Source organism: Lactuca virosa, chromosome 6 (assembly GCF_052849685.1).
Source record: "Lactuca virosa cultivar CGN04683 chromosome 6, Lactuca_virosa_CGN04683_v6, whole genome shotgun sequence".
Classification (NCBI taxonomy): Eukaryota; Viridiplantae; Streptophyta; class Magnoliopsida; order Asterales; family Asteraceae; genus Lactuca; species Lactuca virosa.
This window is the reverse complement of record NC_136431.1, coordinates 20093517-20237695: the sequence shown is the minus strand read 5'-3', so window position 1 is coordinate 20237695 and position 144179 is coordinate 20093517. Positions and strand designations below refer to the sequence as shown.

At 36.1% G+C, this 144179-nt stretch overlaps 4 protein-coding genes and 2 pseudogenes across 5 annotated transcripts; 2 read left to right on the top strand and 4 right to left on the bottom strand.

Moving 5' to 3' along the window:
- Positions 1-12514: 12514 nt before the first annotated feature.
- LOC145121367 (uncharacterized) lies at positions 12515-13187 on the bottom strand. Its single transcript, XM_079057123.1, has 2 exons — positions 12860-13187; positions 12515-12756 (listed from the first exon to the last, which is right to left on the bottom strand). The coding sequence occupies exons 1-2, from the start codon at positions 13185-13187 to the stop codon at positions 12515-12517; spliced, it is 570 nt and encodes a 189-aa protein (XP_078913249.1).
- A 14805-nt stretch (positions 13188-27992) lies between these two features.
- Positions 27993-28685, top strand: LOC145121365 (secreted RxLR effector protein 161 pseudogene; annotated as a pseudogene).
- A 13451-nt stretch (positions 28686-42136) lies between these two features.
- On the bottom strand, positions 42137-44037 carry LOC145121140 (Nuclear transport factor 2 (NTF2) family protein). Its single transcript, XM_079056923.1, has 3 exons — positions 43371-44037; positions 42625-42821; positions 42137-42550 (listed from the first exon to the last, which is right to left on the bottom strand). The coding sequence occupies exons 1-3, from the start codon at positions 43764-43766 to the stop codon at positions 42295-42297; spliced, it is 849 nt and encodes a 282-aa protein (XP_078913049.1). The 5' UTR covers positions 43767-44037; the 3' UTR covers positions 42137-42294.
- Positions 44038-85917: 41880 nt separating this feature from the next.
- Positions 85918-90591, top strand: LOC145120020 (polygalacturonase At1g48100-like). Its single transcript, XM_079055808.1, has 6 exons — positions 85918-86315; positions 88037-88168; positions 88295-88570; positions 88731-88938; positions 89013-89203; positions 89317-90591. Exons 1-6 carry the CDS (start codon positions 85977-85979, stop codon positions 89707-89709), a joined length of 1539 nt encoding a protein of 512 aa, XP_078911934.1. The 5' UTR covers positions 85918-85976; the 3' UTR covers positions 89710-90591.
- Positions 90036-97105, bottom strand: LOC145120019 (RING/U-box protein). The gene is made up of 14 exons (XM_079055807.1): positions 96949-97105; positions 96759-96827; positions 96103-96203; positions 95869-95959; positions 95694-95743; positions 95432-95501; positions 94793-94899; positions 94626-94691; positions 94339-94556; positions 93972-94251; positions 92899-93892; positions 92746-92820; positions 91570-92466; positions 90036-90538 (listed from the first exon to the last, which is right to left on the bottom strand). The coding sequence occupies exons 2-14, from the start codon at positions 96825-96827 to the stop codon at positions 90320-90322; spliced, it is 3237 nt and encodes a 1078-aa protein (XP_078911933.1). The 5' UTR covers positions 96949-97105; the 3' UTR covers positions 90036-90319.
- A 3558-nt stretch (positions 97106-100663) lies between these two features.
- On the bottom strand, positions 100664-102888 carry LOC145120021 (GDSL esterase/lipase At5g08460-like; annotated as a pseudogene). Its single transcript, XR_013714086.1, has 4 exons — positions 102282-102888; positions 102004-102131; positions 101341-101916; positions 100664-101154 (listed from the first exon to the last, which is right to left on the bottom strand). The product of XR_013714086.1 is annotated as a GDSL esterase/lipase At5g08460-like (transcript).
- Between the last annotated feature and the right edge of the window lie 41291 nt (positions 102889-144179).

Genomic DNA, 144179 nt, shown 5'->3' with positions numbered 1-144179 from the left:
GTAATATTTTACATCACAACATTTAACCTTGACATAATTGTCTTTTTGTAGTGAGCCGACCAGTTGTGATATATTTTTATGCAAATTTTGGATCTCTTTTAATGTTTTTTCATTGTTGACATGCAACACCCGATACACAGGAAAATAGAAGTTGAGTTTTCATTTCAACACATAAAGTGTGTGCTATAGTTTATTTGAGTTTCTGTAAGGTGGATGCATATGGTGGTTTATGGATGAATTCAATTAGGATTATTGTTGATTTGATTGTTGATGCAATTAGTATTATGTTTGTGTTTTTATCTCAGACACATGTCTATCTGATGCTTGTATAATTTGTATTTCTTATGGTTTGTTTGACTTTTTATTAAATTAGATAAGCGAACTGAATAACTGAATTGAATTGACATGATAGGGCTTGAATTATAATGAGTTTTCATCTAGATTCTAGAAATGATTTTTCCTAAAATAAAAAAAGTCAACGCTTATTCAATAAAGTCAAGAGTTTAAATATATTTAACCACAGGCTTAACATTTTAGATGCAAATAACCATATTTGAGAATAAGTTATGTAGTCATGATGAGAAACACCATGAAAAAACATGTTTTCAAATAACGGATCGAATATTCTAAATAATGTATATATTATTTTTAATTAATTATTGTAAACTTATAAACAAAACTTCTGTCTTTGTAAATTAATTATTTTTTTGCAAATATTAGATTAGTCGTATATCAATGTCATTTGCATGATTGATTGTGTGTTTGTACACTCTATTCAAATTTATAAAAGTCTAAATAAAACTTATATCTTATTAGTTTAATAAATTTTTATAAATCTTTTACCCGTGGTTTCCACGGGTTGTAACCTAGTATATATATATATATATATATATATATATATATATATATATATATATATATATATATATATATATATATATATATATATATATATATATATATATATATATATAGAGAGAGAGAGAGAGAGAGAGAGAGAGAGAAAAGTTCAATAGAGAACCATTATTAATCAAGGAACCAATCCATAGTTTTAAAGCGATCAACGGCAAAAGCAATGGTTGTAGATTTTTACAATGGACGCACATACACCGGATTATAACAAAACTCAATTCCTTTTTTTTAGTTTAATTTTTTTAGGTCATGTTTTTTATAAAAAAAAACCAAAGTTAGGACATAATTTATGGTTTATACTTTACTTTTGATGACTTTTAGAGTTCTCGGTCTAGAACCGAAAACAACATGTTTTCGGTGGTGTTTGGACCGAAATCACCATGTGATTTCGGTGGGCTTAATGAGGATTTCGGTTGGGTTTTGGGCTGGGCCTTTGTAATTAGGTCTAGGTATATATATAGTATTGTTTTCAGCCGTGTAAAGGGTTGGTGATTCCATTAGCTGATTTCAAGTTTAGAGAGACAGGGAGAACCGAGAAACATAGAGATCTTATGTACTAGACTATTCATCAATATAGTATGCATTGAAGACTCGATATTGTGTTCTTAATTCATTATAACTGTTTTGCATTAATCATTAGATTGGGATTCCACACCATTCTAGTGATTTCGATTGATACGCTATATCGGGTTTTACAATTGGTATCAGAGCAAGGATTGGTATCAATTGAATTGGCCTAAACATTAAACGTTTCTTGGATTTGTCTCAGTATTTTTGGTGTTTTTTGAGTTCTATTTGACGAAATTATTGTCGCTGTTCTTCATGTTCTTCACTACATTAGAGATTTTGATCGAAATTAGTCTTAATTAATTACCAATTTCGTGTTTCTGGCATTTTTGGACGTCTTCGGTCAAGACCTCGGAGTTCTCGGCGGCAAGCTCAGGTTCTCGGTTAAGTTTAAGAGTTCTCGACGGCCAGCTGATCGATTTCGGTTAGGGAAGCTCCTCGGACTCAACTTCGGAGTTCTCGGTCTCGGCTTTGGAGCTCTCGGTCTCAGCCTCGGAGTTCTCGACTGCGAATCTGTGTTCTCGGCTCCGCATCCTCCGTTCAACTTTTCGGTTGTGAGATTTCGGCTAAGGTTCTCGGTCAAGTTACCTCGCTCTTGGTCAATTCTTTTTCGGACAAAAAGTTGACCTTCAAGGTTCTCGGTCAACAAGGTGTTGACTATTGGTGTTTTCGGTCAAAGGGCATTTATTTTCTTGGTTTTTTGGTCAAAATCCATTTACACAATCAGATTCCTTTTGTTGGTAAATAATGAGTTCCTACAACAATACCAAGAAAGTGAGTGAAACCCCATGCTCTCAGTCATGTGAAGATAAAATAAATAAATATTGTGAGCATAATGAGTTATTAGTTAGAGAGGTTTTCGATCTTAAAAATGAAATCTATGAAATTAAGAAAGTAAACAAGTCTCTTAAAGAAAAACTAGATGCTTAAAATAAAGATTTAATTAGGATTAGGGAGGAATATAGCACCAAATGTGTTCGTCATCGTTATGCTAAAGAAGAAATTGTCAAATTAACTGCCGAACTTGATGCGTTAAAAGCTAAATTTCAAGATGCTGAATTTAACTTTAAGAAATTTGATGTCTCAAGTGAGATAGTTGAATCTATGATAGAGAAACAATTGAAATTGAAAGATTACCAGAAAAATGGCTTCGGGTATCATAGTGTTCCACCTCCTTTTAATGATAATTATATATCTACCTCTGAAACTATAGAATTAGAAAAACATGCTCAATGTCGCCAGCCCCCTGTATCAAATTCAGTTAAGACTGAACAATCTGGCCCCACTAAAAGTGTTGAGGTGAACGATACTAATGTTTCTACCTCATGTGCAGATAAAGTAACAGTGCAAGATGGGTTCGAGCAGAACAAAAATAATTCTAGTTCTGTTGAAAATGCTTCAAAAACTCGTGGTGATAATAATCCCACTGTTGAAAAATTCAAGCCACGAAAATTTGTTAAACAGTCTAATAAATGTGCTTGTGCTTGTGCTTGTGGAAGTTCTTCGAAACAAACTTCATTTGGACAAGGACCAAGTCACAATCTTATTTATTTGAAAAGACAAACTTGTTTTAACTTGTGGGACTCCAGGTCACATTGCTAGAAATTCTCCACATCGTTCATATGTTCCCTACTATGAACAAGGTTGGCAGAACGTGCCAAGGGGGAGATCTTCCAAAAGAAATCATTCGAGGTCACGTTCATGCAATGATGATTGGAATGCTAAAAGGGCCAAGAATCAGATTTCCAAGGACAAAAAGGACGTGCCGGACAAGAAGCCTAATTCGAGAGATGGTTCTGCCAAACCGAATTTGGTGAGGTCGAAGTCATCTCAAGGGTCGTCCTCTAGCTCACACTCACAATACAAGCCTAAATCGAAAGGCAGTCACAACCCACAGACAAGAGAAAAAGGTCCCATTCGGTCCAACAAGAAAGTACACAAACCAAATTACCAATGGGTTCCCACAGGTCATATTTCAAAATCATCCAAAAGTCCTGTAACTTATTTATGTTCCTTATCTGATAAACAGGATATGTCATGGGAAAGAGTATCACGCGTAGATTGTAATGGTAAACCTAATTTGAAGATGGTCTGGGTTCCCAAAACTAATTAATTCCGCACTCTGTGTCGGAGCAGCTATGGAGGAATGTCATCAGACTTCGGTATGTTGACAGTGGTTGTTCCAGGCGCATGATAGGAGAAATCTCTCAACTGCACGACATTCATAATTTTAATGGAGAGCATGTGTCCTTTGCGGGAAGGGAGAAAGAAAAGATCACTCAAATGGGGATCATATTTAACGGTGTGATTAATTTTGAATATGTTAACTTCGTTCCGGAATTGAAACACAGCTGAGGCTGAATACATTACTGCTTCTGCTTGATGTTCTAAGATCATCTGGATGCAACTTTAATTGCTGAATTACGGTTTGAATTTTCTTGATACTCCTAAGTTTTGTTAAAATGATTCATTTTGAAGACTAAAAGTTTTTTTTGTTTTGTACATTTTGTATTTTATTTTTGTTTTAGTTAAATTTGTTCATATTTTTTCCTCTATGCACAAATTTAGGGGGAGAATTAAAATCAAACAAAAATCATAAAATTAAAAAATCCAAAAATATGTCTACTTTATTTCTGTTTTTATTTCTTTTTCAGAAAAATCAAAAATCCAAAAATATTTTTACTATTTTTGAGCGTATTTTAATTTTAATTTTATTCTTAGTTATTTTTATTATGTGCTAAGTTTATTTTATTTTTATTTTTTATCTCAAAATTTCATTTGTCTTAAAACGCGAATTCAAAAAAGAAGAGACTCAAGGAGAATGTGTCTGAATTTCCTATGCAAGAAGAGATCTTGAAAGGAATTGACGAAATTACACTTCACACTCCTGTCACAAGGAATTGAAGGCATGAAACCGTACAAATGGTCAGTTAGGCAGTGAAACATCCCAAAAATACAGTCCAAAAATTTCGTTTAATTTCATTAATAAGAATCATAAATATCATCCATTATATAAAAGTTATAAACCATGTATCTCAAAATATCATAACATCTGTCAAAATATATCAGAGTATAAACAACTCAGGCTAAATAAATGGTGTGTGCACTGCAATCATCCCGAGCTCCTCTTTTGAAAACCAAAGTACCTGAAACCAAAACTGAAAACTGTAAGCACGAAGCTTAGTGAGTCTCCCCGAACTACCACATACCATACACATGTCACACAAACACATCGTGGGCCCCGCCCTGCTACATCAGGCCCCACCCGGCATCGAGCAAAGCTCGGTATACACATGATCATATCAACAATTACATAAACATAATTACATAATCATAAGCATATAAACATCACATTGGGCCTTGACCGCTACATCGGGCCCCGCCCGGCATCCGGCCGCATCGGGCATCGGGCCCCGCCCGACATCGGACCAAAGTCCGGTATACATACAACATATCATCAAGCATATAACATACACGTAACATAAACATAACTTGGGCCTAGCCCACTACATCGGGCCCCGCCCGACATCGAATCGAAGTCCGGCATCGGGCCCCGCCTGGCATCGAGCAAAGCTCGGTATACATAAGCATATCAACATATACATATAAACATAAACACATAACATAAACATATAAACATTCCTCGGGCCCCGCCCGACATCAGACTGAAGTCCGAAAACATACAAACAGACACATGCAAGAATCACGAAGAAATCAAGCATACAAACATTCATCGGGCTTACCCCGGCATCAGATCGAAATCCGAAAAAGCATATAAACCGGCATCGGGCCTCGCCCGGCATCGGACCGTAGTCCGAAACTACTACTAACTAAACGGGCTGGCCTTGGTGCCTTAGACCCGTTCCTACCGGAAGAGGACTCACCTCACACTGCTGAAGTCCCGCGGACAAAACCCTAGTTGCTGGATGACAGATTCCCGAATCTGTCACATCGAAATAACACCCAATTAATAATTAGGTCCCAACACATATCCATAAGTCCATGCTTCGGGTAAAAGACTACTTTACCCCTAACTTAGCTTGATTCAAGCCCAAGGCCCAATCCAAAGGCCCAAAAGTCTAATAATGAACCAAAGCCCAACATATGGCCCAATGTTCCAAATTGGGCCCAAACCCCTACATGGTCTTACCTTAAGGCCCAACCATTTATTCTAGCCCAAACACTTGGCAATCCAATGGCCCAATATCTCATAATCCTCAAGGCTCAGTTATGGCCCAACTATGGCCCAATTTTTCCCAATTGGGCCCAAGCCTGTCCAATGGGCCTTATCCTAAAGCTCAATCCAAATATTCTAGTCCATATACTTGTTCTTGGATGACCCATTAATAGCCCAAACATCTAGGCCCAACAGAAAAGGCCCATCTCAAACCCAACATAATTAGGGTTTTCACATGAATGACGATGAGGGTTAAGTGTTTCTTACTTAACCCATTAAGGACTTAACCCATTAAGTCCTTCACTCTACTAGGTCAACATACAAATATGGTCGGGATTAATTCATGATTCCAATCCAATGGTCCAAACTTGTGGGTCCCGACAATTCCAAATTAACATATACAAAATTAGGGTTTTCTAAACCCTAATTAGGGTTTCCAATCCAACCATATCCCAGTTAGTCCATTTGTTAAGTTTTTAGGTCAATTAACTGCTAATTAAGTCGAGTACCACCCACTACCACCTCGGGTAGTGGTGGTCAATGGTGGCTCATGGCGGCGGCCACCACCTCACGATGGTGGTGGTGAGTTTTCTTCGGGTTTTCCGTCCAAATGATATACATACAACATAAAATCCTAAATAAACACACACAAACACTAAGATAAACACACACACACACAGCCACCCTTGTGGTGGCCGGCGGTGGCATATGGTGGCAGCCACCACCTCACGGTGGTGGTGGTGGCTGTACATTCTCGGTTTTTCCGGCCAAACAAAACCACACACAACACAAACACACGCTATATGTTCACAAAACGACCCCAGCCACCCACCTGGTGGCGTATGGCGGCAACGGAGACCCAAGAAAACGGACAGCAGCGGTACCGACGGCGGTAACGGCAGCTAACGGGAGTAGTGAAGAAGGTTGGTGGCGGTTAGCCGTCATCAGGAACAACAGCAATGGCATAGCGTCCGCGATGGACGCGTCTCCGAGCGGTAGCAACCGCAGCGACAGGGCGGCTGTGGTGCGTTCTTCATCACTCACGACTGAAATGATACAATCCCTCGTCGATCTCCGTCTTCAGCCACCATGCAGCAACACTCGACACGGCGGCTGGTGGCATCGGCTGAAAACGGCATGCTCGTCGGACTCGTCTGATCGGAACCACAAAGAAAGGGTGGTGGCCGGAGAACTTCCGACGATGTCGACTGCAACCATGGGTTAGGGTTAGGTTTCCGGAAGGGTGACAGGTTTATATACCCGGTCCCCTTAAACTCATTTCCATAATGACAAGATCAGTCCCTCCTTTCCGTAGTGTTTCCAATTTAGCTCCAATATTTACCAATTACACCCCAGCTTCCATAATTCCTCTCAAATTCGATCCATAATTTACCAAACAGCCCCTTAGTCTCCAAAATCTCTTCAAAAGAAGTCTCAGAAGTTACCAAGTAGTCCCTGCCTTCATAAATATTTACGAAACCAATCCGAAACTTACACTTTTAACCTCCGACTTTTAAATTGTGACAGTTAGCTCCTCGAGACCAACACCTTGCTATATAATTATTGATTTTAGGGCTACTATTCATTCATTAATTTGTTTATTTATTTATTAAATAAAAGGGGTGTTACAAGCAGTTTCTCTCTAAGAACTGTCGTATTCACAAAATTGAAGGCATGAAACTGTACAAGTTGTCAGTTAGGCAGTTTCTTTCTAAGAACTGTCGTATTTAAGGAATTGAAAGTTTGAAAATATACAGAATGTCAAAATTGGTCTTGTCAGTTATCTTTACCTAAGAACTGTCATGGAACCAGAGCGATTCACCCATCCGGGAAATAGATATCGCTTAACATCCCGCCCAGGGTCTTGACATTCTCTGTGTCATGCAAAACTGCGGAGACTCAAATGTATTCTCGGATACATTCTTCGCGGGTAAGGAATTAACGGTTATTGGCACTAGGGCGATGCACCTTGCAAAGCACGATTATCGTTGAATGTCCCGCCAAAGGGCCTTGACCTCGTTTCATGCTAAACTGTGGAAATATGTCCTCGGATATTTTTGTCACATGATGGTTTTGTGAGTTATTCCTAATTAACTCTCTCTGGCACTAGAATGGTACACTCAGCTGAGATTCAGAAACCATTGAACGTCTCGCCAAGGGCCAAGTTAACTTGTTAACTTGAAAAACTGTATTGAGATCTTTGATCGAGGATATGTAGGGGCTAAGATCAAAATAGCCATGAGTAGTTCTCCGATACTCAACAAATCACAGTGCATTCCTCCGTGTTCACACAGATACTGCAAGTAGTCTCCATCTGAGCCAAGGCTGGATCCTTGAACAACTGTGGTGAGAAGGGTCTTTATGATTCTGTGATCCACAGGGACTTTTTAGTCATGGTTACCTTTTAAGACGCATCTGTGATCGATAAAGAATTTTCATTCGAAAGAACAAGAAGTGAAGATAATTTTTTAACACACAACCTTTCAACCCCAGAAGCAAGGTGAAGTTGTATTTGAAGTTATGTGTCAAATTGCATTGAAGCCCCCTCAATCAATTTGTTGCTATCTATGAACTTGCTGAAGTGATCCAGAAGAATCGGTCTCTCTGTAATTATCTCTGAAGTTTCTCAAAGCTGAAAGTGCTGATTTACAAGAACCTATACACGAAGCCTTTATACCCAATGTGTGTTCAAAGTCAAATTTTAAAGGAAGTCCTTCTATTCAAGATGAATTCATTCATGCAGAAATTCATATGTTCATCTTGAAGTTGTGAAGAAATCGAAGATAAAAGCTGAAGGTCAAGAACAAAGAGAAGATTGAAAAGAAAAGAAAGTTATAAACCAAGGGGGAGATTGTTAGGACATGATTTATGTTTTATACTTTACTTTTGATGACTTTTAGAGTTCTCGGTCTAGGACTGAAAACACCATGTTTTCGGTGGTGTTTGGACCGAAATCACCATGTGATTTCGGTGGGCTTAATGAGGATTTCAGTTGGGTTTTGGGCTGGGCCTTTGTAATTAGGTCTAGGTATATATATAGTATTGTTTTCAACCGTGTAAAGGGTTGGTGATTCCATTAGCTAATTTCAAGTTTAGAGAGACAGAGAGAACGATAAACATAGAGATCTTATGTACTAGACTATTCATCAATATAGTGTGCATTGAAGACTCGATATTGTGTTCTTAATTCATTATAACTGTTTTGCATTAATCATTAGATTAGGATTCCGCACCATTCTAGTGATTTCGATTGATACGTTAGATCGGGTTTTACAACTGATTATACAATTGTTCGTGATTTTTCGTCCTCTTTCCAGAGAGATCCATATTGATATATAAAAAATAATTTTTTTTTTCAAATACCTACTTCATTTTCTTTGTTTGTTGAAAAGTTAAGGTCTATTTTTTGTAAAAAAAAAAATTAATAAATATATCAAAATTCATATTTTTTGGTAATCTTTAAACATAGATTCATATTGATGTTAAAAAAATAAAAAAATAAAAATCGAAATTTCAGTTCAGATTCATATTGTGAACATGTTCAGATTCACATTGTGAATAATAGTAAGTCAGATTCACAATGTGAATAAATCCATTTGTTGATTTTACAAAACTAATTTATGAGGAATGAAAACGTTAAAATATTATAAAACTACATGGAATATATTTTGATACATACGTAAATTTCATTAAGTTAATTTGTGAATGATCAAACAGTTAAAATAGTAAGTCAAATGCACATTGTGAATGCTACAAATTGAAATATTTACAGTTTAGATTCACAGTGTGAATCTGAACTGATCGAGTTTTTTCACATTGTGATTGTTACGAATTGAAATATTTATAGTGTAGATTCTGATCGAGTTTTTTTTTTAATCGGTGTTGATGTTTCTTAAAAGAGTACAAAAAATTAATATTTTGGTATAATTAGTTTTTTTTTTTTTGCATAAAAATAAACTTAAATATTGAAAAAAAATAACAAAATGAAGTGGGGTTTTTTCGAAAAAAAAAATCGTTTTTTATATATCAACATGGATCTCTATGGAAAGAGGACGAAAAATTGTAAACAAACGGTATATTCGGTTTTTTTTTTCCGATAAAAAATGTGGCCTAAAAAAAATTTAAACGAAAAAAAAAGAGATGTGTTTTTTGGTAAGGAGGTAGATTTTTTGGTATAATCTAGTGTGTGTTGCGTCCAATGTACAAGTGTACATCTATTTTCTTGGCCGTTAATCATTATGATTTTCGACGCTCACGATTGGTTACTTGGCACCCTATATATATATATATATATATATATATATATATATATATATATATATATATATATATATATATATATCCCCTAATCTAATAAATAAGTAGATTTTTGCCAAGTGGCAATTGCGAAACCCCTCCCAAGCTAATTTTCCCGCTCAAAACACCTTAAAGCCAAACATATTATGACTAATCGATAGTATCCCAAAAATCACGCATGTATCTCCTTCGGTTTCGCCTTCTTAGTTTTGGAAACAAATTTTAAATGCCAAAATCCTTCATCTGATCGGATGAAACCTTCGATTTCTCTCCACCTTTCTTCCGAAATCAATGATAGCTTACAATAGAACGAGGAATTTATGAAATCATGTTTTTTTCTACACGGATGAAGTATTATAACCCTAACACAGGTGTTTAAGATTTTTTTTCTTGACAAAGACGGTGGTTTCTGGGATTATTATACTCTTCCCGTGGATTTAAAATTTGTTGTTCTTCCATCGTTTAGTTCTTGACGAGTCTAACTTGGAATATTTTTTCCAACCCTCAAATACAAATAAGTTATCACCATCGGTTTCAAAAATATTCTAAGTTTGATTATCTGGTTTGATCGAATAGTATACCTGTTTTCTGTTTGTTTTTTTTTTCTTATATGTGTGTCTAACATTTGGTCTAATTTCTTGATTTGGATTCTACCCACAACGTGTTTGATTTAATGCCACTGTGGGTTTCATGCTAATTGACTTTGTTGGACTTTTAGCCTAAATCCTTATCGAAAGTAAGAAATTATTAATCATTTTTTAATGTATGTGGTAGTTTTAGGTGATATTTGAATGACATAAGTCATATAACCTTGAGGTCATCAATTAAGCTGCACCGGATCAAGATCTGATCCAGAGAGGCCTCAAAACATATATAGGAGAGGAGATTACTATTGATGATAAAGAAGAAGAAAAATCTAACATAATAGAAAATATAATTTTGGAAAATATCTTTGCCACATATGTAAAACCCAATGGCCAAGTTGTGAAGTGGCAGTTCTGAAGTCGAATGAGTACGTTTATTTGTTTGCTTGAATTTAACAATGTTGTGTTTATAAATTAACTAATATTTTTGTGTGTAATAATTTTACAATAGGCGGCTTTTCAGAAGGAGAAGGATGGAACGCCTTCTATATGTAGTCACATACTACTGATGATCCCCCACCATAACTTCATTGCCCTTTGTGCAAAGAAGTGATGAAAGATGTTGTTCACCCAACAAGTGTTGTTTCACGACTTTTTGTAACAAATGTAAGTTTTTCTTGAATTTTTTCTATGTTGACATTGTACCGATACCCCTTTTACAATTTCTTTCATTTCTGGCTTTTAATAGTTTTTCTTTCTTTCCAAGTGTTGTAACCTTCCATTTGTGAATTTCTATGTTTAGTCTTTTTGCTCAATTAAGAGAAATCAAAAATTTTGAATATTGTTGCTTTTTTTTTTAATTGCAAACCACTTATATTAGTTTTGGTATTTTAATTTGTCAATCCGTGTATCACACGAGGTTTTAACCTCTCTCTCTCTCTCTCTCTCTCTCTCTCTATATATATATATATATATATATATATATATATATATATATATATATATATATATATATATATATATCATCTTCATAATTTCAAGATAACAAAACTTTAGGCGTAGTAAAACCCTAAATTCTGAAACCGATACGAGAGCAAATTTATATATATATTTATATATATATATATATATATATATATATATATATATATATATATATAAACTTTGTTCCCTTAGACTTGAGGGTATGGGAGGAAAGATTCCTTCACTTTTTGTGGGCTATATCACCATTTCCCTCACTTTCCTTTCCTTCACCTAAAACCCAAGGAATGGGTGGGAAGGGCTTCCCTCACTTTTTTTTTATGATTTATAATTTTTAAATTAATACTAAACATAAAACTTAATTAAAAATAAAAAGCATTTCATTTATTAAAATAAAAATTACATTAAGCCTAATATTTAAAAAAGTAGAAAATAAAAAAAAAAACGCAAACAAAAAATCAAACAACCCACAACATAGAAAACATAATTAATATCCTAATTTTAAATAAACCAAAATACGTCACTCGGAATCATCGTCATCGTCATCGCCCTCATCGCCCTCATCGTCCTCGTCATCGCCTTCATCGTCTTCATCATTCTACCCAGCGTCACTCTCGTTGTCGGAATCTTCACTCTCGACGAACATATCAGAATCCTCGTCTGATTCGTCAAACAAATCATCGTGAGAAAACTCTAACGGGGGTTGAATATGAGCCCTATAGATGTGCTCCACCAAATTAGCACGAAGGGCGTGATGAATGTCGTGGTTGTGTACTTCTCTTCTATTCACCCTATACTCTTGTGTACCAACGACTACTCCTTCGACATTTGGCAAAACTTCATTTTCATTGTACCGACATATCGCTCTTCCTTCGTCTTCAAGAATCATATTATGCAATATGATACATGCATACATTACGTGTTGTAACCTTTACACTTCATATGACCTTGCCCCGACCGTTAGTACGTGCCAACGTCTCTTAAGTACACCAAATGTTCACTCCACATCCTTCCTAGCTGACTCTTGCGCCTCTTTAAACTTTTTCCTTTTCGGGTCGTTAGGACATGTAAACGATTTCACAAAAACAGACAAGGGAAGATATATACCGTCAGTAAGATAGTATCCACGTTTATATGCTACCCCATTTGCTTGAAAAGGTACATCATGCGACTTTCCAAGGTAAATATCGTTGAATACCAGTGACTGTTCTAGCACATTGATGTCATTGTTTGCACCAGCTGGACCAAAGAATGCATGCCATATCCATTTTCCATTTGTCTGCACCCATGTCGTATGCTAGCTGACGAATTGCAGCCGTGCATTTTTGAACGGGAGAGAAACCTTTTATTCGCCTTGCATCCATTTTCCATTGGAAATATGGAAAGCGGCCTTCCAAATCGCCAACAATACGTAATAACAGTTCATTCCTCATCCGGAACCGACGTCGAAACTTTACAGCATAGATGACGTCATCTGCAAAATAATCTTCTGTAAGGCGATCGTGTCCGGCTTCGTGATTTCTACGCAACCACGGCTTTCTTGGTTTAGATCGTGCACATGATGTTTCGCCTAGTTGGTTTTGATAGTATGCAACCGTTTTCGCCATGACGGAACCGATAAACTTAGCCTCATCTACAGCCGCCGAATCGGATGATGAAGAAGATGACATTTTGAATAATATTTTTTGGATAGAAGTATAAGTTATGGGTTAAAAAAATGGTTGGATGTTGTGGTATTTATAGTTTAAGAAAAGGAAAAAAACAAATGTATATATATTAACGGCTATATAGCCGTTGGAATCAAAGCCGTTGGAATCAAAAAAAGAAAAAAAAATAACCGACGAATCACGTGAGGAGTGAGAACGTGGGATCCCCACCCCCACCCTCTTCCCGCGCCTAGCTTCCCGCACCCACGGTGCGGTGTTCCCCTGTGCGGGAAACGTCTTGCACCCTCTCCCCGCACTCCATACCATCCGGCCTTATGAATAGTAAACTTGCATGCTTTTGTCAACTTTACCCTTCATTTTTTAGCCATTTTGACACTTTTGGTCATTGCAATCAAAATGTTTATACTTTTTGGAACCTTTTAATATTCAAAGTTTGGCCACAAAACTTTTAGGAATTGACAACTTTGGTCCCTTTTCTAAAAACTTGCTCATTCTAACCCCTTTAATTCTTTAACCATTTTGACACTTTTGGTCCTTACAGTCAAAACTTTTATATTTTTTCATAAAAAACACAAAAAACGGCCCGAGGCGAAGCCCGGGTTTTTCCGCTAGTTCACATTAATATCCTAAATATGAACATAAGTTTGTATTTTAAAGTAAGTTCATATTTACAGAAGAGTTGAGGAGGAGATTCAATTATTAACATATGGACAAATCGTAAAAACATAGCAAGTTCACATTAATGTGAATATATGTTCATAAGTGTACACAAATTCATATTTATAGGATTAGTGGCTAGGTTTGACTCAAGAGACTTTACGACCGATCCCATAGATTTGTGGATCATTTTCATCTTTTCCTGTGTATTTAGCATTTTTACGACTGTATCAAGACGTGAGGCTAACGAAGCTAATTTATTTGTTTGCAACATAGATATGTGCATTGTCCATGTTTCCTATCTTGACCACTTTCTTAACTATATGTTTCTGGATTTTTTCGTCTTTCCAGCACATTGTTGTGTAGAATTGGATATCCTACGACTCTGCACTATTCTCATACCAGAACCAAGGAAATAATTTTAGGGAAAAGATGTTGATCGATGGGGACGAAGGTGAATGGTGGTGATCGATTCAAGAATGGAAAGGGGACGTATTCTAGAAAATTGAAAGGAGATGTAGAAACTCCATTATGGCCTTTGTTTTATTGAATGTGATTCCTGGACAACATGTATACTTTTTTTATCTGATCTATTGATATAATGATACAAGGGTCATGATGATGACTATGTTTCTTTTTTTGAAACAACAAATATACTCTACTTCTAAACTACTTTTAAATTTCACCTATGTCTCCTACGAGCCCTCAACCTCAATGAGGGAGGGCAACACCAGATACCGTTGGGCTAGAAGTCATTTGGTGATGATGACTATTTTATTAGTACATCTCTCTCTCTCGTGTGTGTGTGTGTATATATATATATATATATATATATATATATATATATATATATATATATATATATATATATATATATATATATGAATAGGTTCAAATAAAGACGCTAAATAAAGTGAACACGTGAATACACTATTTTTATATTATTATTCTGCTATGAATTTTTATTCTGCATTGAATATATGAATAATCATAAACTAATATTAACACCAGAATTGATACAATACTACATATATATAAAATTCATAGTAGAATAACAACATAAAACTAGTGTCTTTACTTTATTTAGCGTCTTCATTTGAACCACCATATATATATATATATATATATATATATATATATATATATATATATATATATATATATATATATATATATATATATATATATATATATATATATATATATGTTCATATGTGGATTGAAATCTATATTGTGGATGTAGAAACCAATCAGAATTAAGAAAACATTAAATCATTAATTAAATCAATAAGGGTATATTAGTATTATTACATATATTAATTAATATCTGAAATAAACAACTAATATCCCATTATTTTAGCAATCAATTTCTTAATTTCTTTTAAAATCCATCTCCAAAATCGTTCATCAAATATTTGAACGTATCATCATATATCTCTCTTTAAATTAGGGTTTCTTTCACTTGTTCCCTCTTATATGGCAACCTCTACACCACCAATTGCTTAGTTAAATAACATATACGTCACTCTCGGCTCTTGATCACTACATAGTCGTGATATCAACTAACTAATCGTCCTCTCATAGAAGTCCTTAATTGCATCTGCCATTGATCTTTCATGTATGTAAGCCTTTAAATAAATATTTCAACACTTCATTAGTTATTGTATTTTAACTTCTGGTAAGTTTGCATCTTGGATATTTCGGTCATGTATGTTGGTGATTTTAGTGTTATCAACATATTTTAGTGTAATTATAATTAATAATGAGATAGACCGGATTCCATTTACTAACCGAGCTTGGAGGTGCGGGGTTCACACTCGATATGAAAAATGTGAATTCGGGAATACGGGGGTCCGGGGGCAGTTCCCTTGGGTGCAGGGTTCCAAGGGGCTGCAGCCTATTAGCGGGGTCTAGGGGCAGCGCCTGAAAGTTGTTCACGTTTTGAGCACTCTTGTACCAGAACCAATGGAGGATGAGACCCTTGAACATACCAGGAGAAGATGGAAATGAGAAATGATGATTACATCTAGCGTGGACACATTCTAAATGGTATGTTTGATTCTCTCTTTGAAATTTATCTAAATCATGAATTTGCAAAAGATCTGTGGGATGCCCTTGGATCCAAATACATGGCAGAGGATGCCTCAAGTAAGAAATTTTTTGTTAGTAATTTCAACAATTACAAGATGGTGGATTCAAGGCCTGTCATGGAACAATACAATGAACTCATGAAGGTTTTGGGATAAATTGAACAACACAAAATGCAAATGGATGAATCCATTTCCGTCTCAAGTGTTATTGACAAATTGCCCCCATCCTGGAATGACTTTAAACACACTTTGAAACACCAAAAAGAAGAGTTGTCTCTAGTACAACTTGGCAACCACTTGAGAATTGAAGAGGGTCTTCGGGATGAAGTAAGTGACAAGGGAAAAGAAAAGAAGTTCCTGGATCTTCAGTGAACAGGGTGGAAGATGACAAACATCAGAAAAATAACAAAGGAAAAATGAAGAAGAAAGATGACCATCATAAGGTTTCAAACAAGAAAGCAAAACTTGTGTGTTGGTATTGCAACAAACCTAGTCACATGAAGCGATATTGTCGTTTGAAGAAGAAAAAAATGTTGCAAGCACTTCTAGACAAGGATCTAATGATTAAGGTCCAAAACCACTTGGTCAGATGCAAGTTTCTAAAATTACTACTACTGTTGTTATATATCATGTAACACTAATTCTTGAATCATTCTATGCTTAGGATAATGATCATGCATGGTAGATATGTTGGATTAGGTGTCTAAGCCAATAACTAAATTAGTATAATCTTGAATTATTAGAAAAGTCCTTTTGGGTTGCCCTCAAACCTAGTAATTGAAAAGGATGACTTTTAGAGAGTGAGAGAGAGAGAGAGAGACTGATTTATGAATTTATATGATAAATAAATTAATTAGAAATCAAAATAAATAATTTATTAATGTATTATGAGAATATTATATTAATTAGAAATTGTATTGTTTAATTATAAATTAATCAGAAATTAATTGAAATTAATTTAGGATTAATTGGAATAATTAAAAGTGGAAGGTGACAATTTTCAAAAGATTGAACATTGACCAATTCTAGAACCACCCTAGGAAGGGGAACGGCTTCTAGAGGTCTTCTAGAGTTTCCTTGGGCATTAAGGGTGTCTTGGATGCCTTAGGGAGGAAGTTAAGGGATTAGGGATTATCTTAGGAAACTGCCTTCTCCCTAGCTCCTTTGATCACCTATATAAACCCTCCATGGGGTTCTAAATTTCGGCTATCCCTATTCCTCAAGGCAAAGCCAAAATTTTACTTCCCCATCTCTTCTCTCTTTAAGTCTCCTAGTTGTTAGGGTTGGGTGTGAACCATCAGAGGCATGAGACTTCTGGTGCTAGCTTCCAAGTGATTGCTAGAAGGATTGTTTGATTGTTTACTACAACAAGCATAAAGGTATGTAATTCTTATAATTTTGAAATTACCTAGGGTTATAGAGTTCTTGTTGTTTAATAGAATGTTACTTCACTAAAGTTATGACTAGATCTAATAGGTTACATGTACCCTTAAGTGTATAAGGATTTATCTGCATTATTGCATGTAAAACCCACCAGTGGTATCAGAGATATTGGTTGTCTAACAATTGATTTTACATTGCTTGAACTTGAACAAAACCCTAACTGGAGGAAAAACAAAATCGTCATTCTGTTGCAGTACCATGTTGTGTTGTTCTTCCACAACGACATGGAGATCTTCGGATCCGCGTTTTTCTTCGTTCTGCCTCGATGTGGCGATTTTCTGCCATGACGTGGTGTACCCTCTAATCAGCGAAAACGGTTTTTTTTGCTTAATTCAAAATTGATTAGGATAATTACTTTAGATAATGTTTTTAATTGTGTAGAACTAAATAAGTATCTTTGTAATCATATATCCTTATCTTGAATTTGTGAATTATCCTTATGTTTTAATTACATTTAATTATTTGATTAATTAAAAGATAAAGATTAAAACCATAATTGGTTTATTTTAAATTATATTATTAATTTCAAATTTTTAAATTAAACCTAGTATTTTAGAAAAATTTTAAAATACACCTTATACTATATATATATATATATATATATATATATATATATATATAGATATATATATATAATTAAAATTTTAATATATACTATATGTATAAGAAAAAGTTAGTCAAATCGCTAGTACGCGTCATTCACGAAGCCATACTATAAGGAGAGTTTAAGGAAGACCGTCATTGGGTATCCATTTTTACTCACCGCTCTCTAGTATGGTGGAGGGTCGTTAGCCGAACGGATTTGATAGAACATAATCTCATTAATAAGTATAATGCTATAAAAGTAACTAAACCTTTCTAAAATCCCACTCACTAATCCATGAAAAACGAACATCATGCTTTATATGTCGTTAGTGGAGCGTGTGTGGTTAACCCGCACACTAATAGGGACTATAAAGAGATATGATGGACATCTTGAAAATTATCATTGTTGATGGAGCGCATGTGGTTAACCGACACATCAATGTGAGATGGTAAATGACATCAAGGTTGTCAAGTGGGTTTGCATGGTTATTCATATCTTATTTGTGATCATCGCCATCCCAGTCACAAAAGTGAGAGCATAGTCTGAGATTAAACATGCCATTGATAAGAATCAATAAATCTCAAAAGATATAGGAGTTTCATAAGATTGGAATTGGTAAAAGCCTCACCTACCTAAAATAGATTCGAATTTGATTACGGCATCCCTCTTCAAAGTTCGAATCAAAAATATGGATCCTAGAATTAATTTAAATTTATGGGCTAATAATTAAGGACAAAAAAATCAACTAACTTGAATTCTCTTTTCTCCTAATTTTAGATGTCTTATGAAGATATAAATGGTCTTCCTTTTTCTTTTGAAAATGTTTTTCATCTTCCTTTTGAAGATGATCTTCCACATTCTAATCAAGGTGAAAATGTTTTCTCTTCTTTGGGAAATCGTGGAACTGGACATCATGTTTCTTTAACTATTCCACCTCCTCCTCTAGTGACTCTCCCAACGTCGCATTTTCCTCGAGTTGAAAGATACGAAACTACTCAATCCCTATTGGCATGTAGACATCAAGATATAAATTTTTTGTGTGCGCATGTTCTGAAAATGAAGTTGTACATTGACAAGTTGGATAGAATGGGTGTCATTTTCCCAAGGGAGCAAGCCATTGATTTGGCTCTTCTTTCACTTCTAAAGTCATACGATCAGTTCATTGAGAACTTTCATACAATGAACATCGACGTGACCCTAATTGATCTAACCCAAATGTTGATTGTTGCTGAAGCAGAAATGCTTAAGAGCACATCTGAAGCAGAGGTGCTTAAAGGGTCTGATTCCAAAGATTCCATGGACATTAAGAAAGGTGGTCCAGAAAAGATTTCTCTTCCCAATGGAAAGGGGTCAGCCAAATTCAAACAGTTTGATCATATGATAAAGAGAAATGCTAGTTCTAAGATAGTTCCATGTGTTAACCCCAAAGAGTCCATATGTTTCTATTCCCAATTGAAGGGATATTGGTTGCGAAGCTGTCCAAAGTACCTGAAAGATCTCAGAGATAGTGAAGTCAAGTTGTGTGACTCTACTTCAGCTACATCCATTATCTAACTCCATTTTTTTAACAAGTTCCTGTTCATAGCCTCTTGATATATGATGTGATAATCACATTTTGATGTTATTGCGGGATCTAAGAGAAAGAAGGAAGCTTAAGCAAAGTGAGCTAAATCTGATATTGAGAGATGGACTTCACATGGTTCGATGATCAGATTTTAGACCTACTATTTAGGAGTTAGGATAATTTAATATATTGCTATTACTCTAAGGAGATGTCTAGAAACATAGTTTTTATTTTATGCATTGTAAGGACAAGTTCCAACTTTTCGTTTATTTTCAATAAAAGTGAAAACTTAGGTTATCTGGTTGCCTAATTTTATATTTCCTTTCAATGGAATTTATAAAAGTGTTGGTTACATTTGTAATATTAGCAATATTAATTGTGGATTTTATTCTTATGATATCGCTTGTGGTATTGTCATAACTGACCAAGTGAAGAGAAATCTCATCACCAACCGGACAAATACTTGGTATTGTACAAGTCGCATTGTAGAGCATATAAGAATCTTGTTCATCTGAAAATTATAGCTAATTCATTGATCACATGTTTATGTGAGTCAAGTGAAGGACTAATGGATCTAGTACACGTTGATATGGACTATTTAGATCCACAACAAAGGACGATAACTCTATTCGTCGTGATTTTCTGATGTTTCAGTAAATATGGTTGTGTTTATAAGATTAAACATAATTCTGATACTTTGAAAAGATTCAAAGAGTAGTAGAACGTATAAGAAGAATCTATTAGACAGAAAGATAAAAGGCTCTCAAATATGAAAGGAAATGAGAGTATTTTGGTATCATGTTTTGTGATCATCTTAATAATTGTTGAACTATATCACAATTGATCCTCAAAGAACATCTTAGTATAATTGTATGACTAATAAAAGGAATCGAATATGGTTGGAATGGTTCAATCAAGAAATGAGGCATGCTTCGTTTCCAATCGAGTTTTAGAGCCATGCTCTAGTTACTACAAAACATATCTTGAAACTCATTTCAAACTAAGAAGGTTTATAACACCTCATGAAATGTGGAGTAATAATGATTTCTTACTTTAGCACATTTAGAATTGGATTTCTTTTTGTTAAAAAAAAACTGAGACCAATTCTAGGAAGTGTTTTTTGTCGGGAATCCACACGAACTTTTGAATATTTGTTTTAGCTCTTCAAGGAATGTTCCTTGAAAGAAAAACTCATATGTCAAGAAGTCAGTGGGAGTCTTATTGATCTTGAGAAGTTCAAGTGTCAATCGATAAAAAGCCTTTTAGTTATCACTAGCCCACGACTTGAGGATGATGACCAGTCGTGTTTAATTGACACATTCTTATTTATGTGTACTTCAATTTGAGTTGACAACGCTTATGAGTTCTATGTTTTTTGTTTAACTACAAAAGAATAGCGCGTTGGTCAGTGAAAGTACATTGATCAATATGGGTAAGCTGCTAACATCATGGAGCACTGCTAGGCCCTTGTGCTACGAGAGGACAAGAAACTTGGAATAACGAAGTTCATTCCATGAAGGAAAGCTAAATTTGAATTTGATTTTGTCCTAAACCTTGTCTTATGATTGTAGGTTGGAAATGATAGGTTCACATGGATGAGAACATATGCACCATAAAATCCAGGTGGAAAATGTTTCGCTCTAATTGATGAAAATGATTGTGAGGGAGTACTTTTGCTAATAGATTTCAAAAGATCTGATAAAGATAAGTATAGATGTTGGTTGTGTTAATTGCATTCTCAAAATCATAATATGATTACGACATCCCTCTTCATATTTTGAATTGTGATGAATGGCAAGGACTTGTTTGAACTTTCAAGACATATATCTATACGTTTTGAAAAGGTTTAAACACACACACACAAGCTATCCAATGAAGGTTTATAAGCTTAAGAAGTCTAGTTGGAGACTTATAAAAGCATCATGTAACACAAATTTGTACTTCAGTAAGAAAGTCAAGAGTATTGATTACTAGAAGTCCAATTGATTTCTAGGTACATTTCAAAGCTAGTGGGAGCATAACTGTTATGCTAAGTATTGCATTTTGACGATACTGTTTGTAAGGAGCAAACGTTTTCAGTTTGCAAGTTGCAAAGTTTGGAAATTGTTTCGCTATGATAGACTTAAGTAAGAGGGCACTCATACTTCGTTTTGAATTTAAAGGTTTAGATCGTATAGTTTAATAGATATTAGTCATAGACATATATGAATATCATGTTGAAATGGTTCAACATATGATATTCAATATATGCAAATATTATAGCAAGAGATTGAACATATATAAAGTCCTTATGTGAGACAGAATGAATCGAGTCCATATGCTTTGGATATAGGATCGATTACATATGCTATAATATTCACTTATTCTAATTTTTCAAATGCTCAGAGCATTATGAGAAAAAGGGCTACAATTTTGTGTGACTAAAGTAGTTAAACAATTGTCAAGAACATTATAAGGTTTACTGAATAATGGTCGTTTATGGACAGTCGGAAGTATAGTATTGTTTGGGAGGACCATAGTGACAAGTTTTAGATTGAGATGAGTTCTGGTCAAATTTGATAGTCGGATGGGAATATGGAAATGTTTCCATAATGAGGATTGATTATTAGATCTACATGTGAGTTGGAAACTTCAATGCAAGAGAAGTGTTCAAGGTGTGTACCTTAAATTTGACAATTCAATACCATGGAATTGTTTCTAGTGACAAAGTTCAATGGAACATTCTGTAATATCATTGGCTCAATCTCTGTGACTTTGAATCCTCGACATTACAGAAGATCAATGCATGTAAGGTTGGAATTCCAATACATTTTAGACAGTGACAATAATTTGGAATTGTGAAATGAGCATCATTGGAATAGTGTCCATTCTATCTGTTCACAAAGGAAAGACCATAGAGAGGCATAATATGCATGTTCATAACATGGAATAACTTATGTTATTTAATTCAAGTGGTTAGCTGATCACTCGAAATGTTATACAATGGATAAAGTCATAATTATTATTGTGATTAAATAATGAAGATTTATTTATTCAATAGGTTTGAGACCATAATAAATTAGATTATTATTGTGCTTCACTTTGCATGTATTACTTCCTGAATAATTTGATTATTCGAAGTTCCACAGTCACTCATACTTTGGGAAATAAGTAATGAATGAAGACTGTCATGAATTAGATTGTAGATTGTCTATGGAGTTTAGACATAGCAATTATGTTGTTGCAACGTTCATGAGTACTTAGAAAATGGAGATTTGAGTATTGGATAAACCCATGCTTAGAGAATTACTTCATGGATTCTATCATAAGTAATTCTGAGATAATAATATCTTATATTCTTAAAATTGAGATATATGAGTTGTAATTTACAAGTTGGTTGTACATTGGTATTGCGAAAACGCATCAGTAACATGATGTTATAAAACGTAGTGTCATGTGCGATTTGGTGAATAAAAATATACAAGAATATGTGTCAAAGTTTATTCATTCTTTTTTCCTTAACAGGAAAAGTGATATATGTGGGCCCCTCGGTCATTTGGGGTTGACTTATAGTGTTGGGCCCAGCCAGGACTAAATTGATGTGTTCAATTAGAAGTCTTATGACGTCATCACAAATCAGGAAATCCGAAAACAAAACTTGGCCAATGAGATTGATTATAATCCATATCTCATGTCCGTACGATATCTAGAAGAACGGAGGAATACTTGATCACTTATCTTAGGACCAATGTCTGTTTAGTTCAGAGTTCGATAGCTGCTATGGAAGCACTATTTGTTGTTTAATTTAGAATTTATACTAGTAACTTAGTTTTAGACTTATCCAAGTGGGAGACTGTTAGATTAGGTGTCTAAGCCAATAACTAAATTAGTATAATCTTGAATTATTAGCAAAGTCCTTTTGGGTTGCCCTCAAACCTAGTAATTGAAAAGGATGACTTTTAGAGAAAGAGAGAGAGATTGGTCTATTAATTTATATGATAAATAAATTAATTAGAAATCAAAATAAATAATTTATTAATGTATTATGAGAATACTATATTAATTAGAAATTGTATTGTTTAATTATAAATTAATTGGAATAATTAAAAGTGGAAGCTGAAAATGTTCAAAATATTGAACATTGACCAATTCTAGAACCTCCCTGGGAGGGGAAACGAATTCTAGAGGTCTTCTAGGGTTTCCTTGGGCATTAAGGATACCTTGGACTCCTTAGGGAGGAAGTTAAGGGATTAGGGCTTATCTTAGGAAACTGCCTTATACCTAGCTCCTTTGATGACCTATATAAACCCTCCATGGGGTTCTAAATTTCGGCCATCCCTATTCCTCAAGGCAAAGCCGAAATTTTACTTCCCCCATCTCTTCTCTCTTTAAGTCTCCTAGTTGCTACGGTTGGGTGTGAACCATCAGAGGCGCAAGATTTCTGGCGCTAGCTTCCAAGTGATTGCAAGAAAGATTGTTTGACTGTTTACTACAACAATCACAAAGATATGTAATTCTTATAATTTCGACATTACCTAGGGTTATAGATTTCTTGTTGTTCAACAAAATGTTACTTCAATAGAGTTATGAATAGATCTAATAGGTTGAATGTACCCTTAAGTATAAGGATTTATCCATGTTATTGCATGTAAAACCCATCAGGATAGACTCGAGGGCTACGAGTCAAATGTGTACAGATCGCTCTTGGTTTAAGGATTATAAAGTAGTTAATGATGGATCAGTGTTGTACATGGGAGACCATAATAAAGCACCTGTTGTGGGTCGTGGTTGTGTTTCTTTATCTTTTAGTTCTGGAAAAAGTCTTCTTCTTAAGAATGTTATTCATGTTCCTAAGATTAGGAAGAACTTAGTTTCTGTTGGTGTAATTAATTGATATGGATATAAACAAGTCTATAAATCCGATAAGTATGTATTATCTAAGTGTGGTACATTCGTCGGATTTGGATATTATTGTAATGGAATGTTTAGGTTGAATATTAACAATAAAGTTGCACGTTCTGTATACATGGCTTGTTCTTGTATTGATGATTTCTTATTATGGCATGCTCGTTTAGGACATGTACATTATAAAAGAATGCTTGAAATGTATAAAAATGGATTAATACCATCTTTTGATTTTAACATAGAAAATGTAAAACTTGTATGTTAACCAAAATAATTAGACAACCTTTTCCTAATGTTAAAAGGAATTATGTTATGCTTTAATTAATTCATAGTGATCTATGTGATTTGCATTCAACTCCATCCTTAGGAAATAAGAAATACATAGTTACTTTTATAGATTATTATTCTCGTTTTTGCTATGTATATTTGTTACATTCCACGGATGAAGCCCTTGATAAATTCAAAATTTATAAAAATGAAGTTCGATTACAACAAAATGATTTAATCAAAATACTTCGCACTGATCGTGGTGGAGAGTATTATGATCCTAGTTATTTCTAATATGTTGATATTATACATGAAATAACCACTCCATATAATCCTCAACAAAATGGGATTTCTAAAAGGAAAAATAAAGTTCTAAAGGAAATGGTGAACTCTATGTTGTCTTACTAAGGTTTGAGTGATGGTTTATGGGGGGTAGCTATGCAAACTGCATGTTATATTTGAAATAGATTGCAACGCCAGTGTTCCAGGTAATTTTCATTTTAGCATTGATCCCTTAAAAAGTTTGCAAAATTGGTCCCTACGATGGGCGTACGAGATGGGTACGCCGGGCATAGGACCTTAAAAGATGGTCGCGAAATCCCTCACGTATGCTGGGTGTACTCAAGTAGAGGAAAACCCTATTTTTTAGGGTTTGGACCCTATTTAATGGACTTTATGGCCTCAGAAATTTCCTTACCTCTAGCCTCCATCCCTCTTAACCCTTATCTCGAAACCATAATCCTTATGTGCAAGTTTTGAAGCTCTTGAGTGTTATTTTAGTGTTCTTGGTGGTGAAGGAAGATCCTTGAAGAGGTGGTGTTATACTCAAGCTTTTGGATCTAGATGGTACTCATCCTTGTGCATCTTCAGAAGGTATAAAGTTCAAAACTTGATGATTGCCTTGCTAGACCTAGTTAGGGTGCAAGTTTTGGCCTTTTGTCCCAAAAACCTTGATCTCTTGAGTATTGTTCATTCCAGACCTTTTAAGCTATCCTTTAAAGCATTTTATAGGGTTTATTGTCATAAAAATGCAAGCTTGGTCCTTGGAATTCATCCATGCGAGAGTTATGGAAGTTTAGATGATGATATAAGTTAGGGTTTTGGTTTTTAGCTTCCTTTCTGGCTTCTGCCATGGAAAGGCATAAAGGTTGCAACTTTATGGAATTACATGTTTTATTAGGATTGGATCTGAAGTTTGCACGTTAAGTCTTAACCCTTTAAGACCTTAGATTAGAGTTTGGAACTCAGGTGATTACGTCGGGCGTGACCGTGGGTATGGTGTGCATACTGGATCGTTGCCCCGTATCCCTTCTGCATCAAATGTTGTATGCGGGGCGTAATGGGTAGTACGCATGGCGTACTACCAGGAAACCCTCTTGGGCCATTTTTGGGCCCTGGGCCAATTAGAGGTTTTGGCCCTTATCTAGTTGGGTCATGATTGGGAAGGGCAAAATGGTCTGTTTCCCTTAGATAGATAAAGGATGAATTAGACCTTCGTTTATGGATTAATCCCGATTATTAATTATAATTGTTATTGGGTTATGTTTAGTGTGGGGAGCCGTGTTAGAATCATCTCGAGTGTGTGATTCTGTTATCTTAAGTTAGACGTGAGTCTTCTTACCGCACTAGTGGGTCGAAGGCACCAAGGCCGACCTACTGATTTGAATGTGTAGGATGTATGATATTATGTGACTATTACTTATGTAATTGTATGATATATGTATGGAGCCAATTTGGGATCAGATTCATTATGGACTCGGGGTTGATACATACCCGAGGGTTGATACGGACCCAACACAGCTAATTTTTGTTATATTGGGTTGATACGAACCCGGGAGTTGTTACGGACCTGACACAACCACTTTTTGTTATATTTATGCGTATGGTGTATGTGGTATTTTGGGGTATCTCACTAAGCTTTGTGATTACAAATATGTTTTGGTTTTAGGTACTTGTGGTACAAAAGGTAAGAGCCCGACATGATGGCACATCATCCTCCCCCTCATGATTTCCGCATTGTATGATCTCTATTACTCTGATATTTTGTGATGGTTGTATTCTGGATGTTTTCGAGACATGTGATGTTTGGGTTGATGAATTAAAAATGGAATTTTTACTTATGGATTTTGGGTTGTTACATAGAGTTCCAAACAAAAGGAACAATATAACTCCCTATGAACTTTGGTATAAAAAGAAACCTAACTTAGGATATCTTAAAGTTTTGGGGTTTTCGGGTTTTTGTCAGGCTGACTGAACCAAAAAATAAAGACTTTGGGTGAAAGAGATATTGATTGTATCTTTATTGGATATGTGTAGCATTCCAAGGCTTATAGGCTTTATGTTATGGAACCTAATGCTTCTATTTTAGTTAACATTGTTGATATTTGATGAAAACCGTTTTTCATCGATACCTAGACCAAAAGACCTAGTTCCTAGTTCCAGTGAAACTACCGAGGATGTTGTACCTGATTCAAATGAATCACCTGAACTTTTAAGAAGCAAGAGACAAAGGAAAGCTAAAGCAAGAGACAAAGGAAAGCAAAAATCAAATGAATCACCTGAACTTTACCTTGTTGAGGGTTCAAGAGATGAAATTGTAAATCAATATTCATATTATTTTAATGTTGAAGAGGATCCTAAAACATTTGACAAAGCAATAAAATCTCAAGATGTTACTTTCTGGAAAGTGGCAATAACTGATGAGATGGATTCCATCATGGGAATAATACTTGGGTGTTGTCTGATCTTCCTCCCGGATGAAAACCTTTGGGTTACAAGTGGATATTCAAAATGAAGATGAAATTTGATGGATCAATTTACAAGTTTAAAACTCGATTGGTTATTCAAGGTCTTAGACAAAAACCAGGCATTAACTATTTTGACACTTATGCTCTAGTTGCTCACATATCTACCATTAGATTGTTGATTGCCTTAGCATCAATTCATAATTTGGTGATTCACCAAATGGATGTTAAAACAACATTCTTAAATGGTAAATTAGAGGAAGAGGTGTATATGAAACAACCTTAGGGTCTTATTATGCCTGGAAATGAGCATAAGGTGTGCAAGTTGGTTAAATCATTGTATGGGATAAAACAAGTACCAAAACAGTGGCATAAAAAATTTGATGATGTTGTCTTGTCTCATGGTTTCAAGTTTAATCAATCAGAAAAGTGTGTATATAGCAAGTTTGATGAGTCTGGAAAAAGAGTGCTCATATACTTGTATGTAGATGATATGTTAATATTTGGTATTGATTAAAGGCAAGTTGACATGACCAAATATTTTTTTTCTCATCTCAGTTCTCCATGAAGGATATGGGGGAGGCAGAAGTGATTATTAGAATAAGAATCAAGCATGAACATCAAGGAATATCAATTTCACAGTCTCGTTCCATTCAGAAAGTGCTTAAGAAGTTCAATTGTTTAGATTGCTCTCCTGTAAGTAATCCATTTGATCCAAGTATGAAACTTATGCCAAATACTGATGAAACAGTTTCACAACTTGAATATTCAAAGGTTATTGGGTGTTTGATGTATGTTATGACCAGCACAAGGCCTGATATTGCATTTGTTGTAGGAAAGCTAAGTAGGTTTACTAGTAATCCTAGTACTCACCACTGGCAAGCAGTAAGGAGGGTGCTAAAGTATCTAAAGAAAACCATGGACTTTGGTTTAACTTATGTAGGGTTTCCTTCAGTTATTGAAGGATATTCAGATGTTATTTGGATTACTAATGTTGATGACCACTCTTCTACAAGTGGTTGGGTGTTTCTTCTTAGTGGAGGTGCCATTTCATGGGCTTCTAAGAAACAATCATGCATCACAAATTCAACTATGGAATCAAAATTTGTAGCCCTTGTAGCTGCTAGAAAAGAAGGAAAATGGTTAAGGAATTTGATCTATGAAATTCCTTTGTGGCCAAATCCTATATCAATTATCTCTATACACTGTGATAATGCTTCCACCTTGGATAAATCATATAGTCAAGTGTTTAATGGAAAGTTGTGATACTTGGGTGTTAGTCACAACATGGTACATGAGCTCATTACTCATGGTATCATTTCTGTTGAGTTTGTTCGATCTCAACAAAACTTAGTTGATCACTTGACGAAGGGGTTAGCTAGAGACTTAGTAAAGAAGTCTATTATGGGGATGGGTTTAAGGCCCACTTGATATCTCTATGGGTAAGATACCTAATTCCATTCTAATACAATGTTAGAAGTTGAATTCACTGTGGAAAGCTTGCTTATGGAGATTGAAGCAAATTTATTTTACTTCATCCCAAGGTATGTGCTTATAACCTATATTGTTAAAGTATGTTGATTAAGTTCTTAATAGTTCTTTGAAAAAATGAATTAACAGGTGCATGATATAAAAGGACTACCTATATAAGTGTGAAGTGTTGCCGCTTCAGAAAGCTTGGGCTAGGCTTTTAGGCACTCATGAATAGATTGGACACATGGTTGTAATAGTGTCAAGTATGAAACATTAGATATTATGTTTAACTTATGTGTATAATATCTTCAGTTACTCAAATTAGTTGAAGGGTTCAATCCTTAGGGCACCCTGATTCTCAAGTATTTGACATGTATATTATACTAATATGAAAACTCATTCTTCAAGATATTTTCATTTATTCATAAGTTTGATTTTGTGTTTTCTTTTAGTTAATTAAGGATTACACTAAAATTGGGGAGGAATTTTAGTGATTTTAGTGTTATCAACATATTTGGTGTAATTATTATTAATAATGAGATAGGCCGAGCTCCATTTACTAACTGAGCTTGGATGTGCGGGGTGCACACTCGGTATGATAAATATGAACTCGGGAATATGGGGGTCCAGGGGCAGTGCCCCTGGGTGCAGGGTTCCAAGGGGCTGCATCCCCTTGTCATGGTCTAGGGGTAGCGCCCCTAGCAGGGTCCAATGAGAAGAGCCCCTGGTTCTGGTTCCAATAACTAAACCCTAAACCTAAATAGAGTTTTGTATCAAGTGAGACTCCAACCATGCATTTTCCCACAAAAAACCCACTGATGACATCATGATGATGTATATATCGGTTGTGTCCAATAACTACCATGTTTTTGCGTGATTTTTGGTTTAACCGATTTTAACCCTTTTTCCCTCAAGTATAAATCAGATGTGGATGTTCCCGAAAAACGATTGAACATTCATATACTCGAAACCATATCATAATTTCTCTATCTCTCAAGAACACATCAAACAATGTATTTTGTGTTTTCAATTCAAATTAGACATGTAATTCAAATTGGTTTATTATTGGATTATCCCACTTCTGAATTCATGTATCCTAGACAAAAGGGACGAATTACAGATTTTGGAAAGTGTTTGATAAACACGATCCTTGAATCTATCTAAGTTTGTTTTTATAGTTATTTTTATCCCTTGTTTTCTAACAATGTAAACATGTATTCATAGGTATGCTGACAAAATAGCAAGTAGAACAGAAAGTGTGAAGTATGGACCGAAGAAGGTAAAATTACATTACTAACAATTTAGTTTAATAAATTTGTTTATGCTTGATCATTTCTTTTACATATGTTATCTAATTTGGTATTTAAACTATTATTCTTAGGATTATATCAAATTCTTAGTGCTTCAAGATGATTAGAGAATCATGCATTAATGTGTGTTGATAGTTTTTGTGTTTGCCTCGTCTTATGTCACACCCCCAAACCAGGATGGCGGAAACGTCCGGGGGTGGATGAATTTCATGTATTGTACCATAACAATTGAGTAATATTAAAGAAAGCAAACATAACCATCATATATATAATTGAAAAAGTTACATCATTGTAAGTGTTACATGTTTCAAAAGTCAATTACAGTATGATGACAAAAGATTTGTTTGACGCCTTAGCGCCCCATCCTCAAAAGCTGTTGGATACCTGTTTTACTAATTCCCTGAGAATACAAGTTGTTTGAAAAAGTGTCAACAATTAAGTTGGTGAGTTCATAAGAGTTTGTATGAAAAATGGTAAGCCTTTCCGTGAAAAGATATTGTGTTGTTTCCAGAAAATCCGATATTTTCTAATAAATGAGATGTAAGCCGTTCACTTGTAAAATGATAGTGTTTATTCCAGAAAATCCAATATTTTCCATAGAAATGAGTTGTAGTCATAAAGATTCCAAGACCGAAATGTACTAGTGTTTTGCGTACTTAAAGTAGTAATATGTAGTTTTATTCATGTATAAAACCGTTTGAAGAATGTGTTTTCTTGTAAAATATACTTATAGTCGTTTCCCCATGTGAGTTTTCATAACCGTGCTAACAATGAATTGTCTGCCTCGACGTTCTTCAGGCGTCGAGATATTTATGACATTTGTCACCCATAACCTTCCGGTCTGACTGTAGCTAATAGTCAGGGTGTGGGATCATCAGTCCCGTATAGATCTATACACAAGTATCACGCTCTCGTATCGGAGATTCCGTTTATAATACAGGACTTTCGTGTACACCTCAGTTAGGTACGATGAAGACAATGTCTCACAAATTTATTCAACGAGTGTACGTGTTTTTGTAATGAAAATGTTTGTATATGAAATTATCCCCTTTTTTCAGGATAATATTGAAAATGCTATAAAACAATTATATATTTACTTTATATAATTTTACACTTTGCTCAACGGGTTACAAATGGCGTAAAGTTTCGTAAACTATATTTATGAAGTTTTAAATGAAATGAAAGTTTTGTACTCAATATATATATATATATATATATATATATATATATATATATATATATATATATATATATATAAGAATAATGTAATGTATTTTGTAAACGTTTTTCATATCTTTACGTTTTTATCAAAACGTTGTGTGTAAAAATATACTAGGTTGGTAGTAAAGCCGTTTTGACGCATTTAACGCTATTCGTAACAATAGTAAAATAACGTATTTAAATGTTTGCGTTTTAACGTAAATTTTCTTGTGTGTTACTTCTATCCCCCCCCCCCTAAAACATAGAAAAAGCCTTGAAAAATGTAGGGGTATGAACTCACCTTATGTGCGGTTGCGGTTTGATAACGAAGTGAAAGTGACGATCTTTAAGTTAGGACAATCGAAGGTAGTCGAAATCCTAACAGTGAATAACACATAATAATGTGTGTGAATATATGAACCATCATGAAATGTGCTAGTATAACATTAGGGTGAAGTGATGTTTACATTGATAAGTGGAATTTATCACCTTGGAAAGCTAAACTACAAATCAAGTGGCACCACTTGGCCACCTTTTGGTGATTTCGGCCCTAATAAGGGTGATTTCGGCCTAGCATGACCGAAATCCCCTTGCACACTCACAAATTGTGACATCCCAATTTTCATGGCCAGAAAAGACCGATTTTGTTTATGCTGTATAAAAATCAGAGTACCCTTTTTAATAAAAAATGTTGCGGAATTTGTTCCCAGAAAAACATGAAAAATACGTTATCAAGGCATTTCCGAAGAAATGTATTTTATTCGTTTTAAAACATTGGGATGTCATCGTCAATACAAAAACATAAGCATAAACAGAACTTACATTCATTTTCACTAGTGATTTATATCTCCTTAATCTCTCAGTGTAATGTAACTTCATATCGACACCTGTGATTCAAATAAACTGAGTGGGTCAGGTTGGGAAACCTGGTGAGTACATAGGGTTTTCAACCCACAATAATATAGTTATTATATTTAAACATCTGACAATCAACCCAATTACCCATCCCCATTATCTTCTTTACTCTTAAGGATCTACCCTAAGAATCAGCTATTCCTCGTTCATTTATTCCTAAGGATTATCCTAAGGAATCGGCACGAAATCCATCGTTGCCAGGGTTTTCTCAACGGTCACTAAATCCATAGTTACCAAGGTTTGCTCAACAGGCGCTAACTCCATAGTCGTCGGGGTTTACTCAACAGGCGCTAACTCCATAGTCGACGAGGGTTATCTCGTTTATTGACAGTATCGTTTTCGAGAGTCCACTAGCAATACATGTCAATGGGTTTTTAGAGTACACCATTGAACACATCGTTCACAACACCTACACGTTGCGAGCCTGCTAGTGTTCCACTGGACTGTCTAGAAGAGTCTGTGGTTGTTATCCATACTCTGCTAGATGACGGGGCCAACATTTGGGAACAGGGCTTCTCACATCGTCCACCTCTCACCCTTACCTCATGGTCTATATCACCTCTCAAATCATCATCCAACTATATTTCCTCTACCCATGTTTTACCCAATATATTACGTAGATATAAAATATATATATATACAGTTTAAATCATTTAAAACATGTATAAAAGTGTTCATCCAGCATAGATAGCAAGTATACAGATAATATTCACACATAGCACGTAATTTATATTAAATACTTCATATCTATGTGTAAGATGAAAGTAACTATGCACTCACCTGATAAGGTGGTCACTCGGTACTCGGACAGCGCTTCGTTAATCTTAAAACAATTTCCCTCGGACAAAACCTAGTATCATTACCAATAGAGTTTAGTCTAACGTTAACCGCGCCTAATTAATAGCCTAGCTATTATTACTATTATATAAGCGTTAAGCAACACTCTTATATAACTCATAATAATAGCCCAAATAATTATTTTAAGGTCCTAATAATGTTACTATATTAAAACATAAGCTATACTAAAGATAGGGTAGTCATAGCTCACTTACAGCGGGTTTTTCGCAAAACCGGGCATCGCCGGAGCAGCGTTCCCGAGCCGAAAGGCTTTTTTTCTCGGGACTCCGGGAGCCTCGGGGCTTCCTTCGGGTGCTAGGGGGTTTACCTAGACTTTAGGGGGCTTAAGGGAGGCTAGAGAGAGAGTATAGAGAGAGAAAGTGAAGTTGGGATGGTGTGAAGAATGAGGGAACCCGACACCTCTATTTATAGGCTGGAATCTTGCTATACTCGTCGAGTAGGAGGTCCTACTCGTCGAGTCCATGGCCAGGTGTCACCACCTGGTGGCTTGCCTTGGGGAGAAAGCCTTGGCATATAGTCAGCTACGTCACCCGATTTCGCACAGCACCCTGCCGACTTCTAAACCCCGTAAATTTCGCATACGAGCTCCGTTTTCGACGTTATTTATATCCACGCTTAGGTAAAAGCAAGATCTACCACTTTCATTTAGACTCCATCGGCTAATTCTCGACCGATCTTAAATTTAACAGTAGGAGGATATTAGACTGTTAAATGACCGCGAATAATTCGTAACTCCTTCATACGGACTCCGTTTTCGTCTGTCTTTTTATCGTTGAGTTCCTATTAATGAGATATTCAACTCTCATTTAGGTTGCTTAGCCCAAAAACCGCTCGAACTATAATCGAGTTTCGGGTCGTGCACTGTTATGCCAAATCTTAGAAAATTCATAACTTCCTCATACGATGTCATATTTGGGCGTTCGTTTTTTTGTATGTTCTCGGTTTAACGTATACTACAACTTTTGTTTAGATCACTAAGGCTAAAAAGTCCTCTATCGTAAATTCACTATTTACGTCTACCGGTGTCGTGCCGGTTTTGCCGTAAAACTTCGATGGGCCATAACTTCTTCGTTATAACTCGTATTTCGGCATTCTTTATACGCACGGAACCCTTGTAACATATACTAAAACTTGGTTAAGATTAATTCTTATAAATAATCTTCCATCAAAAACTCATTTTTGACGCTCATTGTCTCTAATTTGACTAGCCCGGATCTGCGGGCGTTACAATTATCTCCCTCTTAGGATGATTACGTCCCGGAATCATCAACGAAACAGGGCTGTATAATGACTCCGTACGTTATCTCTTTATCTTAGGTAATAATCGTAACTTCTATATCCCTTCGAATGAGTATCTAACTCTTGGACTCCTTGACTGCAGGCGGTGCTCGATCTTGCACTTGCTCCCTATTTCACGTTAGACTCCAAATTATGACCTTCAAGTCACAATCTCGATCCTCACTGGATACTAACTTAAGATAAGTTCTTTTATTACTATAATGGAACGATGTGTCATATTCTAATGACCTATCATCGTATGTTGCAACGCTTAGACTCAGGTCTCTTAGAGTCTTCCAGAACAGACTATACTTTCCTTCATGTTCTAATCTCATCTTAAAAGGTAGCATTTATATCTACAAGCAACCGTCGCGATACCTCTAGTGATCGCTTTGATTAATTCTTTCGTCTTAAGTCGGGTGCTACATCGAACTTGGTTCTCGGAAGCACGTAACATACTCGTCGTAGTCGGACTCAATTTGGTATGACCACTAGGGTCGGAATAACAATCATCTTCTTAATCTTTACCGAAACAATGGTAACGACATACTTGAATAAAATAAAATCAATTACTAGCTCCTTGGTAACCTTGTGACTTTCGCTGATCCAAGTGTGAGTCATGTGCTTCCGGTAGTATAGGCCTCTACTACCATTCACACCTACTCATACTCGTCCCAAGTATTGTCTCGCAGTTCTCCAAGTTATTATCACAAAAATAGTTTTAACACATACAAATGTGTCCAAACAATCATATAATTTTCCCTAGACTCTACTAGGACTTCTTCCATGCGTATCTTCAATCATCCATTCTGCTTCAACTCGGTTGTCAGACAATGGGATAACTTCATGGATTATACCAAAAATCTTTCTTTTTGCTAATTGAAAGTGTACTTCTCCTGTACTAGACATATTATTTATTAGACGCATTCTAAAGGCAAGATATCACTCTTACGATATCTTCTGATAGGTATCATTCACTATCGTAAGCCTTCTCATTTACTCAATTCACTACGAATATTCACCATGATGTTCTGCACACCAAAGCATGTGTTCGGTGTATCGAGACAAGAATATAGATAGAGGAAGATTTAGATGCGTATTCCTCCTTATTACTCCGAAAAGTTACATTCCAGTTCTAACACCGTAATTAAACTTTTAGAAATCTGAACACATAAAATTTTCGGATCCGGTCGGCAACAGACCATAGATCCGATCAAACGATAACATAAAGCATCATAAATCATTTAGCACATAAAAGCATTTTAGGCATCTTCCCTAATTAAGCTAGTGCTTGTGTCTATTCAGGGGTACTTCCTAATATATTAGACACACTCCTCACAATCATCGCTTAGCATTCTAAGTTTAAGTCTAGACATAAATCATTATTCCTAGTTCGCTTAAACTAATGCTCTGATACCAACTGTGACATCCACATTTTCACGGCCAGAAAAGACCGATTTTGTTTATGCTGTATAAAAATCAGAGTACCCTTTTTAATAAAAATGTTGTGGAATTTGTTCCCAGAAAAACATGATAAATACGTTATCAAGGCATTTCCGAAGAAATGTATTTTATTCGTTTTAAAACATTGGGATGTCATCGTCAATACATAAATATAAGCATAAACAGAACTTACATTCATTTTCGCTAGTGATTTATATCTCCTTAATCTCTTAGTATAATGTAACTTCATATCGACACTTGTGATTCAAATAAACTGAGTGGGTCAGATTGGGAAACCTGGTGAGTACATAGGGTTTTCAACCCACAATAATATAGTTATTATGTTTAAACATCAGACAATCAACCCAATTACCCATCCCCATTATCTTCTTTACTCTTAAGGATCTACCCTAAGAATCAGTTATTCTTCGTTCATTTATTCCTAAGGATTATCCTAAGGAATCGGCACGAAATCCATCGTTGCCAGGGTTTTCTCAACAGGCACTAAATTCATAGTTACCAAGGTTTGCTCAACAGGCGCTAACTCCATAGTCGCCGTGGTTTACTCAACATGCGCTAACTCCATAGTCGACGAGGGTTATCTCGTTTATTGACAGTATCGTTTTCGAGAGTCCACTCGCAATACATGTCAATGGGTTTTTAGAGTACACCATTGAACACATCGTTCACAACACCTACAGGTTGCGAGCCTGCTAGTGTTCCACTGGACTGTCTAGAATAGTCCGTGGTTGTCATCCATACTCTGCTAGATGACGGAGCCATCATTTGGGAACAAGGCTTCTCACATCGTCCACCTCTCACCCTTACCTCATGGTCTATATCACCTCTCAACTCATCATCCAACTCAAATTTCATCTACCCATGTTTTACCCAACATATTATGTAGATATAAAATATATATACAGTTTAAATCATTTAAAACATGTATAAAAGTGTTCATCCAGCATAGATAGCAAGTATACATATAATATTCACACATAGCACGTAATTTATATTAAATACTTCATATCTATGTGTAAGATGAAAGTAACTATGCACTCACCTGATAAGGTGGTCAGTCGGTACTCGGACAACGCTTCGTTAATCTTAAAACAATTTCCCTCGGACAAAACCTAGTATCATTACCACTAGAGTTTAGTCTAACGTTAACCGCGACTAATTAATAATCTAGCTATTATTACTATTATATAAGCGTTAAGCAACACTCTTATATAACTCATAATAATATCCCAAATAATTATTTTAAGGTCCTAATAATGTTACTATATTAAAACATAAGCTATACTAAAGATAGGGTAGGCATAGCTCACTTACAACGGGTTTTTCGCAAAATCGGGCATCGCCGGAGCAGCGTTCCCGAGCCGAAAGGCTCCTTTTCTCGGGACTCCGGGAGCCTCGGGGATTCCTTCGGGTGCTAGGGGGTTTACCTAGACTTTAGGGGGCTTAAGGGAGGCTAGAGAGAGAGTATAGAGAGAGAAAGTGAAGTTGAGATGGTGTGAAGAATGAGGGAACCCGGCACCTCTATTTATAGGCTGGAATCTTGCTCTACTCGTCGAGTAGGAGGTCCTATTCGTCGAGTCCATGGCCAGGTGTCACCACCTGGTGGCTTGCCTTGGGGAGAAAGCCTTGGCGTATATTCAGCCACGTCACCCGATTTCGCACAACAACCTGCCGACTTCTAAACCCCGTAAATTTCGCATACGAGCTCCGTTTTCGACGTTATTTATGTCCACGCGTAGGTAAAAAACAAGATCTACAACTTTCATTTAGACTCTATCGGCTAATTCTCGACCGATCTTAAATTTAACAGTAGGAAAAGATTAGACTGTTAAATGACCGCGAAGAATTCGTAACTCCTTCATACAGACTCCGTTTTCGTCTGTCTTTTTATCGTTGAGTTCCTATTAATGAGATCTTCAACTCTCATTTAGGTTGCGTAGGCCAAAAACCCTCGAACTAAAATTCGAGTTTCGGGTCGTGCACTGCTATGCCAAATCTTAGAAAATTCATAACTTCCTCATACGACGTCAGATTTGGGCGTTCTTTTTTTTGTATGTTCTCGGTTTAACGTATACTACAACTTTTGTTTAGATCACTAAGGCTAAAAAGTCCTCTATCGTAAATTCACTATTTACGTCTACCGATGCTGTGCCGGTTTTGCCATAAAACTTCGACGATCCAACTTCTTCGTTATAACTCGGATTTCGGCATTCTTTATACGTACGGAACCCTTGTAACATATACTACAACTTGGTTAAGATTAATTCTTATAAATAATCTTTCATCAAAAACTCATTTTTGACGCTCATTGTCTTTAATTTGACTAGCCCGGATCTGCGGGCGTTACACAAATGATGTTGATTTCGGTCATGACCTTATTCAAGAAAGGGATTTCGGCCTTGTGGATGATCTTTGAGGGTGATTTCGGTTCTATATGGCCGAAAACCCTTGGATCTTTTGATTCCAAAAACCGAAATCCCCATAGTGGGGTATAGTTCATGCCTTTTTGATTTATTTCTTTGACTTGTGTTGACTTGGGAAGTTTATTACGTCATGGTTTTAACATATATAAACATATTAGCTTATATAAGCATGCCTTCTTGGTTTTCAAAGTTCTATTGCATCAAGTTGTATTTGTGAATTCACTTGTACATGGTTAAAATTTAGACCTTATTTTTTCTAGAATTTTTCCATTTGTCACATCTTAATATTTTTATTATTTGCGTCCTTTTTTCAATATTCAATGTTCCATCTATTTTAAGGTCTAAAGAACATATTTTTAATCTTCCATCTACTTTGTGTAGTTTTTGTGTCACAAAATTTTCTCCTCTATTCATCCTTAATCCCTTTGAAATTCCAAAAAATTGGCTTGGAAATTTCAAATATTCATGGTGAATATATAGTTTGATTCTTTTATTATCTGTGCGTGTATGTTTTTTTTTTAGTTAAAGTTTAAAAGAATTCAATATTCTTTTTACAGAATGCCTCTTATTTTATTTCCAAGTCAAATTATTTTTTAAAAAATACAGGTTTTTTTTTGCTTGGTTACATACATGTTGGAAACGAACTAAGAAGGAGATGACGATTCTTTCAAGAATTTCAAGAATGTTTTTTGAAGTTTTTTTTTTTTTTTGATGTATTTTAGTTTCTAATAGTATTTTAAGTTCATTCTCATAAAACTATTTTCATAAAAGAGTAAATGTATTCTGTAAGAATATGTTTTACATTAACATCTTTGTCATTCGAATTTTATGTTATTCGACCCATTCTTAGAGATTATTCATGAATGATATGATATTCGTACTTACTTTTGTTCTTAGTTTCTTATATTCGTTCTTACTTTTGTTGTTAGTTTCTTATGGTTGGCATTTTCATAGAATGTTATTCTAACAGAACAAAATTGGTTATGATTAAATATTAAAATTAATTGAAAAAATGGATTTTTAAAATTAATAGAATCTATTAACCCTTAAAATCTGAAATTTTCTTTTTTTAAATATAGTTTGATTGACTAAAATACCATTACAATGAAATTTGTATGATTATATGGTACATATTATCTCATTGTAATATCATAGACCCTCATATCATAGTCATTCATTCTTTTAATATATTGGTCTAGAGTTGTACTTACGACCACACAATAGATGACATCCACATTAATATATATATATATATATATATATATATATATATATATATATATATATATATATATATATATATGGCTATGTTATAACTACATGATGATAATCGATTATACATGAGAAAACATTTTCATATTAGCAAAGCATGTTTTTTGACTTTTTTATTATAAAAACTTGAATTAAAAAGTGGTTAAGAACGTGAAAAAAACGGTTGTTAAAACCACATTTAAATCTATATTATCATAACACTCTCCCATGTAAATTTATTATCTTTAATTTATTGCTAATAAATTTAATTTTTAAAGTATATGTGTTTGATTTTTATAAGATAAAATTTGTTTTCGCATTTTCTCAGAGTATTTATGTTTTCGCATGAACTTTTATATATATATATATATATATATATATATATATATATATAATAAGAAGAGAGACTCAGGGCCGCCCATGGACTTGGGCAAGCTGGGCGACTGAGCCCCCACAATTGCCAAAGGGGCCCATTTTATATGGTTATAGAGGGTTATATAGTGAACACATAAATTTTAAAGTCTAATGGACTAGTTTTTCAAAGGCCCAATACTCTAATATGGTGGGGTGCCAAGTCCAAAAGAGGGAGTGGAAGCGAGAATCATACCTGCATTTCCACTTTCCAAGGCGTCATCATCTTTTGATTTGTATGGAAAATCCAAAACGTCGTCTGATTCCCAGAAGGCAACTCCCAACATTTAATAGTTTCTTCTCCTTCTTCCATTTATTAATTCTTATTCAAGCTAATCGATTTCTTTCATATGCAAAATTCGAGAATCTGATTGTGATTTGTGAATCTGTGTAAGTTCTAGCCATCTTGAAATTCAATCTTTTATGTTAATCTGTGATATATCTTATTGTAAATGTTAATATGTGCAATTTGATTTTTCCATTGAATCTCAAATTTTGTAAATATAATTCTGCCTAATTCGATTTATCTCTTTCTAAACATTAGATATTTGTATTGAGCTTTTCCAATTGCTCAGAGGATATTAGCCACAACCATAACACACAATATGTATTCTCTTAGTTTCCGTTTCACTTTTTTTTGTTATTCAATTATCTGTGATTGTTATTTTTTTTTTAAAATGGTTCCCATAAAATATGTCTAGACTTTGAATCTAAAAAAGTTTGTAAATGTAAAATTCTTTAGTTTTTTTTTTTTTTTTTGCTATGTTAATTTATTTGAGTATGTTTTGGCCTTTTTAATTTACTATTTTGTAATTAATAGGTGTTAGGTTGTTTGCCTTTCGGGGTTTGTCCTGGAGCTTTTTTTCTATACATGGGTGGTTTAGGGCAGTGGTTCAAGGGTTTAAGGTTGTAGAGGGAGAGGCGGAGGGAGGTGATGCATTAAGAGGAGTGACGGAGGGAAGTGGAGAAAGTCGCGATGATGTTCTGGTGGTTCCTATAGAGTCGGCAGTTGACGGTTTCGGCGACAACGACTGATGGAACAAGAGACTGGTTGACTGGTTCCACGGTGACATTCGAAGATTCTGGTGGTGGTGCATCTTTTGTAACGAGACGAGAGAATAGGATAATGATACATGATCATAGGTTTTAGAAATGGTAATAAATTGAGGGTGAGAATTTGGCAAGGTTTTATATTTTACTTGTTTAAATCACAATCATATATAAATAATATATAAATTATGAAAAGAAAAATAAGGATAGTATAGTCTTTTTATCTTCGTAATGAACGAAAATGTAAAAAATTCATTCTATGAAGAGTGTAAAAAATAGTAATGGACTAAACACACAATTTTAATAAAATAAAGGTGTCTTTTTTATCTTTGCAAAGGACCCCATTTTTATTTATTCCGAACCTCAAGTTGTCCTGGAGAGGCCCTATACCATGGTGGTGGTGATGTTTTCAATTACCACTTTACAAGAAATTGTAAGCGGAAGATCTTTTTTAGATACAATCGACCACTTTTTGGTAGTGGAAAGATTTTATATACTAGACTACTAGTCTCTTAAGAAACAATTTAAAACGGGAGGGATATATGATAATGATATATCCATCACCCCTTTTACAACCTAAGTTCCCTTTGTTTTTGTTTATGATGTCATCATGATTCGATTTCTGTTGTTATTGGTAGTATAATATTAATGGACTATTAACTCAAAGGTTTTATATACATGAGTGCAAGTGCAAAAGTGAATATTCGATTTGTGGAGAAGATGGAATTTTGGTCCCAAAGACGCTATTAAACCCGCATTCACCGGATGAAAATGACGACTTTAACATTTATAATATTTTTGATTGGTTTTAACAGAAAACTAACATAATTATAGAAAGATGTAAATAATATCGGTAAAAGCTGAATTATTTGCATGAAAATGCAGCAAGTTGGAAAGGTTGAGTGCCTAGTGCCTATTGTATTGTAGCATAAAACCACCTCCATTGTTACCCTGATAAATCAAAACCAGAAGGAGAAAGCAACAGTAGCTTTCCTTTATTTTTGGGTTTAATTTTCTCCATCTCTTCTTCACCTTTTAGTGTATGAGTTGTCAGGTGGAGACTTGTATCTTTAAGCATATGCAATAAAGATAGAAGATTGGGTTTGCCATTATATGAAAAGTATGTCGAACCCTATTTGGGAATTTCACCTGCCAAGTGTTTGATGAAATGCCCAAAAGAGATTCCCATTACAACATGAAAGTTTGACAAGGTATAATCTCAACTCTGAAGCCAAAAACAGTTCAACCCAGCAAAGGTGGCAATTCACCATCATTGAACATCATCTCTGAGCTGTGATGGTGAACCAAGAACCAGTGACCATTGTGAAACTCAAACACATTGGTCAAGTTCAAACCACTATGGTCCATGGCAATGTAGGCTTTCATGGTGACCCATGCCATGTCAGACATGACACGTGCACTTACATCTTGAATCTGGAAATCAATCCCTAACTCCCAGTTAAAAGCAAGCTGCCAGCTTCTTATAACCCTGGTATAACTGCATGCAAAACTAAATGTAAGATTTTTTTTTTTTTAAAAAAAAAATGGTGTGATAAATGAAAAGGTTGTTACCCTGTGAAAATATCCCCAGATGCATGAACACATTTGACATAATCTGCATTAAGCCAAAGTTGTCCCATTTGTATAATAGATCTTTCTCTAATGATGTCAAAAAAACGGTGATTGATGTTTACTATTGCTCTAGTGGCTGCGTAGTATGCCTTCCATCCATTACCAGGTCTTATACCATCTTGTTCTGTTGTAAAATCCTGGGAATTTCAATATATATATGTCAATTGTAGAAGTGAACTTACAGTTTACAAACTGAGCTACTAAAATGTATGATTAGCTGCTATGATCTCATCATCTCCTTTGATCAAGGGTTTGGCATATCAACAAGTCCTCGGTTTCTTAATGTTTATCACTCACACAATTAAAGCACTAGAAAGTCCTTCAATGATATTGATTTCGATGAAACAGAATGCATGAATTTTTCAATCAATTCTACTCACAAATCCATACAAGCATCCCAAACTTAGCATACTTAATCCAACTCCGATCAATAAAAGCCACATAATGAAAATATTCCAAGTTTTATACAGACAGAGGTAAGGTGTTGATCAAGATGGCAGCATAAAGCAATCAGTTAGTTAATCCATCCCACCTCTAGTCAGCCGATCCCCAAAAGTGTAATCAAATATGAATTGTATAAAAAGAAAAAAAATCAAAGATTAATTAAGAATTCTAACATACAGTTCAACAGACAGATGATACGAGTAGCAACGTAACAACGAGAAGTTGGAAAAAGAAAACACAACCTTGTGATAAAGCGTTTTCCAAGCATTATCATCGTTTGCAGCTCTCCTCATTGAAGAATTCGTCATTGACAGGCTACAGAGACTCCGGTAATCCAAGTAACTCAAAACATGTGTCGTGATCTCCGGAACCAACTGTTCCATCATCGACGCGCCAACCGTCTGTTGCCGCTCCCTCTCCACCACCATCAGCTCCCCACCACCATTCATCATCCTAGCCATCAAATCAGAACTTGAACAAACACACTTACTAGCCTTTCGTTTGTTCGATTGGGAGAATGCGAGTATGATGAAGGGGAAGAAGAACAACAAAGAACAGAAAAAAGGGAACATTAGGGCTAGAAAGAGAGAAAGTAATTTGAAATATTCGTAATCGGAGAAAGTAAACGAGATCTCCATTGATGATGATTATGAGACATTAAAACTTCAGCGAACGTAAACCCTAAAGCGATAGAAGTGTTTAAAAACCGGTGACGAAGCTCTATGTTGTTGTCTCTGAAAGCTCTAATGTTGCGGTTACGCGATGGCATCATAAATCATTGGTCGATGATCATAATTCAGACATCCATTTTAAGGAAGTAAAGTCGAATCAATCTTCTTGGCTCTTGCGGAATATAACTGCGAGCCATGTCCTTTTTCGTTGGGTTGGTTGGGCCGATCTTCTTGGAACTTGGAACAATGGAGTAAATATGGTTTACTTTGGTAATCAAACTAGATTATAACATGAAAACATAAAAAAAAAAAAATAGAAATGTCTATGGATATTGCATAATAATTATAAAAAAAAATATGGTTATTGGTATTAATGAAATGTGTAAAGATTGAAATCAATAAATATCTATAATCGTTGAAGTACTTCTTTGTATACAACATTTTTTTGTTGTATTAGTTGAATGATATTCCTCGTCACATATGGTTATGATATTGTTATATAAGCATAACTGTTCTAATTAGACGTTCATTCAATAATAAGGTTACTTAATTTAAGCCTATATTGACAATCAATATACCGTTTTTTTCATTGTATTAAATATTGACATCTATTTCATTTATTCAAATAAAGTCATAAAGTATAATTTATGAAATGTTAAATGTTATATGGATTTAATTTTAGTATATCATCAATGAGAATTCTTTTCTAAATCATGATTGATTTATTTTAAATTGATTATGAATATAAGTGCTAGCTTTATGTTTGTTCTTATTTATTTGGTGTTCGCAAGAACTTTGCATTAGTTTTGTCGCAACTTTGAATAATTTTAGTATATTATCAATGTAATTTGGTATATCTTTCAATTATATGAAATATAAAATAATGATATTTCATTACTATTGTGATAATTTAGTTTATATATTGCATTTTTACTCATCTTAATGATCTTATTTTTTTTTCTAATAACTGTAACGCTTTTACTAATTGTACTTACAAATCTCCTAATATCTTATAATTTTTATCTTACTTTATAATTTTTCATAACTATACTATTTTCAAGATTGACTGTCTTAATAGTTTTTTTTTTTCAGTCTATTCAATTTTATATTTCGTTGTACAACATCATCGTTTGTATGTATTATGAAATTTCATTTTAAAAATGCTTAATGTTTACATCTTGATATTTTTTTTAATAAACTCGTGTAATAATTATGGAATATATATCTTGTTTGAATTAACATTTACTTCCTCCATTAAATTAAATTCCTCATTAAACGGATATATTTTGGAAAGTAATAACTACAATGGGGCAACATTATCTAAGGCATAAATGTTTGATGTACTTTTGCAGGGAAAAAATCGGGATCATTAAAAAAAATTTATATAAAGAAAATACAAATTTAAATTGAGTGAAATTATGGATGAAATTACTGACGAAAATTATTTTGGAGGATTTATATTTTGTAAAGTATAATACTATGACAAAATTCGAAATATGTATATTGTTGTGTAAATTTATAAATTTTATTGTTACAATATAAAGATAAAACAAAGTAGGTTGGTATGTTAAACACAAAAAATAATTTCAATGAATGTATGAAATTAAAAAAAGGAATTTGAAGATGAAAATTTAAAACTTAAAAGTATGATGACATGTGATAAAAAAAATGTGTGAAAGAGCTCTAACCACATTTAACCAATTTGTTAGTGAGAAGATCATAAATGGACTCTCAATGTGTCACACACCCAAACCAAGGATGGCGGAAACGTCCGGGGGTGGAGGACTTCATGTATAGTATCACAACAACGAGTATAATAGTGCTCAAAGTAAATACAACCATCATAAATATAATTGAAAAGGTTACACCATAGTATATGTTTACATGTTTCAAAATCAATTACATTATGATGACAAAATGAACTGTTTGACGATTTAACGTCTCATCCTCAAAATGCTGTTGGTTTCCTGTTTCACTGATTTCCTGAGAATACAAGTAGTTTTGAAAAATGTCAACAATTAAGTTGGTGAGTTCATAAGAGTTTTGTTTGAGGAAAAAGCCGTTTTCCTTGTAAAAACGATAGAGTATGATTCCAGACAATCCAATATTTTATTTATTAAGTGTGAAGTGAATGCTCTTATGTTATGCGATAATGAACCCTAGAAGGACCCGTAGATTCCTTCTATAATCACCCAGTGTATATAAGTTATATAATATTTAAGTTAAATAAACCGTCGAATATAATGGGTCTGCCCTAGGTCCACAACCAAACAAAGAACAGGAAGTAAGGCGGGCCCACCAATTCTAAGTCGATTGTGACTAGATTCTTATATAAATCTATCATATACACTTAGCAATTATAGCTGAAGTCTAACAATTCTAGATGAAATGTAGTATTAATAGAAATATGTTTCCAAAGAAAATCCAATATTTTCCTTATAAAAGTCATGTAGTCCTAAATCCCAGGACCGAGAATATGTGTGTGTTTTATACTTATAACGGGTTTGTAGTTTTAAAATAGAGAAAACCCCTTTTCAAAGTAGAATTTCCCCTGTAAACTTGAAAGATTGTTAACTCCCTATGTGATTCGTTATAACCATACTATAACATAGATGTCTGCTGCGACGTTCTTCAGACGTCGGAATCGAAATGACATTTGTCACCCCCGATCGGCCGATCGGACTTATGCAGGCAGCATGGGTGTGGGTTGTCAACACCAATATAGATCTATACACAGTTATCACGCTCTCCCTACAAGAGACTCTGGTTATAACTAATTCAGGAATTTTTAACCAGTACTCAAAGAGTACAATGAAGACGTGTCTCACAATTTACGTTAACTAGTTTACATATAGTTTGAATATAAAACATCTTCCGTGGTGGAAGTGAAATCACCTTTTATGTAATAAATTCGTGATATGAAATCCATAAATTAGTACTATTATGGTTTATCATGTAGTATATGAAATACCCATTTGTCTTGAGAGTAAAACATTTTTCATGTAGTAAAAATCCATAAACTATGCTTATTGTAACTAAGATTGGGAATTTGTAAAAGCATTTAGTTACTTATAATGGAAGGTTTCGTCATATCCTACCCGTTCGGCTAACGACCCTCCACTAGTTAAGAGTGCGGTGGGTAAGAGTGGATACCCATTCAATCACCATTTTATAGGCAATTTCCTTAAACACCCCTTATAGACCAGCTTCGTGAATGAGGCCTACTAACGGTAAGACTGACTCTTTACTCATATATATAATATTAGACTTTTAATGTTACATATATATAGTATAGGGTGTATTTTACACTTTTAAAATACTAGGTGGTTTTATTAACTTTCTCTTTTAATTAAACTTTTAATTAACTTAACAAAACCATGAGGGTGTAATTTGAACTTTTCAAAATACTAGAGTTTTAGAATTTAAATATTACATAATTAAACTATTAATCAAAATTTTAAATTCCAAAACTTGAGGGCAAGTTTTGAAACATTTCAAAACATTAGATTTTAGAATTTAAATATTTCAACATTAAACTTTTAATCAAAATTTTAAATTCCAAAACTTGAGGGCAAGTTCTGAAACTTTTCAAAACATTAGGGTTTAACTATTTAAATTTCAAAAACAAAACTTTTAAGTTCAAATTTAAACTATAAAACCTAAAGGGAGTAATTTGAAACTATTCAAACTTACTAGGGATCAAATAACAAATAATATAAATCAAACAATTAATTTAGTGATTATCTATATTTGACCTAATACAATTTTAGTCACAAGATAATTACCAAATAATTTGAATAATCTATATTTATCATATAAAGAAACTATTATTCAAAAGATTTGAAATTATCTTTTGTTTTGGTAAGGATAATCATTAACATACAATAAAATTCGGATTTTATTATCAAAAAACGATTTTGGCATCAATCCTACAGCAAAACAGCAAGTAAATCCCGAAATATACTCTGTCAGACTCCCGGACTCGCCGAGTCAGTCCTGAACTCGCCGAGTAGGGCCAACTCGCCGAGTCCAGATACTGACTCGCCGAGTTGAGTCGGGCAGAGGCAAGAAAAACGATTTTCAGCAGAAAAACGACAATTGCATCACATACAACAGAAACCAATCAAGGCTCTGATACCACTTATGGGTTTTATGCATAAGAACAATCCTATGTGCTCATACAAACCCTAATGTTTGGATCTAGGTTTCTCTATTGTACATGCAATGAATCCAAGACTTACAAACCCTAGATCTATCAAATAAGAACTGAAATAAGGGTTTAGTAATTACCTTTGATTGTTATATAGCAATAACAATCAATCCTTGCTTTGATTGGCTTCAGAAAGCTTAGTGCCTCGAATGCTGCACCTCTAATGGAGTCACAAACACCACTAAGCAACTTGGATGAAGAGGGAGGAGAGAGGATGCACCAAAAACGGTTGGAAACCCTAGAGGAACACTTAGCCACGTTTTTGGGGCATAGGGGTCCTATATATACATGTAGGCTATTAGGGTTTGCAACTAGGAAACCCTAATCTGACTGCTTAAGCCCTAAGCAGTCCAATGGACCGTTCCAGAAGGCCCTTGGACGATTTCTTTATGGTCCTCCATATAGAATTCGTCCATTGCCATCTAATGGATCCTAAGCCCAACTTTGTAACTATCTTATAATTACAATATCGGTCCCCTTAATTTAGTTAATCTCTTTTAGTCACAAAATTAATTTTTAATTAATTCTTGACTAATATTAATTAAACAATATGATTTCTCCTTTAATATATTATTCTTATAATATATTAATAAATCATAATTAAACCTTTCTCTCTCCTTAATTCATCCTACATATTGCTATGGTGAAGGCAACCCAAAAGGACCATGCTCATAATCAGGTCAAGTACATACCAAAATAGTTATGGACTTAGACACTAATCCAACAGTCTCCCACTTGGATAAGTCTAATAACTATTTTGCATAACTTCAGAACCTGATCAGCAATCGTAGCTTTCAAAAGCCGCTGTCAACTCTGATCTTATCAGATATACGTGTCCTTTAGATAAGGGATCATATATTCCTCCATTCTACAAGATATCGTATAGACATGAGACATGGATTGAAATCATTCTCTCAGTCTATGTGTCGTTTCCCGATTTTCGATTTATGACGACTGACTAATTGAACAAATCAAATCAGTCCTGGCTCGGCCGAGCACTTTCCTTTGTCATCACTAAATCATCGAGGGGCCCACAGATATCGCTTTTATCCCACTTTGGGTAAAAGGAATGGATAAACTTCGAATCAAATGCTTGCTTGCACCTACTAATCGAATCACACACAACAATAAGTTTTATAACACCAAGTTACTGGTACGTTTACTTATCATCAATGTGCAACTGATCAGCAAGTAACAACTCACATGTCTTGGTTTCAAGAATATACAATGTTATCGTCTCACCAATCACTCGTGATAAAACCATGAAGTGATTCAAGTGAGCGTGGGTTTAATCCAATACTTTAATCTTATCAAAGCACTCATGAACTCTGCAGCAAACTTGTGCTATGTCTAAACACTTTAGACAATCTACAGACAGATTCATGACAGTCTTCCTTTATACCTACTTCCAACGTATGACCGACTGTGGAGGTTCGAATAACCTAGTTATTCTGGAAGTCAAAACATGCAAAGTGAAACGCAATAATAATATTAATCCTATATGGTCCCAAAACTTTTTGAGCGTAAATAAAACACTTTTATTTAAACACCATATTGATTACTTATTATTCATTGCTTACTGTTTCAGAAACTCAACTTATTACTCGAATTATAACCACAATTGTCCCATGCTCCAAGCATGCACACTTTGGTTTCCTATGGTCCATACTTTGTAAAATTAGATCAATTGAAAACCTTTTCCAATGAAACTCATTTCACAATCCCTAATCCTTATCATTAGTGTAAGAATACAAGGTTCTTGCCACTATTAGAATATGTTAGATTCTAACATTTTATGCAACGACCCTTTCGTAAAGTCATAGCACAAAAGTCACCAGGACTTGGCTAATGAAATTACTAAGTTCTCTATCAGAAATTGTTACAAAACAATTTTATAGATGTGATGTCTCTCACTCAAAGTACATTCCTTTGAACATCCTTTTGCATAAAAGTTTCTAATCTACATAGATTCTTAATATCCAAGTCCCATTAATGGAAACATTTCCATATTTGCCATATGACAACTCATTCTTAATAGAATCCTATCTATTCATAATAATGTCAATATAGTCCATCCAATACTATACTTCCAACTACTCACAAGCGACAAATCCTCAATGAACCTCAGATCGTCCTTTGATAGTTTAATTATTTTAGTCAAAACCAGTTCTAGTCCCTTTTCCCTCTTAATACCCTACGCACTGGAAAATTTTAGAATGGTCAAATATTATAGCATATGCAATCGATCCTATACCCGAAGCGTATTGGACACGATGCATAATGTCTCACATAAAGACATGATACTTCATCATTCTTCTGCCATAATATTTTATGTGCCCTGTTCCCACAATTCGAACTATGAAGAGGGATGCCGTAATCATAATCGAATTTTGAGAATGCACTATGTATCCTTGACTAAATTTATTAACATTTCTCGATCTAAGCTTTAGAATTTTGAAACGAAGTATAATATTCTCTCCCTTAATTATATAGCAAAACAACTTTTCAACCCTTGCAACTTTGCAAAATGAATCTTTGTTTTCTATAATTAATATTGCTAACTTGCAATACTTACCATAATAATCATGCTCCCACTAACATGATGATTATTTTCTTACCAGCATAACACTTATGCTCCCACTAGCTTTGACATGTATTCTAGAAAACAATTGAACTTCTAGAAAACAATGCTTATTGAATTCCTTAAGTTCACATTTCTAATACCTAATGCTTTGATAAGCCTTTATCTAAGCTTTTTAAGCTCATACACCTTTGCCTTAGATAGCTCACATGTGTGTCTAAACAATTCAGAATTTATGTTACTAAGTCCCAAATGTTCAGATCAATTGCCAAATCTCACAATTCGAACTATGAAAAGGGATGCCGTAATCATAATCGAATTTGAGAATACAATTTTCACAATTGCTATCTTCTTAAAATCTCTCTTAGTGAAAGCATTTCCTCACAATCATTTTCATGAAGGAGGAAAACCTTATGACACTTAGATTTTATGATGTATGTGTTCCTATCCATGTGAATTTGTCAAAACGAAATTTTGCGACAAATTCAAAACCATATGGACTGAACTTGTTCAATCTTGATTTCTTGCCTCATGGTAACATGAATGCCCACCATGTCTTCCAAGCAACTCATCCTTTCATATCAATGTACTTTCCATTGATCAAGGTGCTTTGTCTTTATGCATTCAAATGAGAACTCATAGAACTCACACGCATAATTAACTCAATTGGAATGGCACAGAAAAAGAGTATGTCATCCATGATAGGCTTTAGACCTCAAGTCGTGTGCTAGTGATGATCAACTAGGTTTAACTCTTGATTTGTTCTTGAAACTTTTCAAGACCATTAAGACTCCCACTGACTCCTTGACATATAAGATTCTCTTGTCAAGAAACATTCCTTGACAAAACAAATATTCAAGAGGTAGTGTAGTTTTTATCAAGACTATCACTTCACATAATTGGTTCTAGTTGGTCTTTGTCTTATCCAAGACATCACAACTTACCAATTTCAAATGTGCAAGAATAAGAAAACTTTTCCAAATTCCACATTTGACGAGTGTTATAAACCTACTTAAGACTTGTCACTCAAGTTACAATCTTGACTCTAAGACTTGATATTGAAACGAAGTATGATTGACTTCTTGATTTAACCATTTCTACAATTCTCGATTCCTCTTCTTAGACATGCAATTGCACTAAGACTCACTTAGAGGATCAATTGAGATATGGTTCTTAATCATTAAGACTTATCATAAAGCACAATAAAAGGTACTCTCCCTTCTTCTTAGAATAGAGAAACTTTTATCTTTCTGCCTATTTGATTCTTCTTACTCGTTCTGCTATTGATTGAAACTCTTTCAATCAACTCAGAATTATACTTAATCTTATAAGTATAATCATATTTACTAAACTTTAGTAAATCATGACGAATATCTTTATCACTCTTGTGGTGGACTTGATCAACGCACAACCTAGTGTACTCGATCTCCTGGTCCTTCTCTTGACACTTTGCCAAAGAATTAGTCTAATTTCCAAAATATGAAGTTTCTCATTCATCACGCAACCAAGTTGTATGATTCCAAGTTTATGTCCAATTGAAACTTGGGTGATGAGAATCTTCCTTTATTTGGCAAATCCTCGACATTTCACAAATTACATAATCAAGAATCACATCCAATTTAACATTGCTAAAATTAGAAATACATAAACATCCATTTTCACATATGCCATTGCAAGGATAAATAAATAGGACGAAATCAAAATTCATTTTATTGCGGAAAAACTTGTCCTTACAATGCAATTCAAATGAAAACTATGCTATTTCAATTTCTAAGCAATCTATTCTAACTCTAAAGTAGTAGCTCAAAAATCCGATCTTCAAGCAATGCGATCGAAATCCATTTCTTCACGATCAGATTCAGCTTACTTCTTCCCTTAAGCTTCCTCTCTTTTCTTCGATCCTACAAAACATCAAAATGTAATCTTATCACATCATGTATTGAAAATCAAAGAATAGGAACTTATAGAGTTAGTTATTGGATTTTACCTGAAGTAGAGCCATACGTCTTCACTCTCCCATCTCTTAGATCTCTCAGGTAAACAGGGCAGCTTCGTCTCCAATGCCCCTTCTCTTGGCAGTAGAAGCAGATTGACTCTTTTGGAATGACACAAGGAACTATCTCAGAATTTACCTTTTCTGGATTTCCAATGTCACCATTTTCAATGTCCATTGAAGTTTGGGAGTTTGATTTGCCAGACAAATTTGCTCGATCAGCACGCCAAATCATTTCTGATTCAGCAGCTATAAGCAAATAGGTCAAATCAATGAGGGTCACGTCATGGTCCATCATATAGTACTCTCTAACGAACTCACTATATGATTCAGGAAGTAACTGAAGAACCCAGTCAACAACCAAGATTTCTGAGATATCGACACCCATCATCCTTAACCTATCAATGTGTGACTTCATCTCTAAGATATGTGCACACACAGGTTTCCCATCTTCGTGTTTACTTGCCAATAGGACTTGAGTGAGCTTGAACTTTTCAAGCCTTTGAACTTGTAGGTTAGGGAGAATAATTGGAGGAGGTGGAGGAAGTGAAGCATGACTCTCATTTCCTTGATCGTATCGTGGAACGTCATCTTCATTTGGAAGGCTTGTTCCAAGGGACTTGGGAAGACCATTGTAAGATTTAGACATCTACAAAACGGGAGAAAATTCAAGTTAGTTGATAAGAATCCTTGATGTAACACCCAAATGAAACATCAAGGCTAGGATCCAACACAACATTCTACAACCTAGAAGAGGGATGCCGTAATCTAGTTGCAGAATATTTGAAGGTAGGTAAATGTCGATTTACCAATTCCCACCATGAAAAACGAAAAAGAAATTTAAGTTTTAAATGAATTGAAACTCCTAGATCTTTTGAGATTCATTGAACTTTTCAATGACATGTTTAATCTCGATTATGCCCTTCTTTTTGTGACTGGGATGCCGAGGATCACAAACAAGGTGTGAATAACCATGCGAATCACGTGGTGCACCCAATTGCTACTATCACCTAATCAATGTGCCGGTTAGCCACACACGCTCCATTGATCTATGATAAACATCGAGCCACCCTTCGCCACCAATGTCAATCCCAAATTAGTGTGTTGGTTAGCCACACACGCTCCACTAACGTTTGATAAGGGTACGAAGTGTAATTCCATGGATTAGCATACAAATTCACATTTTGCCCTAAAGTAACTAAGATTGGGAATTTGTAAAAGCATTTAGTTACTTATAATGGAAGGTTTCGTCCTATCCTACCCGTTCGGCTAACGACCCTCCACTAGTCAAGAGTGCGGTGGGTAAGAGTGGATACCCATTCAATCGCCATTTTATAGGCAATTTCCTTAAACACCCCTTATAGACCAGCTTCGTGAATGAGGCCTACTAACGGTAAGACTGACTCTTTACTCATATATATAATATTAGACTTTTAATGTTACATATATATAGTATAGGGTGTATTTTACACTTTTAAAATACTAGGTGGTTTTATTAACTTTCTCTTTTAATTAAACTTTTAATTAACTTAACAAAACCATGAGGGTGTAATTTGAACTTTTCAAAATACTAGAGTTTTAGAATTTAAATATTACATAATTAAACTATTAATCAAAATTTTAAATTCCAAAACTTGAGGGCAAGTTTTGAAACATTTCAAAACATTAGATTTTAGAATTTAAATATTTCAACATTAAACTTTTAATCAAAATTTTAAATTCCAAAACTTGAGGGCAAGTTCTGAAACTTTTCAAAACATTAGGGTTTAACTATTTAAATTTCAAAAACAAAACTTTTAAGTTCAAATTTAAACTATAAAACCTAAAGGGAGTAATTTGAAACTATTCAAACTTACTAGGGATCAAATAACAAATAATATAAATCAAACAATTAATTTAGTGATTATCTATATTTGACCTAATACAATTTTAGTCACAAGATAATTACCAAATAATTTGAATAATCTATATTTATCATATAAAGAAACTATTATTCAAAAGATTTGAAATTATCTTTTGTTTTGGTAAGGATAATCATTAACATACAATAAAATTCGGATTTTATTATCAAAAAACGATTTTGGCATCAATCCTACAGCAAAACAGCAAGTAAATCCCGAAATATACTCTGTCAGACTCCCGGACTCGCCGAGTCAGTCCTGAATTCGCCGAGTAGGGCCAACTCGCCGAGTCCAGATACTGACTCGCCGAGTTGAGTCGGGCAGAGGCAAGAAAAACGATTTTCAGCAGAAAAACGACAATTGCATCACATACAACAGAAACCAATCAAGGCTCTGATACCACTGATGGGTTTTATGCATAAGAACAATCCTATGTGCTCATACAAACCCTAATGCTTGGATCTAGGTTTCTCTATTGTACATGCAATGAATCCAAGACTTACATACCCTAGATCTATCAAATAAGAACTGAAATAAGGGTTTAGTAATTACCTTTGATTGTTATATAGCAATAACAATCAATCCTTGCTTTGATTGGCTTCAGAAAGCTTAGTGCCTCAAATGCTGCACCTCTAATGGAGTCACAAACACCACTAAGCAACTTGGATGAAGAGGGAGGAGAGAGGATGCACCAAAAACGGCTGGAAACCCTAGAGGAACACTTAGCCACGTTTTTGGGGCATAGGGGTCCTATATATACATGTAGGCTATTAGGGTTTGCAACTAGGAAACCCTAATCTGACTGCTTAAGCCCTAAGCAGTCCAATGGACCATTCCAGAAGGCCCTTGGACGATTTCTTTATGGTCCTCCATATAGAATTCGTCCATTGCCATCTAACGGATCCTAAGCCCAACTTTGTAACTATCTTATAATTACAATATCAGTCCCCTTAATTTAGTTAATCTCTTTTAGTCACAAAATTAATTCTTAATTAATTCTTGACTAATATTAATTAAACAATATGATTTCTCCTTTAATATATTATTCTTATAATATTAATAAATCATAATTAAACCTTTCTCTCTCCTTAATTCATCCTACATATTGCTATGGTGAAGGCAACCCAAAAGGACCATGCTCATAATCAGGTCAAGTACATACCAAAATAGTTATGGACTTAGACACTAATCCAGCACCCCCCCCCCCTAAAACTTGAAGAAAACATGAAAATGTAGGGGTATGAACTCACCTTGGGTGATTTCAGCAGATGGATGATGAAGAAAAGGAGTTTCCAAGTCAAGAACACTTGGGAGATGTTTGAAGATTCGAAGATCTAACAACAATATGACGATATTTGTGTAAGGACTCATGATTTAAGTGAAAGTGTAAGGAAATCAAGTGTGGGAAGAGATTTACTTACCAAGGTGTGTGAAGAGTTCAAGATCAGCCTTGAATCTTGAATTCTTGGTGAGAGGAAGTGAGAGAGAATGTGTTTTGCTTTTTGGTGAAAAGTGAGTGAAATGGGAGGAGAGATAAGGATTTCTCCAGTTTTTTTATCAAGGTTATGGCTGAAAAAGAGTGTAAAAAGGACAATGATTGACTAGGTATGGGTGAATAGTGATTGCGAATAGTCAAGGAGTGGGTATGGGAGGTAACTTGTGTCCTTGCCCAAAGGATAAGTCCACACTCCACCTAAATATCTCACCAACTAAATTTTACTCTTAGGCAATGATTTTCCTCAAAATATGATTAAAATATGAATATTTAGGGTTTTATATGTCAAAATATAAGTTTGGGTGAAAATCTCACGTTAAAATAATGAAAAACGGGTTTAAAACGAAAATTGGGTCAAAAACCGGGAAGAAAATGGAAAATCCGAAGTCTGGCCGAAGATTGGGTCTTGAGAGGGTTAGAACCGAAGGCATGGTTCGGTTGGTGAATTGGAACCGAGAGGGAGGAGGTTCGGTCTGAGCTATCTCGCAGGCGGACTCATCAGAAGGGACCGAAGGTGAAGTTGTCAGAAGCGAATCTTGTTAGAAGCGAAGGTGAAGTTCGGTCCTCCGAGGTTCGGCTCCTTAAGAGGGTTCGGCTCCTTAAAGCTGTTTTTCACGTAAACTTCCGTTTTCGAGCGGTTTTCGACTAAATTAAGGGTCGGGATGCCCCGAGTGATTATAAGAAGTTGAGAGAGATTTTGAGAGAGATTTGGGAGAGATTTCACATACTTGGAGAGATTTCTCATACTTAGAGAGATTTCACATTCTTGGAGAGATTTCTCATACTTAGAGAGATTTGGGAGAGATTTCACATTCTTGGAGAGATTTCTCATACTTAGAGAGATTTGGGAGAGATTTCACATACTTGGAGAGATTTGGGAGAGATTTCACATTTTTGGAGAGATTTCTCATACTTAGAGAGATTTGGGAGAGATTTCACATACTTGGAGAGATTTGGGAGAGATTTGAGGTAGAGAGAGATAGAGCGAGAGAGATTGAGAGAGATTTCGTTTGCGACCTTTTTGAGTGTTTGGCTTCGTAACGCAAGGTTCGTAAATCCCGTTAAGCCTCGTTATGAATGTTATACGCCCCCGTGGGGTATGTAATAATGTTTCATCGAGTAGTTTCATCACTTGCCCTGATTAGGGTCTAGAATTTCCGAACACGTGAAAACTCTAAGTGATACTTTGTATTAAGATTGCGAGTTGTACAATAAGAAACTTAATGGAAACCCTAATATACAAGGGTTAGATGAGTTGACCGGTTTGACTCGTTGACTTTTGTTGACTTTGACTTGACCGGAAATTGACAGTTGTCACACAATGATCAACGAATTATTCATGTATGACAAAAGGTGAATTCTATAATTTGTTGATTCGAAATGTTTTAAGTAATGCTAAAATAAACATGTATATTGAAGTGTAGATGAACATGTCATTTTCATGCAAACGACATGTTTTATGGTATCATGTAGAAAAATACTTTAGAAAATAAAATGTTTTAAACACATATACTTAACTTAGATCCTGATCAACCAGGTTTATCAACCGTTTCTCCTTTGAATTTTCAATAATCACTTTTATGAGATTAGTCGACACAATCTGACTAAGAAAATATGAAGAAAAAAATAAATGGTTGTTGTATTATAGATGTGTAATACAATAAATATTTATATGTAGATAAGATAGAATGTTAAAATAAAATCTTAGCAAATACAACACGAGTGTCGAGATTACTGGCTATCAAATCCTGGAAAGTCACAAAATTATAAGGATCCACCATAACAGCAAAATCATTTGATACACGCACTTTGGTTGTTTTGTAGAAATTATTCTTATGCTTATGATCAACCAGCATGTAATCTCCTTCATTTTTGGCCATACCAAAACTACTAATTTCCCTTACAGATCCTTCAACAAAGAGGGCTTCAAACGAACTAATGGGATTTTATCTATTGTTGCTTGTATTATAGTGCCATTTAAGTGAAAAAAATTGGTTAAGTTTAAAATTTTATAAATTAAAAGCAACATAATAATAAAAAGAAAAAATTGTACCTACTCGTCAATTAAAATCATGTCCAAGTTGCTGAACATGTTTGGGTTCTTTTTTAAGTTTGCTTCCAAAGCAAGAGTACTTGAACACGAATGTTTTAGGTTTCCTTAGATGCATCGATGTCAGCAACCTTATCAAAGACGATCTCATCGCGATTGTTTTGTGCCATGGGTGTAAAATGAAAAAGAAAACAATTAGAATTAGAAAGAACTTTTATATGAAATAAAATGGACATATAAAGAGGTATGATTCATAAAGATGTATGAAAGTTATTATAGTTGTCAACAAAATTGTTTCCATACTTAATTTCAAAGGATGCATAAATAGATTATATATTATTTCCTATTAAATCAACCTAAAAGTGTAATAGGATCATACCAAAATATTTTAAAATTATACCAAAATTAACCGGATTATTATAACATAATAATTAAAAAAATCATAATCATCTCTAATATATAAAAATAACATTTTCCTAATTAGTGTCAATTCCAAAGATAGTTAATTTTTGTTTTGTTAAAGGTACATAATATATTTTCCTGTTTATTTGAAAAGTTTCAGAAAAGTAGTTAACCGATTTCATGTAATTTGTGACAAAGAAAATCAAAATATATGAATACATATACTTGATATAGGAACAAAAAAATAATCGAAAAAAAATATAAAAAGCGAAAGAAGGTACTGAACTTCTACTGCACAACAGCGAAAGTTTGAAGCAGAGAATGATGATGGAAGTTATAGATAATAAGGATGATGTTGTAGGAGAAGGTTTGAAGAAAAGCAATGATTGGAAATAAGTGTGAGCCGCGTATTCAATGATGAATCGTATATGTATGTGATAATTTGAATATGATTTTTTGCTATTAATGGTTTCCTAATAAAAGCGGCTTTATATTAATGGTTTACTAATATAAACAAATTTATATTAATGGTTGATATTAATTCCTTAATTAAAATAGGTTGTTACTAATATGTTTTTAAAGCTGACCATATTAAAATCTTTATTACCGGAAATTCAAGATTTAAAATATGAGAAGATTTGATTGGAATTATATACATTACATTTCAACGGATGTAAGTTAATTTTGTTGGACAATTGGAAAGTGTTAGGTGCATTTTGTGCACCTTTTTGCACACCTTTTAGTCCCATTTCATGCATCTATTTAGCATAATTGTTCTTCCTTTTTCTTGCATTTCATCATATTCATGTTAGTCTCTAAAACAACCTTATTTGCACACTTTCATGTCTTTTTCAGGTACACCGGAGCTTGGAATGCGCTTTGGGAGGTGCCGGGAAGCATTGGTGAAGATTTCGGGATGATCGGGCGAAGAACGAAAAAGTTGGAAAAATCAAGTTTGGATTCGGAGTCAGAGGGGTACACGGGCCGTGTTGACCAAAATGGGAGCTGTTGACCATGCTGAACACGGGCCGTGTCAGTTTAGTGCAAATCAACATGGGCCGTGTTGGCTGCTGAACACGGGCCGTGTCAGTTTAGCCTATTTCAACACGGGCCGTGTTCGACCCAAAAACCAACTTTTGGCAGTTTTTCCTATCTTTCATATTACGGGTTGAGGGCCATTTTGAGACACACACAACATATCAGAGCACATTTTGAGAGGGGATTTCGAAGGTTTTTGCAAGGATTTGATCATTTATCATTTGGAAACATTATTTCTCTTATTTGTAAGTTGTAATTGCACATTATTTCCATCTTTTATTCTTGTGATCTTGTTCTAGCCATGTGTGGCTAGAACCCTAGTTTCTCCAATTTCATGTTTTGACTTCTTGGTAGTGACTTCAATCATATGACCTGATGTTTGTTCTTAATTTCTATCTAGTGAATTTGATTTAGCTTTAATCGAATGTTTGATTCTAATTGTGATTCTTATTGGCCATTTGAATTTGGGTTAGGTCATTCAAGTTATCTCTTTTACAAAATCTGTAATTGTTTTGTGAAATTGAACAAGTAACAAGCACTAAACTGATTTCCATTGAATGAATTTAGTGTAAATCTTATTCACACACTCTTACGCTCCCGAGCTTGTGAGGAGTATTGGGTGTTGTTGGGAACATTCACATAAAGTTTAATGCAATCTTTCAATCTAATTCTAAGAGCATGTTTAGATTAGGTTAGTAAGGTTAGGGTTAATCAAAGAGCTTGTTTTGGTTAATTAATGTGGTGAATGGGAAGTGTTAGAGCTTGTTAACACTTTCAAGTACCAACTTAGATAGAATTGAGCAAATATCATGTTATCTTGGAATCGCATTGCTAAGTTGTCATATATGAGGTTGGAGTCCTTACCATTTCTGAATTTAATTCACTCTTTTAGTTGATTACTTGTGTTTTTAATTGTTTGTTTTAATTATTTCATTCTAAAACCCCCCTCTTTACTGTTGGTGACCATAGTACCTTGCGCAAAGAGGTATAGACTAATTATCTCGTGTCTCTGTGGATCGACCCTGCTTGCCTTGTACTACCTTTTAGTGCAATATAGTGGGATTCTTTTGGAGTATATCGTACCCCTTTATTTGTTGGGTTTGACACGCCTAACAAATTGGCGCCGTTTCCGGGGACACGGTGTTACTAATTGTTTATGCCAAGATCTTTTCGAATAGGTATGTCATTGCCAATTGACTCAGAGATAGAGAAGACTGCAAAGAGGTTAAGGAAGTAAGCCAAGCTTCGTAAGAAGCAACCGGGCTCCGGGACTTCTTCATCATTTAACCCTCCAGTGATCAACATTTGGGAGGACATACCCCTCTCAAGTGTATCTGCATCCGAAACAGAAAGTCTCTCACTCTCACCACAACCATCCTCACCCAAAGTTACCACTCCACCATCTTCACCCACTTATAACATCCCAAACACTACACCCACAGAAACTTCAACAACTACTCAATGGGAGATAACCATGGAGGAAATCCACCTCCAAACCCACCACCCGAACAAACCCTTCGTCAATGGTCGAGACAAGAGGTTACACAACAACCTCTTTGCATCACCTATCCGGCAGCCACAAACCTTGAACTAAAATTCGGACTTATCCACCTCCTCCCAACCTTTAGAGGCTTAGAAAATGAGGATCCCCACAAGTTTCTCACAGAGTTCCGTGTTGTGTGTGTTGGCATGAAACCACACAATGTCACGGAGGACCAAATCAAGCTTAGGGCATTCCCATTTGTGGTGCAAGATACAACAAAAGATTGGCTCTATGACCTCCCACCGGGGACGGTTACTACTTGGGTAGATCTTGCACGACTCTTTTTGGACAAATACTTACCGGAGATGAAAGCTTCAGCCCTACGGAGGGAAATCATTGGAATCAAGCAACACAAAAGAGAAGCTTTTCACACATATTGGGAGAGATTCAAGAAACTGTGTGCCCGTTGTCCTAAACATGGAATTACCGAGTATCAACTTCTCCAATATTTCATTGAAGGCATGACTCCAATGGAGATAAGGCTTCTTCATGCCTCCATTGGTGGGTCTTTACCCAACAAGACTCCAAACCGAAATCCGCAACTTAATCAAGAACATGGCTGAAGATTCTAAGCATTCAAGTCATGATGAAGAATGGTACACGGATGCACCCCGAGGTGTAAAGGAAGTCCAAACTCCTCAAATTGAAGCTCAATTGTCTGAGCTTACAAAAGTGGTCATGATGCTAGCTAAAGACAAGGGTGTGCAGCCTACACCCCGCCCTTGTGGTATTTGCACTCAAGTGGGGCACTCAACCGACATGTGCCCTCAACTTCAAGATGAAAATTATGAAGAAGCAAAAGCCATGGGAGGCTTTTCTGGGTCAAATCAAAAGGGATATGAGCAGCCACGGGGTGATCAAAGATGGAAAAACAATCAAGGTTAGGGAGGATATCAACATGGAAGTTATCAACCAAGTCAACCACATCAATACCAACAAAGACCACCTTTTCCACCACAGAAATTCTAGTCAAGGCAGCCACAACACCCTCCTCAACAAGTGGGTTCATCAAATATGTCTTCAGAGGACATAGTGAAGAGTTTGGCAACTAGTACACAAACTTTCCAACAAGAAACAAAAGCAAGCATAAGGAACTTAGAGCAACAAGTTTCACAGCTTGCTACTTCCGTAAGCAAACTAGAATCTCAAGGAAAGTTGCCCGCCCAAACTGAAAAGAATCCAAGGCACAATGTGTGTGCCATCACTTTGAGAGGCGGAAAGAGCTACGATGGTCCAAAAGTGTCGGTTGATCAAGAAGAAGAAGAAATAGTGGTCGAAGAGGCAACCAAAGAAGAGAAGAAGGAATATAAAACAACCGCAAATAAGCCCTTCGTCACTGAGCCTAAAGCCACACCTGCTCCATTCCCCGAACGATTAAAGAGCACGAAGAAAGAATGGGAGGAGAGTGAGATTATGCAAATGTTCCAGAAAGTTCACATTAACATCCCACTCCTCGAGGCCATCAAGCAGGTACCTAGATATGCAAGGTTCCTTAAGGATCTTTGTGTATCTAAAAAGAAATTGAAAGGAACCCAAATTGTAAAAGTTGGGGAAAATGTATCCGCGGTTTTGCAAAAGAGGATGCCCCCAAAGTGAAATGATCCCGGTGTCTTTACCGTGCCATACAAATTGGGGAATCTTTATGTACCTCGAGCCATGCTCGATCTAGGTGCATCCATAAATGTCCTACCATATTCTATTTTTAAATCAATTGGTGTAGGAACATTGAGCAAAACCGGTGTGATCATCCAACTTGCCGACCGGTCTTTGGTACATCCAAAAGGTGTATTGGAGGACGTGTTAGTGCAAGTTGATGAATTTGTTTTCCCGGCTGATTTTTATGTCTTAGATATGGGATATGATGACTCTCCAAGTTCAAGTTCCATACTTTTGGGTAGACCTTTCCTTAAAACTTCTAAAACAAAAATTGATGTCTACAACGGAACTTTAAGTATGGAATTCGATGGTGAAGTTATCAACTTCAATGTTCATGAAGCAAAAAAGGTTCCTTCTAATGTTCAATCTGTTAATTTTGTGAATATGATCCAGCCATTGGCTGAAAAGAGCTTAAACTCGACTAACCATGATTTTATGGAGTTAGTCTTGTCACAAAAATTAGACAGGGACAAAGCCAAAGAACTTGCAAAGGAGTGCGGTATAAACGAGGAGGTGCTGGAGATTTTGAAGTTCAAGGATGATAAGCACATGCGGATTGATGGAAGAGAAGTAGAATTACCTACTACCAAAGCCAAATTTCTTCCACCGGTGGAACAAGCACAAGATTCGGGAGCAAAAACTCCACCGGACCCTTTAAAGAATATACATGTCAAGAAGGAGAGCACTCAACCAGTCATCAACTCAAATAAACTATCGAAGAAGGGAGAGAATGAGTTGATAACCATGCTGAACAAATACCAAAAAGGACTGAGTGTACAATCTCCGATATTAAGGGTTTAAGTCCTTTTTGGTTTGTGCGTAAAAAGAAAGCCAAAGGAAGGTTGAATGTTCCATTGAAGGAGGTGGCGAGAAGGTTGATGTGTTGGAGAGGCCCACATACTTAGAACGAAGCATATGAAGGGGCCAAGTCGAGCCGGGAGGCAACCCAGGGGTATTTTTATATTTTCCTTCAAAACATTTCTGTTTCTTTGAAGTTTTTAGTTTTTAATGTTCCAAATGTGTTGCAACATGTTTTTATACCTAGAAAATGAATCTCGGGCTCCAAAAATATTTCACGGATAGCCTGGGGAAGATGAAGAGGAGGTTCTCACCACAATTGCAAGGCTCCAAGAATAATTTGGTAAATTCTTTCCATATCTTTAATCGTTCATGTTTTGCTTAAAAATCCAATTGGTGTGCATTTGTGACTATTTTGGACTCTTACCCGACCCGACTACCATCCCCCACCACCTTCCGGTGATTATTTTGTTCCACCCTCTCCAAGCATCGGGGACGATGCTTATATTCAAGCTTGGGGAGGGGCAGATTTGTACATTAGGATCACCTCCATGCATTAAATTTCAAAAAAAAAATCCAAAAAGAATTTTTCGTTTATGTTCTTAGTTTCCATTTTTTTCCTAGTTTCTTAAAAAAAACAAAAAAAAAAAATAGAACATCTCCATGCATTTTCATTTTCATGCATTTCGTTAAAAAAAGATTTAATACGAGATGAGACAATCTTTACATACAATAGCTCGATGAAGTGGGAAAACGAGAAATTAAATGAAAAACAAAATACCCGAGGCGACCGGATAGTTACCGGAAGTGTAGAATCAGCTGTCATAACTAGGGGACCCAAACACCGTAATTCGAGACCCCACCTTAGAAAATAAAAAAAATTTGCATACTGAAACGTTTTGTGGGTGGTAATAACAACTTTATGATGATTTGCTTCTGAATGTTTAAAAAGAATCTTTTTCGGCAACTCTGGACCCACAGAACGCGGACCTATTTGTTGACACGCGTTACCCTCGCGGTAACAGAGAGCTTAAGTATCAGACCCACACAGTCAAGAAGGAAGAATGGGTACAACTGTCATATCCAGTACCCAAATCAAAAATTTCAAGCACTTAATCGAAGAAACTTTCAGAAATTCAAAAGTTGATTGAAGAATTCAAAGTTCAAAATGAAGATACAAATCCAAGTTCAATCAAAATCAAAAGCCGCCTCAAAGTCAAATCTGGCGAATGAAGAACTGTGTGATATGATACTTGTGGCTCTCGAAAAAGTGAAAGCATAGGAGCTGGGCCCCTTCGGGTGGGCTCACTGTTTCAGCGAAAGCTGATTCGCCGTGACGGGTTCTTAAGGATGCGTCGATTCTGATTCTTGGCCATCTAGTCTTAAGGACACGAGATCCGGACTGTGTTATTTTCGCTCATAAAGCTAATTAAGGTATGAAGTTTAAATAAAACTATGGTTGGATTATTGGGTTACACCGTTTCGGGTTTTCCTCACTTTGGTGGTCTGTGATATGTGGAAGGAAGCAGGATGGTTGCCTAGGTATTAATGATTGGAGCCACATTGATGTAAAGTCTGATCGTACTTATATAGATAAATTACTTGTGTTCTTAAATTTCTCTTTGGTTCATTTTGTGTCTTTAGTGCTTTTGTACATATTTTTCTTTTGCATGGTTTTCATTGCATGCATTCATTCCTAGCCTTTAGGATCTTTCTTTCCCTTTTTGCTCTATGTTTCTTTTTGCCATCTAGAAATCGTCATGTTTGTCCGGTTCTTGTTCTTTCTTGAGGACAAGAAAGGTCTAAGCTTGGGGAGATTTGTTAGGTGCATTTTGTGCACCTTTTTGCACACCTTTTACTCCCATTTCATGCATCTATTTAGCATAATTGTTCTTCCTTTTTCTTGCATTTCATCATATTCATGTTAGTCTCTAGAACAACCTTATTTGCACATTTTCATGTCTTTTTCAGGTAAACCGGAGCCTGGAATGCGCTTTGGGAGGTGCCGGGAAGCATTGGTGAAGATTTCGGGATGATCGGGCGAAGAACGAAAAAGTTGGAAAAATCAAGTTTGGATTCGGAGTCAGAGGGGTACACGGGCCGTGTTGGATTTACTTGCAAAATCAACATGGGCCGTGTTGACCAAAATGGGAGCTGTTGACCATGCTGAACACGGGCCGTGTCAGTTTAGCCTATTTCAACACGGGCCGTGTTCGACCCAAAAACCAACTTTTGGCAGTTTTTCCTATCTTTCATATTACGGGTTGAGGGCCATTTTGAGACACACACAACATATCAGAGTACATTTTGATAGGGGATTTCGAAGGTTTTTGCAAGGATTTGATCATTTATCATTTGGAAACATTATTTCTCTTATTTGTAAGTTGTAATTGCACATTATTTCCATATTTTATTCTTGTGATCTTGTTCTAGCCATGTGTGGCTAGAACCCTAGTTTCTCCAATTTCATGTTTTGACTTCTTGGTAGTGACTTCAATCATATGACCTGATGTTTGTTCTTAATTTCTATCTAGTGAATTTGATTTAGCTTTAATCGAATGTTTGATTCTAATTGTGATTCTTATTGGCCATTTGAATTTGGGTTAGGTCATTCAAGTTATCTCTTTTACAAAATTCGTAATTGTTTTGTGAAATTGAACAAGTAACAAGCACTAAACTGATTTCCATTGAATGAACTTAGTGTAAATCTTATTCACACACTCTTACGCTCCCGAGCTTGTGAGGAGTATTGGGTGTTGTTGGGAACATTCACATAAAGTTTAATGCAATCTTTCAATCTAATTCTAAGAGCGTGTTTAGATTAGGTTAGTAAGGTTAGGGTTAATCAAAGAGCTTTTTTTGGTTAATTAATGTGGTGAATGGGAAGTGTTAGAGCTTGTTAACACTTTCAAGTACCAACTTAGATAGAATTGAGCAAATATCATGTTATCTTGGAACCACATTGCTAAGTTGTCATACATGAGGTTGGAGTCCTTACCATTTCTGAATTTAATTCACTCTTTTAGTTGATTACTTGTGTTTTTAATTGTTTGTTTTAATTATTTCATTCTAAACCCCCCTCTTTACTGTTGGTGACCATAGTACCTTGCGCAAAGAGATATAGACTAATTATCCCGTGTCTCTGTGGATCGACCCTGCTTGCCTTGTACTACCTTTTAGTGCAATATAGTGGGATTCTTTTGAAGTATATTGTACCCCTTTATTTGTTGGGTTTGACACGCCTAACATAAAGCTTTTATTAGAATTAAATACATTCAATTTGGGGAAGATGATGTCAGCAATTTGATCTAAGGATAGAAAACATAGGATTGAAATACAATTAAGGGCCTAGATTGTTTAAGATGATGTCATAAGGTTTCTCTTTTAATAATATTTAGAGATAACTTGTAGAAATCTATTTGTAAACGACAAAACTTATGGTATGTATTTTTTTCGAAGTTTACTTTAAATCTTGATTTTTTTGGCTTTGTGATATTTTTGAGTTAGTTTTGTTGCGGATTTTGTCCCTCAGTAAACTGAAATGACTGTAATACTCTTGGGGTATTTATTTTCTATTTTTCTTTTATTTTTAAATCTAATACTTATTTATTTATTTAAAAAATTAAAATAATAAGAGGGGGTGCTCTCTCTCTCTCTCTCTCTCTCTCTCTCTCTCTCCAAAACCCATGACACAAAGCTTCATTTGTTCTTCATTGTTGAATATTATGAACACCAAGTGTCCAAATACTACATTTCATTTCCTACATTCCACCACCACCAACACCATTGTCCGCCTCCTACCACCTTCATGAACAAAAGATTTTTCTACAAACTAAAGTTTTTCAAAACACTCAAACTAAAACAAAATTACTCAAGAACATTTAAGAATAGAATATTTCTATAAACTTGATTTTTTTAGATCTCAAGAACAAGAATACATTTTTCAAATTTGCAAAATCAAAAACCCTAGAATCAAGAACTAAATTTTCCAGATCTTCAAACAAAAACTCTGAAAATTTAGTTTTCCAGATCTGCAAACCTCCAGAAAACGAGAATGAAAAACAAATCAATTATATGAAACGTCAACGTCGCCATACCATCGTCGCCGCCCTTCATCTTCCCTCTCTCCCACTTTATTTTCATCAAGCGTAACCCTTCATCTTCTCCCTCTTCCATTTCCATATCCCCAAACCCTCATCGCTGAAGATCTCATTTGCAAATCTAGAAATCCTAACCTTGTCCTTTGTAGCCGTCACCCTTCATTGCAGATCTGGAACGTCGTTATCGTCGGTAGTGGAACCCTTAGATCTTCGTTAGTTGGCAAGGAGGTGGCGTTCTGGTGCAGATATGAAACATCATTATCTTTCTATCAAACACAAACGAATGAAGATCACTGGATCACAAGGTATGTGAAGAAGATCTCATTTCTTCGTGGACGAGATCTGTTGGAGGTGGCAGAGTTCAAATCTGCAAGAACAAGGTCTATTTGTTCGAAGGAGTTTAGGTCTGGAATGACTCGCTGGAGTTCAAATCGATGATTTTTTTGCTGAACAACTCAATTGAAGCGAAGGTAGAGGTGGTGGTGATCGAATTCAGTTTTATCACTCCTTCAGATCCGTAGGAACCCTCTCCGCCGGAAGATACTGTTGCAAATTAGAATCAACAGACACGCAATGAAACCGACAAATAATATTGAGAATTATATATCGATTATTTGCGAATAATAAATCCAATTATTATTAATATGATTACCAATTTTCGTCCAGAAACCAGATATCCTTCTTGATTAGATTTGATTATAAGAAAGGTAGAAGTAGAGTGTCTTGTTATCAGAATACCCTTATTGTAACATCCATAAAATTCATAAAATTTTAAAACTTTTTCAAACATCCAAAAGCCATTAGTTATTACAAAATGTTTTCAAAATAATTTCATATAAGAGAATCCCAGAAATCAAAGTCATAAAATGTGAGGAGGTGCACGATCAAGCCTTCGCCTTCCCGCGATCATCCGAAGTACCTGAAACAAAATCCACAAATGTAAGCCTGAAGCTTAGTGAGTTCCCCCAAAATACCAACGCCATACAAACCAGAACAATATCATAACAAACAACATGCATATAGAGTCTTCAGCATGACTGGACCGCCTCACTGGCCTTCAGCCTATCTGGCCCACTCTCAGAACCTTCAGCATGTCTGGACCGCCCTACCGGGCCTTCAGCCTGTCTGGATCGTTCTCCAGGCCTTCAGCCTGACTGGTACGCCTCGTTGGGCCTTCAGTCTATCCGGGCCGCCCTGGGTCTGTTGGCCTAGAGCACAAAGCAGGACCGCCTCAACCCACCCACAACACACAATCAACACATAGATATCAAATGCTAGCTAGCATGTACAAACAGTCATACAGATCTAACAGATCACTAATCATAACATCATCCTATATACCAGGATACAGATCTAACAGATCATTAAACATAGTACCATCCTATATACCAGGATACAGATCTAACAAATCCTTAAACATAGCATCATGCGATAACCAAGATAACAATCCAAAAAGGGCCGACCTTGCCTTAGATCCTGTTAGCATAGTGAGAAGAACTCACCTCATAATGTCGAACTAAACTGAAAACCTCCTACTGCTGACTCACTGAAAATCCCGAACTATCACAATAAACGAACACTGATCAACAATTGGAATATCAATCTTGGCTAAGGGCCCAAACATACGGTAATAGTCCATTCCATCCTTTCCTTAAGTTGAGCCAAGGCCCAACTCCAATTCCTTAATCCGAAAGCCCAATATACAAGGCCCATAATTGGCCGAATTTTCCAAATTGGTCCCAACTCTCAAATTGGGCCTCATCCTAAGATCCACTTCCAAAATTGGCTCAAAACACTTCTACTTAGAAAGCCCAATAAGAGTCCAAGTCAGCTGGCCCAAAGGTGGCCCAAATCCGAAGCCCAACTCGCAAAAATCCATCAGAGGGCGTACGCTGGGCGTACTCCGAAGCTACGCGGGGCGTACGCGAGTCTCGCATTGACTGGAAAACGGGGACGTTGACTGCATACGTGGGGTGTACTGCTCTCTACGCGGGGCGTACCCTTGCTGTACTCAAAACTCAAATAAGTGCTTAATAGCTTAAGCACTTAAGCCCAAATTCCAGATCCATCGACCAAATGTGTCTTAGAACCATAAAGTCTCAAACTTTAAGACTTTAAACGTCCAGAAAGTCCTTAATGCAAGGTCTTAATCCATTAAGACCTTTCTACCACTTGCATGGGACACTTCTAGCCATTGGGACCTCATTTTTATCACTTAGAAGTTAGAACCCTTCCTAGGGTCTGAAATGACAGCTTAACACGTCCAAAACATAACATGCACAATATTGGGACTTTTTGGGACAAGAAAGGTGTAATAAAGCTATCAAGGCAAGATCTACATCATATAAGCATAAAGGCAGAAGCTTTTTACCTCCTGTAGCTAAATGATGTGCGATCGATAAATATAGATTATTTTTAGGATTTTGCTTGATATCAACGAAACTGGAAAAAATTAAATCACAACTTACACTTAACAGTACAGATAAATATTTTTGATGATGAATCATGACATTTGACGAATAAACAAAGATTTTTGAAGAAAAATTGATCTTTTCATGAAGTGTCGATGTTTTTTTATGGAGAACAGGTAACGTTGATAAAGAACAAGTAGTAGAACAGATGATGTTGATGAAGAAAAAAGGAACGATCGAGATGAATGAATAATAGATGATGTGGAAAATTACCAGCGTACCTTTAGTGACTTAATCTGAATTTGTTTTACATATATAAAAATGATTGGCTGAGAATGGTTCTTCAATTCTCAACCTTTTATTTTTTTCTCAGTTGAAGCTTTCTCTCTCTCTCTCTCTCTCTCTCTCTCTCTGATAGCTTATTTTATTTCCTTATTTTTATTAGTTTATTTTAGTATTTTAGCTCCTTTTATCATTATTGCTTTGTATTTTATTTATTTTCTTTATTATGGATCATACCAGGTGCTTTTTATGTTGCATGAGGTATTTTGCAGGGTTTTGGAGCTTGTTGCGGTTATGGATTAGCTTTTGGAAATGGGCTTTGTCGGCTTCCGAGGCATTATTGGGCTTTGCGGATCCATTAAAGGATATTTGGGCTTTAAAAAGGCTAAGGACTTGGATGAAGTGGGCTTATGAAGATGGGTCATGGACTTTTATTTTGGGCTTGGAGCATCCATATTTGAAGCTAGAAGATGATTGGTTAGTTTGAATCATGTGGGATATGGAGGGGACCAAGGGAATCTTTGGTAGTGGGATGGTTAGTGGAGAAAAAATGAGCCAATAGCATTCCATCAGCACTTGCGCGGGTGGAATTTCCGTCGCGCGGGTACCCGCGCAACTGCCCAGTTTTGGGCATTTTGGTCATTTGGCTTGCCATTACCTTGGGGGATTGGATCTATTAGCTAGGACTTCGATTTGACACCATTGGAGACCAGAAGAAGGCGATTTTGGAGCTTGAGACTCATTTCTTTTCATCTTTCCAAGTTATTGGTAGTTTCTTTATGCAATTAGACTTTTGTGATTGTTATTCTATTTCCATGAGTGGCTAAACTCTCTATTTTGGTTAGCCTTGGCTAAAACCTTTGAATATTTGTGGGTTTTTGAAGGATTCATGTTTATTTATCATTTATCTTATGTCTATGATTCTAGTTAATATTTCCTATGCTTGTTTAATGTTTTGATCATGAGTTTGGTACTTGAATAAGCAATTGTTCGTTTATTTCTTTGGTTTAGCATTGAATCATTGAATTTACTTAGAACAAGGGCTTTATGATGGTAGAAATCATATCTAGCTTATGAATCATAACTCCTTTATGGATGTGTAAGCATTGACATCCTCTAGGAATTGGGGATTCCTTCATTCTTAAGGCTAATCAACCTCTTGGGTTCAATTGCTTCAATTGGATCTTTGATTTTGATTAAGAAGGTGTGTTGTGGGCTTCCCCAACCTCCATACTACCTATGAGGAATCTTGGCATATCATGCTTCATGATTGCTATAACCAATTTGGGATGAAAGATAAGCTTCATGTTGAATCCTAATGATAAACACACAAATGTTCATTGTGTTGAATTGCCTTGGTTAACCAATTCTCTCCAATATTTGAGCATCTCATCATCTTGCTTAATTGCAAGCTTTTTATTTATTCAAGTCTTTTAGTTTTCAAGTAATCAAACCCCCCCCCCCTTTAGTTTAATTGTAGTTAGTTCTAATAGATTGCATTAGTAATTGAATACAACCATTTCCCCGAGGATCGATACCCCTTTTTACAATTATATTACGTTTTATTTGCAAACAAAGGGTGTAATTTGCTTGGTGGACTTGACATCCCATCAAGTTTTGGTGCCGTTGCCGGGGAAATTGGTTATTGTTATTTGATTGTTTATGCCTACGTCTATAAGAACCGGTGAACTACTCTACAATCCAGAAATTGAAAAAGAAGCAAAAAGGTTGAAAAAGTTAGCCAAACAAGCAAAGCAACAACAACTCGTTCAAGCTTCTTCCTCTTCTCCACTAATCAACATAGAAGATCAAGTTCATACTTCAAGTGATACCGATACCGATCCGAGTTCTCCAATTGTTGGTCATTCCTTTGAAGACATTCCGTTTGAAAACTACATAGCCATGAATCACACTCCACCTCACAATCCTAACCCAAACCCAAACAATCAAGATGCTAATACCCCACCCCAACAACCAAGACAACAACAACTACAAGAACCTCTCATTGATATGCCACCTTGGAATCAAGCCCCTCCTCAAAACCAACCCAATTATCAACCACCACAACTAAAAAACCAACAATTCCACCAAAACAACCAACCTCAAACCAATGCTTTTCAAGTTCAACAACAAGTACATTACCCAAATCAACCCAATTACTAACACCCTCCAATGTACCAAAACCCAATGTACCCACAACAACAACCTCCCTACAACCAATACCCTAACTACCAACCTTATCCACCACAAATGTACAATCACCAACAATACCCATACCCACCTTACCAACAACCTCCCAATTACATGCACCAATATCCCAATAACCCCAATCCACCCAATCCTCCTCAAGAGTTGACACTTCGACAAATGATGGAGACGGATGTTACTCACACACCTCTTGGTATTGTTTATCCCGCAAACCGCCGAGGAATTGAATTGAAGTCAAGTTTCATACATCAACTCACCAAGTTCCATGGTTTGGATAGAGAAGATCCTCAAAGGAATTTGAAGTCCTTTCATATGATATGTGTTAGCATGTTACCTGAACATGTGACACTGGATGATTTCAAGTTAACTGCTTTCCCTCTCACCTTGGAAGATAAAGCTAGAGAGTGGTTATTCAACTTACCACCGGGATCTATTCACACATGGGAAGATTTACTCAAAGCCTTCAATAGCAAGTTTTATCCCACCTCCCGGATATCAAGTCAAAGAAGTGACATTTTGGGGATTCGTCAAGGGGAGAATGAGACTTTTCATGACTTTTGGGAGCGATTCAACATCTTGTGTACAAGTTGTCCTCAACACAACATTCCCGAACAATTACTTCTTCAACAATTTTATGAGGGTATGAATGAAAAAGATCAGAGGATGATTGATGCTTCAAGCGGTGGTGACATATTCAACAAAACACCTTATGAGATACGCTCACTTTTTGGTACCATTTCTCAAAATCAACGAAACTTTCGGACTCGAAATGAAATAAAGAGAAATTCCCCACAAGTGGTTGGTGAAGTTAGCAACACTCAACACTTGGAATCAAAGCTCTTGGACTTGACTAATGCTTTAAGTCAAATGGTGGTGGGAAGTGGTCAACAATTGATGGTGTGTGGTATTTGCGCAATGACGGGGCATTATGCGGATAAATGTCCCACGCTTGGAAGTGAACCGGAGGATTTTAATGCCATGGGAGGATATCAAGGTCAACCAAGACCTATGGGCTTTCAAAACACCTACAACCCAAATTGGAGGAATAACCCAAACAACCCATACCTACCAAAGCAAAATCCACCAAATGTTATGATGAGACCCCAATTTTCCCAACACACATCCCAAAAACCTCCATATCCACAAACATCTCACCCCCTCTACATTACCAACAACCTCATCAACAAGGCCAATCTAATAGTAACCATCAAGTGAGTCTTCAAGAACTTGTTACTTCTCTTGCTCAATGCCAAACCCAATTTCAACAAGAGATCAAGAACACCTTCTCCAACATTCAAGCACAAATTGGAGACTTGGCCACCGCTCTCAACAAGATGGAACAAAGGGGTAGACTTCCATCTCAAACCGAGAAGAATCCCAATGTGAGTGCAATCACCTTGAAAAGTGGGAAAACACTTGGAGAAAGCAACCTCAAAAGAGTTTCAAGAGAAGAAGAAGATGATGTTATTGTTGTTGAACCTTCAAGGGTGGTCGTTCCTCAAAAGGAACCGGTTGTGACAAATATTGAGCAACCCGAATCTTCCAACAAGACCATCAATCCATTAGTCCTACCACCACCCTTCCCTTCCCTTCCCGGTTAGCTACTTCGAAGAAGAAAGATGAAGAAAATGAATTCTTTGAAATTTTCCGCAAGGTCCAAATCAACATTCCACTATTGAATGCTATTAAGCAAATTCCAAGTTATGCAAAATTCCTCAAGGATTTGTGCACCAAAAAGAGGAAATTCAAAGTGAATGAAAAGATTCAAGTCAATGCAAACGTGTCTGCGGTTATCCAAAAGAAGTTACCTCCCAAATGCAAGGATCCGGGAATATTTGCTATCCCTTATACCATTGGTGATTTGCATGTCGAAAGTGCCATGTTAGATATTGGAGCCTCGATCAATGTGATGCCATATTCAGTTTTTCAATCTCTCAATGTTAGACCTTTGGAAGAAACCGGAGTAATAATTCAATTAGCAGACAAGTCAAGTGTGTCTCCAAGAGGAGTGTTGGAGGATGTGTTAGTACAAGTTAATCAACTTGTTTTTCCCGCAGATTTTTATGTCATTGATCTTGAAGAGAAGACTCCTTCCAAATCATCTATGATCCTTCTTGGAAGACCGTTAATGAATACCGCTCACACGATCATTGATGTCCATAAAGGGAAAATTACTATGGAGTTTGATGGAGAGATCATTCACTTCAACATCTTTGAAGTAATGAGGTACCCTAGCAACATTTCTCCATTATACCGGGTTGATGTGATTGAGCCAATAAACGGGATAAACCCTAAAGTATGCACACAAAAGATTCTTATGGAAGATTATTGCAAGCCTAAGAGAGAGGCTCAAAGAAGATTAAATCCTCCATTGATGGAAGTGGTTAAGAAGAAGATAATTAAAAGGTTCAAAAGATGCAAAGAGAAGAAAAAGGAATTTCATGACAAACACATAACCCAAAAACACTTTATTCCGGGTCGAGAAGTTCTTCTTTATCATTCACGCTTAAAGATATTCCCGGTAAAATTGCGATCTCGATGCCACGGACCTTTTATTGTTATAAAAGTGTTTAATCACGGTGCGGTTGAAATTAAGAGTTTGGAAACAAATTAAATATTCAAACTGAATGGGCATCGTTTCAAACCATTTTATGAAAGCTTTGACACGGGAGAATTCGACAATGTGACATTGGAAACTCCGATTTACGAAGGTTGATGAAAGCGGGGCTATGTCTTGGTAAATACATTAAATAAATGCATTGTAAATAAATAATTTCCGCTTGAAGTTTTGATGTTTCTATGCTTGAAGTTGGTCTAAAAATAAGCATATTGAAGCCTAACAATGGTCTTGTTAAAGTATGGAAGAAAACCGGAGCTTGTAGAGCGAAAAATTGCAAAAAATATCAAAATCTGCAACTTGCGCGGGTACCCGCGTCAACGTTGCGCGACCCAACCCTACCCGCGCAAAAATCCGACCTCAAATTACCCCCACACGAGTTGCATTCTGATATATGCGCGCGACTGCTCCCCACCCGCGCAAAGTTTGCGAGGGTACCCGCGCAAATATGCCACTTCATAAGAAAATTTTGAGTCATTTCATTTGCTTCCTTTGCGCGAACGAGCTTTCATCCATGTGTATTTAGGTGGCTAAGAACTCCACCCACACATCATTGTACGACCCATGTGTTGCTTCTATACCGTCCTCGCGAGCCTCCTCCACCTTGATCCCGGTATGATCCTTCCTTACTCTCATCCTAAGCATTGAGGACAATGCTTAATTTTAAGCTTGGGGTGAGGTATTCTTTATCTTTTATTTTTTTATTGCATTTAGGTTGTATATTGTTGCATTTAGAGTAAGTCATTTAGGTCATTCATAAAAATTGCATAAAATTTTCAAAAATGTTGCATATTTTGTTTCTTTCTTTTCTAATTTTCATACTTTTTAGATGCTTTCTAGTTTAAGTTCATGCATTTTTTTTCTCTCTTGTCTTCTCATCCCTACAGGTACCATAGCGTCGAGTCATAAGTATTGAATCATAGATTGGTCCCGGGTCTTGATATGTAATTCCTTGTATTTGAGAAATGAGACACGTTTTGAGCCTCACAGACCACTTTGAGACCGCTTGTGTGGGGGTCAGATGCAGGTAGCTTGATTGGGTCTAGGTGCGGAGGGATATGGTTGGTTAAACCGATGTGTGCGAGCAAAGATTAGCCCGATAAGGTATTTTGAAGACTCGCATCTTGGTTTTGGGGGGAATACCCCTTAGTACTCCCGAGTCTCGTCCGAGCCTTGCTTAGTTAGATTCTCACCACCTTTTTAAGATAGGTCATCATTTTTCTAGGGGTCTAGAGTAGATAGTTAGATAGATTTTGTTTATCACACCTTGCATTGAGGTGCTTGATGAACTTTGAAGTGGGTCCCACAATTCACATCTTTTGGGACCAAGTTTTTTCGGTAACACCCATTTTTGAGTCATTCCACACCATATTTAGTAGATCTTGACACATTGTCAATGATCATTAGGTGTTCATGTTAGCCTCTATCTATTAATCCATTTTCACTATTGGAGTCATATGTTATATGGTGAAATCCCTTAGACCTTCCAAGAAGAAAGACAAGAAGAAAACACAAAAAAATGAAGAAATTGGAAAAGTGAAGACAAAAAGAAATAATGAAGAAGATTAAAGAAAAGCAATAAAAAGAAAGAAGAAAAATAAAGAAAAAGAGCAACACAAAAAGAAGAACAAGAATCCAAGTTCAAGACTTCTCTAAAAAAAAAGATCGAGCTACAAAGAGGCTGAAGACCAAATAACAGAAGTTCAAGATTGAAGATTTAAGCTGTTAGGTTTAGATTTAGGATAAGTAGAATTTTTATTATTTTATTTTTATTTTTGATTTTTGGTGAGAAAAGGCTATGACGATGAGACGGTAAACTGTAAAGGACAGTACAAGGGAGAAGCCTCTGAAATCGGATGTTTGCCCGGAGGCCGCGCTGCAAAACCCTATTTTGTTATTATACACTTTAGCCTGACAAATGTAGGAATCATAGTGTGTGAAGAGGCGCCTTTCCTTCATGCACTATGGTCTACATTGGTGATTTAAAGTACCCCCACTGGGCGCATCCTCTGTTTCCTTTGTCTAGTACACCGCGACTACATCCAGTCGTGATCTATTCGCCCATCAGGTGGTTGAGAATTTGGTTTATGGTTCTAAAGCGGGGAACATTTTGAAGATGCGTGGGGTTCATGAAGGACTAATTCTGACCATATTGACTGATCTTGACAAAGTTCTATGGTATCTTTCTTTTTCCTTTTTAGTTTAGCTCATCCCGAGCTCATTTTAATCTTGTTCTAACTTGAGGACAAGTTAGGTTTAAGCTTGGGGTGATTTGATAGCTTATTTTATTTCCTTATTTTTATTAGTTTATTTTAGTATTTTAGATCTTTTTATCATTATTGCATTGTATTTTATTTATTTTCTTTATTATGGATCATACCAGGTGCTTTTTATGTTGCATGAGGTATTTTGCAGGGTTTTGGAGCTTGTTGCGGTTATGGATTAGCTTGGAAATGGGCTTTGTGGGCTTCCGAGGCATTATTGGGCTTAGCGGATCCATTAAAGGAGATTTGGGCTTTAAAAAGGCTAAGGACTTGGATGAAGTGGGCTTGTGAAGATGGGTCATGGACTTTTATTTTGGGCTTGGAGAATCCATATTTGAAGCTAGAAGATGATTGGTTAGTTTGAATCATGTGGGATATGGAGGGGACCAAGGGAATCTTTGGTAGTGGGATGGTTAGTGGAGAAAAAATGAGCCAATAGCATTCCAGTAGCACTTGCGCGGGTGGAATTTTCGTCGCGCGGGTACCTGCGCAACTGCCCAGTTTTGGGCATTTTGGTCATTTGGCTTGCCATTACCTTGGGAGATTGAATCTATCAGCTAGGACTTCGATTTGACACCATTGGAGACCAGAAGAAGGCGATTTTGGAGATTGAGACTCATTTCTTTTCATCTTTCCAAGTTATTGGTAGTTTCTTTATGCAATTAGACTTTTGGGATTGTTATTCTATTGCCATGAGTGGCTAAACTCTCTATTTTGGTTAGCCTTGGCTAAAACCTTTGAATATTTGTGGGTTTTTGAAGGATTCATGTTTATTTATCATTTATCTTATGTCTATGATTCTAGTTCATATTTCCTATGCTTGTTTAATGCTTTGATCATGAGCTTGGTACTTGAATAAGCAATTGTTCGTTTATTTCTTTGGTTTAGCATTGAATCATTGAATTTACTTAGAACAAGGGCTTTATGATGGTAGAAATCATATCTAGCTTATGAATCATAACTCCTTTATGGATGTGTAAGCATTGACATCCTTTAGGAATTGGGGATTCCTTCATTCTTAAGGCTAATCAACCTCTTGGGTTCAATTGCTTCAATTGGATATTTGATTTTGATTAAGAAGGTGTGTTGTGGGCTTCCCCAACCTCCATACTACCTATGAGGAATCTTGGCATATCATGTTTCATGATTGCTACAACCAATTTGGGATGAATAATAAGCTTCATGTTGAATCCTAATGATAAACACACAAATGTTCATTGTGTTGAATTGCCTTGGTTAACCAATTCTCTCCAATATTTGAGCATCTCATCATCTTGCTTAATTGCAAGCTTTTTAGTTATTCAAGTCTTTTAGTTTTCAAGTAATCAAACACACCCCCTCCCCGTTTAGTTTAATTGTTGTTAGTTTATTTGCACTAGTTCTAATAGATTGCATTAGTAATTGAATACAACCATTTCCCCGAGGATCGATACCCCTTTTTATCATTATATTACGTTTTATTTGCAAACAAAGGGTGTAATTTGCTTGGTGGACTTGACATCTCACCACTCTCTCTCTCTCTCTCTCTCTCTCTATATATATATATATATATATATATATATATATATATATATATAGGGATAGAGAATATACATTACAGCACCACCTAAGCTTAGGTAGTAAATCTCTAAAATATATCGTTTTAACTTAATAATTATACTCGATTTGGTTTTCACTTGGTAAATATATCGTCCCCAATAACATTTATTCCCTCCATTATCATTTTATCATCCTTGTTTTCTTTCCTTCATTATCGTTTATTACTTCAGCCTAGTGAATAGTATTGTTTTCCATCATCACGAAGGAAGAAGATAATCAATGTTCTTGCTTCCTTATGAAAACTGTTGTGTACATCATGAAACTACATCTTCAAGTGTTAATCGTGAATCCCTAATCGTAATCTTTATATAGTAAAACAATGTATTTTCATGAGGTTTAGTACCTAAGCTTAGGTGGGGCTGTAATATATATTCACTTTTCCCTATATATATATATATATATATATATATATATATATATATATATATATATATATATATATATATATATATATATATATATATATATATATACCCTAATAAATAAGAATGATTTTGCCACATGTCTTATTCTCCTTCATTTTGACACTTGTCATTTTCTAGATTTTTTGAATTATTTAATATTCACTTGTCATTTTTAGAGTTTTTTTCTGTTTTATTTAAATGACACCTATTAAATGTCACCTCATATTAGTTAATTTTATTAATAGATTAATTAATGCACATAATAACTTTTTATTTGTGAATTCCTTTTTCCATTAATATATTAATTAATTTATATTTATATTAATGTAGAGAATATATTCTATTTGTAAATTCATATTAACAAATTTTATTAGTATAGATTAATTAAGACCAAATTACATGAATGGTCCATGTAGTTTACCAAATGTTATAAACTCAGTCGGTACTTATTTTTTTTATGAACATGGTCCTTATGGTTACCAAAACTTAAGTGAATGGTATTTTTTTGCTCACACAGTTACTTTTGGTCATTCTAACAAACTCGTGTAATACACGGGTCTCACACTTAGTATATATATATGGCTCAGATGTATCTGCAGATATACAATATATCAACCTTCAATTCAACCACACAAGGGTACAACATGCATGATCTATACAAATGATTAATATTAAATACTAAAGACAGAAAGGTTCATAAAATAGCCTACGTCCCTAGTCCCTACCCTTTGCCTTCAATTGCGGCTTCGTGATTAAAAAAAGAAGAAGAAAAAAGAAAGGATAGCAATAGCATCATATTCATAGCAATAATAATATCATGTTGTCCCAAAAACCAGATAATGTCGAGATTTTGGGGCCTCAAAAAGACCACAAAAGTAATCCGTGAAGCCCTACTACTCTTCCGGATAGCATTGGCGCTGTTGGCAATGAATTTGATAGGCCCAGCTCCTCCTGTGAGTCTTTGATGCATAAAAACAAACACTTGGTGACAAAATGACAACAAAATTTTGTTCTCAAAAAATTATTGCACGCTACAACACTATCCACATTCACATGTCAAACAAGTTTTATATTTGCATCTTCAGTGTGATTATTATATCTCAACATCATCTACACTTCTTACTGCATAAGGTACAAATTACTATTAGTCATCTTTATAAAATAGCATTCCATAAAATATATAAAAAGATGGTACTATATAACAACATAAATTAAAATTATTGTCATAAAGATCTTACAATAAGTACTTTAAGAAACAATTAGAATGACAAGTTTAAAAATTATCTAAATGATTGAGATATAACCTAAGAAAGTTGAATCTACCGCTCGTACAGATAAATCATGAATGAATTGTAACGAACTTTAGTTTTTCGTGCATATACGGCCACGATCATTCTTTTAAATTGCCAGCAATGTCAAACTTCACCATGTCCATGTGACATCTTGATCCTCGAATTCATGAGAGAGGTCAAAGTTTTTTGGTAACTAGTAACATGTAAAAACAAAGTACATAAATAGTTTAAAAAAAAAAACATTTGTCTTGAAAAACATAATGATCTTCCATATGAATCCAAAAAAACTTTTTGTTTCCTAGTTGTTTATGAGTTTTTTTATTCTTTTTTAGTAATTTGTTTCCTTATAGTTTTAGGATAGTTACTAGTATATATAAATCTCCCTATCTAATAAAAGAATAGTTTTATTCTCATTTTGACATGTGTCATCTTATCAAGCCTCCTAATTAATGCATATTTTATTTTCTTTTTGCCATGTGTCACCATATTATATATATCCTAATTAATGCATGTCATTTGTAAACCTATTAATTCTTTATTTTAAATTTCAAATTTTAAATTTACCACTCTAATTATATTAAATTAATAACATTAGAATAAAAATTAAAATAAACTTAATGCAAATTATAAAGTGATATAATTTCACATATTTATTTAAATCAATTATTAAAATTTATATAACAAAAAAGTCTCTTAATTAATAATTTATTTAAAATAATTGATTAATAATTTTTAGTTTTTATTTTAAAAGTTTAATTAATTGTATAACCGTGGTTCCCACGGGTTATAAACTAGTAGGATAATACATAGTTGTTTATTTCAAGTTATTGAGTTGATTTTTAATAAAGGTTTATAAGAATTAAAGTTTAATTTATATATAAAAAACAGTTTTTTTTTATGTACTTACAAGATCTATTATATCAAAGTTTTCAAGTCTTACGAGAATTAAAAGAAAGTGTTTATACGTATTTTTTAAAGGTAAATAAGTGATGAAGGACACGTAGCAATGCATAATTGATGGTGTTTTTAAAAAAATCGATTGGGCGCTGACAAGTCTAGGAGAGAAATAGAAAAAAAGTCACGAGAGGACTCAAAGTTCACGTGCATTTTTCCACAAAAGGACACCTTAGAAGGTCTGTAAAACATACTATAACATCCTACTATTCTCACTAAACATAAGGACAAATCAGTAATTTCATCACTGAATTCGATCGATTGTACATTTTCAAAGGACGACACATAAAAACAGAAAACCTCGTAAGTACGTATTCCTTACCTTTGATTAGCGAATCTTTTTAAAATCTAGCTTATGACATGCATTATTTTATATAATTTCCAAATAGGAATTATGGATCAAAAAATTGAATTGTACTATGTGAATTGAAAATTGTATGTGACCTCTGGTCTAGTCATGCAATATGTGTTAGAAGGCGACTTGGAATTTGGTGGTCCGAATTGACTTTATGACCCGATCTGAATTGAAGTGAACAAACCCGAATGGCAAAATCGAAAGGATAAGTGGTATGTACATGTTTAGTTATTCCATATTTACCTGTATATGGGTGTCACCCAATAGTTGTTAGGGTTTTTGGTTATAAATATTAATAGCTAGTGTTCCAATGTATTATAAACAGTTGAATAATAGGACAAATCTCCCGTTACTGCCTGGCTGTGGACATAGCTCATATCGTGTGAACAACATTAATTATGTATTATTTTATTGTTTTTCTTCGATTAACAATATGCTATATAATCCTCTCTTGTTGTAAGAGGTTGTTTGATAAGTGATAATCTGTGAATAGAATCACTCACAAGTCATCCTGAATCTATCGACATTCAATGTGTTTGATATAGTTTTTGAACAAATCAAAAAACTTGAAATGGTTGAACTGTACATTTTTCTAAACAATAAGATGTTAGAATAATTTATCACTAAATGATTGTTATAAACATGTAGATTTTATTATTATTTGAAATTTGGAAAGAACCACCAAGTACAGTTATAGAAAACTGTGGGTGCATATCATTTTCAAAGAATTTTTGTGCAGTCTGGTGTTGCAAGGTACCTTTCATTGTACAACCTCTCAGAAAATCACCATAGTGGGGGATCAATAATCAAATACAAATTCTTCTATTGTCTCTAACCTTTTTCTAAATACAGAATTTTAATTAAATTTGGTTCACGCATCCCTTGTGTCACAAGTGTTAACATGTACTGCATATTATACAATTAAATTTTTAGAAAAATAGGGTAAACATCATGGATTTATAACACTTATTACGAAAAATGAATGCGTAACAATGACAAACTAAAATTTTATTATACTTTTATAAAAACAATAATTTTGTATATAATAAAAGTCAAATATAGTAATTTATATTGTTAATCTTGTATTCTAATATGTTATGTTTGAAAACAAAATATGTTAATATGTTTGCTTGTAGATTATCAACATTATAGAGTAACATATGTGTTTGTTTAACTGTTCATATATTACTATTATTATTATTATTATTATTATTATTATTATTATTATTATTATTATAAGCAACATGTGTTTTATGATATAAATAAACCTGAATGCTTGAGAAATACTTTAGTTAGTGAAAATATTAACTTCTAATTTTGAAGGAATAAGGTCTAAATTGTAATGGAATTCAGTGGATTTAGAAAGGAAAGTGAAATTTTGAAAATGACACTAAGATCCATGGACAGTCACGGAAATGTGAATATCGGTCCACGAAATAAAGAACACACTCGAACTTTTAAGTTTATAAATTTTTTAAGATTGGTTGAGCAATTTACGCTTATTTTGTATTTTTGCTTTAGATTTTTTTTATCATTTGCTTTTTGTAGCAGTTTAAATTCCTTGGAGATAATTATAATAATTAACATAAATTACGAAAGTAGTAAATAATAATAAAGTTTAAGTTTATCTGTGTGTGTAAAAGTAGCAATTCTGATTGTAAGATTGTATTATCCTATGAACTTAATAGTTAATATTTAAAAAACAAATTAAAAAAAAAACGATATTAATCGCAATAAAATGGGTTAGATATAAGAACGATATAATCTTTTGGATTGCCGATCCTTTGTGAGTTAATAATGTATATTATTGCTTTTTATTTTTAGAATTTCAGAATGTGACTTCTGTTTTGGTCAATTACTATTTTTACAATTACTATTTTCACGATGGTCGACAAAGAGAATTTTTTTGTTTTAATATCATGTGTCATATATTTGCTTTCGGTACATGTGGTGGGAGAGCTCGAGGAATTAAATTTTATTTTACTTTGGAAAAGAAATAATGTTGATGTATCATTCGTCATCTTAGATTATATAACATAATAGCATTTATCGTTTTTGTTTAAGCTTATCATTCGTGTTTTAAACTTTATATGATTCGTGATTATCATTCGTGTTTTAAACTTTATATCATTCCTTTTGAAAGTAGAGAACGAAATTGCATTGGAAAGAAAGTTTGGCAGTTGGCACGACCGCGGTGTCTATATTATGAGTTTTTTTTTTTTTTTTTTTTTTTGGCTCTAAACTAACTGTTTTAAACTCACATTCCCAAACAAAACTTTTTCTTTAATACAGAGTTTATTTCGAAAATTCATTGTCAAATACGTCCAATTTTTCTGTTTTAGTCGGTAGAGAAAAAGGAGGGAAGAGGAGAGGGGTTCAAAAGGAAAGAAATTGAGTTGGTGGTTTTGGGATAGTGGGTTTGGGTGAGGGTGCATCAATAGAGACCAATGATCGGGAGTGGTTTTATAAGACAAAAGTACAAAAGCTCGTGAATGGTTGCATGTGAGCCTTCTTACATTGACCCACTCACGTGTCCTTACTCATTTTGGCCTTTTTTACACTCTTACTTTACTTTAGGGGAAAATTGTTATTACAACTTTTGCTATACCTTAGTAAAAGTAATACTACAAAGTATTTGATATTTTAAGTTATAAAAAAGTAGAGGTCACAATTCGTCTATTTGGATAAAATGGCAAACCAAGCAATTTTGCGGTACACGATGATTGATTTTATATGTTTCTCTCTAATTTTTTTGTTTGAGTTATATATATATATATATGTTAAAACAGAAATTTGATCTACAAGTTTGATCATTTTTTGTTTTAATGCTTTATATGTTGTTAATATCTTGTATGATATTGAACCTATGACAAACCAAAATAGTAAATAGTATGTGTCTTTGGTGAAGGCATCAAAATTCTAATATTGAAAAAAAATGGAATATAGTGGTTAAAAGGAATAAAACAGAATATTTGGCATCATTAACCCATCTTTGTTTTTCATAACTACAACTACAATGTTAGCATAGGCTGTCGACTATCTTACAAAACCTCACTTTGTCAAACGGGCTAGATATACAAACAAAAACAAACAAAAACGTATATATATATATATATATATATATATATATATATATATATATATATATATAACATATTCTATTATTTCTATTTTTATTAGACTGTTATATCTTAAAAGAATTATTAAATTATAATTATTAAAATATGATATTAGTTCTTGAATTAAAGAGTATATCTTTTTAGATATTATTATCAAAGAGTCATGTACATCTTTGTTTGTTTCGTAAGAGACCTTTTTTTTGCATGTATAGTAGATACAATCGAAGTACGTTGATATCATGTTTAAAAAAAATAGGCTTGTTGATATGATTTTTTTTATGTTTACTGATTATTTTCTATAATATGTTATAATTACATAAAAGAAAAAACTAAATATGTTGTTTATAAAATCAATCGACTGTTTAAACTTGGAAGTAAATATTTCTTTTTAATTACATAGTCATATAACTTACATTGAGTTAAATTTCGTTTGAGTTAATAACAAATTTGGTTCAAGTGTTTTACTTGAAATCACGAGTTTAGCCATATTTTAAAATTATTTTGATGTTAGTCCTTCTGCATTTCATTGCAAATATATCCTTAAATTTACACAAAATTGCAAGTTGGGTTCAAAATATGAAGTCATTTTTAAAATACGTACTGAACTTGAAATTTTGGGTAAAACATAAGGGCCATACTTGTAATTTACTCATTTTGTTTTTATCATGATTTTAATTTCTTGTTTTTAAAGACAATGTAAGAAAATAATGCAACCAAAAATAAGTACAAAAAGTAATAAATATTTTTGTTAACATACAACAATTAAAAACATAAAATAAAAAGCAGCCATAAAGTTTGAAAGAAAAATAATTCATTATATTATATAAATACCAAATCATCTGCCTCTCTTAACTCATCTTCTTCATCACACTCTCCCTCCACACACCCCTTTCTGTAAAAAAAAAATGACAATTTCGAGTTTCAGAAGCTTCACATTAGCGATTCTCGTCGCCATTTTAGTGTGGAGTTCAGCAACTCATAATTCCTGCAATGCAACAAGAAGTGGCAGGCATTGGAGGAAGAATCGAAGTACCTCTACTACGTTATCCAAGAAGAAATCCGGCAACAACCACCACAACGGCGGTGGCGGAAAATCGAAGTCGAAATCTTCTTCTCATAAAGCAACACCGGCTTCAGCCCCTGCACCGCCGGAGCATGACGACGGTGGTGTCCCTGCCGCTGCAAATACTTACAATGTGTTGAATTTTGGCGCCAAAGGAGATGGAATTGCCGATGATACAAAGGTAAAGTACTCGATTTCTATGATTTCTTCAGATTTTAACAGGTTTCTTCACCAAATAGGACATTGTTTTTCATCTAAGTGTAGTCGAAATTAGAAGCCAAAAAAGTCATTTTGCTTGAAAGCAGGTTTCAGTGAAAAAAAAAGGGAAAATACGTTTTATAAAGCAATTGACATTTTTATTTATGGTTGCAGAATAACAACCTTATGTGATTTTATAAAAATTTAAATTAGTTTATACATATAACGTCATAGTTAGTTGGTTTTGCCAGTTTTTTAAATTGTCATGACAAACCAAATTCAAAAAGCTACTTTTTTTTTCCTTCTAAATATACCCTTTCAATTCATTATGAAAAACACATGTTCTTCAAAATATTTTTTTATGTCATTTTATATATGTTTCAACTACTTTTTCAATTAAATTTTATTAAACATTATTTTTTATTAGCCAAACTTTTTCAGCTAGTACGTCATATATATAAATAGTGTTTTTGTCAATTTATGCAATAAAACTATGTTTTAAAGGAAGTATATATTATTTTAAGACATTACAAAAATTTACTAGCATGTTTACTCAATAATAGCATAATCGTATAATTGGTGTTATTTGCATAGAATGGTAAAAAAAAGTAAAATTTGTTGCAAAAATTGATAAAAACCGATGAACAATTGTTGTAGAAAATGGTAATAAAATAAAACATTATTATGTGAACAAACTTTTAACCATTGTCATGTCATGTTTAAATAAAACATAATTTTATATTTAATCTGTTAATATAAATTAGAAAAATAAGATATATTTTATTTTTTCAGGTAATATAAGAGTAATATTAATTAAAATTATTAAAATTTATTGCAAATAAAAACAAAAAAAAACATATCTATATAATAAAAGGCCACATATGGACCAGATATAAATGATTCTGTTATTTTAGTTACAGCACCCGATTGGCCGATTCTGTCCAAACTACCAACACCTGTAAAATCTGAATATATAACTTTTTTAATTCTGAATAAATTTTACAACTTTATAGTAAAATGTACAATAATTTGGTATATAAATAATGGTTCTGAAAAGTTTAAAAATTATGATACAAAAGTTTCAATGGATCAGAACTTAAAAAGCATAAAGTGAGCCAGAAATCTTATAAAAGTGTAACGAAATTTATTTATTGGATGTAAATTTGATTTAGGACAAAAAATAATTTAATTTATAAAATTAGACTAAGAACATTTATTTTAAATACATTATCAGGAATTGAATATGTGTGTTGAATTATATAATAAAATGCATGTTGAATACTATTGAGATGAAGGATATACCTGATTCCCTTTTATATATATTATTGCCAATAAGCATTATTATAATATATATTGATACTATTAGTTTTGATCAACAAGATTCCTCATTTTTTGTCTTTCTTAAATAGCAATTTGGATGTTATTAATAGTCAAACATTTATATGAAAAAAAATTATATTAAAAGTTGTAGTCCTTTCTTCCAAAAAATTATACAACACTTTATATTATATATTTGTTCTCAATTAAAATTTCCTTTTCATGTAAGTTTTCAGTTAAAATTTCCTTTTCATGTTAACAATCCATGAATACAGCCATATTTAGGAACATAAAGTTATGATTTATTTTTATTGTCTAAAAAGAATTTAATTTTAATTATTGTATATTGTAATATATTAATATGTTGAATTTTGTTTATTTAAACAGGCTTTTGAAGGTGCTTGGGCAGTTGCATGTAAAGTGAAGGGATCAAAAATTATTGTTCCATCGCCATATAAGTTCCTTCTGGGCCCCATCACATTTTCTGGTCCTTATTGCCAGCCAAACATTGTTTTCCAGGTAATTTATTGTAGACACGTGATCTTAAAATCTTTCGCTTTCTACCCTTCTACTTATATTACAAATTTACCCCTAAACTATCAACACAATTTCACAATTTGAAACTTTTACATGGAATTTTAACAGATTGATGGCACCATAATTGCTCCATCAAGCTTCAAATCGTATGGGTCAGGATTGTTTCAATGGATTCTTTTCACAAAACTAGTAGGACTCACTATTCAAGGGGGAGGCACCATTGATGGAAGTGGCTCAATTTGGTGGAAAAGCACTCCCTTCGATGATCCACTAGACGATGAACTAAAACTAATCATTCCTATCAATGGAACAACCGGAAAAAAGATCTTAGATTCATCCATAACCGACTCACTTGGAGGCATAATGCCAAGCATAAAACCAACCGTAAGTACATAAATATTTGTATTCGAGTTTCAGCAACAACAGTGTCAGAGTTTCAATTTTAATGTGGTTTGTTGCTGGAAGAATAACCGTTTTACAGAAATATCACAAAAGTTTTGAACTTTTATTGACCTTGACGATATGTTTTATTGTGTTGAAACAGGCAGTGAGGTTTTACGGTAGCTTTGATGTAACGGTGACCGGCATAACAATCCAGAACAGCCCTCAATGTCACCTCAAGTTCGATAACTGCGTGGGAGTCTCGGTGTATAACTTCAAAGTCTCATCGCCTGGCGATAGCCCAAATACAGACGGGATCCATTTACAAAACTCAAAGGACGTGTTGATCCACACTACCGATCTCTCATGTGGTAATTCAGCACTTGAATAAAATCTTGATGGTTATAATATAAGATCGATTTTTAACATGTTACTTGATCTGTAGGAGACGACTGTGTTTCTATACAAACCGGGTGTTCAAACATTTACATACACAACGTGAATTGCGGACCGGGTCATGGGATCAGTATCGGAAGCTTAGGAAAAGATAACACGAAAGCTTGTGTCTCGAATGTCACGGTTCGAGATGTCATGATGACTAACACCATGAACGGTGTACGAATCAAAACATGGCAGGTAATGTGACATTTTTTTTTGTCATATCTTACCCCCCAAGTCTGATAGACCAGCTAGCCGAATGGTCATCGGCTGATTCTTCAATGAATAACTTTATTTTTGTCATGTTGCAGGGTGGATCGGGGTCCGTCAAAGGAATAATGTTTTCAAATATTCAAGTTTCGGAAGTTCAATTACCGATAGTAATCGATCAATTCTACTGCGATAAAAGCACATGTAAAAACCAATCGTCTGCAGTCGCTTTATCTGGGATTAGCTACGAGCGTGTTAGGGGGACCTACACAGTCAAACCGGTTCATTTCGCATGTAGTGATAGCATGCCTTGTACGGATGTGAATCTAAATGGTATAAACTTAAAACCAGTTCAAGAACGATACCACATGTATGACCCGTTTTGTTGGAAGACATTTGGCGAGCTGTTATCGCCAGCTGTCCCACCGGTTGAGTGTCTGCAGATTGGTAAGCCGTCAAGCAGCCATGTCCAGGCCGATCATGATTCATGTTAGTGGAACCATTGTGGTCAATGGTGCGTGATCATCCGACCTTTTGACTTTTAGGAAGTCAAGAAATGCATATTCTTTGTAGTAATAGATTATACAGATGTTAGTAGTATTGGTAGTAGGTAAGCTCTTGATGCCATGAGTGCAGAGTCTATGGGGTGACTTTGGATTCATATAGATATATATATATATATATATATATATATATATATATATATATATATATATATATATATATATATATATAAGTGTTTGTTTTGCTTTGTGTGAGATAAAGAAAAAGTCCATTACTCTTCAAGTTTCATTCTTTCGTTCCTAAACAACCAACATACTAGAAAAAAAAGGTTAAATATGCATTTATGCAACAATTTTTTTTTTTTTTAATTTATGGAACAATATCGCTTTTTATACAAATTTTGAAACATTTTATCCGTAAACTATGTGGGCGGATGAAACGTGGGTGCATAATTCGGGTGAGATGCATTTCGGGCAGCTGAAGGGTGAACACAATGATCTTCAATTCTTCATAAAACTTACCCTTTGTGATCTTTTACTATTCGGGCAGCCTGCCCGATTCATTCTTCAAAAAATTTGGAAGCAAAAATGGAACATGAAGTTATTTGTTATTTTCAAGCTTTTGGGCAGCTTCAACATATTGTTCAGCAAGTTTCTTGACTTTTTCCCCTTCTTTGATGAGGAAATTTGCATTGGTATCTTTGGAATGGAACTTCATGATTTTGTCTGTTGTTTTTCCCACAGCCCATCTGTATTGGTCAACTGTGATCACTCCACTTTTGCACAATGGTCTGATGTGCTCTTTTATGTATGCTTCAACCTGATGCACACATTTACAAACATATAATTAGCTTTATAGTAATCTGCCACAAATACTATTACTCCCTTTGCCACATGGAAAGCTAAAACCACTAATTTAGCACAAAATCTTTTTCCAATTCCAACCCCACAGGCCCACTAAAAACATCAAATAAAAACATGTACCATATTCTTATTAGTATTATATTACATTATTTGAACTCAACATATGATATGCAATTAGATATTTATTAATTTCTAAAATATTTATGTTATGGAAATTTGTTAAAATATAATTGATGCACTTTAAACTTATATTAATAATTTTAGATATCATATTCGATATTGTACTCCTTTTAAGGCTCTCGATTAGAGTTTCATAATAATAACATTTTTCAGTAAATTACACTTTTGGTCCCTGAATATAACTAATTCTTGCAATTTTTGGTCCCAAAAAGTTTTTCCAGGCAATTTTTCTCCCTATTTGAGGTTCTTGTAACGTTTTAGGTCCCTATTCCAAGTAAAATGAATATTTGGTCCCTAAGTATAGCTGATTTTTTTTCAATTTTGATCCCAAAAATATAATCAGTATATTAGAACCTAGACCAAGAACATTACAAAAACCTCAAATGAGTACCAAAATTGCAAGAGAACTTTTTGGAACCAAAACTGAAAAAATCAGATGTACTGGGAGACCAACAATGTAAGTGACTGAAAAATATATCATTATAAAAAAGCAACCAAAAGCTTTAAAAAGAATACAATATCAGATATGATACTTAAAACTAATAATATACATTTAAAACTTATCAAATTTTCATAACATAAAATACTTTAGAAATTAAGAAATAACTAATTATGTATTATAACTGTTATGTTTTATGGTTAGATACTAAAAAGTTTATACTTTTTTAGCAATTGTTGTAACAAAGCTTTTGGAACTAAGATTTCAAAAAGTAGGCAGTCTGAATTTTCAAAAATACATGGACTACTTATCATGTGACATGGAGTGCAATTTTCTAACGAAAAATGATAAAGAAATGCATTACTAACCTTCTTAAACACAGAACTGTGTTTTTCAGACTGCTGCTTCTTGTCAGGATGAGATTTTTTGTCCTTTGCTTCTACTATCTCTACAGGCTTATTTGTGGCATCAGATGCCTTGGCTTCTATGTTTACTTGTGAAACAATGTTTTCAGTTACGAAATCAAGTGGTTTTATTTCAGGATACTTATTAATAAGAGGTTCTTTATCAGGACCATATAATTCTTCACATTCATCAACTTCATCTTCTTCACCATTCGTTTTATCTTCATTTGTATTTTCCATTATTACTGGTGGTGCTTCTTCATGATCTTCAAACCTCCAACCACTATCTGACCTCTTGGAATCAAGTGTTGAAAAAACCATTTTTATTTTCGTATCATCATCTTGAAGTTTTTTTGAAGCTTTTTTAATCGCATCACTCACACCAATAAAGTTTTCTTCCTCCAGATCATACTCAAAATCACCGTATATATCAAGTTCTTGTTCATCATCTATTTCAAATACATTATCAGGACCATCATCTTCTTCCATTTTTTCACAAACTGGAGGACTACCTGGGGGTGAATCCGACAATAAACCAGCATTTCTAAGCGCTTCATTAACATCCACATCAGCATCCACGTCAGCACTGGTTGTTGTTGTTGTTGTTGTTGTTGTTTCTGAGTTATCAGCAATGACAGATGTAGGTTTAGGTTCTGAATCAATATTATTATTATCTGATCTGTGTAATAACTCCTGAGAGCATAAATTAACATAAACTAGCTTGCTGTTTGATCTATCTGCAACTGACTTTTCAATATTGATAGCATCTGCAACAGCCAACTCTATTTCTGCAGTTGGCCGAGTAGTGATTGGCATGTTTGTTTTTTTCAGGAAATGCTCCGTGATGCGGTGAAGTTGAGCCTATAAAATCAAAGGTCCAGAAACAATCAATTGAAGGGATTGATTAAGCTATTATATAGTATAATAGGAGGAAATGAAAGTAGGGATGCTATAATAAACAAATAAATGAAAGTATGTTGCTAGTTCTTGCATTCAACCCATAAGGATTTTCAAAGGCTTGAAGTCCGGACTTTCAAACCAACTTTCATTACTATATTAGGGTAAATTTCTCAAAGCAATTTTCACTAAACACAAGAAATAGCATCTACTTCTTTATTATTAGCATTTTACACATCATACCTGCCTAACTGAAATGGGGATTTTATTATGTCGACTGGTTGCCAAACTTGGTCGCATTTCAACTGGCAATTTTGACTGCAATACCAAAAAAAATGATATTGAAGTAAATAAAACTAGCTAACAAGATTAGTAGATAATAAAATGTTGATATACCAGTAGAGGATAATTTCCTTTAAGAGCCACATTATCTTGCCCCTGTGTGGAATTGTTTCCGGAGACAGCTGTCTTTCTTGCAAGAACCTCCATAGCCCATTTCCTTTTGTCAACTTTAACATCACTAGATCCATTGCCTGATTCCTTTTGGGCATTCATAGATGACTTCTCTGAGCTCTTATTCAGATTTACCTTTTTACCCTTGGTCCCATGCACCAAAGAATCAGTTGGTTTCACAGACGCCTCAATTACATCCGGAGATTTCAGGGCAGAAAGAGGCTTAATATCAGCCTTCCTCGGAAAAACAGATGAATCCGCAACATACAGTCTAGAAAGAATCGAACCAGGGGCATTTTCGATATTTTCCTTTTTGACCTCTATAACCTCGGGACCCTTTCTTAAAAGATCAAGAACAGATTTCAAAGTTTGAATTTTTTCAGGCTTTGATACTACATTTGAGACTCGATGCTTCCAAAATTCAATCTCACAATCACGAGTCCATGCCCGCTTCCTTTTTCCACCAACCCCGTAAATTTTTTTGGTTAAATTCTCACGTGTAGTTCCCTTTTGCAACAAGGCCTTTTTTGCTTTCATATTTAAGGGTAGTGGTGGTCTTTTTGTTTCTGTTTGTCCACCTGTCAAAGCTGTTCTGAATGCAGCCAAAAGCTTTGGATCAAAAAGATTATCTCCTATTTCTTTTGATGATCTGTTACGAACAGCTTCTCTAATTTCCTTCCTTAAGTTCTGAACTACCATTAATGACTCTTTATCATCGGCTGCTCTTCTCATAATCTTTTTTATCCTTAACCCTTTATCTTCCGAAGGTTTGTGGTATGGCCCCTGAACTATATCTCTTATGTCAGTTTCAACCCTTTGCTTTTTCGCCACTGCTTTATTTGATCTTTTAGAGTAATGAGGTTCATTCACAGAATGAGCAACACGACTTCTTTCTGTTTTAACAATCTTCTTCACTTTTGTTTCTCCTTCATCCCCACTTGAAAAAAGTATATAATTATGTATCAGATACAAGAATAAGATACACAAATAAAGAAGTAGCATGCGAGAAAATAAACCTGAAATCTCTTTGCTTTCTCTTGCCACCTGTATTTCCACCAGATTTTCTTTTCTTGTCAGGTGAAAGCAATTCATCAGAGACACTTGTTTCTTCTTTAAAGTTTGATGATGGAAGATCCTCCTCCACTGGCTCTAACTTTGGTTTCTTGATAATTTTCTCAGATAATTGTTTTTCCAATTTGTGATTATCATCAATATCAACCTTAGTGTTGTCAATCCCCATGTCTTCACAAACATCTGACAACATTATCTGATTCATTTCTTCATTTTCTTGATTCCCTTCAAGCAATAAGAGCAGCAGAATCTTTAATAAATATACACACAATGACTTGTTATCATGAACACCAAAACAATATCTGATCATACCAATTTGCAAGTCCTTGGTGATATTTATGCTTGAAAACATGGTTTCATCTTGTACTTTTGTCTGTTGATTTCCATCAATGATGGAGACAACGACAGCTGTCTCTCCTGCATCAGCCACAGATACAGATACATTCATGGGGAAAGCAGCATCCCCTAATTGCTCATATGTATTGCTTGACCCTAATTCTGACTTTTTTGATGCCTCATCAGCTAAACACCTGTAAAAAGAAATGAAGATTATTTTATGTGATGAAATGATAATCTTGAAAGAATGAGAAAAATGATACCTTGGGCACAGCCATGAATTTTCACAACTCCCATCAGTATCAAATCCAACACATATAGCATGATACCTATTTCCATGAAATAAGAAACCAATTCATGAAAGAATATTGTAGGATATAACTACATATTTGTTATGTGAAGATTATTAATCCAAGAACAATAACTATACCACAGATCACATGAATCACAAGCAATTGATGTATCAAGATCTGGATCTTCTTCTAGATTTGACTGGCCTCGAATTTTGCAGCTGTCTCCTTCCAAGCAGCTGACTGCCTACATGATGATAGCAATGTACTTTAACTTATTTGGTTATTATAGCATCTTACTTTCGTTTTCTCTTATGAAGACATTTTCCTTTGAAAAATCTACTCAATTATAGCAGTGAATATCTATTGTATTTGGATGACATTGCTATAACTGGGTAGATTTTTCCAAAGGACAATGATGTAATAAGAAAAAATGAAAGTAGGATGCTAGTGGCTGTTCTGGCTTGAGTAGTCTATACCTAAATTTTGTGTTGTAAAGCAAGCAGCTTTTTTGTCTCAAATAAAAGGAAGACCCAAGAAAAGGGGGGGGGGGGGGGGGGGGGGGGGGGGGGGGGGGGGGGGGAACTAAACATATTTGTTTAGGGAGAATGTATTCTCTGTTCTTGGCCAAAAAAATTTGGAGGTTTGCTTACGTTTTTAACATGCAAAATTATTGTATAGTCAGCACATACATCTTAGAGCAAATTACTATTCATATAGCATTTGATGGGTTTAATGAGATAGCTTCTGAAACTAAGGTTCCCTTTAATGAGACGTACATTTTCATCAATATAGTATGATGGAAAAGAAAGTGTGTTATTGTTTCCTTCAACGGACCAATCATCATCTCTGCATTGAAGAGACAAAAAGAAATCAAATTAGATACTGCTGCAAATTTAAACTATTAGTAGTGAGGAATATTAAATCAACAACACAAAATAGATTAAATATTTGCAGATTACAGTCAGTCTTGTGTTCTTGAAGTCATCTAAAATGATAGTAAAGAGGGGAGGGTGTAGAATAACACATAAAAGGGAGTACCTTGCATATGATTCATCATCAAGCTGAACGTTTCCAATAGTATCATATACCTTCAAAACAATCATGTTCAGGAAATATATTAGTCAATGTACAGAGACATTCTAAATTTCTAATTAATAGTTCTACAAAAAAGAAGCCATAGTAAAAAAAAAAAAACAGATAGTGCATAACTCACAGGAACACAAGTGATCAATTGAAATTCACTCTGGCAAAGTGGACATAGGTTAGTGATACTAGACCAGTTGTCAATGCATGAAAAGCAGTACCTGAATTGAAAGAATTAAGAGTGAATATCTCTGATGAAGTGATAGCAATGGCAATCAAGACAAGCAATGATGATATACTAACAAACTATGCCCACCCCCAAACCCCAAATTAAAGAAAAAGATTGATAATATGAGGCATATACCAGTGCTGACAGCAATCTAAAACTCCTCTATCAACAACAACATCCATGCAAATCCCACATCTTTGACCTTCATCACCCTCAAACACTAGCTGTTCTTGTTCCTGCATATAAGGCACATGTACACAACAGTATCAATCTGAAAGCTACATTTAAACATCTATTTGTTCACTATATGAACAAGTACAACAAATTCCAACTATAAACAGATGTAAATCATCCATTATATTAGTCATATTAAATCAATATTATACACACTCGATCTAGCATATCTACATATACTCCCACCACTATAATGGAAAGAAATACACTGTAGCTTTTGATATTAAACCTATCCGTTTCCAAACTCTTGTATACCTTTTTTTTTACAAAACTCAGAGAAACATTTCTAATTGCAGGAACTATTATCTTAACTTATTCACCACATTTCTGTTCATCATTTCAAGCCGTGATAACAATTTTGAAGTTGAAATGCGTGTATTACCTCCAAAGTCCAATTCGTCATCTGTTTTATAGAAGGAGGGAATGCGCTTTTGCACATCCACGATCAATTTAGCAAATGCTACTTTTTTCGTGGAAAAAAATATCGTCGAGCTAAATCTACTAATAGACAACAGAACAAAACTAGAATAACTAAACCGAAGATAACATATACTCACATTATCATCATCTTCAGCTCCAAAAGTATAATCATCCTCGGCGCAGTCAGTGAACAGTTCAAATTCCATCTATTGTCATAAAAATCCGCAAAATACAGCAATCAACAAATACGAATTCAAATCTCATGATCATCGCCATTATTACCCAGATATAATTTCACATCGAAATTTTCATTATTCATCGACATACCTAGGGTTGCTGAAATCGCTTTACATGCAATTAACGGAGATTTTACTGCTTAGAAATTCATCACCAAGATGATTCTGCTGATTTTATTCTCGTTTTGGGGAATAATCGAAGAAAATGAACGCAACGTACAACCAAATGAGTGTCCGATTAACGTTTGATGACGATATTTTATTTCAATGAATCGTGAGAAAATAAAATTTCGCTCGGTAAGCCAGGGGTGACCATCCCGAACCGGGGCGGGACCGGTTTACATGCATGGGGCCGGTTATTGGTTGATTTGGTTCTTATTAAGCTGCTATATTGGTTAATTTTTTTACTATCGGTTTCGGGTAAAAACCGGTTTAAACTGTAAATTCTGTAAAATTCTTTAAATGATATAGCTCATTTGTTTTAATCGGATTAACAGTATTTCTTTCCCAACATATAGTATAATAGTTTAATGTTTCGATTTCATTTTAGGCTATAATTCCAGCTTTTTGATTACATATTAATTGAGTTACAGTTCTTTGAAAATCAGATATCAAAACTGAAAGGTTTTCATCATTTTGCATACTTTGTAATATGTGAAATACTTTAAAATGTTATAACTCATTCCTCTAAAGTCAGATTGACATAATATATTTCCCAACATGTAGTTTACTGTTTGTACTTTACATTTTTTTTGTTACATATTCAATGAACTGAGCAAGTGAACTGAGCGGCAGTGGGGAACATCATAGTTCATTTTCCGAGTATTATAGTTCATTTTCTGATCGTGGGCAAATCATCTGAGTGGCAGTGGGGAACATGGGAGGTGAATATATAGTCGTCTGGAGAAGTTGAAGACGGAGGCCTTATGTAAGTTGTAACGCCCCGTTCCTGGTATGCATTTAAAACATTATTTTTCTTTTTATTTTAGAAGCTACTCGACGAGTCAGTGGCCCCAACTCGTCGAGTAGCATCGAGTTAGCACGTGGAGTAGGCGTGGCGACTCGACGAGTCCATAGTTCCGGACTCGGCGAGTCCGCCAGTCTGGATGAAGCCCTAATTTTAGGGAGTGTACCCTATTTAAACACCATTATAGCCCCAAACCAGTCTCCTTCACCTCTCAGAGACTTATTCCTGAAACCCTAGCCTCCTTAAAGTGTGTGTGAGTGATTTTTGCCCTTGTGAAGGAATCTTGGTGCATTGTTGAGCAAGAAGAAGAAGGAGAAGGTAGAATAACTCAAGGAAAAAGAAGTAGATCCAAATTATACTCCTCTTTGGCCATCCTTTCTGGTAATAAAGCTTTCATCTTGGTTATTGTATTGCTAGATCTAGTTTGTCCCCAAATTGATGGTTTTGAGCTCAAAAACCCCAAATCCCTAGTGATGAAGCTTTGTAATCAAGCCATATCTCGGATCTAGCCCCTCTTGAGTTCCAGGAGCTCAAGAAGGCCACCTTTTGGCAGCCATGGCCTTGTTCTAGACAAGTAACCCCCCCCCCCCCCCATTATAGCCAACTTTGAGTGTTATTGCTTCATTGCATCATGGATACACGTAAAGTTAGCAACTTTACGTGTTCAGATGGTCCCAGAAACCCAGATCTATGAATTGGATGCACTGAAACCGATTAGAATCGGCTGAATAGAAACTGCATGCAAAGGACTCGGCGAGTCGTTCTTCGGACTCGGCGAGTTAGGTCGCGAGTCTTAGATTCCCTGTTCAGTAGTAGCGAGTCTGTTTAGTGAGTGGAGTAAAGACTCAATGAGTTAAGACATGGATCTGAGTGTAGAGGGACTCGACGAGTCTACGCCTTGACTCGGCGAGTCCAAGACAATCTTCTTCCCACAAGAACAGACTCGACGAGTTGTTCATACAACTCGACGAGTCAGATAAAGGTTGTCTTGGTGTTATTATAGAAGGAGAACTCGTCGAATCTTCGCTAAACTCGACGAGTAGAGTCGGGAAGGGGAGTAGAAGGAAAGATAGGGACTCGACGAGTTGGCGGCCCAACTCGGCGAGTCAGGTCAACGGATTGTTGACTTTGACCATGGGGTAAAATAATCATTTTGCCCTAAGATTAGTTATCAGTGTCTGATTAAGTGTCTTTTGGGAATTGTAGTCGGGGAGTTACCGGAATAGCAGCCAGACAGTTCCCAAGCAGCATCTCAGCAGCCAGCCTTGCGAGGTGAGTTTCCTTCCGGTAGGAACGGGTCTACAACCACAATGCCGGCCCGTCTAGTTAGCAGTAGTTCCGGACTTCTGTCCGATGCAGTAGTTCAGTATGCTTGGTGTCTTTGTGATGCAGGCATGGTGTGTGTTATGTGTTCCGGACTATGGTCCGATGCAGTATGCAGTATATATGTTCATATTATATGTTATGACTATGTTATGCTATGTTCAGTCAGTTCCGGACTTCGGTCCGATGCAGTTCCGGACTTCGGTCCGATGCAGTGCGCAAGGCCCTAGTTAGTTCCGGACTCCGATCCGATGCAGTGGGCAAGGCCCTAGTTAGTTCCGGACTCCGGTCCGATGCAGTGGGCAAGGCCTTAGTAGTTTCGGACTTCGGTCCGATGCAGTGGGCAAGGCCCTAGTCAGTTCCGGACTTCGGTCCGATGCAGTGGGCAAGGCCCTAGTCAGTTCCGGACTTCGGTCCGATGCAGTGGGCGAGGCCCAGTATGTGCTTTATATGTTATTGTATGGTATGTGGTAGTTTGGGGAGCTCACTAAGCTTCGTGCTTACAATTTCAGTTTTGGTTTCAGGTACTTCAACTAGCAAAGGGAAGGGCTCGGGATGATGGCATGGCACACACCACAGTTTTAGCCTGGGAGTTAGACTCTGATATTTTGATATGATCTTGACATTAGTTTCGATTTGATAAATTTATTATGACATTTTGAGATACATGATTCATGGTTTTATCCTTTAATATTTGATATTATAGTTTAGTAAAGTTTTCAAACAAAAATTTTTGGGTTGCATTTTTAGGATGTTACAAGTAGGTTATTAGTAAATGGTTGATAACTATAAATAGTCAATTTAAAGTAGACAAGATTCAAAGGTTGTGGTTCCCATGGTGGTTTTTAAACCATTAGGAACAATATATATAATTTATGTTGTCAATTTTTTCTAACTTGCCTCCATTATGAGTTTAGTTTATGTAATCACACTCTTAACCATTAAGACATCTTCGACATACCTCCATTTTTTACTCCAAAATGGAATAAAAATATTATTTCGTTTTCGATCTTATTCTATTTTTACTACAAAAAGTATATCTCTAGTATTTTTTTTTTAACTTATAAATATTGTCATAAGTAACTTTCAACTTATTAGTTTTTTTAATATATTTATTAAATTTTATATGAACTCGATACATAAACAATAAATTTTGTATTTATGATTAATTTATATCATTTAAATTATAGTTAATTAAAACAAAGTAGAAATTGATAAACCTAAAATGTGAGAGACTAAAATTGATAAGCCAAAATTAAACTTCATTTTGGAGAAATGAACAATACAACTCTGTATTTGTATTTGGAGAATTACTATTCCTTTACTCCTATAAAGTTGGAAATGGATGGGGTTGGATATGGTTTAACTACATAATAGAATAAAAAATTGAGTTTGAATTAGGATCGGAGATGCTCTAAGACAACCTTCAACAAATCATATATATGTTCATCACCAAACCCATATCAACAAACAAACCTTATGTCATGACGTGTAATGTCAAATGGATTCAATCTGATAACACATCAAATATACTTTATATTTTTTTTGTAAGATAAAACCATATCAATCATAATCATTTTGGAGTACATTCTATTTTTTTAAGTCGTCATATAAATCCTGGTTTTTTTTTTCTTTCACAGTTAGTAATTCATATGAATATATACAATTCTCTATTATCCATACTACCCATATTCTTCCAACCAAATACACCACGAAACTAGATAATTTCCTGATAGAATACAACTTAATTGAGTATCAAAGAATCAGCAACACCAAAAACCACATATTATTTCACCATGTCCTCCATGTTCATCGGATAGCACATGGGTGTGTGCAATCCAGACCACACGTTATCCGCCAGAATCTCATTCACCGCAGCCGTTGGATGAAATTGGTCCCACCAAAGATGACTAGAAGCGTTCTCGCAAGCCATTTCAGGGCCCATGCACATCATCCAACCATTGTATGGCCCCACGCCGCAACAAGCTTCATTTGTCACACTAAATCCTTCAACAAATAAAACAAATTGTCAAATCACTACTTTCTGAAGAAAAAAAAATCCTAAGCTGGCCCACATTGCCACTGGCTTACGTGAGCATCATCTAATCCTAATCCACATTGGAGCTGTAAAACCCATAGAGACTTGAACCCTTGACTATTTCTGTAAGAAGAAAACAAGGGTTTTATTCTTACCATATTGATCAAAATTCTTTATTATATCCATGGACCCTTGATATGCGTCACAAAAGATAATGTTGGCATCCGTGAGTTCTTTGCGAAGCTCTGATATTGTAAATCTCATAACAAAGTTAAATTCCATTATCATGTTGTTTATCACCTTTATACAATCTCCATCTTCACTCCCATATTGCCACAAATAATAAGGTGCACAACCAATAGGCGCTAATCCCATCACCACCACTCTTCTCACATTAGCATTGTACAAATTCTGCATCACAAATACAAAATCAAATGGGACCCACAAAATGATATCAAGAATGTAAAAAGATTACGGCTTTTTTTTGTTACCTTTATCTCCTCCTTCATGGAGTAGGCTAAAAACTGGTTAAATTTCCATGATACATACTTGGATTGTACATCGGACACGTTAGGAAGATAGTAATGTATGTAATCATTAGTTCCAATTGAAATATAGATTATGGAGTTTGAGATGAAATTAGCAGCTGTTTGTTCGCCCATTTGTGTTATGAAAAGTTGAAAGGTGTCTATAGTCTGTTGAATTTGTTGGCCGAATGATACGTGTTGACCCTGCAAAATGTAGATAGTTTGACTCTGATGTATAACCCATTTAAAGAATCGGGAAAAAGATAAATTTGGTTCATAAATTAAACCTACCAATTCTGATCCGCTGGAGAAGATGATCCCAGCACCAGCAGAGGCATAATTGACACCATGGATCATATCTTCAATAGATCCAGCTTGACCTAGATAGCTTGGAACAAAAGGAAGCCCTAGACGCAGTGCTGATGAAAATTACCAAGAAAATTGAAAAGAAATGGGCAATCAGAATATGATGCTTGAAAATGCCTAGACATTTGGTTGAACACCTAGAATGCAACTAGATTGTAACAATAAGGGAATAAAGAAATAGATGTAAGAAAACAGTTATTTACCAAGAAAATCCACAGGGATTCTTCCGTTGCAGAATCGTCCGGTGGGTTGATGTGTATCAAAATCACGTCCATAAGGAAGACGATCTGCACGAGCAAATGTTCCCAAGAAATTGTTGGTTCCACAGTCAACAGAAGAGTCACCAAGAACGAATAGCGCCCTAACTGGGGAAGCAGGCGGCGTAGACGGTGGTGATGGAGATGGAGGCGGTGGAGGTGGCGAGTATGGAGGCGACGGAGAAGGAGGTGGTGGGTGTGAAGGCGATGGGTGTGGAGGTGATGCAGTTGCCGGCTGTGAATCCGATGGTAGATAGGGTGATAGAGATGACGGTGGCACTGTCGATTGTGGTGGCGGAGCAGGAGAAATAGAATTAACCGGCGATGTAATTGGAGGTTGTAAAGGGCTAAAACGAGAGACTTGATTGAGCTGAAGAGCCATTACTAAATCGAAATGGAAGAAGATGGCACCAGGGAAGATCAAGAATTGCAAGATTCGAAGTGTGAAGGACGCCATTGATGTGCGTACAGGAAATTGGCGGGTAAAAAGTAGTTTCAAGTTAACGATAGTCTGAATGTTGAGGTAGATGATGAATGACGATACAGCTTATGAGATTATGGGCTTTGTCCCTAACCAGGCCTAATTAAATATTGGACATATTATTAGCCCTAACTATAAGCAAAACTCCAATAAGATTAATATTTTTTAAATTTTATTTATATATCTATGAAATTTATTTTGCAAATGTTTAAGGTTACTTATAACATAAAAGTAAGATGTAAAAATGAGTATGGAATTTATTTTGAAAGTTGTCTAATGTTAAAATATAATAAAAGTTGTAAAAACAAATGTAGAATTTACGTTGCAAAATTTTTAATGATCGAGATGTGCTTTTAACTAATGTTATAATTGATGTGAATTTTGTTTTATTCCCCTCTAAGTTAATCCCAAACAAAAATGTTATTTGGTTTTCCTGATTAACCAAACCGAATTACCAAAAACCGATCAAGTTGAACCTTATACAATCTGTTTTATAATTAATTTTGAAGTGTTAAAAAACTTATTAAACCAAATAACAAACTAAAACCACTTAAACTTAACCTCATAACACCCCTTTGTTTACTTTAACTAATCTATATGTTTAGACCAAAATTCGAAAAAGAAAATGCAAGAAAAAAGAATCAGAGTTGCATTCTAAAAAGGAAGAAAATTTAAAAAAAATGAAGAGGATTTCATTCAATCTTTTTTTTTTTCAATATACACAAAAACATAATAATATTAGTGATTTATACATATTATACAATGCATACAACATAATTTAGTTGAATCGGTAGGTTTCTCACTTTAAATTTATAACTAAATGATAATGTCACCTCACTACCAAAAGGCCATGGTAATATGATTTGTTAAACGAGAGAATGAATAATAATGAACTTTGTCCCTTGTGTTTTGTTGATGATTTTAGTATCACCTTACATTTTGTGTAATTGGAACTAACATGTGAGTTAAAGGACTTATCGTTTGTACTCTATATTATATGTTATGACGAATGCGGAGTGCATGCATATATAAGATCGAATTATAAGTCAGTACGACAGAAAGGCGGGGGTCAAGGGGGCACGCTCCCTTGCAGGGTCCTAGTGGCAGTGCCCCTAGCAGGGTCCAAGGGGTAGAGCCCCTAGCGGTGGATAGAACCCTTTTCAAGCTCTCTTTCTTCCAAACGAACTTAGAACTCTCTGGCGATTTGGATTGTGTTTCTATGCATAGATACACAAGTGTGCTTTTGGATTACCCTATAATGGATTTCATGTAACCCATACATAGGGTGAAAATATCAGTTCGGAATGTGAACATACACAATCCATAAGGAATCCAGTTTTCCACCATCACCCTAATATATCCTCCTATATGTTCTCGGGCAAATAGTAGTCAGTTGTAACGTCCCGATGTACACGTACTTCTAAATTCATCCCTATAATTCCATTTCATGTCAATTGGTCAAGTGGTAGCATTCTTGGGGCTTGGACACTGCGTGTTGGAGGCTCCAACACGGCGTGTCTAAATATTAAAAGGCACGGGTTTTATTTGGGAAACACGGCGTGTTGACCGCTGAAAATGAAACCCTAATATTTCGGGTCTTTCTCGCTATTTAAAGGAATGTGGAGGCTAGGGTTTGTTCACCCTCAGCCTCCATCAGCCCCTCAAGCTCTGAAAAGAAACCCTAATATATTCCTCTCCCATTTGTGAAGCTAGTTGGTGTTTTGAAGGAACAAGGTGAAAGAAGGAAGCAAAGATCCAGCAAGCAAGCCCTATTCTTCAGTTTGGCACTCTACTGGACCTTTGTAAGTGTCCAAGACCCGATTTTTATCAATCAAAGTTGTTAGATCTTGAGTTTTGTCCCTTTTTCTCCTTGTTCTTGTATATTACAATGGATGGATCTCCTAAAGTTTGCAACTTTATGAATCTCCAGGTCAAGGTGGCCTAGTAGTGGCTTGGATCTGGTCTTTAACCAAGTTTTGATGTCATGCATAGATATTAGGTCATAAATCTCCTTTTTGACATAATTTGGGTTCAAGACATGTATTGGGCATGGATGTCTAAAAAGCACCAACCTTTGGATTGGTTTAGGTATTAGAACCACTTTTGGAAGGAATGGACTTCAGATCTTAAGGATTAAGGGTATTGTGGTTAAGCCCTTGCATTGTCAAGCTTGTAATTTGGGTTTTGGGACCTTTTGGTAGTCCCAATGGATAAAATTGGAAACTTTATCCTTCCTACTCGCATTTTTGGTCTAGATTTAAGACTAGGAACTCTTGGGGTCGAAAAGGCAGCTGAATGTTGGAACTCAGGCGAACACGGCGTGTTGGCTAAAGTTTCCCGTCTGTTTGGATGCTCGCGGAACACGGTGTGGCCAAAGGGAAACATGGACAGTTGACCTTGACCGTTGACTTTGACCAAGTTGGACTTTGAGGGTATGTTGGATATTTCGGGATTTTGATGGAATTGGTCACTTGGTGGATGTAAGTATTGAGTAGAGATCTGAGATTCGGAGTTGGGTCTTATTAGTTTTTTCCAGTTGTGAGGTGAGTTTTCCTCGCTATACTTTTGGGTCGAAGGCACCAAGGTTGTCCCATTGGTTTGATAACATGATATTTGTTGATATGTTGAGTATGGAATAAATATACATGCTAGATTGGATATGCTAGTCTGGTATATCTATAGGACTACCTGTGATACTGTTTATTTATCTGTATATGATATTATCTGTTATATGTTGACATATTGTGTGGGTTGGGTTGAGGTTGTACTGCTCCGTGTTGTAGCCAACAAACCATGGAGCAAGCCAGATATGAGCCGAGGGCCGGGAGGGCATGCCAGACTCATACTGAGGGCTAATGAGCATTCCAGATATGAGCTAAGGGACGGGAATGGCATGCCAGACTCGTACTGTGGGCCAAGTGCAAGCCAAACTTATGATATGGGCACAGGGGTAATCCAGTCTGTTAGCTGTGGACTCATTGCATGCTGTTATTGTATATGTGTTATTGTTGTGTATTGATATTTTAGGGGAACTCACTAAGCTTTAGGCTTACAGTTTTGGGTTATGTTTCAGGTACCTCAGATGATCGCAGCAAAGCGAAGGCGTGATCGTGCACCCCCTCATGTTTTATTTTACGGTTTTGGGAATACTCTGATATTAACCCTGTTTTGAAAACTATTTGTAAACAATGATGATTTTTGGGTTGTTTTAAAAGTTTAAATTTTTCATGAATTTTATGGATGTTACATCAGTTCGATGTGGAAGAGAAAACCATGGTCATCTTTCATGTTTTTTTGAAATGTTCTAGGCATGTCTATTCACATTACTGGTTGTTATATCAAACAAGAAACAACATTGATCCTTTCAACTCATTATTATTGGGATTTATTTTGTTTAAATTATATGACATTGGTTTCTAAAAAAGGGCTGCCTAAGGCACACAATGTTAAAGTAAGTTATTCATATAATTATTTTTTATCTATACACAACAATTTATGTTTTATAGGATTATAAAATATAACATTTTAAAACATAAATTGTTATATATGAAGAAAAATTGTTACGTACGAATCAGCTCCATCATTCATTCATCCTTAGTTACACTAACACTCTCACACTTAAATTTCTAGATATTTGGCTCACTCAACACATTTCTACGCTCTATAATAAGGGTGTGTTTGGGAGTTCATTTGAAACTCCTTATTGACTTTTTGGAAAAACCAAGTAAACCTGGTTTTTTGAAAAAAAAAATCATTTTCTTTTGCCTAAAAAGATCTTTACCAAATATTTTTTTTAACTCATTGACTTTTTGAAAAACCAATAAGTTAATGAGTCATTTTAAAAAGCACTTCATAAACACTCCCTAAAAAAATGAATCAACTTAATCAATTTACCAAACGGGTGCTACTAAAAGAACCCTAATGAGGGTTTTGAGTGCCTAGTTTTAGAAATTGTCAAATCAAAGGTCTTTTATTTGTCCTTATTATATATATATATATATATATATATATATATATATATATATATACTTAGGTTATTTTGTTTTTACTAACTATTGTGTGTCAGAATGTACAGATCTGGACCAATGGATGAAATTAATCAATGGACATGATTTGAGAGCGTATGATATTACAATGGGATAACATGTACCATATAATCCCACAAATTTTAGCAAAAGGGTATTTTGGACAATTAACTACATTTATAAAATGAAAATTTCAGATTTTTAGGGATAATTAATTCTCCTAATTTTAAAATCTGAATTTTTTTAATTAATTCAATTTTAATTCTAACGTAATTTGTAAACATAACCGATTTTATTCTATCAGAATATTTTTTTGTTAGAATGATGTTTTTTCAGAATTTTATTCTATTAGAATATTATTGAAGAATAACAAAATTCTTGAATCCGAGGTTGAAAAATAACAACATTCTAATATATTCTTATATATCCGAACTTAAATACAAATTCATACATATTCTTACAAACTAAAAGTGTAACATCCCAAAATTCAAGACCGAAAATTTCGTTTTGATTAATTAAAAACCGCTAAATAAATTTTGCTCAATCATTTAATAACATTCTCAATAAGACATTTATCAGAGTTTTAAATCCCAAAGATCATCTAGTGCGGAAAACATGGTGTGATGCGCTGCGATCGCCCCGAGCTCCTTCCTTGGAAAAACATTAATACCTGAAACAAATAACTGAAAACCGTAAGCATGAAGCTTAGTGAGTTCCCCAGATACCACATACCATACATATCAACTGATCCATACATGCCATACGTAACCATGAGCCATACATAACAAACATATCCATAATCAAGTAAGGTGCTATGTGCCAAACATAGTCTTGTTGTTATGCCACGGGCCGCACGTGGTCTTCCTTGTCAAGCCTGGGGCCACTCCCTGGGTCTTACAGACAAGTGCCAAGGGCCACCCCCTGGTCTTTCATGCAAGCATCACAAAGACAACTATACATACTACCCTACTAGGCTACTCAGCATACGGTGTGCCAGGAGCCACCTCCTGGTCTTTCATACATAACAGCATACAGTGTGCCAGGAGCCATCTCCTGGTCTTTCATACATATTCCCTAGGGCTAACCCTCGTGTAACATCCGGATTCCCAGGTATATTATTTTAAGTATTTATTTTGAGGATCATTGACCTACTCGACGAGTTGGTGCTATAACTCGTCGAGTAGAGACGGGATGGCCACGTGGATTTAATGATCTACTCGACGAGTCCGGGAGTAGACTCGCCGAGTAGGCGCTGGAAGTAAAAACCCTAGATCCCTGGGTTTGAGACCTATTTAAAGGCACTTATAGCCTCCTTTGCGGCCACCTTCCCCAGAGAGAAACCCTAACCTGCCCTTTTCGTGCATAGAGAGAGAGAGAGGCCATCTTGAGCATCCTTGAGCTTTTTGGAGGAAAGATTGAAAGAGTTGGTGAATCTAATCAAAAGGAGGCTGTGGATCTTGCATTCTTCTGTCATTTGCTGCTATTCAGAGGTATAAAGCTCTCATCTTGACCTCTTGTTTGTTAGATCCCATTTTTGGGAGCTTTTAGGGTTTTTTTCCAAGCATCTTGTGTCCTTGAATTATTTGAGCATGGTTTGAGGTTAGGACCTCAGATCTGGACTATAGGAGGCCTTGAGAGCCCAAAGAGTCAAGCTTTATTGAGCTAGAGGCAAGCTCATGTGCTTTCAACCTTCTTTGGAGCTTGTAATGGCATATTGGAGCAAATATGCCATGTATGAACGTAAAGATCGAAGCTTTACGTGACATTCGAGCCTAGGGAGCCTAGATCTAGAGTTTGGAGTGATAGATCTGCCCTAAAATGTCTGAATGGGAATATAGACTGGATGCACTCGCCGAGTCCAGGAGCTGACTCGACGAGTCGCTTGGGGTTTGTCCCGATAAGTCTGTGCACGTTGTGACTCGACTAGTAGGCGGGCCTACTCGACGTGTAGAGTTGGTCTTCATGAGGTCCCTGAGGGAACCAGGGAACTCGACGAGTCTTCCCGGTGCACTCGACGAGTTGTGTCAACATGGACTATTGACTCAAGTCTGACTTTTGTTGACTTTTGAAGCTTTGACCAAATATGAGCAATGGGGACCATGGAGGGGTAGAAGGGTCTTTCGCCCTTACCAAGAGTTAGAGAGGAGTTAGAATGAGTTTATTAGTATTATGGTCTAATTAGAGATAATCATCGCATGTATTAGGCGGAGGCTAGATCGGTGATTCGTGTACGAGGTGTATTAGCTTGCTCACTTCAAGGTGAGTCTTCTCAATATACTTTACCTGGAATGGTAACTATGTGTGACCGGAAGGGCTTATGTATTTGTATAAGTTATATGACTTATGTGATATGTTTATTGTGATATGTATATGTTGTATGAATTGGGCCGGAAGGCAAACAGAGTTGGGGCCGGAAGGCAAGTCATGGCAGGGCCGGAAGGTCTACCAGAGCTGTGGGACCGGAAGGTCCACTGAGACACATTGACCGGAAGGTCATACAGTGCTATAGCCTCGAGAGGCTAATATGTGTATTTGGTATTTTGGGGAACTCACTAAGCATTTATCCTTACCGTGTTACGTGTTATTGTAAGTCCCTGATCTGCTTGTGTATCAATCAGATCCGTTTGATGGTGCGGAATCCCAATCAAACGGATGATGCCAGATCAAATGAAGAAGAAGGAGAAGAAGAATAACTTGAATCATGATGTATTGAATGAATATGATTGATGCTCCTTACAATAGATTCACATACACTTGCACATTCTCTCCTTTCTCTCTCTAGAACACCTTAGAATACATACACTTAAGCTCTTTGGCCCTTTTCACAATTATGCACTCCTCACCCTATATATAGGAGACATGGGCCGTGAACAGGTTCACGGCCGTAAACCTGTTCACAGCCATAAACACAGCCGTAAACTCTTAAAACATTACAGAAAAATACAATTGCCTAGAAAAGCAAAGCATAAACCAAAATTAGACCCAATAATCTCCCCCTTGGTTTATAGCTTTCTTTTCTAATTGACCCAACAAGCTCCCCCTAAAAGGTAGCTGGCTTTTCTTGTTAATCTTCATTGGGAGCTTTGGCTTCAGCTTTAATCTTCGATATCTTCACAGCATCAAGATGAACATATGAATCTTCTAGGAATGACTTCATCTTGAGCAGTTGGGATTTTCTTCAGAATTTGGCTTTGAACGCACGGTGGGTGAGGAGGCTTCTTGAAAAGATTCTTGAAAGATAGCGCTTTCAGCTTGAGAATCTTCAGAGAGAAAATATCAGAGAGAAACAATTTTTTGGATCACTTCAGCATATACAAGATAACAACAAATTGATTGAGGAGGCTTCAATGCAATCTGTCACATAATCTTCAAGAACAACTTGACCTTGCTTCTGGGGTTGAAGGATTGAATGTTGAAAGAATAATCTTCATTTCTTGCTCCTTCGAATGAGAATTCTTTGATGCTCACGGATGAAACCTTGGCTATGAAATCTCGATACAGTCTCCATGAGTCTCATCTACATCTGAACTCACTTTTCAAGACAAAACAAAACTAAAAGATAACTTAGCACACAATATTTTTGGATTTTTAATTTTCTGATTTTTGTTTGATTTTTGAATTTTTTGAATTTTGTTTGATTTTCGAAATTTTTTTTTTTTTGATTTTCGATTTTTTTTTTTTAATTCTCCTCCTAAATTTGTGCATAGAGGAAAACTATGAACAAATTTAACAAAAACAAAAATATTTAGAATCAAAGTTGTCAAGCAATCCAATATCGTTTATCAGCACACGCCTGTATGTCTAGATCTGGTCAATCACCGGTATTGTGGTCCACTTAAACACAAAGGATGTTGACAATTTGGACAGATTATAAGTGACAAGTCATTGTGATATATATTCCTAAATGGACATTTAGTTGTCGACGACCAAGGATATTGTTGTCCACTTAAATTAAGCAGCAAGATCTACAGACAACCTCTAAATGGTTCAACTTTAGTTGCACTAGAACGTGTTTCCCACTTCCCGATATACCCCGGTAATCAAGAACTTCCAAAGAACTCCTTACTTTAGGTGAGTATTCAATCATTAAGAAAGAAGTCAGATATAGAAGTGCATATGTTGTATCCCAGGTCGGATGTTTTCCAATCACATAGAGGGAACAACATATGACTAACATAGATAGGGGTTTAGAGAGATAGTAGAGTGCATATGCTGTGTCCCAGGTCGGATCTTCCGATCACGCAGAGGGAACATCATATGGCTAACAGATAGAAAGAATTTCATAGATAAGGAGGTGCGTAGAACTAGAGTTGCATATGTTGCAATCCAGGTCGGATCTCTTCCAATCACGCAGAGGAAGCAACATATGACTGACAGATAGAAAGCAAGAAAATAATTTCCTACAGACCTACTTTATCAGAACCCCCCAGTTGCCCTATCAATACCGGAATTAAGGACATGAGTCCATACATCAAGGAAATGTTGAGCCACAGTTCTAGATAATTAACTTTTAGTGTATCTCGGAGGCTCCCATGTTTATCTCACTGCTCAATCTACCCGAGCGTCGTATGGTCAGTCCAAATGAAACTATCTAAGTCTATATTGTCTAGTCTTTTCATAGTCAATCAATGTCTAGTCCTTTTGAATCCTTTGTGCCTACCAACACATTGAATACAGAGTCTAGACAATTCGGCTTTCGTGCATTACATGAATTTCAGATTGCCTTTTAGCACTAGACTTCATATCACTTCCCAAAAATGCCTACTAAAGAAATATATATAAAGAAATTAAAGAAAAATGTCTTGGAAATGAAACAGTGTAAGATAAACTCAGGAGTATAGAGAAGAAAACTCAAACCGTAAGTCACCGATTGAATTTGCATCCAGAAGGTCTGAGAACAGCACGCATAATCTCAGAACAGATCCGAAAATTATTCATGTCATTAAGCACAAATCCCATGAGAGATCCCTTCCTTTCTTCCTTTCCCACAAAGGACACATACTCTCAAACAATGTTCTGAGTGTTGTATAGTTGAGAGATGCCTCCTATCATGTGCCTGGAACAACCACTACCAACAAACCGAAGTCTGATGATATGCCTCCATAGCTGCTCCGACACAGAGCAAGATCAGTTGGCCTTTGGAAGCCAGTCCATTTTGAAACTGGGTTGACCTTTTTCATCCTTGCACGATATCCTCTCCCATAACATATCCTGTTTATCACAAACAGAAGATGAAGAAACGTTAGAAGCATTAGGAGATTTGGGAGAGTGAACCTTTGGAACCCATCTGTAGTTGGGTTTAACCCATTTCTTTTTCGATCCGATGGGTGCCTCGGCACTTGCTTTTGAACTTGATGTTGTCCGTTGAGATGACTTTGATTTTGGCTTCGCGGGAGCATCTCTTGGATTTGGCTTCTTGGTCGGCATTCCCTTCTTGCCCTTGGGATTTTGATTCTTGGCCTTGTGGGTTTGATTCTTGGCCTTCTGGGCATTCCAGTCGCCATTGTCTGAACGTGACCTTGAGGGGTTTCTTTTGGAAAATCTCCCTCTTGGCGCGTTCTTCCACCCTTGTGCATAGTAGGGAATATATGCGCGATTTGGACAATTTCTGGCAATGTGTCCAAGTGTTCCACAGTGAAAGCAAGTCTGCTTCTTCATGTAGGAATTGTTTCTTCCTGCCCCTGGTGGCGTATCCACGCCTTATCTCTTATTGTTCCCACAAGCACAGCTACAGCAAGCACTCTGTTTCGCTTGTTTTGGTGGCCTGTATTTCTCAACGGCAGGTTTGTCAGAAGTAACTGAGTTAGAAGCAACAGATTCAGAGTTCAAGGAGACATTTGTTTGTTCAACAATTTTCTCCTTGTTCTCATCTTCCGTTACTTTACCCGCACAAGAATTAGAAGCATTAGAATCGTTCAGCTCAACACTTTCTGACACAACCACATCAGAATTATCAAAGATATCATCAAATATATTGAAAAATTTTAATTCATCAGACTTTGATACAATTTCATTATCAGACACACTCTCTTCAGTTGCTTGCTTTGATTGACTTAAAGATTTATCTGCATGGGAAGTAGAAACATTAGTATTTTCAACATTTATAGTACCTCCCGACACAAATCCATATTTAAGAAATGGCTCTCTGTCCATTTCCTCTTTTGTCAAAGGGATAATTGTATAAGTATGATTAAAAGGAGGAGGCACTTTTTCATATCCTAAACCCTTTGACTGATTATTCTTGAATTGCAAATTAGTTTCTATCATGGATGCAACTACTTCACTTGACACATCAAATTTCCTAAAAGTAAAATCTGCATTTTCAAATTTGTTTTTCAATGTGTCAAGCTCAATAGTTACCTCAGCAGGTTGTTCAGTTACATATCTATAATGTGTACTCTTAGTACTATACTCTTCCTGAAGTTTTCTAAAGTCCTTGGTTTTTGCTTCTAATTCAGCCTTCAGGGGTTTCTGTCCTTTCCTAAGTTGATATCCTTCGTATTTTAGGTCCTCGTTCTCTCTGCGTAATAATTCGATATGCTCAAGAAGATTTTTAACTTTATCAATGCATGTTTGAGAACAAGAAATTTCATTGACTTTGGTGTTTGAAGAACTCATTGTTTTAAAAATATGCCCTTTGACTAAAAACTCAAAAGTCAACCTCAAAAGTCAAATTTAAAAAGTCAAACTTAAAAGTCAAACTTAAAAAGTCAAACCGAAAAGCTAAAATTGAAAATTTAAAGGTTAAACGAGAAAGTCAAAGTTTAAAGTCAAAGGTCAAACTTGAAAGTCAAAGTCAAAGTTTTAAGAAAAAGTCAAAATTAAAAGACAAAAATTAAAAAATAAAATTTTTGGGTTGAAAATGGTATTTAAAATTAAAAATAAATTGTTTTGGGGGTTAAAAATGACAAATTTGCAAAAAGGAACCAAGAAGGAGTGTTTTTGAATAAAAATTACGAAGGAAAGGAACAAAGGGGATGCTAGAGGAGTTGGTAAGGCGCTTGGATTAGTAGGGAGGAGACCCGGGTTCGATACCCGGCACCTCCAATACGCTTCCTTTTTATTGGACGCAGGCTGCGAAGACTTCTGCTGCTGAGATGCGAGGACGACTACTGCTGCTGACCGAGACCGAAGCGAAGACCGAGACCGAGGCGAACCGGAAACGCTGCTGGACCGCAAACCAAGACCGTACACGTGTTGTGCTCCAAGGCCGCAAACCGAGTCGTAAACGTCCGAGGCCGTAAACTCCGAAGACCGTACACGTGACTTCGGACCGTACACGTGCGCAAACTCCAAGGCCGTGAACTCCGAGGCCGTAAACACTGCTTCAGATCGCGAAAAAAACGACGTTTTTCACCATTTTTGCTCCAAAACTCGATCCAGAACTCGTTTTTATGAAAAACGCGAAGAACAACCCCCCCCCCCTAATTTTCAGAGATCTATCCAAAAACGCAGGAATCCTTCAAAAATAAGATCAAATAAGCTCCAGATCTGACAAAAATGATTGATACAACCAAGCTCTGATACCACTTGTAAGTCCCTGATCTGCTTGTGTATCAATCAGATCAGTTTGATGGTGCGGAATCCCAATCAAACGGATGATGCCAGATCAAATGAAGAAGAAGGAGAAGAAGAATAACTTGAATCTATGATGTATTGAATGAATATGATTGATGCTCCTTACAATAGATTCACACACACTTGCACCTTCTCTCATTTCTCTCTCTAGAACACCTTAGAATACACACACTTAAGCTCTTTGGCCCTTTTCACAATTATGCACTCCTCACCCTATATATAGGAGACATGGGCCGTGAACAGGTTCACGACCGTAAACCTGTTCACGGCCGTAAACACAGCCGTAAAACTCTTAAAACATTACATAAAAATACAATTGCCTAGAAAAGCAAAGTATAAACCAAAATTAGACCCAACAGTTATGTGTTTCAGGTACTTCAGAGGATCACGGGAAGGTACCAGCATGATTGTACACCTGCAGCGAGATGTTGTTATGATCCTGGATTTGAATAATTGTTTTGGAAACTTGTGATTTGACTTTTGAGAATTAATAATGTGACATGTGTTTTTATGAATTTAAAATTGAAAATTTTGGTTGAAAAGTCATGTCGTTACACCCCGGGTCTTCCTACCATACATAATAGCATATTGTGTGCCAGGAGCCTCCTCCTGATCTTTCATGCATAATGCCTAGGGCTAACCCTCGGGTCTTCCTACCATACATAAACTAAATGGGTCGGCATTGTGGCCGTAGACCCATACAATCAGTGAGGAGACTCACCTCACACTGCCGAAGATTCGCCGAACACTTCTGACTGCTAACCGACACTTCTGAACTGCTGACCCTTCGGCTTCCCGAACTATCAATACCCAAAACAACATGTAGACCATAATAATCCAAAAGTCAACCCTGGTCAAACTTGGTCAAAGTCAACATCCAGTTGACCTGACTCGCCGAGTTGGTCTACCAACTCGTCGAGTCCATACTCCCATACAACCCCGAATCCACTCGTCGAGTCTAGCAATAACTCGACGGGTTCTCCATCAACCACACAATCGGGACCAACTTCATCCGACTCGCCGAGCTCATCCTTGAACTCGTCGAGTTCATCATCCACATATGAATGTGTCTAGTCTGTTACTCGCCGAGTTGTATGAACAACTCGTCGAGTCCATCTTCATAACTAAGGAGATTGCCTTAGACTCGCCGAGTTCTTACTTGAACCGTCGAGTACGATGAACTTCGTGACCATTATGGACTCGGGCCGACTGAGTCCCTTTCCAAGCTCACTCATACCCTTAACAGAATGGTTTTGGGGTAAGAACGGGCCTGAATCGCCGAGTCCCACAACTGAATCGCCGAGTCTCTCTATGTCCAACACTATTCAGACGATTTCCAACTAGCTTAAGGCATCCAAGACCCAGATCTGGCCTCCTAGGGTCGTGATATCACACAAAGCCACTACCTTTGCACCCATGCATGGCCCTTTTTGCTCAAAAGGCCAAAACAACTCCTTAAACTTTGCATGGAGAGGTATAATGGCATAAAGCTTCCACCTTTATGCCTCTACTACTCTGAACACCTCTAAATCTGGAAGGATCTAGCTTGGGGACGTCCAAATCCCACAATACATCCTTCTTGGACCATAAACTCCATAAAAAGGGACATAGAGAGATCTATCAAACTAGAAGTCAAGGTGAGAACTTGATTACCAGAAAATGAAGAAGATGAAGCAAACTTCCTGGATCTACAACCTTTTCCTTGGACCTCCAACCTCCTTATTCTTCTTATAGACTTCAAGAACACTCTAAATCCTTCAATAAAGGCTCACACACTCAAAGAGAACACTAGGGTTTCGTGGGACAGGTTCTGGACAATGGAGGCTACAAATGAGGCTGATAGAATGAGAATAAGATGCTTAAATAGGGTAGTTTTCCCAAAACCTGGCCAACTCGCCGAGTCAGTCCTCTGACTCGTCGAGCAGGTCACTTAACCCGCGACCAAAATCGCGCTCCTACTCGTCGAGTCACCAATCTACTCGACGAGTCACTCCCTTATTTGAGGTTTCCTTTCCTTTCTAGGCCTCCTGAATTCAGGGTGTTACAACTCTCCCCCACTTAAACTAGACTTCGTCCTCGAAGTCTGCCACGGTTCACTACCTTACAATCTATTTACCACTTTACCACTAGCTACAAACTCCGCCCATCCGATCCAAACCTGGAAGATGTCATCTTCAGAATAACCGATCATTACTACCTTCGAGTACAACACTTTTACCCAACCGGTAACCTTAACGATACTCCTGTTACACTTACCCTTGATACACGAGGGGTTTACCCTTTTACCCTGCACTGTCACTGGCCTTTCCAAGGCACTTTCCACAAGCAACAAACCTTCCCAATCTCCTTCGAGGACCAATCCTTTGCTGAAACCGCAATCCCGGCCACTCCCAGTGCCGACCATCATACCAATACTTACGGAATAAACCCACATACAATGCTCCAATACTGAAAACTCCACCCAGCGTGAGAATTCAGACAATCCTTCGAGCAACATATCCCTCTCTGCTACGTTTAAGGCTTAGACGAGGACAACATCACCGAGCCAAATCATTTACTCTGAGATCATTTGATTCCGCGGTGAGCAACTTAGCATCACCCGATTAGCTCACGACTTTTCACGCCGAATCCCTTACCATCATTCCTGCCTGAAGTCCTGATGACTCCCATCCGCCTACCGGGTGAACCGAGACCACCCTGGTCCCAACTGATTTACCATTACCTTAAATACCGGTCCCCCACCGGTTACCAAACGCAAGAACATTCCCTCAGTCGCTCTCAGCGACTTAAGAAGATACAGCGACTACCTGAATTGCTCTACCAGCCCAGCCACTCTGGCTCTAGAAGATCTAGGATCCCCGATCCCATACCTTACCCTAAGGTCTCTACCAGGTCTCACCTGCTGCTAAAAGAACACGGGCCTCGCCCACGGGTCTCACCCATCTATACTTCGGTGCGGCCTCTCCCACAGGTCTCACCTATCTAGGGCTATGCAGACCCACTCCTCCTCTAATCTCAACTAGCTAAACTTTCCTGATCTTATCATGCTAACTCGGAGATACGGGCCCCCCCGCCCACATTCCGCGAACTAAGAGATACGGGCCCCGCCCACACTCCACGAACTAAGTTGCTAATGAATGCTACGGCTTACCCGCAGTCTTACATCACTCCTGGTCTCCAATGACCTACCGCCTTCCGAATCCAAACATATTGTGGCCCACTCACATCCGGGAGGCTGCCCTGCCCTATCTTAAACTATCTGAAAAAACCCTGCCAGCGAATCACGCATCTGATACATTCGTACTGCCGAATAGGGACCGACGAATGCTACGGGCCACCCCGTAGTCTTACTATACTTGTTCTGCCAACTAGTGAATGCTACGGGCCACCCCCATAGTCTTACAACACTTTTGCGCTACCAGCCAACTGATGCTACGGGCCACCCCGTAGTCTCACCACACCTCTACGCTATCTGCCGACTAATGCTACGGGCCACCCCGCAGTCTTATTATACTAATGCTACGGGCCACACCGCAGTCTAACTATACTAATATACGATTGCTACGGGACACACCGCAGTCTTACAACTCCCTTACTCTATCTGCTAACTAGCGAACGCTACGGGCCACCCCATATGTGACAACCCGAAACTTTTCCGTTTCCATTATGCGATTTCCGTTAATAAAATTTGGGTTTTATTAATCTTCCGTCGAACTTTTGATTTAGAAAATCATCTGGTTTTGTATAATTAAATTTATATACGCGAGTCGAAACCAAAACCGCACGAAACTCGAATTATTCTCGAAAAACAACAAGTTCACGGTTTGACCGAAGTTCACGGCCGTAAACTCGTTTGCGGCCAGCGTCGGGTGGACCCCACCCACCGACCACAAAACCCCTATAAGTATGAGACCCCACCCTCATTTGAACACCTTTGACCGGAAACGCTCTCTTTCTCTCTCTAAAATCTCTTGACCGTAAACACCTAGAAGACCTTCAATCTTCGAGAAAACACCTAGAAACATCGTTTAGAGTTATTTCGGGGTATCTGGAACACCTTTCTCTTCGAAATCAGCACCCTTGTTCTTGAGTTTACGGCCCATCTTCAAAGACCGTAAACCCGTTTACGGCCCATCTTCAAAGACCGTAAACCCAGTTCACGGCCGTAAACCACTCTTCACGACCGCAAACTCTTCCTAAGTGGTGAAAGCTCTTTTTCTCGATTCAAGCAGGTTCCGGTAACATTCCTTAACCGAAAGCAAGTGTTTTTCCAACACTTTATCTAACGAAATCGCTAATTTAGATACATATACATATTTATTGATATTAGGATTCCGTTAAGTGCCACGTACAACAACCCGAGGATCTTCGTTTCCAGTGGACGTTTTCGCACAACCACAGTGAGTTCATACCCCTACATTTTTCGTGTTTTTAATGTTTTCAGGGGGGGGATACAATCCAAACTCAAAGTATTTTATTAAGTTTTAAACTTATTAATACAATTCAACGATTTCCATGTTTAATAAAATATTCCGATATTTTATCCCTTTTGTATTATGTCGAGCATAAGGGAAGCTTTTAGTTTGGCAATCTACTTCATGGTTTTCAGAAAGGTTTTTACAAAACATTTTCCATATCAACTCTAATACACTATAATGGGTATAGTTTGGGATAACCCTCTAGGCAGCTCTTACCAATTCAGATTTCATAAATGAATATATGTAAACTATGACAGATTTAGTTTATGTTATATATTTTCTAAGGAGTATAAAATACAATTATTTAAGGATGATTATTGTTTTATACTGTTTTTAGCACGTAAACTAGATTATACATAATTGTGAGGCTCTACTTCAATACTGTACTCTTAGGTGTACATTGATAAATCCTTTTAGTATAACCAGAGTCTCCTGGAGGGAAAGCGTGAGATTTGTGAATAGATCTATTCGGGACTGAGAATCCCACACCTGAACTGCTAGCTACAGTTAGGCAGGCATGCCTGGGGTGAACAAATGTCATTTAGCTTAACGCCTGAAGAACGTTATTAAGGTCTCTCGGTCATATCAAGTATGGTTATACGACTCGCAAAATAAGTATAAACTAACTTTGGTTTACGGACTCTAATCTTCATTTGTTCTACTTTGAGTAATAAAACTACTTTTATATATGCTGATAGTAATCGGGGATTTCTAAACTGACATCTCTACCTCTAGGATGGATAACCTGCTTTTATGGAAAATATAGGATTTTCCCAGGATAACACTGGCATTTCTAAAATTGATGGTTTATTTTCTACTAATGGACGTTCGTATTCCTTCCATGACTCCTTGGATTGTGCGTATTTAGTACGAATCGGGAAGTCATGGAAGGAATGGGTTTTCAAACATGCTTTCATAAGAAAATATAGGATTTTCTTGAGGAACACTTTTCAAAAGAATCAAAGAACATTTTCCCACCAAAACTAAATGCTTATGAACTCACTAGCTTTATGCTGATATTCTTTCAAAACTGCTTGTATTCTCAGGGAATTAGTAGACAGGTACTTCCAGGAGTTGGAGAAATCGGAGCGTTAGAGTCACGCCTTTTTATTCTACTTTTGATATGAACGAAATTATGTATTAAGACAAATGTAAACCTTTTTCATATATGTATTCAATGTTTGGTTGTGTTTACTTTGCTTGCTATGATACAATTGTTGTGATACTACACATGACGTCAACCACCCCCGAACGTTTCCGCCGTACCGGTTTGGGTGTGTGACACCATAGTCTTACAACATTCCTACACTATCTGCTAACCGTTGCTACGGACCACTCCGCAGTCTTACCGCACTTCTCATACTATCTGACCACTGGTGAATGTTACGGCTATCCGGTAGTCTGACAATGTGACATCCCCTAATTTCTCGGCCAGAAAAGACCGATTTAATTTATGCTTTTAAAATAAAATCATAGAAATCCTTTTAAAAGATGTTGCGGAATTGGTCCCAAAAACAAAACATGATAGAAGTTTATCAAAACCTTTCTTTAAGAAATATATAATTTCCTTTTATATCAAAACCTCGGGATGTCATGTTCCGATACAGATCAAAAGCATAAACAAGACATTATAAGCCTTACAACAGTTATTTACAACTACTGCCTATAATCCAAATATCTCATCATCATCCGACTATGCTCGAGGTCCACTACCTGTAACATAAAAAGCTGAGTGGGTCAGACTTGGGAGCATGGTGAGCATATAGGGTTTTCAACCCACAATAATAATAAACTTATTAAGTTCACCAATCAACAATAACCCTGATTACCCATTCCCGTTATCCTCATTTTACGTCCCTAAACACCTATCACAAGGGACCTAGCCTAAGGAATATCATCGGGATGGACACTACTGCTAAGGGGACTCCTCAGCCATACATGTCCTAAAGGCAACCATGAGGGGGATGGAGTATGCCAATTAACATTTAGTTCACCAACACCTACAAGTTGCGAACCTGCTAGTGTTCCACTGGACTGTCTAGAAAGGTCTGTGGTCGTCATCTATACTTCGCTAGACGACTACAACAACAACAACAACAGCAACAACAACATCGAGGTCTCTCACCATTTTAACACACATCGACTATTTCGTCTACCCATGTTCTACCCAACATATTTGTAGATAAAATACATATATACAGTTTAAAATTTGTATAAAACATCTATTCAACAGTCACCTCAAATAAACACTTAATATAATTACACATAGCACATATTTTATAGAAAATACTTCATATCTAGGTGTAAGATGAAAGTGACTACACACTCACCTGATTTAATGATAATCGGGCAGCACTTCGTTTCCTAAAACGATCGTTTCTAATAAAACCGGGAGTTTTATTGAGAAACCGGGCTCTGCGAGGGTTGGGCTTCAAAACCGAAAAGATAAATTTCTCGGGCTTCTCGGGCACTTCGGGACGTGTTTCGGGTGTTTGGTATAATACTGGGGCTTTGGGGGAAGTTGGAATGAAAGAAATATTGAAAGAGGGGTGAAAATTGACAAATTTCCAAATTATCCCCGGGAGGTCTCGCACCCTTCTATTTATAGGGGCGAGGCTTCTGATCCAACGGCTCAGAAGCTACCAGGTGGCAGAAGATCTGAAGAGGAGGCACATGGCTCGCACGTGCGAGGGTCCAGCTGCTGACCTCTGATTGGACCGAAGTCTCGGTCCGAGGTTCGGATCCGAAGCAAGAGGGAAAGGAGACAGGTGGTGCGAAGGTCGGACACGCGGCAGGTGGTGCGAGACTCGAACGAGGCTGCACACGCGTCACTCCTCGGATGCGCCATGGCTTCGGATGACTCAGCAATTTCATACACGTGGCACGCATGGAGCGAAGGTGACGTGGCCGAAGCATGACTATGCGAATTTTCTCGATTTTTGCGCAAAAACTTCTAAAATCCATAACTTTCGCATACGAGCTCCGTTTTTGACATTATTTATATGCACGCGTAGGTAAAGTTACGCTCTACAACTTTCGTTTAGACTTCGTCGGCTAATTTTGAATTTAATTTTTATATTATTATTTTTAACAGACCGGGACAGGAAATCCGTTAAAAATTCATAACTTCTTCATCCGACGTCCGTTTTCGTCTGTCTTTTTACCGTTGTACTACTATTGACGAGACCTTCGATTCTCGTTTAGGTTGTGTCGGCTAAAAATCACTCGATCTAAAATTCGAGTTTTTAGCTGTCTACTGCTAAGCTGAAACTTAGAAAAATCATAACTTCCTCATACGAAGTTAGATTTGGGCGTTCTTTTTATGCATACTCTCGGTTTGACGAACACTACGACTTTCGTTTAGATCACTTAGGCCAAAAAGTAGTTTATCATAAACTCACTTTTTACGTCATTCGGCACCGTGCCGGTTTTGTTGCGAAACTTCGACATGTCATAACTTCTTCGTTATAACTCGGATTTCGATATTCTTTATATATCTGTAATCCTTGTCACGACCACTACAACTTTCTTAATAGATATCGGATTTATCTAATATTTATTTTCGCCGCTTATTTTTATTCTTAATTAATTAAACCCTAATAATTAAGCATAAAACACATAATTTTCACATAATATTCACATAATTCCTTTTCATTTCTTCAAAATGAGTTACAAAGGTTAACCTAGACTATTATGTCAATATTAATGTCTAGCCTAGAAACACGGGCATTACAATTCTCTCCCCCTTAGGATGATTCCGTCCCCGAAATCACACATCAACAAACAAATGCGGGTAGCGACTCATCATGCCACTCTCCGTTTCCCAGGTGAGATTTGGCCCATTCGTATGTTTCCAACGCACAAGCACTAAATATACCATCTTGTGTCGCAACTTCTTAGTCTTACGGTCAACGATTGCCTCAGGTTCTTCAATTAACCTCTTGTTTTCATCCAATCTTAATTCAGAAATGGGAATTATGTCGGGCACATCTCCCGTGAACTTTCTCAAATAACACACATGAAAGGTGTTATGAATACCCTCCAGTTATTCCGGTAATTCTAGCTTGTAAGCTTGATTCCCGATCCTCTGAAGAACTTGAAATGGTCCAATAAACCTTGGACTCAATTTTCCCCTTTTACCAAATCTTATAAGTCCCTTCCACGGCGAGACTTTAAGTAAAACCGAATCTCCAACTTCGAATGATATCGGTTGTCTTCTCTTGTCAGCATAGCTCTTTTGTCGATCTTGAGCTGCTAACATCCTTTCCCTAATCACTTTCAACTTTTCAGCAGTCTGATGGACTATTTCAGGTCCCATAAACTGCTTTTCCCCAGCTTCCAGCCAACATGACGGCGTTCGACACTTTTCTCCATACAAAGCGTGATAAGGTGCCATCTTGATGCTCGAGTGGAAACTATTATTATAGGAAAATTCTACTAGAGGTAAGTGTTCATCCCAGTTACCTTGGAATTCCAGGGTACATGCTCTCAACATATCCTCCAACGTTTGAATTGTTCGTTCGCTTTGACCATCGGTTTGGGGATGGTAAGCTGTACTCAAACACAACTTGGTACCCAATTCCTCTTGTAGACTCCTCCAAAACCTTGAGGTAAAACGGCTGTCACGATCGGATGCAATCATTAACAGAACACCGTGAAGCCTCACAATTTCCTTCACGTAAGAATTCGCAAGTTTATCCATAGACCATTTCTCGTTGGCGGCTATGAAATGCGCACTCTTAGTGAAGCGATCAACGACCACCCAAATCATGTCGTGATCGTTCCTTGTTCTGGGCAGTTTAGTCACAAAATCCATGGTAATGTCTTCCCATTTACCCATGGGTACAGGTAAAGGTTCTAAACTCCCATACGGTTTATGATGTTGTGCCTTAACCCTAGCACATGTTACACACTCGGCCACATACTTAGCAACATCGAGCTTCATCGTCGGCCACCAGTAATAGGGTTTTAGATCCCTATACATTTTTGTACTGCCGGGATGAATCGAGTACATGGTCTTGTGAGCTTCTTCCATCAGAAGATCTCTTACTCCTCCCGTCTTAGGTACCCAAATCCTATGTTTGAATACCTTCAGTCCTTGACCGTTTGTAACAAACACCAACGTTTTACCCAAACGTTCCTCCTTTCGGTCATTTTTCTCTAAAGCTTCCTCTTGAGCTTTCTTTATACTTTCCACAATTGTCGAGACAACTTCAATTCTCAACGCTCTTGGCCTTTTCTTTTCAAGATTTACCTTCCGACTGAGAGCATCAGCAACAACATTTGCTTTACCAGGGTGGTAAAGTATCTCACAGTCGTAGTCCTTGAGTAATTCTAGCCAGCGCCTCTACCTCATGTTCAATTCCTTCTGATTAAAGAGATATTGAAGACTCTTATGATCAGTGAAAAGTTTGCATTTAGTACCATAAAGATAGTGCCTCCATATCTTTAAGGCGAATACTACCGCTGCCAACTCCAGATCATGAGTGGGGTAGTTCTTTTCATGCTCTTTTAATTGTCTCGATACATACGCTATCACTTTATCCCTTTGGGTCAGAACACAACCTAACCCAACTCCAAAGGCATCACTATAAACTGCGAAGTCATCAACTCTTTCAGGTAACGAAAGAATCGGTGCTTCACACAATCTCTTCTTTAACTTCTCAAAGGCTTCCTTATGCTTTTCATTCCAAGTATAAGTAGCTCCTTTGTGGGTCAAAGCTGTTAATGGAGTAGCAATCGAAGAAAAGCCTTAGATAAATCGGCGATAATATCCAGCTAATCCTAAAAAGCTTCGAATCTCCGTAGGACTTTTTGGTTGTTCCCACTTCATCACAGCTTCAATATTTGCTGGGTCAACCATTAGTCCTTCTTGGTTAACCACATGACCTAAAAATTGGACTTCTTGAATCCAAAATTCACATTTGGAGAACTTTTCATACATCTTCTCCTTTTCCAGAACTTCTAGCACTTTACGCAGATGCTTGTCATGCTCCTGCTTGCTTTTTGAATAAATCAAGATATCATCTATAAATACTATCACGGATTTATCAAGGTATGGTTTACAAACCCTGTTCATCAAATCCATGAAAGCTGCTGGAGCATTGGTTAGTCCGAACGACATAACCAAAAATTCATAGTGTCCATATCTTGTTCTAAACGCAGTCTTTTCGATATCCTGCTCTCTCACCTTTAGTTGATGATATCCTGACCTAAGACCGATCTTTGAAAAATAGCTCGAACCTTGCAACTGATCAAACAAGTCATCAATCCTCGGCAACGGGTACTTGTTCTTTATTGTAGCTTTATTTAGCTCTCTGTAATCGATGCACATTCTCATGCTCCCTTCTTTCTTCTTTACAAATAACACCGGGGCTCCCTAGGGTGATGAACTAGGTCAAATAAAACCTTTGTCCAATAACTCCTGAAGTTGTGTCATAAGTTCTTTCATCTCTGTTAGTGCTAATCGATACGGTGCTTTTGCTATTGGCGTTGTTCCTGGTAACAAGTCGATACGAAATTCTACTTGTCGATCAGGGGGTAATCCGGGAAGATCTTCGGGAAAGACTTCCGGATAGTCACACACCACCGGAATATTCTGCACCTCCTTCTTTTCCTTCTTAGCATCGATCACGAACGCTAGATATGATGTACATCCCTTGGCCAAACACTTTCTGGCTTTCATTAGGGAAATGATTCTAGAGTTTACTCTGCGTTTGTCTCCATACACCATAAACGACTCTTTCCCTGGCGGGTTTACTTTTACTATCTTCTTCCTACACAATATTTCGGCATCATTGGCGCTAAGCCAATCCATTCCTAAAACTATGTCGAATCCATTTAACTCGATAGGCAATAATTCCTCGTGGAACTTATTCCCATTCAAGTCAATGAAAATGTTTTTCATACGATGGCTAACAGGTACAAACTTGCCACTAGCAATCTCGACTATTATAGCATTAACTAGTCTATCTACAGGCAAAACTAGTTTTCTACCAAATTCATGCGAAATAAAGGAGTAATTGGCTCCAGAATCAAACAAAATTTGGGCAGACAATTCGTTTACGAGAAAAGTACCTGAAGCGACATCAGCTTCTTCTTTCGCAGCTTCAAGTGTCATCTGAAAGGCTCTCGCCTTCGGTTTTGGTGGAAGATTGGGTTTTGTTGCGTCCTTCTTCTTCGGGCAATCCCTCAAAATGTGCCCTTCTTCATGGCACCCAAAACAGACGTTCTTATTGAAGGTGCATTCATTGGCATAATGCCCTGGCTTTCCACATTTGTAACAAGTGATTCCCACGCTGCATTTCCCAGCATGTTTCTTCTTACACTTGTCACACCACTTGGCTTCGGCTCCTCCTCCGAATTTTCTCGAACCAGTCTTCGAGAATTTGTTCTTTTTATTGGAACCTGAAGTTCCTTCAAACTTTATCTTTTCGCCAACTTCAACCTTGCTGGCGGCTCTCCCCTTAATCATATCTTCAACAGACTTGGCAGCCCAGATAGTTGCCTCCAAAGTAAGTGCCTGACGTACTGGCACCTCATACTCCCATGGAAGTCCCTTTGCGTACCTGTCAATTTTTGCCAGCTCATCTGGGACAATACGCAAAGCAAACTCCATTTTGTCTGTGAAGTTATTTGTATATTCATCAACGGTCATACTTCCTTTCTTCAACGTCAGAAATTGGTTTTCTAGCTCAAGCATGTTTTGGGCCGAGCAGTACTTGCGCTTGAAGTGCACCAAGAACTCTGCCCAAGTCAGTTGCAGTGGCTCATTAGGGCTTAGAGTTTTCCCCAAAGTGTTCCACCAACGAGCCGCACTACCCCTGAACTGACACACTGCAAATGTGGTTTGTAACTTGCCTTGGCAACCACAAGTCATGAAAGCCAATTCCATTTCCGAGTTCCAATCCATTACTCCGACGGGATCTTCTTTTCCAGTGAAGATCGATGGCTTGCAAGTCATAAAGTCCTTATACTTGCACCCATTTCTCTCCACTCTATCTTCGTGGTTATTTCTCCCAACCACAAGCGGTTCACTATGACCAACAGATCTACTGTTGTTTCCTTCTTCAGATCGATCGTCATTTAATTCACGTTGTTCAACAGGAATTGAAGGTTCATCCCTGTTGTTCAGCAACATTTGCCTCAATTCCTCCCTTTGTTCAGCCATCATGGTCTGAATCATAGCTCGTACTCCAGCCATGGTGATGGGTTCTGGTGCAGCTCCTACTATAGGCACCTGTTCCACCACTTGGGATTGAGGTTGTTGGTTTCTGTTTGCATTTCCCGCTCCACTTCGAGTTCTTGCCATTATAATCTATACACCGAATAAGGCGAATTTAGGTATTTATCATTGATAGATATTTCAATTCCCTTATCACTCCGAAACGTTTACATGTTAGTTCAAATATCGTAATCGTACGCTTAGAATCCTACACACATAAGGTTTCCAGATCCGGTCGGCAACAGACCATAGATCCGAACAAATAATGGCATATATATGGAAAACATATAGCATTTAGCACATAAAAGCATTTTAGGCACCTTTCCTAAAATAAACTAGTGTTCGTGTCTAAAATATGGTAGACACTCATCTCACAATCATCACTTAGCATTCTAAGTTTAAGTTTAGAAATCCTACAAATTCCTAGTTCGCTTAAACTAATGCTCTGATACCAACTGTGACATCCCCTAATTTCTCGGCCAGAAAAGACCGATTTAATTTATGCTTTTAAAATAAAATCATAGAAATCCTTTTAAAAGATGTTGCGGAATTGGTCCCCAAAACAAAACATGATAGAAGTTTACCAAAACCTTTCTTTAAGAAATATATAATTTCCTTTTATATCAAAACCTTGAGATGTTATTTTCCGATACAGATCAAAAGCATAAACAAGACATTATAAGCCTTACAACAGTTATTTACAACTAGTGACCTATAATCCAAAAATCTGTCATCATCATCCGACTATGCTCGAGGTCCACTACCTGTAACATAAAAAGCTGAGTGGGTCAGGCTTGGGAGCCTCGTGAGCATATAGGGTTTTCAACCCACAATAATAATAAACTTATTAAGTTCACCAATCAACAATAACCCTGATTACCCATTCCTGTTATCCTCACTTTACGTCCCTAAACACCTATCACAAGGGACCTAGCCTAAGGAATATCATCGGGATGGACACTACTGCTAAGGGGACTCCTCAGCCATACATGTCCTAAAGGCAACCATGAGGGGGATGGAGTACGCCAATGAACATTTAGTTCACCAACACCTACAAGTTGCGAACCTGCTAATGTTCCACTGGACTGTCTAGAAAGGTCTGTGGTCGTCATCTATACTCCGCTAGACGACAACAACAACAACAACAACAACAACAACAACATCGAGGCCTCTCACCATTTTAACACACATCGACTATTTCTTCTACCCATGTTCTACCCAACATATTTGTAGATAAAATACATATATACAGTTTAAAACTTGTATAAAACATCTATTCAACAGTCACCTCAAATAAACACTTAATATAATTACACATAGCACATATTTTATAGAAAATACTTCATATCTAGGTGTAAGATGAAAGTGACTACACACTCACCTGATTTAATGATAATCGGGCAGCACTTCGTTTCCTAAAACGATCGTTTCTAATAAAACCGGGAGTTTTATTGAGAAACCGGGCTCTGCGAGGGTTGGGCTTCAAAACCGGAAAGATAAATTTCTCGGGCTTCTCGGGAACTTCGGGACGTGTTTCGGGTGTTTGGTATAATACCGGGGCTTTGGGGAAAGTTGGAATGAAAGAAATATTGAAAGAGGGGTGAAAATTGACAAATTTCCAAATTATCCCCGGGAGGTCTCGCACCCTTCTATATATAGGGGCGAGGCTTCTGATCCAACGGCTGAGAAGCTACCAGGTGGAAGCAGATCCGAAGAGGAGGCACATGGCTCGCACGTGCGAGGGTCCAACTGCTGACCTCTGATTGGACCGAAGTCTAGGTCCGAGGTTCGGATCCGAAGCAAGAGGGAAGGGAGACAGGTGGTGCGAAGGTCGGACACGTGGCAGGTGGTGCGAGGCTCGGACGAGGCTGCACACGTTTCACTCCTCGGATGCGCCACGGCTTCGGATGACTCAGAAATTTCGGACACGTGGCACGCATGGAGCGAAGGTGACGTGGCCGAAGCATGACTATGCGAATTTTCTCGATTTTTGTGCAAAAACTTCTAAAATCCATAACTTTCGCATAAGAGCTCCGTTTTTGACGTTCTTTATATGCACGCGTAGGTAAAATTATGCTCTACAACTTTCGTTTAGACTTTGTCGGCTAATTTTGACTTTAATTTTTATATTATTATTTTTAACAGACCGGGACAGGAAATCCGTTAAAAATTCATAACTTCTTCATCCGACGTCCGTTTTCGTCTGTCTTTTTACCGTTGTACTACTATTGAAGAGACCTTGGATTCTCATTTAGGTTGTGTCGGCTAAAAATCACTCGATCTAAAATTCGAGTTTTTAGCTGTCTACTACTAAGCTGAAACTTAGAAAAATCATAACTTCCTCATACGAAGTCAGATTTGGGCGTTCTTTTTATACATACTCTCGGTTTGACGAACACTACAACTTTCGTTTAGATCACTAAGGCTAAAAAGTAGTTTATCAAAAACTCATTTTTACGTCATTCGTGTTGGGTTTTGAGCATTCTAACACTCCTAAGTGTACATGCAACCCTAAATACCTTGGATCTATGTTTTCTCTATTATACATGCAAATATGAACTTTCCAAGGTATTCATCCTAACTAGCATAATAACATTGATTCATATGAATATATCAAGTTAGAATTACATACCTCATTTATGTAGAATGACTTCATGAAGCTTAAGTGCATAGTGCCCCAAGTGTGACACCTCAAATGGTTCACACAACACCATGAACTCTTGGAATAACCTTGAGAATAATGATACTTTGATTCTCTCTAGTGAAATCGGCTAGCCCTCTTAGTGTACCCACACTAGTGCCAATTTCACCAACCAATGACCTCTTTATATAGTGTGGAGATTAGGGTTAAACCCTAATACCCATGACCTTTCATTTCTTATGATCCATGGGTTAAACACTCCATGGACTATCCATGAAAGCTTAGCCCAACTTAAATGAACTTGGTCCATCACACATATATATCTAAGAGTCCATATTTAATTAGTTCCTTTTGATCACTTAATTAATTATAAATTAATTCTTGATCAATACTAATTAAATAATATGATTATATATTAATATATTAGAACTTATAATATATTAATATAAAATCACTAGTATCCTTTTTCCTCATTTTGTCTATCCAATTGTCCCGATGCCATGCAACCCAAATGGACCATGCCGGGTCGGGTCAAGTCTTACCAATTATAGTTATGGACTTAGACATTAATCCAACAGTCTCTCACTTGGATAAGTCTAAAACTATTATTGCGTATGCCTTCAAGAACCGACTGGCAATCGTAGCTCTCAAATGCTTCCGTCGAACTCTGACCTTGCCGATGATCTCTGACCTTTGTCAATGACTTGTCCATTAGATAAGTGATCATATATTCCTCCATTCTAGATATCATATGGACTGAGACATGGATTATCAATCATTCTCTCTGTCCATTTGTTGTTTCCCGATTTCCGATTTATGATGACTGACTGATTGAACAAATCAAATCAGTCCTGGCTTGGCCAAGCACTCACATGTGTCATCGCTAAATCATCGAGGGGCCCACAGATATCGCTTTTATCCCGAAGGTAAAAGGAATGGATAAACTTCGACTCATATGGCTTGTTCTACTACTTGTTGAATCATACACAAAGGCATGTTTTATAACATCGAGTTACCAATGCGTTTTCGTGCAATCAATGTATAACCAACTCATAGTAACAACTCATATCTCTAGGTTTTAAGAATATAAGATATTATCGTCTCATGATCACTCGTGATAAAAATCCATGAAGTGATTCAAATGAGCGTGGGTTGAATCCAATACTCAAAACTTATGAGCACTCATGAGTGTTGTAGCACCACTTTGTCCAACATCTTAGACCTCTACAAGCCAACCCATGACAGTCGTGATTCATATCTACTTCCAACATATGACCGACTGTGGATGGTTTGAATAACTTAGTCATTCGGGAAGAATAGCCTAGTTTATTCTGGAAGTCAAAACATGCAAAAATGAAACACAAGAATAATTGAATCCAATATGGTATCAAAACCTATGAATATAAATAAGACACTTTTATTTTATCACCATACTGATTACTCATTATTCATTGTTTCGGTTTTATCAACTTTATACTTGAATTAAAACACTAGTTGTCCCATGCTCCAAGCATGTACACTATGTTTTTCTTAAATAATAGCTTTGCCATACACCAAGTATGCACTCTATGTTTGTCTATGATCCTTACTTTGTGAACTAGATCGATTGAGCATACTTTCAATGATTCTCTTTTCACACTCCAAAATCCTTATCGAAAAATGTGAGAATTTCAAATTCCTATCATTTATCGAAATTTGTTTAGATTTTAAACTTATATGCACTGACCCTCCTGTAATGAATATGTACAAAGTCACAAAGACTTGTCAACAGTCATTATAAGGTATTCCAATGGAGATCAACTCCATGGAAACTAAGTCTCATATTCAAAGTACATTGCTTTGGACATGCTTCTTGCATTAAGTTTTCTAATCTTACACAGATAACTTCCACCTATGGAGACAACTCCATTTTCTCATTTTGACTATCACTTCTGAACAAGAGATGCCTCTTTTCAGAATATGTCAATATGGTCCTTCCAAAATTAGCACTATACTTCCAACTGTCCCTGAGCAACCAATCTTTGGTAAACCTCAGATTGTCCTCGACAATTGCTTAATAATTTTAGTCATATCCAATTCTAGACCTTTTCCCTTCTTAATGCCTCTGGGCATTTGGAAAAATTTAGAAATGACAAATATTATAGCACATGCAATCGATCCTGTACCCAAAGCAAATGGTACACGATTCATGATGTCTCACATAAAGACATGATTCTAGACCAGTCTTTTGCTACAATATTTTTATTTGCCATGTTTTCAAAATTTGACTTTGAAGAGGGATGCCGTAATCATAATCGAATTTTGAGAACGCAATATATAGAATTTCCTTAAGTTGAACCAATCCAACATGAAATTCATATATATATATATTCTTGACTAAAGATGATTAAGGTCTCAATCTAAGCCTTTAGAAATGAAATGAAGTATATCCTCTCCCTTAATTATAGCAAAACAACTTTTTCAATCCCTACAGCCTCACGAATTGAAACTTTTGTTTTCTATAACTAACATTGCTAACTTGCAACACTAACAATAATTATCATGCTCCCACTAACATGATGATTATTAGCATAACACTTATGCTCCCACTAGCTTTGACATGTACTCAGAAATCAGTTGGACTTCTAGAAATCAATACTTTATTGACTTTCTTACCAAAGTTCAGATTTCTGATACGAGATGCTTTGATAAAACTTTATCAAAATCATACACCTTTCCTTATATAGCATGCATGTGTATCTAAACAATTTCAGAACTATGAAAAGGGATGCCGTAATCATAGTCTCAATTGTTTAGACCTTTTGCCATCTGCTTCAAATCTACTTGGTGGAAGTGTTTCCTCACCATCATTTTCATGAATCGGAGAGAAACCTTATGACCCTTAGATTTTATGGTGTATGTGTTCTTATCCATGTGAATCTGTCAAAACCATAATCACAAGACACGGTTAATGAAAAATCCAAACTCATATGGACTGAACTCAATCTGAATTTCTTGCCACCTGGCAGCTCAAGGGCCTGCCATTGCTTCCAAGTTGTTATGCTCTAAGAACTCATATGCAAAGCCAACTTTAACTGGAATGGGCACAGTAATAGAAATATGTCAACATGATAGGTTATAAACCTCTCGTCGTGTGCTAGTGTTAAACTACAGGTTATTATTCTTGATTAGACCTTCAAGCTTTCAGAATCTCTAAGACTCCCACTGTCCTCTTGACATATAAGACTATCTTGCCAAATATTCAAGAGATAGTGCAGCTTCTTTATCAAGACAAACACTTCACACTCTTGGCCTAAGTTGGTCTTTGTTTAACCCAAAACATCACAACTTACCAATTTCAAATGTACAAGAGTAGGACACTTTTACTCTTACATTTGACAAGTGTTATAGCCCTTTCTTTAAGATATGTCACTCAACTTATAGTCTTGGAGTATCACTCTAAGACTTGTTTTGGAATGAAGCATGACTCATCTTCTTGATTTAACCATTTCAACAATTCATGACTCCTCTTCTTAGTCATAAGAATGCACTAAGATGTCCTTAGAAGACCAATTGTGATGTGGTTCTTTAATCATTAAGATGATCACAAAACATGATACTAAAGTACTCTCCCATCTTTTCAGATTTGAGAAACTTTTATTTGTCTGCCTAATTTGATTCTTCCCATTCGTTCTTCCATACATTGAGACTTTTCCAATGTTTCAGAATTATACTTAAACTTGTAAGTATAACCATATTTACTAAACTTTAGTAAATCATGACGAATAGTCTTATCGATCTTTTGTGGTGGACTTGATCAGTGCACAAGAATGTGTACTCGATCCCTTAGTCCTTTACTTGACTCACATATACATGTGAACAAGGAGTTAGTCTTAGTTTTCCAAAGCTGAAAGTTCTCGTTCATCATACTATACAACTTGCATGATTTCCAATTTTCTATCCAACTGAAGCCTTGGGTGATGAGAATCATTCCTTATTTGGTAAATTATGACACTACCACAAACGTAAGAATCAAGTCCATTTTTCCAATATTGCTATCAATGGAATCATATAAACAACAATTTTCCACAAATGCCACTGTAAGGATATTTAAAATAAATATAAAATTAAAACCTTTTATTTTATTTCAAAACTTTGCGGAAAAACTTATCCTTACAGTGCAAATGCATATGAAAAACTTGTTGTTATCTATTCCTAAGCAATATATCATAACTCCTAAGTAACAGCTCAAAAATTCTGATCCGATCGAAATCCATCTTCGTGATCAGAATCAGCATGTACTTCCTTTAAGTTTCTTCACCTTTCTTTGATTCTTAAAGCATCAACATGTGACCCAGTCACACCATGTAATGAGAATCTCAGAATAGAAACTTAACAGAGTTAGATAGTGGACTTTTCCTGAAGTAGAGTCAAACTTCTTGACTTGATCAACCTTATGATCTTTCAGGTAAATAGGCAGCTTCGCAATCAATGCCCCTTCCTTTGGCAAGAGAAACATATGGACTCTTTGGGAATGGTGTACTGGACTATCACAGACTTGCCTTTCTCTTTACCATTTGGTCAACCGAGTTGACTATGGCCAATCCCTTTCCATTGGGAAGAGAATGCTTTTTCTGGGTATCCAATGTTACCATTGTCAATGTCCATTGAAGGTTTTGGGAAGTTGATCTACTAATCAGATTTGCTCTGCCAGTGCTCCAAATCATTGCTGATTAAGCACCCCAAAGCAAATAAATAAGATCATTATGGGTCATGTCATAGTCCTTTACATAGTAGTCCATAAGGAACTTACTATGTGACTTAGAAAGTGATTGAGCATCCAACTTTCTTAAGACTTTGACACCCAACTCTCCCGGCTTGTCAATATGTGACTTTATTGTTGGATAAGGTGTCTAAGTCCATAACTATTTCTGGTATGTACTTGACCCGACCCGGCATGGTCCATTTGGGTTGCATGGCACCATGCAATTGGATAAACTAAAATGAGAGAAATAACACTTATGGTTTATTAATATATTATAAGTTCTAATATATTTATAATATTATTTAATTAGTTTGATCAAGAATTAATTTAGAATTAATTAAGTGATCAAAAGATAACTAATTAAATATATGGGTAGATTATGTAAATCTTCCATATCTTATATAGTGGGCTAAGAGGCTCCATGGATTATCAAGTTGGGTTCCACCCATAGGATGCTCCATGGATGCTCCATGGGAGTTACAAACCCATGGGTCATGGAAATGAAGAGTCATGACACATTAGGGTTTACATGGTGTAACCCTAGATGTGTCAACACTATATAAGAAACCCATTCTCCACCAAAATCGGCGACACTAAGAAACAAGAGGGCTAGAGCCGATTTTGCAAGTGTAAGATTCTCTCAAAGTTTACTCCTTTGCATTTGGTGTTGTGTGAAGCATTTGAGGCATCACACTTGGGGTGATAGGCTCACAAGGTTTCAAGGATCATAATCAACAACAAGGTAAGTTATTCTATCTTTCATTCAAGTTAAAAATGTTCCCCATGTATGCTAGATAGGAATATAACCTTGGAATTCAACTTTGCATGATTATTAGACAAACATAGATCCAAGGTTATTAGGGTTGCATGTACACTTAGGAAGTGTTAGAATGCTCAAAACCCATCATTTATCTCCAAGATGTGAGCACACATAGACTTTGCTTGCCAATAGGGCTTGAGTGACCTTGAACTTGTGGGTTAGGGAGAATAATTGGAGGTGGTGGAGAAAGTAAAGTTCCAAGAGATTTGGGAAGATCATAGATGTCTGAACTAGACATATTTTGGGAGATATTCAAGATAGTTGATCTAAAGTCCTTAATATAACACCCAATATGAAATATTAAGGCTAGGATCCAACAACCTATTTATAACTGGAAGAGGGATGCCGTAATTCGAGTTATAAAATAGTTGAAGGTAGGTAAATGACGATTTACCAATTTCCACCATGAAAAACGAAATATAATTAAGTTTTAATTGGTTTTGAAACTCCTAGATCTTTTGAGATTCATTGAACTTTTCAACGGCATGTTTCAATCTCGAGTGTGCCCTTCAGGTTTTGTGACTGGGATGCCGAGGATCACAGAACAAGGTGTGAAGTAACCATGCAAATTACTTGGTACTCTTAAATGTTTATCACCCAACCGATGTGCTGGTAAACCACACACGCTACACCGGCCTATGATAAACTTTAAGAAACCCTTTGCGTACCTTGTTAAGTCCAATTAGTGTGCCAGTTAACCACACACGCTCCACTAACGGCTTTAACAAAGTGCAAAGTGTAATTTCATGGATTAGCACCTTATTCACATTTTCCTAAGTAACTAAGATTGGGAATTTATAAGTGTTTAGTTACTTAGTATTTATCATTAATACTTTTAATGAAGGGAGAATTATAGTCCTTGTCCTACCTGTTCGGCTAACGACCCTCCACCAGTCAAGGAAGCGGTGGGTGAGATTGGACACCCATTAAGCTGCCATTTTATAGGCAACAACCTTATACCCCCCTTATAGACCGGCTTCGTGAATGAGGCCTACTAATGGTAAGACTCACTTGCTCTTATACATATATACACATATATATATATATATATATATATTATTAACTTATAATATTATAAAGTATAAGGGTTGAATTTTAACTTTTAAAATTCTAAGGGCTTAACTTGGAATTAAAGTATTCATAAGAGAAAACTTTTTCAAATTCCAAAACTTGATGGCAAGTTTTGAAACTATTCAAAACTAATTAATTCCATAACTTATGTGTTTAAAGTAGTTTTAATTAAAAAACTCTTCAAGTTCCATAACTTGAGGACAAGTTATGGAAGACTTTAAACTAATAAAAGAATGTAACTTTTCTTTATTTTGTAACTTATGGAATTAATTAAGGTTACATATTTTATTACTTAATGAAGTGACTCTTGAATCTCCATAACTTGAGGACAAGACTCTTCATTTTTGTAACCATTGCCAACTTTTATGAGTTTTATGAAACTTAAATGTGACTTTTCATATAACTTGAGGACAAGTTACAAAAACACATTTTAGAATCAACTCTTAGATTAAAATGGATTGAAAACACATAATCAATTAACTTTTCTATTAATCTAAGCAACTCATATGAACAAGATAATTGGAATCAAACTTTTTCATGTAATTAGCATAATACTTAAACTAACACAAAACATGAATCTATTGACAATTATCTTTGAAATTGGATTAGCATGAACATTACCACATCAAAAATAAGTTTATAAGTTCAAAAACAACTTATGGTAATGTTCCTAGTCCAATTCCAGCCAAAACAGTCGAATATATGTTGTCAGGGGGTCCAACTCGTCGAGTGCACGAACCAACTCGGCGAGTTGGATGCTTTTTGCCTTGGACTCGGCGAGTCCATCAGTGGACTCGGCGAGTCTGCTGTGCAGACAGTACCAAAATTCGATTTTTAAGCAGTTTAAGCAAGTATAACAAGAAAACAAGCCTAGGCTCTGATACCACTGTTGGGTTTTGAGCATTCTAACACTCCTAAGTGTACATGCAACCCTAAATACCTTGGATCTATGTTTTCTCTATTATACATGCAAATATGAACTTTCCAAGGTATTCATCCTAACTAGCATAATAACATTGATTCATATGAATATATCAAGTTAGAATTACATACCTCATTTATGTAGAATGACTTCATGAAGCTTGAGTGCCTAGTGCCCCAAGTGTGACACCTCAAATGGTTCACACAACACCATGAACTCTTGGAATAACCTTGACAATAAGGATACTTTGATTCTCTCTAGTGAAATCGGCTAGCCCTCTTAGTGTACCCACACTAGTGCCAATTTCACCAACCAATGGCCTCTTTATATAGTGTGGAGATTAGGGTTAAACCCTAATACCCATGACCTTTCATTTCTTATGATCCATGGGTTAAACACTCCATGGACTATCCATGAAAGCTTAGCCCAACTTAAATGAACTTGGTCCATCACACATATATATCTAAGAGTCCATATTTAATTAGTTCCTTTTGATCACTTAATTAATTATAAATTAATTCTTGATCAATACTAATTAAATAATATGATTATATATTAATATATTAGAACTTATAATATATTAATATAAAATCACTAGTATCCTTTTTCCTCATTTTGTCTATCCAATTGTCCCGATGCCATGCAACCCAAATGGACCATGCCGGGTCGGGTCAAGTCTTACCAATTATAGTTATGGACTTACAAATTAATCCAACAATTCGGCACCGTGCCGATTTTGTCGCGAAACTTCGACAGGTCATAACTTCTTCGTTATAACTCGGATTTCGATATTCTTTATATATCTGTAATCCTTGTCACGACCACTACAACTTTCTTAATAGATATCAGATTTATCTAATATTTATTTTCGACGCTTATTTTTATTCTTAATTAATTAAACCCTAATAATTAAGCATAAAACACATAATATTCACATAATTCCTTTTCATTTCTTCAAAATGAGTTACAAAGGTTAACCTAGACTATTATGTCAATATTAATGCTTAGCCTAGAAACACGGGCATTACAGACAACACCTTCCACACCGACTGGCTGCTAGTGGATGCTACGACTAGCCCATAGTCTTACAACACCTTCCACACTGACTCAACCGCTGACCATGGTCTTTCGCTCATTACTAATCCGTACATATCCATAATCGAGCATACAAGCACAATCTAGTATCCCAAGCTGTACTCATGTCCTAACTGAAACTCCCAACTGATTCTTCTGAAACCTGCTATTAGACATCCCGAGAATGCGATCTCACAATTGGCAAGTTTTCCGAAATTCCAATTCACATTATCCTCAATTCATACAGCCGCCTGGGCCGTCTTTCTCCCTGACAGGAGAGCGAAACTTATCCCAGTTTCAAAACCGCTTCTGATCCCATAACATGATTGTTTCTCCCCCACTTAGCTTCGGCTAAGTCTTTACGGCACGCGAAAATCCGAGGATTTCCATTCCTTCCTCCCTTACCCAAAAAGGCATGATAACTACCATCGCCTTAATATTGCTAGCGATCCGTCACTAGCCCACTCCAAATACCGAATACTGGATGAACACTTCCTGCATCCCCGATACTGATAATCCCCTGAGCTCAACTGTCGTCCTTAAGGTCCGAATAACTAATGCTCAAAGCAACCTCTTCATAGACCACTTCCCTTGATGCTTCCAAAAGCTATCCCAACCACCAAGACTAGAACCACCGAACCCTGATGATAGTGGATGCCTACTCCATGGACCCTGCCCACCGACCTCCACATAACGCTCCTGAATCGTTTTCGGCCGTAACCGAGATAATACTGGACACTTCGAACCCGAAGTGAAAGATGACCTTACACTAGCTACTAATAGTTTCTGGTATGCAATTGGCATATGACAATTCTGAAAATACAATCCGAATACAAGCAGAGAGACAACTCATACATACTATCACCCGAGACCGAGGTAAGAACAATCCTAATACATATAGAATCAAAAATAGCCATTTATACATACCTGCAACATTCCCTGCTGTAATCCAGATCTCCCTCATCTGTGACAACTCGAAATTTCTATCTAGTACAGCCATTCACCTCATTAGAAGTCAGATTTGTTTTTGCTAACTTTTAAGCTGTTTGGAGTCAGTTTGAGTGTTCTAAAGCCTAATACTTCAAGAGGTAATTAAAGGAAGTATACCTTAGAGTTGGTTGTACATCATTTATGTCTCAAAACTCCAAGAATTTGGAGTTTACGGCCCCAAACATGGAGTTTACGGCCGTAAACTCTAAAGAGTATAAATATGACACTTAGTCATTTTTGGCTCATTCTTCACCTTCCTAGCTCAAGAACACCCACATTCTCTCTCAAGTATCATAAGATCTTCTTCCAAATCTTTCAAAAATGTAAGTGTTTCTTCTCTTGATTTGTTGATACAACACTCCATCTAGTAGTTATACATGATTTCATCCATGAAATCTTCTCTTTTTCATAGATCTTCAAGTGTTCTTCATTTCACCAAGAACACCAAGAACACACACTAGTGTTCTTGGACCTTAAACACTCTTACAAGCTTCCTATAAGTAAGTACACTCCTCCTAACTAGTTATTTACTTAGAATGCTTGTTAAACCATTGAAAAACATCAAGAATACCCAAGAAACACATGGGTTTACGGCCAAGGCAATCTCCTTGGACCGTAAACACCATAAGGTGGTGCATATGTGCCACCATTACCTTCTAGGGCTTGGATATTGGACTAGAACCTTGCATGCATGAGCTAAGGACCTTAAACCACGAAATGGTAGGAGTTACCATGGGTTTACGGCCGTAAACCCACTAGGACCATAAACCCTAAACCGTAAACTCCATGAGAGTTGGTCCATAAACTGTAAACCCTAATAAGGGGGCCATTATGAGCCCTAGTCCCTTCTAAAGAATTGGAACCAAGTCTAGATCACTTCTTTAAGGAGTATAGCACCTTAAACAAGCAAAAGAAGAAAGCACACATGAGTTTACGGCCGTAAACTCATGGGGTTATGACCATGGGCCGTAAACTCTAAAAATTGGTGCAAATTGTGCCACTATTACTTCCTAAGGCGTGGACTTGATCATAGGATGATTAACCTTGACTTGTAAGACCCTAAAACACACAATGGTACTAATTACCATGAGTTTACGGCCGTAAACTTATGGGGGAAATGACCATAAACCGTAAACTCATGTGGTGTTACCATATGAGCAGTAAGCTCCAATGTGAGGCCATACTCTCTTTAGATTCAACCCTTTGGTACTCCTAGCACTTGAATCAAAGTGTTTTCCATGTCCTAGGGTGTCCTTACTTGATTAATTAGTTGTTAAATGACTAATTAGATACATATATGTGTCATTAAATGTTAAATAGGATCTGTGTGTATGTTCAAGTCTTCACTTGACACTTAGCATCCTACCCGACACTTTCATCCAAATCACTCACTGCAGGTGAGTTCATAGCCCTTAATCAACCTTTGAAATGATTTTAATGCTTTTATGGGGGGATACAAGTTGACTATTAAGTTATTATATCAATCACATGTGATTAATAACTGTCAAGCAAATAGATTTTTGCATGTTAAACTGTTTTATTCAGCTAAAGGTTTTCATATATTACTTTCAAAACTCTTTTAAAATACTATAATCTCTTTTTAAATTACTAAACTTTTATCAAAGTCATTTAAACTTATATTCTTGTTAGATTCATGTCTATATAGATATAGTTATATAAGTAGGGTTTGAAGGACTTAGGACTAATAGCCCGCTTTATTTCCTGTTCCTTGTTTGGTTGTGGACTTAGAGTATCCGGTTATTTGTCCGAGTGTCGTTGAAGTCCTAGTTATATATTATGTATATCTGTTTAGATATTAAAACTCTTACTCCAGTTCAACGCCTTTGGGTAGCAAAGGTACCTAGATAACCTCTCAAGTAAACTATAATAGGTATAGTTTAGAAATCAACAATAACTTTTATGAGGAGAAACTAGCTATATCAATATTCTAAAACATGTACTTTTAGTAAAAATAAATGTATATAGAAATCAAAATACGAGATACATCCTCATGACGCGGATTTGACCGTTGTCGAGTTGGTAACCAGAGTCTCATGGAGGGAGAGTGGGCATTGTGTGTATAGATCTATATGGGACAGACCATCCCACATCATGACTGCTAGCTATATTCCCGGCCAACCAAGCCAAGGGGTGACAAATGTCACATTTACTTCGACGCCAGCAGGTCGTCGTGTTTACATCCGTCAATCAGTATGGTTACGAGTATTTCCACATTTACCTTATAATTCATGGCCTTAAGGTAAGTAGTACCACAGTAGTTCTACATATAAAACTAAGGTACTATAATATTTTCCCTAATACATTAACTTAAAACGTTTTGATATAAAACGATAATGTAAAACTATATTATGATAATGATAGTAACATTTGGGAAAAATTCTCTTTTAACATAAAACAGTCGGGTCTTGGTAGAAGATTGCTTTTAGTAAAGAAACTCGTTCTCTTTAAACATAAAACAGTCAGGTCTTGGTAGAAGACTGCTTTTAGTAAAGAAACTCATTCTCTTTAAACATAAAACAGTCAAGTCTTGGTAGGAGACTGCCTTTAGTAAAGAAACTCATTCTTTTAAACATGAAATAGTCGAGTCTTGGTAGAAGACTGCTTTTAGTAGGGAAACTCATTCTCTTTAAACATGAAACAGTCGAGTCTTGGTAGAAGACTACTGTATTTAGAAAATATAGGATTTTCTAGAAGGAATTCAAATACTTATTAAACTTTTATCACCATCATGTAATGAGATTATTTTGAGGAAAACGTGTATTTATACCAATGTCATTAAAGTACTTATGAACTCACTAGCATTAAAATGCTGATCCTCTCTTTCAAAATAACTTGTATTCTTAGGTCGCCAGTAGACAGGTACACCCCGGGAGCTTTTGCGAAGTCAGCCTTGTACCGAGCTGCACCTTATGTTATTCTCTATATCTACTTTTGATGTTGTTGCTAAATGTAACCTATGTAAAAACTTATACTATTAATGCAATGGTTGTTGTACTTTGATTACTATACTGCATGTGTTATGATACTTGACATGACGTCCTCCACCCCAGAACGTTTCCGCTATTTCGGGTTTTGGGGTGTGACAGATTGGTATCAGAGCATTGATTATAGTGTACTCAGTATATCAAATCATAAAATATATACAACCTATAAATACAATGGGATAAAAACACTCTAAACAAGAGTTATACTTTAAAATATAACCATATTTTACAAAAGTATAAATACATCCAGAATATAAAAGCCCGAACAAGTATCACAAGAAGAACGAGAATAAAAGTCTTTGGATGTTGAGCATTACCGTCAAACCTGGGCAGTTATGTAATCGTAGCTGGAATAAATATAGCCTGATCAACTATATTTATTCAAGATGCGACTAACGTGTGTTTGGGAGTGATGGTGGTGTTGCAATGAATCTGAAACTTACCATATAGGAATGCTAGAGCCGAACATAAAGTTTAAAATACTATAGGAGTATTTTATGATACTAAAATACTAACAATAAACCTAAAAGCATGTTCAAAAATTCTAGAATCAAACATGTAATTAAAATGCTATAGGAGTATTTTAGGAACCATAAATAACCTTGCGTGAAAACTAAAAAGACCCTTATTGATAGATCCATGATTACAAAGTATATGCTCTCAAGGTTATATATAGTGAGGATCTCATAGACTAAGAATGTGTGGTTTCGCTCTACTTCCTTTTTCTTGTTTGGGTGTGGATATAGAGTAGTATCACATATTTGAAGGCCTATTAGATCTAAGTTATATATGATTTGTGTACACTATGTAATTGTAGAAGGACTCGATATGGATCACACATTAAAATGTTTTAATAATCTCTTAAGATTCTTTAGACATTACCATTCTCGCATAAACCCGTTTAGAAAACCTTATCCACTTCAGTAATCGACAGAGGAGTCGATAAAGACCCGGAAGAGGTTCATTGAGGAGATTTCTAAGTAGGAAATAATTGAACAGTGATGAGACTATTGAAATCACCATGTGCCTATACCCTTTTAGGGACGTCGGTGGGAAATTCGCCTGAACTTCCGAGATTCCAGTCATCCATTATGAAATGATGACGATCAGAGTCAGAATCGGAAGTGGGGCGGAGCAGAAATTTGATATGTCTATAGAAGAAGAGAACCCCATAAAAATACCCGGAGAAAACCAAAGTTCATTTCAGCCAAGAATAAATGGTGAACAGAGGGAACCAGTGCATGAAACCCGAGAAGTGTTTCTACCTCTATAACGTCACGGTAATAACCCATAAATAATACAACTTAGTGAGCAAGTGATTACACTACTCACACTATGTGTTAGGCAAATCGTCTTTCCTGTCGCGATTAACATAAATAGATCGGATCACAAAACCTCGATTGAGAGTGTTTAGCCCTCAACTTTCATGAGTCTTTTCTTGTGTAATTTTCGTTCCAAAGTTCTTTCGAATCTTTTCAAAACCGGAGAGTGAACCTCTCCAATATAAAGATAACTTAGTTGGAACGATACCCATTTTATGGCTTTCCGATACACTTACTTCTACCCTGTTACCAGGACTGCATCATAGGGATGTAGGTCGACACTTAGAGAACCATAGCTCAAAGCGCGGAAAATTTTTATGCCTATTATAGTAAAGAAAGATACGTCTAAGGGTAACCATCGTCTCTCATCAGTTTGTGTTCCTCATCGTGTAGGAAAAACCATGCCTCCGAAGAAACATAACCAACCCGCTAGCAAGGCACCGACTCTTCAGATCGATGAAGCTACGTT

Bases quoted from the DNA above. Each gene is read 5' to 3' on its own strand.
- LOC145121140 (XM_079056923.1), bottom strand. From the start codon at position 43,766: ATGGAGATCTCGTTTACTTTCTCCGATTACGAATATTTCAAATTACTT. The intron at 42,822-43,370 runs GTTGTGTTTTCT...TGAAATTCCCAG, and splicing joins GGAAAACGCTTTATCACAAG to GATTTTACAACAGAACAAGA. The intron at 42,551-42,624 runs GTAACAACCTTT...TTTTGCATGCAG, and splicing joins TCTGGGGATATTTTCACAGG to TTATACCAGGGTTATAAGAA.
- LOC145120020 (XM_079055808.1), top strand. From the start codon at position 85,977: ATGACAATTTCGAGTTTCAGAAGCTTCACATTAGCGATTCTCGTCGCC. The intron at 88,169-88,294 runs GTAATTTATTGT...GAATTTTAACAG, and splicing joins AGCCAAACATTGTTTTCCAG to ATTGATGGCACCATAATTGC. The intron at 89,204-89,316 runs GTAATGTGACAT...GTCATGTTGCAG, and splicing joins TACGAATCAAAACATGGCAG to GGTGGATCGGGGTCCGTCAA.
- LOC145120019 (XM_079055807.1), bottom strand. From the start codon at position 96,827: ATGGAATTTGAACTGTTCACTGACTGCGCCGAGGATGATTATACTTTT. The intron at 95,502-95,693 runs GTACTCCCTTTT...TCTTCAATGCAG, and splicing joins GATGATGAATCATATGCAAG to AGATGATGATTGGTCCGTTG. The intron at 94,252-94,338 runs GTATGATCAGAT...TATTGCTTGAAG, and splicing joins CACCAAGGACTTGCAAATTG to GGAATCAAGAAAATGAAGAA.
- LOC145121367 (XM_079057123.1), bottom strand. From the start codon at position 13,187: ATGTCATCTTCTTCATCATCCGATTCGGCGGCTGTAGATGAGGCTAAG. The intron at 12,757-12,859 runs GTTTCTCTCCCG...TCTTTGGTCCAG, and splicing joins GGATGCAAGGCGAATAAAAG to CTGGTGCAAACAATGACATC.